Source organism: Dendrobates tinctorius, unplaced genomic scaffold, assembly GCF_039654945.1.
Source record: "Dendrobates tinctorius isolate UK_male_01 unplaced genomic scaffold, ASM3965494v1 ptg000051l, whole genome shotgun sequence".
Classification (NCBI taxonomy): Eukaryota; Metazoa; Chordata; class Amphibia; order Anura; family Dendrobatidae; genus Dendrobates; species Dendrobates tinctorius.
Window position 1 is genome coordinate 16875378 of NW_027361719.1, and position 122848 is coordinate 16998225.

Genomic DNA, 122848 nt, shown 5'->3' on the forward strand with positions numbered 1-122848 from the left:
GAAAGACAATTTCTGCACCAGCATAGAAAAGGGTTCTTCACGGTAAGAGCAGTGAGGCTCTGGAATTCTCTTCCTGAGGAAGTGGTGATGGCCAACTCACTGAATGAATTTAAGAAAGGAATGGATGCTTTTCTTGTGAGCAACAGTATAGAAGGTTACGAATAACAGAATATTATAGGTAGATGGTTGACCCAGCCTAGGGGAAGGAATTTTTTTCCCTATGGAGAAAATTGGCTTCTACTCTGTGGGTTTTTTGCCTTCCCCAGGATCAACAATGCAGAACAGCTGCACTAAAAATAGGCTGAACTAGATGAACATAAGGTCTTCCTTCAGCCTTCAAAACTATGTTATGTTACTATGTTACTTCAGCAGGCAAGCCGTCCCCGCCCTGCAACAGCATGTGGAGCGTAAAATTAAGCATGCGCTACAAAATGCAGTTAGTAGCAAGGTCCACCTGACCACCGACGCGTGGACCAGTCAGCATGGCCAGGGACGCTACATTTCCATCACCGCCCATTGGGTAACTGTAGTTGAGCCTGGAACTGAAGTAGACAGTGCAAGTGCGCAAGTCCTGCCAACTCCACGGATTGCAGGCCTCTTCTCCGTACAAATTGACTCCTCCTCATACTCGGATAGTAGGGATGGTTAGCACTCGACTCAAAGGTGTGGATGTACGATGCTAGTGAAAAGGGAACTGGTAGTCCCGTCAGCATAAGTTCAATATGGAGTCACTGCACACGTAAATTTTTTGATTGAAGTGAAATAATTTTATTTTATTTGACGGTGAAGAAGCGACAACTTTTTGACGTTTCGGCCTCACAATGGCCTTTATCATATAGTCGCTGAAAGAATAAAATATATACAGTAAAAATCAAGGACATATACAGTATACACAATAAAAACAGCATACAAAACAAGCCATAGAAAAAGTATCTCATAGATGTGCATCCTTAAGTCTCATGCCGAATGATCATTAGAGAACATGGAGACATTTTTAAGACAAAAAATAGGAAAAAGAAAGCATGGCGGCAGACAAAACATAACTATATAAGGAAATATTGAAGTCATACCCCTTTAGAGAGGAGAGGTTGCAGTCACCGGGTAAATAGTTTCACTGTTAGGCGATTTTTTAGAGTCAATTGATTGTCCTGTAGGTGGAAGTTGAATGGAAGTATAATTAGATGGGCATAATAGATAAGGTATATTGGTTACAATGTCAGAAGACATGTAGTCTCAACAAATAGGTATATGATATGTAATTTGGTATAGCAATATATGTGACTTGTTGTATATCGAAAAAATTAGATCAAGGGGAAAGTTGAATACCTTTGTAGCAGGTGGTCCTGGTTCCTGAGGATCCACCACTATGTAAATGTGCCCAATGCAAATTGCCTTGAAAGAAAAAATCTTTTATAGGTATACACAAAGAGGCTACATTGGTAATGCAGTGGTATACTAATATATATGGCTTAATGTGAACAGAGATATGTGTAAAATCAGGGGGAAAAAAATTGGATACCTTTAAGGCAAGTGATTCTAGAGGATCCACAATTATGCCAGTGTGCCCAAAGTAAATTGCCTTTAAACTAAAAAAGTTACTTAAAACCATGTAAACAGGAGGCCACATTGGTGGTGCAGCTGTGGTTATTCAAAGGTTTCTTTCGTGTTACTCACAATCATTGGTGGCAGTGGTAGATGCAGGCATCGCCGTGCCTGTGCAGTGAGTGAGCGCTATGTGTGTGTCAGCGCTCTTATTAATGCCTGGGCAGGTCACCTGACTGGAAGTAACGTCAGGCGCCTGCGCTGTAAGATGTAGTGTTGTCGCCCCATAAGGGGAAACCACCAAGAAAATGGCGCGGGAAGACCGTGCCTGCGCCGTAGCGCTTGATGGAGAACTTTTCTTTAGGGAAAAGATGCCGAGGGGCGGGAACATTGTTATGCTGGTGTCGCTATGGGCAGATATGGCAAGAAAGAATGCAGGCTCCATATAGAACAGATCGACAGACATAAATCTCCCTTGTGAAACACATCATGGTAAAACATGAACGATTAAGCATGTGACACACTAACAGCGATCTATTACATATTGTACAAAATTAATAAAGGTGACATTTCTCTATTGTAGGAGTCCAAACTGAAAAGAAATAAAATAAAAGAGGAGGGAGGGAAGAGAATAGAATTGGTAGTATTTTGTTTTGAGGAAAAAGGGGGGAAAAAAGGAATACTTTTATTGAGTTAAAGAATAGAAGAGAAAAAAAGGGGGATATATAGTTGGATCTGTTAGGAATGAAGTCAAAAGACAAAAGATAATGAGGAAAAAATAATAATAATAAAGAGGTGGAAATAAATGAAAAAAATATATTTTAAAGGTGGAGCAATAAAGTATATGGAAAAAAAATGGAAAAAAAATTAAAAAAATATTATGGAAAGAAAAATGAAAAAAGGCAGAAAAAAAAGGAAAAAACAGGGGGGAAAAAAGGAAAAAAAAGGGGTAAAAATAACAAAAATAAAACTAGATGTAAAAAAGAAAAAAGAAAAATAAGAAAAAAAAGAAGAAAAAAAAGGAAAAATAAAAAAAATTGAAACTGTTATGTAAAAAAGGGGGCTTGAAAAACAAAAAATAAAAAATAACGAAATATAGTTTTATGTCTTACCGCCATGGAAGATGTCAAAAAGGGAATCATATAGGCGAACGATCAATGGGTCTAAAAAGAAAAAAAGGTTATTAGATTAACAAATCAATTTTGCGGTTGAGACCTTTGAGATGTAAGGTATCAAGGGTATAAATCCAATAGGTTTCACGTTGTTTTAGTATGCGAACATGGTTACTGCCCCTCTTGGGCCTAGGTACTTTTTCTATGATTTGGTACCTCAACTGGGATACATTTGGTCGGGACTTGGGCTTCCTTGAAGTGAGCAGGAAGTGGAAGCCATGTTTTTTCGCACCTGATGGTCGACTTATGGCTTGAAAATCGGTCTCTGATAGCTTAGGTGGTCTCACCCACGTACAGTAAACCACAGGGACATTTGATGATGTATACGATAAAATTGGATTCGCAGGTAAAATACTCCCTAATGGGGTAAGATTTACCTGTGCGTGAGTGAATGACCTCATTTCCCTTTATAATGTTGGAACAGCTCATGCAGTTAAGGCACGGGAACGTGCCTGCTCTCCTTTGCCCTGTTAGTGTACGTTGAGTGGTCTGATTGATAAATCCTACGTCCGCCCTGACCAATTTGTCCCTGATGTTTTGGGGCCTTCTTAGACACATTAGAGGTGGAGATTTAAAGATCTCAATTCTTGGATAAGTCTTGGTGAGTAGAGACCAATGCTTATGGATTAGATTGTGGACTCTTTGCATGGAAGGGTGATGGCCATGGACAAATAGGAGTCTCGGTGGTTTTGGTGTGGTATGAGTAGTACCACCAGGATCAATGAGTGCTTTCGTCATCTCTGAAGTCAAAAGTGTGGACGGATAGTGTCTAGTTTTGAATTTCTTGGACATCTCCCGCAGTCTTAGTTCTCTAGTGGCGGGATCTGACACAATTTTGGTGACTCTCTTAAATTGTGACCGGGGGAGACTATTCAGTGTAGATTTCGGGTGACAGCTGTCATACAGAAGAAGATTATTGCAGTCGGTGGGTTTACCGTTTGAATCCTTGTGGATTGTGGTGTCCAGAAAGTTAATGGATTCTAAACTGTGTGAAATGGTAAATTTCAATTCCTGTCTGACACTATTGATTGTATTTCAAAATGTGGACAGGCTGGTGGAGTCACCTTGCCAAATGCAGAAAATGTCGTCGATAAAACGATACCAGACAACTGCAAATTGTTGAAATAATGCGTTGGGATATATGTAGTCTTGTTCAAATTTGTCCATAAACAGATTTGCGTATGCAGGGGCTACTGTCATGAACTCATTTTCTGCTCCACCAGTTGAGAGTTCCCTTCCGTTCTCCCTCTGGTGGTGACAGGAGGTAGTGCGGTTGGTTTAAGTGGTAGTGATCTGCCCCCTGTTGAGGAAGATAACGATTGGATCTCTGGTGTATCAGACTGGATATAAGACAGCCGACGCCCTATCCGGGTGCTGGTGATTCAGTCTGCTTCTCAGGTCCTGGACTTCAGCTCTCTTCCAGTCTTCTCAAGTTAAGTTTGTTTTTTGCTAATGTTCACACTTGCACTTGTTGGTCAATTCAGTTTGTTGTGCAATCAGCCTGCCACTGCTGGGGCTATGCTGAATTTCCACTCCAATTAATCAGTATTTGCCAATCTGCTTTTTGTCCCTTATTAGATTGGCCTCTTTTTTGCTCTGTCTCAGAATATTTCAGAGTGCTGATATAGGTTTAGAAGTCTAGTGACTTTAGGGTTAATTTTGCTATCAGAAGTGTTGGACAATATTTTTGTAGGTTGTTTTTGGCAGATTGCAGACAGTGACTTTCCTTTTCTGTCCTTTTTAGTTAGCCAGGCCCCATCGTTTGCTCAGCCTATTTTCCTGCTTTTGTTTGTGTTTTCATCTTGTTTCACCGTCAATACATGTGGGGGCCTGTCTTTCCTTTGGGGTCTGCTCTGGGGCAGTTAGTTTTCCTCTTTTCCTGCTTTAGGCTTATGTAGTTCTCCGGTTGTGATAAGGCATCTAGGACCAACGTAGGAACGCTCCATGACTGCTGCTAGTTGTGCGGTTAAGATCAGGGATCTGCAATCTGCATAGTTACCAACTTCTCTGGTTTTCTGAGACTTAGCTTGTTGTCTTGTCTTTCCTCCTCGGTTTCCCATTCATAACAGAATCACCAGCCATACCGAAGATTCTAGGGTACTCAAAAGCAGGAAAGAATTGTTAGAGAAAGAAAAAAGAAAAGAAAAAAAAAGTGTCAGAATTTTTTTTTTTATGTATTTCTTTTTCCTCTTTTTTTCTGGAGCCGTAGGAGGATTTTTTTTTCCTAATGGAGATTAAGCAACTGTCTGATCGTGTGGAGCAGCTTGCTGCTGAAGTACAGGGAATTTCCACCTACCTTATTCAGTCACATGTTGCTGAACCCAAGATTCCTACTCCTGATGTGTTTTCTGGGGATCGGTCTAAATTTCTGAATTTTAAGAATAATTGTAAATTATTTCTTGCTTTGAAGCCTAACTCATCTGGGAGCTCTGTGTAGCAGGTTAAAATTGTCTTCTCCTTGCTACGCGGCGATCCCCAAGTTTGGGCTTTTTCTCTGACACCTGAAAATCCTATTCTGACTAATGTGGATGCATTTTTTCAGGCCTTGGGGTTGTTGTATGATGAATCTAATGCCGTTGATCAAGCTGAGAGAACCCTGTTGGCCTTAAACCAGGGTCAGGATCCTGCAGAGTTGTACTGTCAAAAATTCCCAAAGTGGGCGGTCCTTACTACATGGAATGATAGTGCATTGGCAGCTCTCTTTCAGAAAGGTGTGTCAGAGACCGTAAAAGATGTTATGGTGGGATTTCCTGTTCCCTCTGGTCTGGATGGCTCTATGTCATTAGCCATTCAAGTTGATCAGCATTTACGTGAATGTAAAGCTACACGGGAGGCGCTGCCACCTTTTGAACAACTGTCTGAACCTATGCAATGTGATGGGGTTTTGTCTAGGGCGCAACGTCGGGAGTTTAGAAGGCGTAATAAGCTGTGTTTTTTCTGTGGAGACGCCTCTCATACTATTTCTGTCTGCCCTAAATGAGAGAAAAGTTTTGCACACACATTTGCTGTGGGCAGTATACAACCTAAGTTCCTTTTCACAATTACTCTGATCTGCTCCTTGTCCACATTTTCCACTAAGGCTTTTGTGGATTCAGGAGCAGCTCTGAATCTGATGGATTTGGACTTTGCTAAACGTTGTGGTTTGTCCATGACGCCTCTGCAGACGCCCATTCCTTTGAGGGGTATTGATGCCACTCCTTTGGCGGAGAATAAACCTCAGTTTTGGACACAGGTGATAATGCGAGTTGCCCCAGACCACCAAGAAAATTGTAAATTTTTGGTGCTGCATAATTTGCATGATACTATTGTTCTGGGGTTTCCCTGGTTGCAAACTGATAACTAGAGTTGAGCGACTTTTGGTTTTTTAGGGTCGCGTTTCGTTTCGTGAAACCCGACTTTTCCAAAAGTCGGGTCGAGCAAGATCGTCCGATTATAGGGAAAAGTCGGGGTCGTCCCGAAACACGAAACCCAATGTAAGTCAATGGGGAATAAAAGTCGGCAGTGAGAGGAGGACAGGAAACACACCTACAGTGCCCATTTGAATGCCAAAAGCATCAATTCTTCTTACTTAAGCTTGTCAACCTTAATTAACTTCATAATACAAGTTACGCACTGAAAAATGGGGGTTATTTGGCGAAGGTTGTGGGGGGGGAGGGCTGGCTGCAGGTTTTCATGTGCCCTGGGCGAAAGAGTGCCCCTTTAACACATACCACAACTCATCATGCTCCGATACGGCAGATAAATAGCGGTATAGTACAATGAAAAATACCTCACTTTTTACATCTCATGACGAGGCCCATCTATTTCTCCATACAGAATCATTGGTCCCATATAATGTTTGAAACAGTATATGATGAGCTCCACATAATGCTACAGTATATGTTGGTCCCCATGGATGAAGCTCCACTGTCTTATGGGCCCAAATAATGCTCCAAACATAATGGGCCCCATTTCTAATGCTCTAGTGTATAATGGGCCCTGGAAATGCTGCTCCAGTGTCTGATGTCCACCTTTGGAATGTTCCAGTGTATGGTGGGCCCCATCTATCATTCTCCAGAGTATAGTGCTCCCCAAAAATTGCTGTCCCAACATTGAAAACAATCAAATAAGTCTCCTCGCTAGGGAATCCCTGTACTTGTCTGGACAGGTGCTCTAGCTTGCTTAACAGCTCGCCAGCCGTTCTCACGCCCAGTATGGATTGCACGTGATTGCACAAAGGTTAGAAAGGGTACCGTATCCCTGGATAACATGTATGGATAGCGTACACATTCAAAATATATGTCTCAGGAGGCAGGCTCAGACGGTGTCAGGCCCAGTATGGATTGCACGTGATTGCACAAAGGTTAGAAAGGGTACCGTATCCCTGGATAACATGTATGGATAGCTTACACATTCAAAATATATGTCTCAGGAGGCAGGCTCAGACGGTGTCAGGCCCAGTATGGATTGCACGTGATTGCACAAAGGTTAGAAAGGGTACCGTATCCCTGGATAACATGTATGGATAGCGTACACATTCAAAATATATGTCTCAGGAGGCAGGCTCAGACGGTGTTAGGCCCAGTATGGATTGCACGTGATTGCACAAAGGTTAGAAAGGGTACCGTATCCCCGGATAACATGTATGGATAGCGTACACATTCAAAATATATGTCTCAGGAGGCAGGCTCAGACGGTGTCAGGCCCAGTATGGATTGCACGTGATTGCACAAAGGTTAGAAAGGGTACCGTATCCCTGGATAACATGTATGGATAGCGTACACATTCAAAATATATGTCTCAGGAGGCAGGCTCAGATGGTGTCAGGCACAGTATGGATTGCACGTGATTGCACAAAAGTTAGAAAGGGTACCGTATCCCCGGATAACATGTATGGATAGCGTACACATTCAAAATATATGTCTCAGGAGGCAGGCTCAGACGGTGTTAGGCCCAGTATGGATTGCACGTGATTGCACAAAGGTTAGAAAGGGTACCGTATCCCCGGATAACATGTATGGATAGCGTACACATTCAAAATATATGTCTCAGGAGGCAGGCTCAGACGGTGTTAGGCCCAGTATGGATTGCACGTGATTGCACAAAGGTTAGAAAGGGTACCGTATCCCCAGATAACATGTATGGATAGCGTACACATTCAAAATATATGTCTCAGGAGGCAGGCTCAGACGGTGTTAGGCCCAGTATGGATTGCACGTGATTGCACAAAGGTTAGAAAGGGTACCGTATCCCTGGATAACATGTATGGATAGCGTACACTTTCAAAATATATGTCTCAGGAGGCAGGCTCAGACGGTGTCAGGCACAGTATGGATTGCACGTGATTGCACAAAGGTTAGAAAGGGTACCGTATCCCCGGATAACATGTATGGATAGCTTACACATTCAAAATATATGTCTCAGGAGGCAGGCTCAGACGGTGTTAGGCCCAGTATGGATTGCACGTGATTGCACAAAGGTTAGAAAGGGTACCGTATCCCCGGATAACATGTATGGATAGCGTACACATTCAAAATATATGTCTCAGGAGGCAGGCTCAGACGGTGTCAGGCCCAGTATGGATTGCACGTGATTGCACAAAGGTTAGAAAGGGTACCGTATCCCTGGATAACATGTATGGATAGCGTACACATTCAAAATATATGTCTCAGGAGGCAGGCTCAGATGGTGTCAGGCACAGTATGGATTGCACGTGATTGCACAAAAGTTAGAAAGGGTACCGTATCCCCGGATAACATGTATGGATAGCGTACACATTCAAAATATATGTCTCAGGAGGCAGGCTCAGACGGTGTTAGGCCCAGTATGGATTGCACGTGATTGCACAAAGGTTAGAAAGGGTACCGTATCCCCGGATAACATGTATGGATAGCGTACACATTCAAAATATATGTCTCAGGAGGCAGGCTCAGACGGTGTTAGGCCCAGTATGGATTGCACGTGATTGCACAAAGGTTAGAAAGGGTACCGTATCCCCAGATAACATGTATGGATAGCGTACACATTCAAAATATATGTCTCAGGAGGCAGGCTCAGACGGTGTTAGGCCCAGTATGGATTGCACGTGATTGCACAAAGGTTAGAAAGGGTACCGTATCCCTGGATAACATGTATGGATAGCGTACACTTTCAAAATATATGTCTCAGGAGGCAGGCTCAGACGGTGTCAGGCACAGTATGGATTGCACGTGATTGCACAAAGGTTAGAAAGGGTACCGTATCCCCGGATAACATGTATGGATAGCGTACACATTCAAAATATATGTCTCAGGAGGCAGGCTCAGACGGTGTAAGGCCCAGTATGGATTGCACGTGATTGCACAAAGGTTAGAAAGGGTACCGTATCCCTGGATAACATGTATGGATAGCGTACACATTCAAAATATATGTCTCAGGAGGCAGGCTCAGACGGTGTCAGGCACAGTATGGATTGCACGTGATTGCACAAAGGTTAGAAAGGGTACCGTATCCCCGGATAACATGTATGGATAGCTTACACATTCAAAATATATGTCTCAGGAGGCAGGCTCAGACGGTGTTAGGCCCAGTATGGATTGCACGTGATTGCACAAAGGTTAGAAAGGGTACCGTATCCCTGGATAACATGTATGGATAGCGTACACATTCAAAATATATGTCTCAGGAGGCAGGCTCAGACGGTGTCAGGCCCAGTATGGATTGCACGTGATTGCACAAAGGTTAGAAAGGGTACCGTATCCCCGGATAACATGTATGGATAGCGTACACATTCAAAATATATGTCTCAGGAGGCAGGCTCAGATGGTGTCAGGCACAGTATGGATTACACGTGATTGCACAAAGGTTAGAAAGGGTACCGTATCCCTGGATAACATGTATGGATAGCGTACACATTCAAAATATATGTCTCAGGAGGCAGGCTCAGACGGTGTCAGGCACAGTATGGATTGCACGTGATTGCACAAAGGTTAGAAAGGGTACCGTATCCCCGGATAACATGTATGGATAGCGTACACATTCAAAATATATGTCTCAGGAGGCAGGCTCAGACGGTGTTAGGCCCAGTATGGATTGCACGTGATTGCACAAAGGTTAGAAAGGGTACCGTATCCCCGGATAACATGTATGGATAGCGTACACATTCAAAATATATGTCTCAGGAGGCAGGCTCAGACGGTGTCAGGCACAGTATGGATTTGATGGCCCAGATTACACAGCGGAGGAGCAGGGAGAGGTAAAGATTGCAAATGCTGGGGCCCTGCCCAAGCAAGGGGGGCCCACTCGTGGGCGTCGGTACTGGCACTGGGCCCCTCATAGTACAGCGGTGTGTCTGACGGCGGGTGTGCACCACCACCGTCAGAGACACTTGATTGCACTATGAGGGACCCTGTGCCAGTGCCCGCGCCCAAGAGTCGGCCTACCCACCTGTCCAGGGCAACGGCACTCGCACGGTGTTGTGCGCTAGGTGGTGACCCCGGCCATGGGGGGGGAGGCAGCACAGTTAGGGAGTTTTAGAAAGTGGCATATGTTGATGTTGGACATTCAGCTGATGCAAAAGGCGAAATAGGTGAAGTACCAGGAAGAGGTGGACCAAAGCAAGCCATTTTTCTATCACCCTATGTGTCATCAGGGGAAGGTGGGACAAAATCCTTGGAAACCCATGCGTGGTTCATTTTAATGAAGGTTAGATCATCCACATTTTGGGTTGACAGACGGGTCCTTTTTTCTGTCAGGATTGATCCAGCTGCACTGAAGACTCTTTCCGATAGCACACTTGCAGCTGGGCAAGCGAGCTCCTGTAAGGCATATTGGGCCAATTCAGGCCAGGTGTCCAGTTTAGTGGCCCAATAGTCAAAGGGGAATGACCTGTGTGGGAGAACATCGATATGGGAGGAAAAGTAGTTTGTAACCATAGTTGACAACTGCTGTCTCCTGTCACTTTCCATCGATGCAGTATTACCAGTTGTGTGAGCGGTATTTGAAAAATCAGTCCACAACATTGTCATGAAACCCCTGTCTCCAACGCCACTTCTGCTGTGTGCACCACGAACACCTCTGCCAAGCTGCCCCCAGCCCGTACGGCTCGTGTGAGAACCATCACCGCTGCTGTGTGCTGGGAATGCCTCAAGCAACCGATTTACCAGAGTTGCTTGTTTATTAGCCAATATTAGGTCTAGGTTCTCCTGTGGCATGATGTTTTGTAATTTGCCTTTATAGCGTGGATCCAGGATGCTGGCCAACCAGTATTCGTCATCGTTCATCATTTTGGCAATGCGGGGGTCCCTTTTTAGGATCCGCAAGGCATAATCTGACATGTGGGCCAATGTTCCCGGTGTCAATGATGCACTGCGAGTGCTGGGTGGAGGAGCACTTTCTGGCAAATCCACATCCCTCCAGTTACGCACAAACCCTGTACCAGACCTTGCCACGCCAACATTTTCACTTGCCCCACGAGATGCATCCTCCTCCCCTAAGTAATCATCCCCATCATCCTCCTCCTCCTCCTCTTCTTCCTCCACCTCGTCCAGGAGAGGTCCCTGAGCAGACAATGGCTGAATGTCATCAAGGATTCCCTCCTCCTCTTCCTCCTCATCAACATTGGCTGCAGACGCCTGCTCCTTAAGGTGCGTCAAAGTTTGCATGAGCAGACGCATAAGTGGGATGCTCATGCTTAGGATGGCGTCGTCTGCGCTTACCAGCCGTGTGCATTCCTCAAAACACTGAAGGACTTTACAAAGGTCTTTCAGCTTCGACCACTGCACGCCTGTCAACTCCATGTCTGCTCTCAAAGTGCCTGGCCGTGTATCCTCCCACAAATGCATTATGGCCTGCCTCTGCCCGCACAGCCGCTCCACCATGTGCAGGGTGAAGTTCCACCTTGTTGCAATGTCGATAATGAGGCGGTGGTTGGGAAGGTGGAGCAATCGCTGCAGCTTCTGCATACGAACGGAGTGTACAGGCGACCGGCGGATGTGCGCGCACAGTCTTCGCACCTTCTGGAGCAGGGCTGTTAACTCCGGAAAATTTTTGAGGAAGCACTGCACCACCAGGTTCAAGGTGTGAGCCAAGCAAGGTATGTGGCTGAGTTTTGAAAGGGCTATGGCTGCCACAAAATTACGGCCGTTATCACTAACTACCTTGCCTGCCTCAAGATGTACACTGCCCAGCCATGACTCAGTTTGTCGCTTCAAGTACTCGGCCAGCACCTCGGCGGTGTGTCTGTCGCCCAAACACATCATCTGCAACACAGCCTGCTGACGCTTTCCACTAGCTGCTCGATAGGGGGACACATCGTGTGCAACAGTGGCAGCTGCAGATGGAGTGCTCGTACGACTGCGCTCTGTGGACGAGCTTTCGCTTCTGGAGGAGGAGGAGGAGGAGGAGGGTCGAACGCCTACAGCCAACTGTTTCCTATACCGTGGGCTAGGCAGCACTGTCCCACCACCGCTGTCCCCTGTGGACCCTGCATCCACCACATTAACCCAGTGCGCAGTGATGGACACGTAACGGCCCTGGCCATGCCGACTGGACCATGCATCAGTTGTGAGGTGCACCTTTCCGCTCACTGACTGCTTGAGTGCATGGACAATGCGGTCTTTCACATGATGGTGGAGGGCTGGGATGGCTTTGCGAGAGAAGAAGTGGCGACTGGGTAGGTCATAGCGTGGTACTGCATAGGCCATGAGTTCGCGGAAAGCTGTGCTTTCCACCAACCGAAAGGACATCATCTCAAACGAGATTAGTTTGGCAATGTGGGCGTTCAAACCCAGTGTACGCGGATGAGAGACTGAGTACTTTCTTGACCTAATCATAGTGTCTGGGAGGGTGAGCTGGACTTGAGAGCTGCATATGGTGGAAGTAGCGGTGGACAGGGCGGACTGAGAGATGGTTGATGATGGTGATGGAGTTGGTGTTCTTTCTGATGGCCTAGAATCAGTCTTTCGTTGATATAACAGTGGGATTCCCTGACTGCTGTGGTCTTGCAACTACACCTCAACATTTGCTGCTGTGCTAACCGGTGGGCTTACAGTGGGGGAAACAATGTAGCGTTGCTGACTACCTTCGTTGTGATCAGTTGCACATGTGGCACTTGAGGTTTGGTGTTGTGTCCACGCTTGCAAGTGCATGCTGGTTAAATGTCTAAGCATGCAACTGGTATTCAAATTTTTCAGATTTTTCCCTCGGCTAAAGGTCTTTGCGCACTTCTTACAGATAACCTTGGCCTGATCATGAGGATTTTGTTCAAAAAAGTGCCACACTGCACTCTTCCTACTTTGGCAGACATTTTGCGGCCTAGCACGCTGTGATCTTTTGACCCCCTGGACAAGCTGTCCAGCAACTCTTTTGATGTTTGGAACCTGTCTTTGGAGTGCTCCGGGCCTGCCAGATAACAGCTGTTGCGATGTCGATGTCTGCTGTGGATGCTCCTCATCTGAGCTATTGGAAGCAGCACCCTCTTCCCCCAATGGATGCCAATCTGGGTCGACAACTGGGTCATCCATCACCTCCTCTTCTATGTCATGTGCACCTTTCTCTGTGTCACCGTGTATGGTGGTATAATGTGCGGGAAGGGGCACCTGAGTTTCATCAGGGTCAAAATCTGGCTCTGTACACTGCGAGGACAATGTAGTGCTCTGAGTGAATGTACCAGCAGAATCATCCATCAGCGGCTGTGCATCAGTGCACTCCATGTCAGATTCATCTTGGCCTGGGTAATTCACCATTTCACTTGATAATCCAGGCATGGTATGTGAAAACAGCTCCATGGAGTAATCAGTAGTATGGCCTGCGTCATCCTTCAATCTTGGTTGGGGTGAAGGACACAAGGAAAGGTGTGGTTCATGAACATGAGCCTCCAATGACGACTCAGTGCTTTTACTTTTTACAACTGAAGAAGAGGAGGCGATAGAGCTGGAGGCTGAGTCAGCAATGTAAGACAAAACTTTTTCCTGATGCTCTGCCTTTAAAAGCGGTTTGCCAACTCCTAGAAAACTAAGCGTTCGAGGCCTTATGTAGCCAGACGATGACGCAGGGTCAGCACCTCCTGCATTCGGTCCTATTTTGCTCTTGCCACTACCATCAGATCCACCACCAACACCATCATTACCAGCTGCCAACCCCCGCCCAATTCCACGGCCTCTTCCACCAGCCTTCCTCATTTTTGGTAGAAATGAAGACAAAATTCAACAAACTATATAGTAATGTAAAACAAGGTACAAGGTGTCTATAGGACAGGGGAGATTTAGAATTTCTGCACACACTTGTGGACAGTGGACACTTTTGGATTGTGTGAGGCCCACTGATATCTGAGCGCTATGTGAGACGCTCGATGGCACAGCTGCCTGTGACCAAAGTGACGAGAGGATAATGGAGATTTTGAATCTCTGCGCACACTTTTGGACACTGGACACTTGTGGATTGTGTGAGGCCCACTGATATCTGAGCGCTATGTGACACGCTCGATGGCACAGCTGCCTGTGACCAAAGTGACGAGAGGATAATGGAGATTTTGAATCTCTGCGCACACTTTTGGACACTGGACACTTGTGGATTGTGTGAGGCCCACTGATATCTGAGTGCTATGTGACACGCTCGATGGCACAGCTGCCTGTGACCAAAGTGACGAGAGGATAATGGAGATTTTGAATCTCTGCGCACACTTTTGGACACTGGACACTTGTGGATTGTGTGAGGCCCACTGATATCTGAGCGCTATGTGACACGCTCGATGGCACAGCTGCCTGTGACCAAAGTGACGAGAGGATAATGGAGATTTTGAATCTCTGCGCACACTTTTGGACACTGGACACTTGTGGATTGTGTGAGGCCCACTGATATCTGAGCGCTACGTGACACGCTCGATGGCACAGCTGCCTGTGACCAAAGTGACGAGAGGATAATGGAGATTTTGAATCTCTGCGCACACTTTTGGACACTGGACACTTGTGGATTGTGTGAGGCCCACTGATATCTGAGCGCTATGTGACACACTCGATGGCACAGCTGCCTGTGACCAAAGTGACGAGAGGATAATGGAGATTTTGAATCTCTGCGCACACTTTTGGACACTGGACACTTGTGGATTGTGTGAGACCCACTGATATCTGAGCGCTATGTGACACGCTCGATGGCACAGCTGCCTGTGACCAAAGTGACGAGAGGATAATGGAGATTTTGAATCTCTGCGCACACTTTTGGACACTGGACACTTGTGGATTGTGTGAGGCCCACTGATATCTGAGCACTACGTGACACGCTCGATGGCACAGCTGCCTGTGACCAAAGTGACGAGAGGATAATGGAGATTTTGAATCTCTGCGCACACTTTTGGACACTGGACACTTGTGGATTGTGTGAGGCCCACTGATATCTGAGCGCTATGTGACACGCTCGATGGCACAGCTGCCTGTGACCAAAGTGACGAGAGGATAATGGAGATTTTGAATCTCTGCGCACACTTTTGGACACTGGACACTTGTGGATTGTGTGAGGCCCACTGATATCTGAGCGCTATGTGACACGCTCGATGGCACAGCTGCCTGTGACCAAAGTGACGAGAGGATAATGGAGATTTTGAATCTCTGCGCACACTTTTGGACACTGGACACTTGTGGATTGTGTGAGGCCCACTGATATCTGAGCGCTATGTGACAGGCTCGATGGCACAGCTGCCTGTGACCAAAGTGACGAGAGGATAATGGAGATTTTGAATCTCTGCGCACACTTTTGGACACTGGACACTTGTGGATTGTGTGAGGCCCACTGATATCTGAGCGCTATGTGACACGCTCGATGGCACAGCTGCCTGTGACCAAAGTGACGAGAGGATAATGGAGATTTTGAATCTCTGCGCACACTTTTGGACACTGGACACTTGTGGATTGTGTGAGGCCCACTGATATCTGAGCGCTATGTGACACGCTCGATGGCACAGCTGCCTGTGACCAAAGTGACGAGAGGATAATGGAGATTTTGAATCTCTGCGCGCACTTTTGGACACTGGACACTTGTGGATTGTGTGAGGCCCACTGATATCTGAGCGCTATGTGACACGCTCGATGGCACAGCTGCCTGTGACCAAAGTGACGAGAGGATAATGGAGATTTTGAATCTCTGCGCACACTTTTGGACACTGGACACTTGTGGATTGTGTGAGGCCCACTGATATCTGAGCGCTATGTGACACGCTCGATGGCACAGCTGCCTGTGACCAAAGTGACGAGAGGATAATGGAGATTTTGAATCTCTGCGCACACTTTTGGACACTGGACACTTGTGGATTGTGTGAGGCCCACTGATATCTGAGCGCTATGTGACACGCTCGATGGCACAGCTGCCTGTGACCAAAGTGACGAGAGGATAATGGAGATTTTGAATCTCTGCGCACACTTTTGGACACTGGACACTTGTGGATTGTGTGAGGCCCACTGATATCTGAGCGCTATGTGACAGGCTCGATGGCACAGCTGTGACAAAAGTGACTAGAGGATAAGGGAGATTGGATTGCTTTTAAAAAAGCAGTTTGCGGAGCAGTGGGTAAACAGCAATGCCAGCGTGTCAGGAAGCCTTAAAAGGCAGCCCAACAACCAACACCACTGATACACCACAATATAGCCTCCCCTTGCACTGCACACACAGTGACTTGTGTGTTGTGCAGGCCAAATCGCTAGCAGCAGAAGCAGTTTTTTTGTCTTCTTCCCTGCCTAACGCTCTCCCTACAGAATCAGCAGCAACCTCTCCCTATACTAAGATCGGCAGAAGTAAGATGGCGGTCGGCGTGCACGCCCTTTTATACCCCCTGTGACGCCCACCAAAGCAAGCCAATCACTTGCATGCCCTTCTGAAAGATGGTGGTGACCCGTGCCTAGGTCATCACGTTGCCCACAGTGTCCGTGGATCCTGATTGGCTGAAAAAGAGCGCAAAACAAACTTTTGAAACGCGACTTTGGCGCGTAAGTCGCCGACCTCGTGGCAGACCTCATCCTAGGGTCGGGTTTCGTTTCATGAAACCCGACTTTGCCAAAAGTCGGCGACTTTTGAATTTTTTCGACCCGTTTCGCTCAACTCTACTGATAACCCAGTTTTGGATTGGAAATCTGTGTCTGTGGTGAGTTGGGGTTGTCAGTGTGTTCTTAGGGACGCTCCTGTTTTCTCCACCTCTCCTCAGTCTCATGATATTCCTGATTATCTGGATGATTTCTCTGATGTTTTTAGTGAGAGTAAGTCTGCATCTTTGCCTCCTCATAGGAGTTATGACTGTGCAATTGAGTTGATGCCTGGGTGTAAATTTCCCAAGGGTCGGCTTTTCAACTTATCTGTACCCGAACATGATGCTATGTGATCCTATATTAAGGAGTCGTTAGAGAAGGGTCATATTAGACCATCCTCGTCACCGTTAGGCGCTGGGTTTTTTTTTGTGGGCAAGAAAGATGGTTCATTAAGACCGTGTATTGATTATCGTTCCCTTAAAAAGATGACGGTTAAATATCAGTACCCGTTACCTCTGATGTCTGATTTATACTCCAGAGGTAAGAGTGCCTGCTGGTTTACTAAGCTTGACCTCAGGGGGGCGTATAATCTTATTCGCATCAAGCACGGGGATGAATGGAAGATGGCGTTTAATACTCCGGAGGGACATTTTGAGTACCTGGTGATGCCTTTTGGTCTCTCTAATGCCCCTTCTGTCTTCCAATCCTTTATGAATAGTGTTGAGCATTCCGATACCGCAAGTATCGGGTATCGGCCGATATTAGCTGTATCGGAATTCCGATACTTAGTTCCGATACTTTTTTCATATCGAATACCGGAATCGGAAGTTCCCATAATGCTAGGAGCCCGCTCGATTTGATTCAGCCAATGGGGATCCTCAGAAGTGTGGGCACATCCTGTTAGGCATGTAGGCATGTTAACTACTGGCATGGCTGTGATTGGCTGCTGAAATGATGTCATGATGCACTATAAAAAGCGCTGCAGCCGCCATTTCTGGTCACTCTGCTGTGAATTCAGTTAGGGACAGGCTGCTGTTGAAGACTGTGAGGGACAGTTAGAAATAGCGATTCCACAAAACATATAGTGCTTAACCCAGGCTACATAAACCACCACTGTAGCTCGCTTTTCCCTAGCAGCGCTGTTTTCACAGCTGTCTGCAAGGGCTGTGTGAGTGCAGACCCACGCTGTGTAGTGTGTCCTGCAGGCACGTCTGCTTGTAGGCCGCCCAGCGTGTGTCTCTGCCTCATACACATTTTTCTTTTATTGCTGCTTTTTTTTTCTCCTGTATAGTGTGCTTCCATACGTATCCATATACGTTGGTTGCAAACACTAAAGGAGTGGACAGCGGAGCCTTTCAGCAGCCTTTCAGTGCTATAGCCCATTTCTCTGCACTGTTTTTGGCTGTCTGATAGGTCTCTCTGTGTGTGAGTGCAGCTCACGTTGCAGTGTGTTCTACAGCCACCGCTAGCTGTAGTCCGCTCAGCGTGCGTCACTGCCTCATACATAGTCCTTTTTTTGCAGCAAATTTAGCCAGATTTTTGCTCCTATATTAGTGTGCTTCCAACCGCATCCATTGTCATTGGTTGGTTGCAAACACTATATAGGATTAGATAGAGGAGCCTTTTTGCTGGCTTGTGCCCTTCAGGGCCAGCCAGGCTAGTATCACCCTATTTTTTGGAGCCTCATCAATTGCATTGTAGGTTAGCTTCCTGCATTGTAATCGCTCCAAAAAGTTTGTGATACTATAGCTTTCAAACTTTGGTCACATCCTTTCCTTTCCCCCCACCCAAAAAAAAAAGGAAATAAAGTTCACCAAACACTCCACTTTACAGTTGTCTAGGCCACATTAGATCATATTAAAGTGTAGTACACACACTCTTAGCCAAATTAGTGTTTCTTATACTGGTTAGCAGGTGTTCAGGAATAAGAACACTAAGCCACCCCTTTTTTACTTTTCTGCCTATCTTTATCAGTCTACCAAGATGAAGAAGGCAGGGAGTAAGGCACGTGGTCGTGGCCGTGGAGTTTCAGCAGGGAGAGGACGGGGGGATTCAGCAGGGAGAGGACGTGGGGATTCGGTGTCTGCTGCGGCCACCAGTGACCCGGCATCCCCCACTTTTACCAGGCAACAGTCCTTCATGCGCAGCTTTGTAGGACCTCGCCGTACCCCACTGCTGCGTGACGAACAAATTGAAGCCGTTGTCGGATGGATGGCAGCTAACGCATCCACTTCAATGACTTCCGCATCCTCCCAAGGCCAGAGCACTGAAGAGCAACCATCTGTCTCTTCACCACCTGCCAAATTGCCCAGGCAGTCTGAGAGCCCTGGACAGGAGCCATCTCAATCTTTACTTCTGTTCTCAGAATCTGTTGGCTTGGAAAGAGGTGGCCAGCCAAGCAGCATTCTAGAGCGTGACGAAGAGGGAGTATGCAGTGATGCGCAACCTCTTTGTCCCTCTGAATCTGAAGAAGCGGGTGGGCCAGTGCCTATGGTCAGCACACCTCAGTATGCATCAGATGATGATGAGACTCAGTTGCCAATTTCTGGTGCGTACGGTGCTGGCGAGACAACCCAGGACCAGCCGGTGCTTGAAGAGGGGAGTGGAGATGATGAGGTCCTTGACCCATCATGGCGTCAGCCACAGGAAGGTGGTGGGAGCAGCTCTGAGGAAGAGATTCCCCGAACGGCCAAAAGAGGAGGGAGAGGGCGGGGGCAGACTTGGTTGCCTGTAGCCTCCACTTTGGCACCCGTGAGGAGCAATCCTCTTCCAAAACACAAAACGGGCGCTCCCAGGACTTGCAGTGCGTGGTCTTTTTTTGACACAGTTGCAGATGACATTTGCTTTGTCAAATGCAAGCTGTGTCATCAGAAAGTGAAACGAGGCAAAAATGTGACCAACCTCAATACCACAAATATGTGGAAACATGTGCGTACCAAGCACGAGGTGGAGTTACACAGACACACTGAAGATGTAGGCCAACCTTCAGCAGCACCTACCACCTCTTCAGCTTGTGTTGGGGCCTCTTCCTCCAGCTCACACACAGCTGGTTCGGCTTCCTCACTGGAACGCCATGGAAGAACCACTGCCACTGTTGTCCAGAGACCCAGTGAAATTCCACCCACTGAACCACGTTTGCAGTCATCAGCACCCTCCCAGGCCACTCACCAGCAATCGGTAGCACAGGCATGGGAGAAAAAGCGGCCATACTCGGCAAACCATCCCCGAGCACTGGCTCTGAATGCCGGCATTGCCAAACTACTGGCCCTTGAGATGCTGTCATTCAGGCTGGTGGAGACTGACACATTCCGGAACTTTATGTCATTGGCAGTTCCACAATACAATGTGCCCAGCCGCTTTTATTTCAGCAGGCAAGCTGTCCCTGCCCTGCAAAAGCATGTGGAGGGAAAAATTAAAAATGCGCTACTAAATGCCGTCAGTAGCAAGGTCCACCTGACCACCGATGCGTGGACCAGTAGCCATGGACAGGGACGATACCTTTCCCTCACTGCCCATTGGGTCAATGTTGTGGAGCCGGGTACAGATCTGGAGAGTGGCTCTGTACGTATTCTGCCAACTCCAAGGATTGCAGGAATGCAGTCTGTACATATTGAGTCCTCCTCCTACTCTAGTTCCTCGGAATCAGCACTGCGTGAGCCTGTTAGGCCAGATATGAGCACAGGTGTGGCCAAACGTCAACAGGCCGTCCTTAAATTAATTTCTTTGGGGAATCGGAGCCACACAGCACAGGAGCTCTGGAATGCCATCAAGCAGGAGAGCGATGTGTGGTTTGTGCCAGCGAATCTCCAGCCAGGTTTGGTAGTGAGTGACAATGGCCGAAATCTAGTGGCAGCTCTGGGCCTAGGCAACCTCACTCACATACCATGTCTGGCACACGTGCTCAATTTGGTCGTGCAGAGCTTTCTGAGGGACTATCCGGATCTTGATGCACTGCTGCACAAGGTTCGCCTAGAGTGTGCTCACTTGCGGCGTTCCAGCATGGCAAGATCGCGCATTGCATCTCTGCAACGCCGATTCCGCCTGCCAGAACATCGCATCATATGTGACCTCCCCACCAGGTGGAATTCAACGTTACATATGTTGGAGCGGTTGTGTGAGCAGCAGGCAGCAGTAATGGAGTACCAGCTGCATCAGGCGCAAACAAGTCGCACTGTGCACCGGATACACTTCACCACCACTGAGTGGGCCACTATGAGGGACATCTGCCAAGTTTTGCGTGCCTTCGATGACTCCACGCGGATGGCCAGTGCAGATGATGCACTAATCAGCATGACTGTCCCCCTCATCTGTCTGCTTCAAAAAACCTTACAAGCACTAAGTGAGGAGGTTTTTGAAGAGGTCGAGGATGAGCAGTCAGAAATGCCATCTGCTTCTGGCAAGTCTGCACAACGTGCTTCCACACAAAGGCCCAGGCAGGGGACACTTAGTGAGGAGGATGACGAGGAGTCAATGGAGGAGGAGGAACACATCTCTCCAGAGGAGGGAGGTACACAAGGCTCTAGTAGTCAGTGTGTACAGCGAGGGTGGGGTGATGCTGATCAGGCAGAGATGCTGCCTCAAGCTGGGGACAGCGTTTCCGGTCCAGTTGGCAGTCTGCAGCACATGGTTGATTTCATGCTGCAGTGCTTGTTAAATGACCGCCGCATCGCCAACATTCTCCACACGGCTGATTATTGGGTGTACACCCTCCTAGATCCTCGCTACCGGGACAACTTACAAAGCCTCATACCACAGTTGAACCGGGAGCGAAAAATGCGGGAGTACCAAGAAACACTTGTGCAGGCCATCATGTTCTCCATTCCCCCCACAAGTGTTGCTGGTAGTGCTTTTCAAAGCAGCCATGTGGGTAGAGGCAGTGGAGGAAGCTCTGCACAAAGAGGTAGCAGAGGCAGTGCCGCAGGACAAGGCAAGGCCAGTATGGCCCAAATGTGGAAAAGTTTTGTGGGACCGCCACAAACGGCTACACCATCACAGACAGCTCCAGTCAGCAGGAGGCAACATTTCCGTCAGATGGTGACAGACTACTTGTCGTGCCCTGTTAGTGTTCTCCCAGACGGCTCTTCCCCATTCAAGTATTGGGTCTCTAAGCTGGATACATGGCCAGAGCTTAGCCAGTATGCATTGGAGGTGCTGGCTTGCCCTGCTGCCAGTGTATTATCGGAACGTGTCTTTAGTGCTGCAGGTGGTGTGGTAACAGACCGTCGCACGCGACTATCCGCCGATAATGTTGACCGGCTTACTTTTCTGAAAATGAACAAGGCCTGGATCTCACCTGAATTTGCCAGTCCTCTTCCAGAATAAATAATTGGCTGGCAACAGGATCCAGGTCTCCTGTTGTGTTCATGTTTCTATGACCTGAACTTTATTTCCTGGGCTACAGCAACGCCCGTTGTTGCTCAGAAGTGCTGTCCACACAGACAAAACACTCGCTCATGTGTAAGTGGGGTTCGGTAACGTCAGCTGATCCCCTGCTGTGTGTATGGCAAAGTGTCCTGCTCCCTCCACAGTCAAACAACCTCAGATTTACACCTGGCTCCAAGTAGGCCTCGGCCTACTACCTGATTTTCCCTGGGCTCCGACACCGCCAGTTGGTGCTCAGAAGTGCTTTCCGCACAGACAAAACACTCGCTCATGTGTAAGTGGGGTTCGGTAACGTCAGCTGATCCCCTGCTGTGTGTACGGCAAACTCTCCTGCTGCCTACAACTTCTGACTACCTCTGATTTAATATGTTCTCTGATTTGCCCTCTGTCTCCACTCTGTTTTGAGTATTTCCTCTGGCCTACAACACCGCCTGTTTCTGCTCTCAAGTGCCGTCTGCACAATCCACACTTGTTCCTGTGGTACCTGGGTCCTGTAACATCTGCTCATCTCCAGAGTTGAGCACGGCAATGTCTCCTGCTTTGTCTACATTCCCACTACTTGTAGTGGAAATGTGGACAGAGCAGGAGACATTGCCTGACTCACCTCTAGGGAGAAGCTGCTGTTACAGAACCCCAGTAACACAGGAACAAGTGTGGGTTGTGCAGACGGCATTTCAGAGCAGCAACTGGCATGGTTGGAAGCCAGAGGAAATACTCGAAACAGAGTGAAGACAGAGGCCTAATTGGGGAACGTTGACAGTTAGTAGTAGTCTAGAAACAATCGCAAACTGCCACCAAGTAGGCCTCGGCCTACTACCTGATTTTCCCTGGGCTCCGACACCGCCAGTTGGTGCTCAGAAGTGCTGTCCGCACAGACAAAACACTCGCTCATGTGTAAGTGGGGTTCGGTAATGTCAGCTGATCCCCTGCTGTGTGTATGGCAAAGTGTCCTGCTCCCTCCACAGTCAAACAACCTCAGATTTACACCTGGCTCCAAGTAGGCCTCGGCCTACTACCTGATTTTCCCTGGGCTCCGACACCACCAGTTGGTGCTCAGAAGTGCTGTCCGCACAGACAAAACACTCGCTCATGTGTAAGTGGGGTTCGGTAACGTCATCTGATCCCCTGCTGTGTGCACGGCAAACTCTCCTGCTGCCTACAACTTCTGACTACCTCTGATTTAATATGTTCTCTGATTTGCCCTCTGTCTCCACTCTGTTTTGAGTATTTCCTCCGGCCTACAACACCGCCTGTTTCTGCTCTCAAGTGCCGTCTGCACAATCCACACTTGTTCCTGTGGTACCTGGGTCCTGTAACATCTGCTCATCTCCAGAGTTGAGCACGGCAATGTCTCCTGCTTTGTCTACATTCCCACTACTTGTAGTGGAAATGTGGACAGAGCAGGAGACATTGCCTGACTCACCTCTGGGGAGAAGCTGCTGTTACAGAACCCCAGTAACACAGGAACAAGTGTGGGTTGTGCAGATGGCATTTCAGAGCAGCAACTGGCGTGGTTGGAAGCCAGAGGAAATACTCGAAACAGAGTGAAGACAGAGGCCTAATTGGAGTACGTTGACAGTTAGTAGTAGTCTAGAAACAATCGCAAAATGCCACCAAGTAGGCCTCGGCCTACTACCTGATTTTCCCTGGGCTCCGACACCGCCAGTTGGTGCTCAGAAGTGCTGTCCGCACAGAAAAACACACTCGCTCATGTGTAAGTGGGGTTCGGTAACGTCAGCTGATCCCCTGCTGTGTGTATGGCAAAGTGTCTTGCTCCCTCCACAGTCAAACAAACTCAGATTTACAGCTGGCTCCAAGTAGGCCTCGGCCTACTACCTGATTTTCCCTGGGCTCCGACACCGCCAGTTGGTGCTCGGAAGTGCTGTCCACACAGAAAAACACACTCGTTCATGTGAAAGTGGGGTTCGGTAACGTCAGCTGATCCCCTGCTGTGTGGAGGGCAAACTGCTGCTGCCTCCAAATTGTAACTACTTCAGATTTAAACATTCTCTGATTTGGCCTCTGTCTCCACTCTGTCTCTAGTATTTCCCCTGACCTCCAACACCGCCAGTTCCTGCGCACAGTTGCCATCCACGCATTCCACACGTGTTCCTGTGTTACTGGGGTTCTGTAACGTCAGCAGATCCCCCAATGTGTGTCCGCCACTGTCTCCTGCCCTGTTCACCTTCCCACTGCAAGCGGTGGGAATGTGGACAGAGCAGGAGACAGTGGCAGACACACATCAGGGGATCTGCTGACATTACAGAATCCCAGTAACACAGGAACACGTGTGGATTGGGCAGACGGCTGCTGTACGCATAAACTGGCGGTGTTGGTGGTCACGTGAAATCCTGGAAACAGAGTGGAGACAGATGCCTAATTGGAGCACGTTGACAGTCTGTTGTAGCCTACAAACAATCTAAAACTGCCACCAAGTAGGCCTCGGCCTGCACCCTGGTTCTCCCTGGGCTCCAACAACGCTAGTTGGTGCTCGGAAGTGCTGTCCACACAGAAAAACACACTCGTTCATGTGAAAGTGGGGGTCAGTAATGTCAGCTGATCCCCTGCTGTGTGGAGGGCAAACTGCTGCTGCCTCCAAATTCAAACAACGTCTTATCTTAAACTGCCTCCAAGTAGGCCTCAGCCTACAAAATGACTATCCCTGGGCTCCAACATCGTCAGTTGTTGCTCGGAAGTGCTGTCCACACAGAAAAACACACTTGTTCATGTGAAAGTGGGGTTCGGTAATGTCAGCTGATCCCCTGCTGTGTGGAGGGCAAAGTGTCCTGCTCCCTCCAAAGTCAAAATACCTCAGCTTTACACCTGGCTCCTAGTAGGCCTCGGCCTGCACCATGATTGTCCCTGGGTTCCAACAACGCTAGTTGGTGCTCGGAAGTGCTGTCCACACAGAAAAACACACTCGTTCATGTGAAAGTGGGGTTCGGTAACGACGGCTGATCCCCTGCTGTGTGGAGGGCAAAGTGTCCTGCTCCCTCCAAAGTCAAAATACCTCAGCTTTACACCTGGCTCCTAGTAGGCCTCGGCCTGCACCATGATTGTCCCTGGGCTCCAACAACGCCAGTTGGTGCTCGGAAGTGCTGTCCACACAGAAAAACACACTCATTCATGTAAAAGTGGGGTTCGGTAACGTCAGCTGATCCCCTGCTGTGTGGAGGGCAAACTGCTGCTGCCTCCAAATTGTAACTACTTAAGATTTAAACATTCTCTGATTTGGCTTCTGTCTCCACTCTGTCTCTAGTATTTCCCCTGACCTCCAACACCGCCAGTTCCTGCTCACAGTTCCCGTCCACGCATTCCACACTTGTTCCTGTGTTCCTGGTGTTCTGTAACGTGAGCTGATCCCCCAATGTGTGTCCAGCACTGTCTCCTGCACTGTCCACCTTCCCACTGCAAGTGGTGGGAATGTGGACAGAGCAGGAGACATTGGCAGACAAACATCAGGGGATCTGCTGACATTACAGAACACCAGTAACACAGGAACACGTGTGGATTGTGCAGACGGCTACTGTACGCATAAACTGGCGGTGTTGGTGGTCACGTGAAATCCTGGAAACAGAGTGGAGACAGATGCCTAATTGGAGCACGTTGACAGTCTGTTGTAGCCTACAAACAATCTAAAACTGCCACCAAGTTGGCCTCGGCCTGCACCCTGGTTCTCCCTGGGCTCCAACAACGCTAGTTGGTGCTCGGAAGTGCTGTCCACACAGAAAAACACACTCGTTCATGTGAAAGTGGGGGTCAGTAATGTCAGCTGATCCCCTGCTGTGTGGAGGGCAAACTGCTGCTACCTCCAAATTCAAACAACGTCTTATCTTAAACTGCCTGCAAGTAGGCCTCAGCCTACAAAATGACTATCCCTGGGCTCCAACATCGTCAGTTGTTGCTCGGAAGTGCTGTCCACACAGAAAAACACACTCATTCATGTGAAAGTGGGGTTCGGTAACGTCGGCTGATCCCCTGCTGTGTGGAGGGCAAAGTGTCCTGCTCCCTCCAAAGTCAAAATACCTCAGCTTTACACCTGACACCTAGTAGGCCTCGGCCTGCACCATGATTGTCCCTGGGCTCCAACACTGCCAGTTGGTGCTCGGAAGTGCTGTCCACACAGAAAAACACTCGTTCATGTGAAAGTGGGGTTCGGTAACGTCAGCTGATCCCCTGCTGTGTGGAGGGCAAACTGCTGCTGCATCCAAATTGTAACTACTTCAGATTTAAACATTCTCTGATTTGGCCTCTGTCTCCACTCTGTCTCTAGTATTTCCCCTGACCTCCAACACCGCCAGCTCCTGCTCACAGTTGCCATCCACGCATTCCACACTTGTTCCTGTGTTCCTAGTGTTCTGTAACGTGAGCTGATCCCCCAATGTGTGTCCGGCACTGTCTCCTGCGCTGTCCACCTTCCCACTGCAAGTGGTGGGAATGTGGTCAGAGCAGGAGACATTGGCAGACAAACATCAGGGGATCTGCTGACATTACAGAACACCAGTAACACAGGAACACGTGTGGATTGGGCTGACAGCTACTGTACGCATAAACCGGCGGTGTTGGTGGTCACGTGAAATCCTGGAAACAGAGTGGAGACAGATGCCTAATTGGAGCACGTTGACAGTCTGTTGTAGCCTACAAACAATCTAAAACTGCCACCAAGTAGGCCTCGGCCTGCACCCTGGTTCTCCCTGGGCTCCAACAACGCTAGTTGGTGCTCGGAAGTGCTGTCCACACAGAAAAACACACTCGTTCATGTGAAAGTGGGGGTCAGTAATGTCAGCTGGTCCCCTGCTGTGTGGAGGGCAAACTGCTGCTGCCTCCAAATTCAAACAACGTCTTATCTTAAACTGCCTCCAAGTAGGCCTCAGCCTACAAAATGACTATCCCTGGGCTCCAACATCGTCAGTTGTTGCTCGGAAGTGCTGTCCACACAGAAAAACACACTCGTTCATGTGAAAGTGGGGTTCGGTAACGTCGGCTGATCCCCTGCTGTGTGGAGGGCAAAGTGTCCTGCTCCCTCCAAAGTCAAAATACCTCAGCTTTACACCTGGCTCCTAGTAGGCCTCAGCCTGCACCATGATTGTCCCTGGGCTCCAACAATGCCAGTTGGTGCTCGGAAGTGCTGTCCACACAGAAAAACACACTCGTTCATGTGAAAGTGGGGGTCGGTAACGTCGGCTGATCCCCTGCTGTGGCTCCAACAACGCCAGTTGGTGCTCGGCAGTGTCTTTGGCACGGGGACTCCCTGTTGCCCAGCCTGGTTCCAGCACGCCTGCTGTTTCCGGGTAGTGTCAATGTCACTATGCCACCAATCGTTGTCCTGTCGTCTTGCGGCCGGGTTAGCCGACTCTACGGTGCCTGCAGTTTAGGTGACTCCTATGTGGGCTGCGGGAACTGGCACTGAAGGCTGGATCCGTAGTGCCAATGGGACAAGGACCCCCTGTAGGACTGTGGGTTTCGGTAACTGCGGCTGGCTTGCGGCCTGGCTACTTTGCTTTGAATGGGTACCTTCTGCTACCCACCCGGGTTCCAGCACTGTCTGCTGGTTCTCGCCAGAGCCTTTGGCCTAGGTGCCTCCATCTCGGTATCCGAGGTCCAGCACCGTCAGCACAGGTAGCACCGTCAGCACAGGTACCTCCTGCCTAGTAACCGTGGTCCAGCACCGTCAGCTGTTCCTCGGTAGTGCCATTGGCTCTTGTAGCTTTTGCTACCCATCTGGGTTCCAGCACCGTCAGCTGGTTCTCGGCAGTGTCTTTGGCACGGGTACTCCCTGTTGCCCAGCCTGGTTCCAGCACGCCTGCTGTTTCCGGGTAGTGTCAAGGTCACTATGCCACCAATCCGTTGTCCTGTCGTCTTGCGGCCGGGTTTGTCGACTCTACGGTGCCTGCAGTTTAGGTGACTCCTATGTGGGCTGCGGGAACTGGCACTGAAGGCTGGATCCGTAGTGCCAATGGGACATGGAACCGATGTAGGACTGTGGGTTTCGGTAACTGCGGCCGGCTTGCGGCCTGGCTACTTTGCTTTGAATGGGTACCTTCTGCTACCCACCCGGGTTCCAGCACTGTCTGCTGGTTCTCGCCAGAGCCTTTGGCCTAGGTGCCTCCATCTCAGTATCCAAGGTCCAGCACCGTCAGCTGGTCCTTGGTAGTGCTTTCTAGCACAGGTACCTCCTGCCTAGTAACCGTGGTCCAGCACCGTCAGCTGTTCCTCGGTAGTGCCACTGGCTCTTGTAGCTATTGCTACCCATCTGGGTTCCAGCACCGTCAGCTGGTTCTCGGCAGTGTCTTTGGCACGGGTACTCCCTGTTGCCCAGCCTGGTTCCAGCACGCCTGCTGTTTCCGGGTAGTGTCAAGGTCACTATGCCACCAATCCATTGTCCTGTCGTCTTGCGGCCGGGTTAGCCGACTCTACGGTGCCTGCAGTTTAGGTGACTCCTATGTGGGCTGCGGGAACTGGCACTGAAGGCTGGATCCGTAGTGCCAATGGGACATGGACCCCCTGTAGGACTGTGGGTTTTGGTAACTGCGGCCGGCTTGCGGCCTGGCTACTTTGCTTTGAATAGGTACCTTCTGCTACCCACCCGGGTTCCAGCACTGTCTGCTGGTTCTCATAGAATCATAGAATCATAGAATCATAGAATCGTAGAGTTGGAAGGGACCTCCTGGGCCATCTGGTCCAACCCCCTGCTCAAAGCAGGATTCGCTAAATCATCCCAGTCAGATGTCTGTCCAGCCTCTGTTTGAAGGCTTCCATTGAAGGAGAACTCACCACTTCTCGTGGCAGCCTGTTCCACTCATTGATCACTCTAACTGTCAAAAAGTTTTTTCTAATATCTAATCTGTGTCTCCTCCCATTCAGTTTCATCCCATTGCTTCTAGTCTTTCCTTGTGCAAATGAGAATAAAGTTGATCCTTCTACAATGTGACAGCCCTTTAGATATTTGTAGACAGCAATTAAGTCTCCTCTCAGTCTTCTCTTTTGCAAACTAAACATTCCCAAATCCTGCAACCTTTCCTCATAAGACAGGGTTTGCAGACCGGTCACCATTCTGGTCGCTCTTTTCTGAACTTGCTCCAGTTTGTTGATGTCTTTTTTAAAATGTGGTGCCCAAAACTGGACACAATATTCCAGATGAGGTCTGACCAAAGAGGAGTAGAGGGAAATAATGACTTCACGTGATCTAGACTGTATGCTTCTGTTAATACATCCTAGAACTGCATTTGCCTTTTTTGCTGCTGCATCACACTGTTGACTCATATTCAGTCTGTGATCTATTAGTATACCCAAGTCTTTTTCACATGTGCTGTCACTTAGCCCTATTCCTCCCATTCTATATATGCTTTTTTCATTTTTATTGCCCAGATGTAGTACTTTGCATTTCTCCCTGTTAAAAACCATTCTGTTAGTTACTGCCCACTTCTCCAGTTTATTTAAATCTTTTTGAATCCTCTCTCTCTCTTCTCTAGTATTAGCTATCCCTCCTAGCTTTGTGTCATCAGCAAATTTAATCAGTTTACCCTCAATTCCTTCATCTAAATCGTTGATAAAGATGTTGAACAATACAGGGCCCAGGACAGAGCCCTGTGGTACCCCACTTGAGACATTCTTCCAACTGGATGTGCAGCCATTTACGACCACTCTTTGGGTCCGATCACTAAGCCAGCTATGAATCCACCTAACAGTTGCCTTGTCCATTCCATACTTAGTCATTTTTTCAATAAGGATTGTATGAGAGACTTTGTCAAATGCTTTGCTGAAGTCAAGATATACTATATCTACAGCATTTCCTTGATCCACCCAATCAGTGATACCGTCATAGAAGGAAATTAAGTTAGTCTGACATGACTTATTAGTTACAAACCCATGCTGACTCTGTTTGATCACTTCATTCTTATCCAGGTATTGACTTACATGTTGTTTAATAATTTGTTCAAAGATCTTTCCTGGTATAGAAGTCAGACTCACCGGCCTATAGTTGCCTGGGTCCACCTTCTTCCCCTTTTTGAAGATAGGAACAACATTTGCTCTTCTCCAGTCTTCTGGCACTTCTCCTGTTCTCCAAGAATTTTCAAAGATTATGGAGAGTGGTTCAGAAATTTCTTCTGCTATCTCCTTCAGTACTCTGGGGTGTAATTCATCTGGACCTGGAGACTTGAATTCATTTAGGTTAGCTAAGTGTTTCCTCACTATCTTTCTGTTTATAGATATCCTGGATTCTTCTATTCCCTTAATAGGACAGTGAATAACAGTTGGTGTTACATTTCCTTTCTGAGAGAAAACAGATGCAAAATAGGAATTTAAAAGTTCAGCCTTCTCAACATCCTGTCTTACCATTTCATCATTTTCATCCTGTAAAAATCCTATAGCATCTTTGACTTTTCTTTTACTTTTGACATATCCCCAAAATCCTTTATTATTGCTTTTGACATCTCTTGCAAGCCTCAATTCATTTTCAGCTTTAGATAATCTGATTTGTGCCCTGCAGATTCTGCAGACAGCATTATATTCTTCTTTAGATATGTCTCCCTCTTTCCATTTTATAAACATTTTTTTCTTCCTTTTTAGCATGTGCTTAAGTTCTGTGTTCACCCATCCTGGTTTCCTTAAATGCTTCCTATTCTTCCCTCTTTTCGGAATTGTTAACAACTGTGCTTTGAGAATTTCATTTTTCAAGATTTCCCATCCTTCCTGGACATTTTTGTCTTTAAGGATATCCAGCCATTGGATCCCTCCAATTATCTTTCTGAATCCCTTAAAATCTGCCTTTCTGAAATCTAACCTTGACGTCTGAGTCTTCACAGGTCTTCCGCCTCTAGTTATCCAAAATTCTAAAATAGCATGGTCGCTACCTCCTAGGGTTCCAACCACTTTTACCTCCTCAACCATTTCCTCCCTGTTTATAAGGATTAGATCCAAGGTAGCAGTTCCCCTTGTTTTCTCCCCTACCTTTTGGAAGATAAAGTTGTCAGCAAGAGAGGATAAGAATTTCCTTGACCTGTTAGTTTTGCCTGAGAGAGATTCCCAACAAATGTCTGGATAGTTGAAATCTCCCATGACAACTATGTCATATTTTTTGGAGAACTTGGCCATTTGATGCATAAAGAGTTCATCCATATCTTCAGCTTGCACAGGCGGCCTGTAGTAAATGCCTACAATGGTGTCCTTTCCATTGTTCTGTCCTTGTATTCTTACCCAAACAGTTTCCACAGAACTCCCAGTCTCTGAAGCTTCAATCTCTGTGCAGATATATGCATTTCTAACATACAATGCAACACCCCCTCCTCGTTTATCAAGTCTGTTTCTTGCAAATAAGTTGTATCCTTCTAGTCTTGTATTCCAATCATGTGTATCGTCCCACCAAGTTTCAGTGATTCCAATGACATCATATTTCTTTTCCTGTGTTAGTAGTTCCAATTCTCCTTGTTTGTTGCCCATGCTTTCTCGCCAGAGCCTTTGGCCTAGGTGTCTCCATCTCGGTATCCGAGGTCCAGCACCGTCAGCTGGTCCTTGGTAGTGCTTTCTAGCACAGGTACCTCCTGCCTAGTAACCGTGGTCCAGCACCGTCAGCTGTTCCTCCGTAATGCCATTGGCTCTTGTAGCTTTTGCTACCCATCTGGGTTCCAGCACCGTCAGCTGGTTCTCGGCAGTGTCTTTGGCACGGGTACTCCCTGTCGCCCAGCCTGTTTTCAGCACGCCTGCTGTTTCCGGGTAGTGTCAAGGTCACTATGCCACCAATTCGTTGTCCTGTCGTCTTGCGGCCGGGTTAGCCGACTCTACGGTGCCTGCAGTTTAGGTGACTCCTATGTGGGCTGCGGGAACTAGCACTGAAGGCTGGATCCGTAGTGCCAATGGGACATGGACCCCCTGTAGGACTCTGGGTTTCGGTAACTGCGGCCGGCTTGCGGCCTGGCTACTTTGCTTTGAATGGGTACCTTCTGCTACCCACCCGGGTTCCAGGAATGTCTGCTGGTTCTCGCCAGAGCCTTTGGCCTAGGTGCCTCCATCTCGGTATCTGAAGTCCAGCACCATCAGCTGGTCCTTGGTAGTGCTTTTTAGCACAGGTACCTTCTGCTTAGTAACCGTGGTCCAGCACCGTCAGTTGGTCCTCGGTAGTGCCATTGGCTCTTGTTCCTTCTGCTACCAATCCGGGTGCCAGCACTGTCTGCTGGTTCTCGCCACAGCCTTTGGCCTAGGTGCCTCCATCTCGGTATCCAAGGTCCAGCACCGTCAGCTGGTCCTTGGTAGTGCTTTTTAGCACAGGTACCTTCTGCTTAGTAACCGTGGTCCAGCACCGTCAGTTGGTCCTCAGAAGTGCCATTGGCTCTTGTTCCTTCTGCTACCCATCCGGGTGCCAGCACTGTCTGCTGGTTCTCGCCACAGCCTTTGGCCTAGGTGCCTCCATCTCGGTATCCGAGGTCCAGCACCGTCAGCTGGTCCTTGGTAGTGCTTTTTAGCACAGGTACCTTCTGCTTAGTAACCGTGGTCCAGCACCGTCAGATGGTCCTCAGAAGTGCCATTGGCTCTTGTTCCTTCTGCTACCCATCCGGGTGCCAGCACTGTCTGCTGGTTCTCGCCACAGCCTTTGGCCTAGGTGCCTCCATCTCGGTATCCGAGGTCCAGCACCGTCAGCTGGTCCTTGGTAGTGCTTTTTAGCACAGGTACCTTCTGCTTAGTAACCGTGGTCCAGCACCGTCAGTTGGTCCTCGGTAGTGCCATTGGCTCTTGTTCCTTCTGCTACCCATCCAGGTGCCAGCACTGTCTGCTGGTTCTCGCCAGTTTCTCAGCCTTCTTGTACCTTCTGCTACATTTCCAAGATCAAGCTTTTTGAAATTGTCTTTGGTAATCCTTATTGATCTCCATGACGACGACCCTGATGACGACGACCCTGAAGACCACACCAAAGAAGACCAGAAATATGACCCTAAATAATAAGACCAAGAGGACAAAGAACATGAAGACAACCACCAAGATACAGAACAAAAGACAGAAGAACAAGAAGCAGAAGAAGCAAAAGCAGAAGAACAGAAAGCAGAAGAACATTAAGCATAAGACTAAAAATCAGCATAGAAGAAATCAAAATTATAAGCAGAAGAAGACTAAGCCGTAAATGGGGGTGAGTCCGTTCCTCCTCGTGGTGCCCCTGCAAAATGCCTGCTGCTGCAGGCCAAACTGAACGCGGACAAATCCTGTTGTAAATCTTTAGTGACAGGCAGAACGTAAGGTGTAATCTTATAACTTTTATAGATAAGTACTACAGGAATGCCTGTCACCATAAGAAAATGAAGACAAAGAAGAATAGGAAGAAGATGAAGAAATAGCATATTAAAATTGATAATAGCTGAATAAGAAGAATATGAAGAATGGAAAAAAAAATTAATGGGAAGAAGATGAAGAAGAAGAAGATGAATAAGGTGAAGAAAAAGTTGATGAAAAAAATGCTACTGCTGCGGATCATGAAGGAGAAAGTGTGGGAGAAGTACAAAAGAACGTGAAGAGCATGGAAGTTGTGAAACATACATATCTGACAAAATATAAAAAAGGTTAACATAGTCAATATCTTTTTAACTCCGAACGTACTGAAAAAAAAAATTGGAATTAATGCTATGCCATGTGATTTGAATAAACCACTATGCTTTTAATGTCTCCTCCACCTCCCACAATACATTCTACATGATTCTTATTTGTTTTCAATTATGTAGAATTAGCCAACAAGGAAATAAAGGGCTTTTTTTAATTCCGATACCGGAAGTCCCATTGACTTGAATGGGACTTCCGGTATCGGAATCGGCGATACCCGATATTTTTTTCGTATCGGGCGATACCATCCGATACAATATTTTTGGGTATCGAACGGTATCGCTCAACACTATTTATGAATGATATTTTCCGAGACTTTGTGGATAAGTTTTTGATCATCTATCTGGATGATATTTTGATCTTTTCTAGTGATTGGGATTCCCATGTGGAACATGTCCGGACTGTGTTCTGGATTTTCAGAGAGAATTCCCTGTTTGTTAAGGGATCAAAGTGCCTCTTTGGTGTAGAGAGGATTTCATTTTTGGGATTTATCTTGTCTCCATCGACTATTGAAATGGACCCGGCCAAGGTACAGGCCATTTATGATTGGGTTCAGCCTACTTCTTTGAAGGCTCTCCAGAAGTTTTTGGGTTTTGCTAATTTCTATCGTAAATTTATAGGTAATTTTTCTAGTATTGTCAAACCACTGACTGATCTGATCAAGAAGGGAGCTGATGTGCTGAATTGGGCTCCTGAGGCTGTCTCAGCATTTCAGGAGCTTAAGTGGAGATTTACTTCAGCTCCAGTTTTACGGCAACCTGATGTCTCACTTCCATTTCAGGTGGAGGTAGATGCTTCTGAGATTGGTGCAGGAGCTGTTTTGTCCCAAAAAGACCCTGTGACTTCTAAGATGAATCCCTGTGCCTTCTTTTCTCGAAAGTTTTCCCCATCTGAGCGCAACTATGACGTGGGGAATTGGGAATTGTTGGCCATGAAATGGGCATTTGATGAGTGGAGACATTGGTTGGAGGGAGCTAGACATCAATTTGTGGTCCTCACCGATCACAAGAATCTGATTTATCTGGAGTCGGCCAAACGCTTGAATCCTAGACAGGCTAGATGGCCCTTGTTTTCACGCGTTTTAATTTTGTGGTCTCTTTTCTTCCGGGCACTAAGAATGTTAAGGCAGACGTCCTTTCTAGGAGTTTCTTTGCTGTTTCTCTTAATGTGACCGAGCCTACTACTATCCTAGGTGAGGGGGTAGTTATTTCTGCCCTTTCGCCCGATTTGAGACGCGCCCTGGAGGAATTTCAAGAGGATAAACCTGAGCGCTGCCCTATGGGAAGATTGTATGTTCCTGACCAGTGGAGAAAGAGAGTGATGTCTGAAGTCTATTGCTCCGCATTGGCTGGTCATCCGGGTATTTTTGGTACTAGAGATTTGGTGAGTCGGTCGTTTTGGTGACCTGCCTTATCTTGTGATGTCAGGAATTTTGTACAGTCCTGTGGGACTTGTTCTCGGTCTAAACCATGTTCTCGTTCTAGTGGGTTGCTGATGCCCCTGCCGGTGCCCAAGAGGCCATGGACCCATATCTCAATGGATTTTATTTCTGATCTTCCTGTCTCTCAGAGAATGACTGTTATCTGGGTGATTTGTGATAGATTTTCAAAGATGGTCCATCTTGTACCACTCCCAAAGTTGCCATCTTCCGCTGAGTTGGTGCCCTTGTTTTTACAACAGGTGGTTCGGTTACACAGGATTCATGAGAACATTGTGTCCGACAGAGGGGTCCAGGAAAGACACTGTCTGCAATCTGCCCAAAACCCTACCAAAATAATGTCCAACACTTCTGATGGCAAAATTAACCCTGAAGTCACTAGACTTCTCCCACTATATCAGCACTCTGAAATATTCTGAGACAGAGCAAAAAGAGGCCAATCTAATAAGGGACCAAAAGGCAAATACAGATAAATAGGAGTGGAAATTCAGCACAACCCCAGCAGGGGCTGGCTGACCACAAAAAAATGAATTGACCAACAAGAGCAAGTGTGAACAATAGCAAAAACAAACTTAACTTGAGAAGACTGGAACAGAGCTGAAGTCCAAGACCTGAGAAGCAGACTGAATCACCAGCACCAGGATAGGGCGCGGGCTGTCTTATATCCAGTCTGATGCTCCAAAGATCCAATCGTTATCCTCCTCATCAGGTGGCAGATCACTACCAATTAAACCAACCTCACTACCTCCTGTCACCAACAGAGGGAGAACTAAAGGAGAACTTTCAACTGGTGGAGCAGAAAATGAGTTCACAACAGTACCCCCCTTGAGGAGCGGTCACCGAACCCTCATCCATGCCACCAGGCTGATCAGGATGGGCCCGGTGAAAAGCACGAACCAATTTATTGGCATGAATATCAGAGGCGGAGACCCAAGAATTATCCTCCTGGTCATAACCCTTCCATTTGACCAAATACTGGAGTCTCCGTCTAACCAAACGAGAATCCAATATTTTCTCTACCTCATATTCCACATTGCCTTTAACCAATACAGGGTCAGGAGGTGCCGCCACAGGAACTACTGGCTCAACAAACCTCTTCAACAGTGACTTGTGAAATACGTTATGGATTTTGAACGTAACTGGAAGAGCCAATCGAAAAGAAACAGGATTAAGACTCTCCAAAATCTTATAAGGTCCATTAAATCTTGGCTTAAATTTTGGAGATGCAACCTTCATAGAAATATTCTTAGACGACAACCAAACCATATCACCCACTTTAAACCGGGGACCAATGGTCCTATGCCGGGTGGAAAAACGTTGGTCCTTTTCCTGAGAGAGTGACAACTTATCCATTACTTGGTCCCATATCTGCTGCATTCTCACAACCACAGTGTCCACACCTGGGCAGGACGAAGATTCCACTTGCCCTGAAGAGAATCGAGGATGAAACCCAAAATTACAGAAAAAGGGTGACATCAGAGTGGCAGAACTAGCTCTATTGTTCAGCGCAAATTTGGCCAAGTGTAAAAATGAGACCCAATCATCTTGATCAGCAGATATAAAAACATCTTAAATAATACTCCAGGGTCTGGGTTGTTCTCTCAGTCTGCTCATTGGTCTGGGGATGAAACGCGGAGGAGAAGGATAACTGAATTCCCAGACTGGAACAAAAGGCTTTCCAGAATCTGGAAACAAACTGGACCGCTCTATCAGACACAATGTTTTCAGGAATCCCGTGTAACCGAACCACCTATTGTAAAATCAAGGGTACCAACTCAGCAGAAGATGGCAACTTTGGGAGTGGTACAAGATGGACCATCTTCAAAAATCTATCACAAATCACCCAGATAACAGTCATTCTCTGAGAGACAGGAAGATCAGAAATAAAATCCATTGAGATATGGGTCCATGGCCTCTTGGGCACTGGCAGGGGCATCAGCAACCCACTAGAACGAGAACAGGGTTTAGACCGAGAACAAGTTCCACAGGACTGTACAAAATTCCTGACTTCACGAGACAAGGCAGGCCACCAAAACGACCGACTCATCAAATCTCTGGTACCAAAAATACCTGGATGACCAGCCAATGCAGAGCAATGGACTTGAGACATCACTCTCTTTCTCCACTGGTCAGGAACATACAATCTTCCCATAGGGCAACGCTCATGCCTATCCTCCTGAAATTCCTCCAGGGCGCATCTCAAATCGGGCGAAATGGCAGAGAGAACTACACCCTCACCTAGGATAGTAGTAGGCTTGGTCACATTAAGAGAATCAGCAAAGAAACTCCTAGAAAGGGCATCTGCCTTAACATTCTTAGTGCCCGGAAGAAAAGAGACCACAAAATTAAAATGCGTGAAAAACAAGGCCCATCTAGCCTGTCTAGGATTCAAGCGTTTGGCCGACTCAAGATAAATCAGATTCTTGTGATCGGTGAGGACCTCAACTTGATGTCTAGCTCCCTCAACCAATGTCTCCACTCCTCAAATGCCCATTTCATGGCCAGGAATTCCCGATTTCCCATGTCACAGTTGCGTTCAGATGGGGAAAACTTTCGAGAAAAGAAGGCACAGGGATTCATCTTAGAAGTCACAGGGTCTTTTTGGGACAAAACAGCTCCTACACCAATCTCAGAAGCGTCTACCTCCACTTGAAATGGAAGTGAGACATCAGCTGAAGTAAATCTCCACTTAAGCTCCTGAAATGCTGAGACAGCCTCAAGAGACCAGTTCAGCACATGAGCTCCCTTCTTGGTCAGATCAGTCAGTGGTTTGACAATACTAGAAAAATTACCTATAAATTTACGATAGAAATTAGCAAAACCCAAAAACTTCTGGAGAGCCTTCAAAGAAGTAGGCTGAACCCAATCATAAATGGCCTGTACCTTGGCCGGATCCATTTCAATAGTCGATGGAGATAAGATACATCCCAAAAATGAAATCCTCTATACACCAAAGAGGCATTTCGATCCCTTAACAAACAGGGAATTCTCCCTCAAAATCCGGAACACAGTCCGGACATGTTCCACATGGGAATCCCAATCACTAGAAAAGATCAAAATATCATCCAGATAGATGATCAAAAACTTATCCACAAAGTCTCGGAAAATATAATTCATAAAGGACTGGAAGACAGAAGGGGCATTAGAGAGCCCAAAAGGCATCACCAGGTACTCAAAATGTCCCTCCGGAGTATTAAACGCCGTCTTCCATTCATCCCCGTGCTTGATGCGAATAAGATTATACGCCCCCCCTGAGGTCAAGCTTAGTAAACCAGCAGGCACTCTTAACTCTGGAGAATAAATCAGACATCAGAGGTAACGGGTACTGATATTTAACCGTCATTTTGTTAAGGGAACGATAATCAATACACGGTCTTAATAAACCATCTTTCTTGGCCACAAAAAAAAAACAGCGCCTAAAGGTGACGACGATGGTCTAATATGACCCTTCTCCAACGACTACTTAATATAGGATCGCATAGCATCATGTTCGTGTACAGATAAGTTGAAAAGCCGACCCTTGGGAAATTTACACCCAGGCATCAACTCAATTGCACAGTTATAACTCCTATGAGGAGGCAAAGACGCAGACTTACTCTCACTAAATACATCAGAGAAATCAGCCAGATAATCAGGAATATCATGAGACTGAGGAGAGGTGGAGAAAACAGGAGCGTCCCTAGGAACACACTGACAACCCCAACTCACCACAGACACAGATTTCCAATCCAAAACTGGGTTATGAGTTTGCAACCAGGGGAAACCCAGAACAATAGTATCAAGCAAATTATGCAGCACCAAAAATTTACAATTTTCTTGGTGGTCTGAGGCAACTCGCATTATCACCTGGGTCCAATACTGAGGTTTATTCTCTGCCAAAGAAGTGGCATCAATACCCCTCAAAGGAATAGGCATCTGCAGAGGCGTCATGGACAAACCACAACGTTTAGCAAAGTCCAAATCCATCAGATTCAGAGCTGCTCCTGAATCCACAAAAGCCTTAGTGGAAAATGTGGACAAGGAGCAGATCAGAGTAATTGCCAAAAGGAACTTAGGTTGTACACTGCCCACAGCAAATGTGTGTGCAAAACATTTCTCTCATTTAGGGCAGACAGAAATAGTATGAGAGGCGTCTCCACAGAAAAAACACAGCTTATTACGCCTTCTAAACTCCTGACGTTGCGCCCTAGACAAAACCCCACAGCGCCTCCCGTGTAGTTTTACGTTCATGTAAACACCAATCAACTTGAATGGCTAATGACATAGAGCCATCCAGACCAGAGGGAACAGGAAATCCCACCATAACATATTTTACGGTCTCTGATAAACCTTACCGAAAGAGAGCTGCCAATGCACTATCATTCCATGTAGTAAGGACCGCCCACTTTCGGAATTTTTGACAGTACAACTCTGCAGGATCCTGACCCTGGTCTAATGCCAACAGAGTTCTCTCAGCTTGATCAACGGCATTAGCTTCATCCTACAATAACCCCAAGGCCTGAAAAAATGCATCCACATTAGTCAGAATAGGATTTTCAGGTGTCAGAGAAAAAGCCCAATCCTGGGGATCGCCACGCAGCAAGGAGATGACAATTTTAACCTGCTGCACAGAGCTCCCCGATGAGTTAGGCTTCAAGGCAAGAAATAATTTACAATTATTCTTAAAATTCAGAAATTTTGACTGATCCCCAGAAAACACATCAGGAGTAGGAATCTTGCGTTCAGCAGCATGTGACTGAATGAGATAGGTGGAAATTCCCTGTACTTCAGCAGCAAGTTGCTCCACACGATCAGACAGTTGCTTAATCTCCATTAGGAGAGGGAAAAAAATTCCTCCTACGGCCCCAGAGAAAAAGAGGAAAAAACATAATAAAAAAAAAAAAATTCTGACACTTTTTTTTTTTTTTCCTTTTTAAACAATTTTCTCCTGCTTTTGAGTACCCTACAATCTGCGGTATGGCTGGTGATTCTGTTATTAATGGGTCACCGAGGAGGAAAGAACAACACAAGCCAAGTCTCAGAAAACCAGAGAGGTTGGTAACTATGCAGATTGCAGATCCCTGATATTACCACACAACTAGAAGCAGTCGTGGAGCGTACCTTCGATGATCCTACACGCCTCGTCACCACCGGAGAGCTACATAAGCCTAAAGCAGGAAAAGCGGAAAACTAACTGCTCCAAAGCAGACCCCAAAGGAAAGACAGCCCACCAAATGTATCGACGGTGAAACAAGATGAAAACACAAACAAAGGCAGAAAAATAGGCTGAGCAAACGATGGGGCCTGACTAATTAGAAAGGACAGGAAAGGAAAGTTACTGTCTGCAATCTGCCAAAAACCCTACCGAAATAATGTCCAACACTTCTGATAGCAAAATTAACCCTGAAGTCACTAGACTTCTCCCAGTATATCAGCACTCTGAAATATTCTGAGACAGAGCAAAAAGAGGCCAATCTAAAAAGGGACCAAAAGGCAAATACAGATAAATAGGAGTGGAAATTCAGCACAACCCCAGCAGGGGCTGGCTGACCAAAAAAACCGAATTGACCAACAAGAGCAAGTGTGAACAATAGCAAAAACAAACTTAACTTGAGAAGACTGGAACAGAGCTGAAGTCCAAGAACTGAGAAGCAGACTGAATCACCAGCACCAGGATAGGGCGTCGGCTGTCTTATATCCAGTCTGATACTCCAGAGATCCAATCGTTATCCTCCTCATCAGGTGGCAGATCACTACCAATTAAACCAACCTCACTACCTCCTGTCACCACCAGAGGGAGAACGGAAGGAGAACTCTCAACTGGTGGAACAGAAAATGAGTTCGCAACACCTGGATCAATGCCAGCTTGATCTAAAGTCAATGAGACTGCATCAATTCCTTTATCGTGTACAATCGATGTGTACAGACTGTTAACATCGAATGTGCAAAGAATGCTATTAGGTGAAATACAATTGATGGTACGGATTTTGCTTAAAAAATCTCCTGTGTCCAGGATGAAAGATTTGGTGATATGGGTATATTGTGTTAATAATTTTTCTAAAAAAATGGATAAAGGATTAAGAATTTAATCTGTGGAGGTGACAATGGGACGTCCGGGTGAATTATGTAAGTCCTTATGGATTTTGGGAAGGATGTACAGAACTGGGGTTACTGGATGTAAATTAGTCAGAAAAGTTTTGGTTTTTGTATCAATGGTCCTAAGTTGTATATGTTTATTAAGGATATAATCAATTTTCTTACGTATATGATATGTGGGATCACTATGAATTTTTCTGTAAGTGTTCGCGTCTAAGAGCTGTCTCCTAATCTCGGTAACATATTGACTTTTGTTCATGACAACGATAGCGCCCCCTTTGTCCGCTGGTTTTATGATGATATTAGGGTTCTCTTTTAAAGATGTTATTGCTTGTTTCTCTGCTGATGGTAAATTGTGGCGGACAGGGAGTAGGCCCAAGCGTTGTTCGTGTATGGTTTGTTTGATGTCTCTGTCAAGTAGATTCACAAAGGTCTCAACAGCATGGTTTGTCTTAGGTGGCATAAAACTACTAGGATTTCGAAGTCCTAGGGAGTCTATGGAAATGGAAGGATTAGTGTCATGACTAGGGGCTATACCTGCGATGTTGGTCATTCGTGGTGGTGTATCTTCAAAATGTACCTTGAGTCTAATGTTCCGATAGAACTGTTGTAGGTCTTTTTCTAGCTGAAAGGTGTCCTGTTATGAATGGGTCACCGAGGAGAAAAAAAACAAAACAAGCTAAGCCACAGAAAACCAGAGAAGTTGGTAACTATGCAGATTGCAGATCCCTGATCTTACCACACAACTTGCAGTAGCCATGGAGCGTGCCTACGATGTTCCTAGACGCCTCGTCACGGCCGGAGGACTACATAAGCCTAAAGCAAGAAAAGGGAAAATTAACTGCCCCAGAGCAGACCCCAAAGGAATAGATAGCCCCCACACATGTATTGATGGTGAAACAAGATGAAAGCACAAACACAGGCAGAAAAATAGGATGAGCAAATGATGGGGCCCAAACTAACTAGACAGGAAAGGAAAGGCAAGTCACTGTCTACAACCTGCAAAAAACCCTGCAAAAATAATGTCCAACACTTCTGATAGCAAAATTAACCCTGAAGTCACTAGAGTTCTCCCACTATATCAGCACTCTGGAATATTCTGAGACAGAGCAAAAAGAGACCGAACTAGTAAGGGACAAAAAGCCAATTGGCAAAATACTGATAAATAAGAGTGGAAATTCCGCACAGCCCCCAGCCGGGGCTGGCAGACCACACCAAAAAACTGAATAGACCAACAAAATCAAGTGTGAACATTAGCAGAAAAACTTAGCTTTAGATGACTGGAACAGAGCAGAAAACCAAGAGCTAACAAGCCAGGAGGAATCACCAGCAACTGAATAGGGCGTCGGCTGTCTTAAATCCAATCTGAGAATCCTGAGATCCAATCGTCATCCTCATTCTCGGGAGGCAGATATCCACCGATCAAGCTTGAGAAAGGTCCGCACCCTTTCTGGACCGAAACATTGCACTGAATGGGCACATAGCCCGATAGGCTGAATAAATTTTCTTCATACTTTTCAAAAGGCGTGCTGCTTTCAATTTTTGATGGACACCGATCAAAAAAGCCGCACCACCTCCCAAACCAGAGAATGAACTCACAACAGTACCCCCCCCTTGAGGAGGGGTCACCGAACCTTCATCCACGCCACCAGGCCAATCAGGATGGGCCCGGTGAAAAGCACGAACCAATCTATTGGCATGAATATCAGAGGCAGAGACCCAAGAATTATCCTCCTGACCATAACCCTTCCATTTGACCAAATACTGGAGTCTCCGTCTAACCAAACGAGAATCCAATATTTTCTCTACCTCATATTCCACATTGCCTTTGACTAACACAGGGTCAGGAGGTGCTGCCATAGGAACCACTGGCTCAACAAACCTCTTCAACAGAGATTTGTGAAATACGTTATGGATCTTGATCGTAACTGGAAGAGCCAATCGAAACGAAACAGGATTAAGAATTTCCAAAATCTTATAAGGACCAATAAATCTTGGCTTAAATTTAGGAGATGCAACCTTCATAGGAATATTCTTAGACGACAACCAAACCATATCACCCACTTTAAACCGGGGACCAATGGTCCTATGCCGGTTGGAAAATCGCTGGGCCTTTTACTGAGAGAGTGACAACTTATCCACTACTTGGTCCCATATCTGCTGCATTCTCTTAACCACAGTGTCCACACCTGGGCAGGACGAAGATTCCACTTGCCCTGAAGAGAATCGAGGGTGAAACCCACAATTACAGAAAAAGGGTGACATCAAAGTGGCAGAACCAGCTCTATTGTTCAGTGCGAATTCGGCCAAGGGCAAAAATGAGACCCAATCATCCTGATCAGCAGATATAAAACATCTCAAATAAGACTCCAAGGTCTGGTTTGTTCTCTCAGTCTGTCCATTGGTCTGGGGTAGGGATGGGCGAATCTACTCGTTAGGACTCGTTACTCTGCGAGTAGTAGGGGACTCGCAGGAGTCGGTACTCTGCGAGTTTCCAAGCGATTACTCGCACAGTAACGAGTCCAATGCAAATCAATGGCAATCCTAGTTTTTTCAGAGTTTAATACAAGCAATCCTAGTTTCTTAGCGATTTTGTGTCCCGCTGTCAGCAGCGAGTCTTAGCGAGTCTAGGACTCCTATATACTGTATTCGGGACTCGCAGAATACAGAATATGTTAATTTTCAGAGACAGCCTAGTTTGTTAGGTGAGAAAACTGTGAAGAGCACTACTATGATTGGCTGCTGTCCATCGTGATGCCTATGTCATGTATCACAGGCAAGGCTGTATATAAACCCTGCCCCCGCCATTTTGGGCACATTCCTGTGACGATCTGAGCTAGTGCAGGGCGAGTTGGAGACATAGAGCAGATCTAGGGACTGTTAGTCAGTGTAGGACCTCAAGATTCCTCACATATAACACAAAAGTTCTTTTCAGAACTACCAGGATGGAGGAGTACTGTAGAGGACTGTAGGCAGGGAGAAAGGCAGGAGCAGCCTTACAGTGCATACAGCACCATCCTCAGAGCTTAGCTTACTCACTCAGCTTCCATCAGAGCTGAAATCAGAAGCATAGCTGAGCAAATTTTCTTTTTTTTTTCCACCAGATATTATTGGGGTCATATTTACCCCTGCAGCGTTATTGTTTCTGTGGCAGACCAGTGCGTTGCTGCTATCTATCCCACCAGCTAATAGCACGCACGCTGCCTGCTTGTGTGCACTAAACAATTTTTTCAGGGAGAGTGCGTTGCTTCTCTGCTAAGTTACAGCACGCACTTCACCCCAGAGCGGTGACGCAGACAGCACCACAGTCCACCTAGGTGACTGCCTTTGCGCACTAAACAATTTTTTCAGGGAGAGTGCAGGGCTTCTCTGCTACCAGCTAATAGCACGCACGTTACCTTCCTGCTGTGCCAATATGCATCACTAGCCTTGATTGTCCTCCTATTACAGTCCCCTGTAGTTATCCCCTTTGCACTGTGCATCCCCTGAGACTACAGCACGGGTCACATCACATCCCCCAGTGAAGCAGACCCCGGCCCGGTGCTGGGTACCACGGTTTCAGTGCGTCACAGACGCCAATGGTGACACAAGAAATCTCACTCTCTCCTAATCCAAAAAAGGGTACAGTAAAAGAAAATAGAAGAAATGACATCACATAACTCTTACCCATGTTTGCCTGCCCATCTTCTCCAGCGTGATCAAATGACGGGAACATACTTCTGGCGATGGACCTCCAAGCCATATTTCGCTGTCTTTCATCACCATAGCCAGGGTGGGTGGGCTGCCACAGCTGGGGCCACTCTTCAACCAGGCCGATCAGCCTCTCTGTATCACGTCTGCTACACATCTTTGGTGGGCCTGTGTGTGCAGATCTGATCACCCTGTGTGTGCAGATCAGATCGCCCTGTGTGTGCAGATCAGATCTGCCTGTGTGTGCAGAATATCAGATCAGCCTGTGCAGTAAATCGGTTAGCACAGGCGACTTCCTGTTTAGCTTCTAGCGTGATGTAGAAATGATTTTCTGTGCTTTAGGGATGAATTCTAAATCGCTAAGCTAGGGGCCACTTGCGAGAGTAAAGAGTAAAAAAAATGGCAGCACAGGAATCGCTGCAATACTCACATCCCCATTCATTAACATTGGACTCGCTAGACTTGCAACGAATAGCGAGTTTCCGAGTCGGACTCGTTAGAGTCTAGCGATTCCGAGTATTTCAGGATTCGCCCATCCCTAGTCTGGGGATGAAACGCGGAGGAGAAGGATAACTGAATTCCCAGATTGGAACAAAAGGCTTTCCAGAATCTGGAAACAAACTGGACTCCTCTGTTGGAAACAATGTTCTCAGGAATCCCATGTAACCGAACCACCTGTTGTAAAAACAAGGGCACCAACTCAGCGGAAGATGGCAACTTTGGGAGTGGTACAAGTTGGACCATCTTCGAAAATCTATCACAAATCACCCAGATAACAGTCATTCTCTGAGAGACAGGAAGATCAGAAATAAAATCCATTGAGATATGGGTCCATGGCCTCTTGGGCACCGGCAAGGGCATCAGTAACCCACTAGAACGAGAACAGGGTTTAGGCCGAGAACAAGTAACACAGGACTGTACAAAATTCCTGATGTCACGAGATAAGGCAGGCCACCAAAAGTACCGACTCACCAAATCTTTGGTACCAAAAATACCTGGATGACCAGCCAATGCGGAGCAATGAATTTCAGACATCACTCTCTTTCTCCACTGGTCAGGAACATACAATTTTCCCATAGGGCAATGCTCAGATTTATCCTCCTGAAATTCCTCCAAGGCGCGTCTCAAATCGGGCGAAATGGCAGATAGTAGTAGGCTCAGTCATGCTAAGAGAATCAGCAAAGAAACTCCGAGAAAGGGCATCTGCCTTAACATTCTTAGTGCCCGGAAGAAAAGAGACCACAAAATTAAAACGCGTGAAAAACAAGGCCCATCTAGCCTGTCTAGGATTCAAGCGTTTGGCCGACTCCAGATAAATCAAATTCGTGTGATCGGTGAGGACCACAGCTTGATGTCTAGCTCCCTCCAACCAATGTCTCCACTCCTCAAATGCCCACTTTATGGCCGACAATTCCCGATTCCCCACGTCATAGTTGCGCTCAGATGGGAAGAACTCTCGCGAAAATAAGGCACAGGGATTCATCTTAGAAGTCACAGGGTCTTTTTGGGACAAAACAGCTCCTGCACCAATCTCAGAAGCATCTACCTCCACCTGAAATGGAAGTGAGACATCAGGTTGCCGTAAAACTGGAGCTGAAGTAAATCTCTGCTTAAGCTCCTGAATTGCTGAGATAGCCTCAGGAGCCAATTCAGCACATCAGCGCCCTTCTTGGTCAGATCGGTCAGTGGTATGACAATACCAGAAAAATGCCCTATAAATTTACGATAGAAATTAGCAAAACCAAAAAACTTCTGGAGGGCCTTCAAAGAAGTAGGCTGAACCCAATCATAAATGGCCTGTACCTTGGCCGAGTCCATTTCAATATTTGATGGAGATAAGATAAATCCCAATAATGAAATCCTCTGTACACCAAAGAGGCATTTCGATCCCTTAACAAACAGGGAATTCTCCCTCAAAATCCGGAACACAGTCCGGACATGTTCCACATGGGAATCCCAATCACTAGAAAAGATCAAAATATCATCCAGCACATGAGCTCCCTTCTTGGTCAGATCAGTCAGTGGTTTGACAATACTAGAAAAATTACCTATAAATTTACGATAGAAATTACCAAAACCCAAAAACTTCTGGAGAGCCTTCAAAGAAGTAGGCTGAACCCAATCATAAATGGCCTGTACCTTGGCTGGATCCATTTCAATAGTCGATGGAGATAAGATACATCCCAAAAATGAAATCCTCTATACACCAAAGAGGCACTTCGATCCCTTAACAAACAGGGAATTCTCCCTCAAAATCCGGATCACAGTCCGGACGTGTTCCACATGAGAATCCCAATCACTAGAAAAGATCAAAATATCATCCAGATAGATGATCAAAAACTTATCCACAAAGTCACGGAAAATATCATTCATAAAGGACTGGAAGACAGAAGGGGCATTAGAGAGCCCAAAAGGCATAACCAGGTACTCAAAATGTCCCTCTGGAGTATTAAACGCCATCTTCCATTCATCCCCGTGCTTGATGCGAATAAGATTATATGCCCCCCTGAGGTCAAGCTTACTAAACCAGCAGGCACTCTTAACTCTGGAGAATAAATCAGACATCAGTGGTAACGGGTACTGATATTTAACCGTCATCTTGTTAAGGGAACGATAATCAATACACGGTCTTAATGAACCATCTTTCTTGGCCACAAAAAAAAAACCAGCACCTAAAGGTGATGAGGATGGTCTAATATGACCCTTCTCCAACGACTCCTTAATATAGGATTGCATAGCATCATGTTCGGGTACTGATAAGTTGAAAAGCCGACCCTTGGGAAATTTACACCCAGTCATCAACTCAATTGCACAGTCATAACTCCTATGAGGAGGCAAAGACGCAGACTTGCTCTCACTAAATACATCAGAAAAATCGGCCAGATAATCAGGAATATCATGAGACTGAGGAGAGGTGGAGAAAACAAGAGCGTCCCTAAGAACACACTGACAACCCCAACTCACCACAGACCCAGATTTCCAATCCAAAACTGGATTATGAGTTTGCAACCAGGGAAAACCCAGAACAATAGTATCATGCAAATTATGCAGCACCTAAAATTTAGAATTTTCTTGGTGGTCTGGGGCAACTCGCATTATCACCTGGGTCCAAAACAGGTTTATTCTCCGCCAAAGGAGTAGCATCAATACCCCTCAAAGAATTAGGCGTCCGCAGAGGTGTCATGGAAAAACCACAACGTTTAGCAAAGTCCAAATCCATCAGATTCAACGCTGCTCCTGAATCAACAAAAGCCTTGGTGGAAAATGTGGATAAGGAGCAGATCAGAGTAATTGCCAAAAGGAACTTAGGTTGTACACTGCCCACAGCAAATGTGTGTGCAAAACGTTTCTCTCGTTTTGGGCAGACAGAAATAATATGAGAGGCGTCTCCACAGAAAAAACACAGCTTATTACGCCTTCTAAACTCCTGATGTTGCGACCTAGACAAAACCCCATCACATTGCATAGGTTCAGATGTTTGTTCAAAAGGTGGCAGCGCCTCCCGTGTAGTTTTACGTTCAAATAAACGCCGATCAACTTGAATGGCTAATGGCATAGAATCATCCAGACCAGAGGGAACAGTAAATCCCACCATAACATCTTTTACGGTCTCTGATAAACCTTTCCGAAAGAGAGCTGCCAATGCACTATCATTCCATGTAGTAAGGACCGCTCACTTTCGGAATTTTTGACAGTATAACTCTGCAGAATCCTGACCCTGGTTTAATGCCAACAGGGTTCTCTCAGCTTGATCAACAGCATTAGGTTCATCATACAACAACCCCAAGGCTTTAAAAAATGCCTCCACATTAGTCAGAATAGGATTTTCAGGTGTCAGAGAAAAAGCCCAATCCTGGGGATCGCCGCGCAGCAAGGAGATGACAATTTTAACCTGCTGCACAGAGCTCCCCGATGAGTTAGGCTTCAAGGCCAGAAATAATTTACAATTATTCTTAAAATTCAGAAATTTAGACCGATCCCCAGAAAACACATCAGGAGTTGGGATCTTAGGTTCAGCAGCATGTGACTGAATGAGGTAGATGGAAATTCCCTGCACTTCAGCAGCAAGCTGCTCCACTCGATCAGACAATTGCTTAATCTCCATTAGGAAAAGGAAAAAAAAATCCTCCTACGGCCCCAGAGAAAAAAGAGGAAAAAATATATTAAAAAAAAAAATTCTGACACTTTTTTTATTTTTAACAACTTTTTCCTGCTTTTGAGTACCCTAGAATCTGTGGTATGGCTGGTGATTCTGTTGTGAATGGGTCACCGATGAGGAAAAAAGCAAAACAAGTTAAGTCACAGAAAACCAGAGAGGTTGGTAACTATGCAGATTGCAGATCCTTGATCCTACCACACAATTAGCAGCAGCCGTGGAGCGTACCTTCGATGTTCCTAGACACTTCATCACAGCCGGAGGACTAAATAAGCCTGAAGCATGAAAAGGGGAAAACTTACTGCCTCAGAACAGACCCCAAAGGAATAGACAGCCCTCACACATGTATTGACGGTGAAACAAGATGAAGGCACAAACACAGGCAGGAAAATAGGCTGAGTAAACGATGGGGCCCAAACTAACTAGAGAGGAAAGGAAAGGAAAGACACTGTCTGCAATCTGCCCAAAACCCTACAAAATAATGTCCAACACTTCTGATAACAAAATTAATCCTGAAGTCACTAGACTTCTCCCACTGTATCAGCACTCTGAAATATTCTGAGACAGAGCAAAAAGAGACCAAACTAGTAAGGGACAAAAAGCAAATTGGCAAAATACTCATAAATAAGAGTGGAAATTCAGCACAGCCCCCAGCCGGGGCTGGCTGACCACACCAAAAAACTGAATAGACCAACAAAATCAAGTGTGAACATTAGCAGAAAAACTTAGCTTTAGATGACTGGAACAGAGCTGAAAACCAAAAGCTGACAAGTCAGAAGGAATCACCAGCAACTGAATAGGGCGTCGGCTGCCTTAAATCCAATCTGAGACGCCTGAGGTCCAATCATCATCCTCAATCTCAGGTGGCAGATCTCCACCGATCAAATCAGCCTCACAACCTCCTGTTACCACCAGAGGGAGTCTGGAAGGAGAACTCACAACTGGTGAACCAGAGAATGAACTCACAACAGACAACTAATGCTGCAAATCCCACTAATGTGCATTTTCAGTTCTTTAAAACATATCAAATGTTTAGAAATTCTACTGTGCCTTATAATTTGGAACAGTGCATTTTGAGTTTTTAATCATTTTGGAGATTATACTGTTATCATTGGGAGGTTTCTTCAATAACATTCGATGTATACTGTGGTGTGGTAGACTCTGTTAGAGCTAGGGGCACTGTAGATGCTACTCAGAATATGCATGTGGGCGTGTGTCTGAACACCCAAGATAAAGCCTGTATGTGTGTGGCTGTATGAAATAGGACCTGTAGTGGGGTCATGACCATGTGATCCATACCTCACTTGTGGGTGTGGTCACGTACTATATAGTGTATCTGAGGTCTGGTCACAGGGGTTGTGTGTTTTGATTCTGAGTGGTCAGAGTGCAAGGTCCCGGAAGGCCTGTGTGTGTTGGAAGTGTCTGGGACTGAACTTCCTGGAAGAGCATGTGGAAAGGCCCGGACCTGGTAGAGTCTGTGACGGCTCTGTGTAGGGAACCTACTGCCTGGCTGCGGGTCTGAAACTGTAGATGGCCTAGTGAGCATGGCACTGTCTGGAACAGTGATCACAGTGTGGCCACTTCCCTGATAACCCGTGAGGGATAAAATGTGAGTAATGCTGACCAGGGTCAGTAAGAGACTTTGTTTGCTTTATGTGGTAACACTGCATGTTTAACAGACGTTGTACAGGAAACTGCATGCTATTATTTTCATGAAGAGTGGTTAATGCTGATGATAAATAAACCGGATGAACTGTTTAACCTGGAGTGTCCTCACATATGCCTCAAAGACCGGTCAAGTGAATAAATTCCCGTCCACTCATTTGGTGGATCTCTACAATTGGTGGAGAATGCTAAGGGCACTCTGGTAGCCTTGTTGCTAGGGGCAATGGACAAGGTCTACAAACTCGGTTGCTACAAGCAACGATTCAGGAGGCACGTGTGAGGTGTTTTGCTGTGACTCGGCGGGGTCACAAAGTTTTTTTCTCAAGTCATCTTGCGGTGGCTTGGTGGGGTCACGAAGGTGACAAGCGTCTGGCTGTAACTCGGCGGGGTTACGAAGCTTGCTGTGGATCGGCGGGTCCACAAAGACGGCGCAGTGGAAGCGTGCAGAGACTTGTGGTAACAGGAGCTGCAGTTACAGTTTCAGCAAGAGGTTCTGCAGCAGCAGGAGCTGCAGGGACACTAGCAGCCGCTTGTGATCGGCAGTCGGAGGTGCCGGCAGGTTTGTGGCTACAGCAGGAGCTGTGGCAGTGGCAGCAGGAGCTGGTGGGGTGTCGTAAAAGGACATCAGAGGCCCAGTGCAGACAATCTCTTAAAGGGCCAGTACAATCCTGAGAGACATGTGTTCTGTGTAAACTGGACCTGAGAGTACCGTGCGGAGTCCACGGGTTGTACCCCAGGGAGTGGGTGGTGTCCCTAAAGGGGGCAATAATTCAGAGAGCAATGGGTGCCAAAAAGGGGTGGAGTCCCAAAAGGGGGCGGTATCCCAAAAGGGGGTAGTGGCCCAAAAAGGGGTGGAGTCCCAAAATGAAGTACTTACCCAAAAGTAGGCTGAGCTTCCCGAAGTTAAAAGGGTGGCACAGACAGTCTGCTGCCAGGGGCAAGTATACTATATATGTTATATGTCCAGTCTGCTATATGAATTACCCACCTGGTGAGAAGCTTCGGGGTGTGCCTTGCTGATGGATGGAGAGGATGTGTTTGGAATCGTCGATTCTGGGTGCTCGGTGACCCTAGTGAGGACTGTGCCCGATAAAGTTATGAGGCCTGAAGGGAAGATCACGGTCACCAGCATCCAAGGGTGCAGTAAGGACTATCCAATAGCCTGGGTGGTCCTCGAGACTATCAGGGACATGAAAGGCCAAGATGTCACTCTAGTCCCAAACTTAATCTGTGCAGTGGTAGTAGGCCGGGACTCTAGGATGTTTTCAGACTTGTGGGAGGGGGAGCTCCTCTACAGCAGGAGGATGGAGGCCTCTCTGCTGATGGGGTGGCGTACATTAAGGCAGTAACACCTCCCAAAATGGACGGGTCAGAGGTAGGGGCGACAGGTGGAAGGGATGCGTCGGCCCAACTTACTGACCTAAGGTCCCCTGAAGTATACGACAGAGTGGCTGATATGGATGTAGTAAGCAAATCGAGTGGAGCTGACACCCAGATAGACAGCATCTTGGGGTTTCACCGTACGGTGTGGTGTGACTGTGACGTGTTAGTGCCAGTAGCAACTACTAAGACTGATGTAGTGCATACAGAAGCTCGGACACAAGGGAATGACATGGCTTCACAAGGTGAAGACGGGGAAGCTCCAGGAATGGAGTCTGACACCGTTAGAAAGGGGGACCGCTGGTATGAGGACGACCGATCGGGTGGTTGTGACTCCCATTCAGACGGTGATGACAGTGGAAAAGGGTGCAGTAAGACTGACTCAAGTCTAAATGGCAAGTCTTCCTCCTGCCGCTGGAGGCGTAAAGGCCAAAAAGGGCTGAACAAACTGCATCCTCTGACAAAACAGAAGAGCTGCCAGAGAAACTGGCCTATTTGACAGCTGTCACATAACAACTAGATGAACAAGTCGACAAGCTGACCAAGGAAATGTGAACGTTGAGAGAGCGAGCTGACACTTTCCACCAGCTAGAAGCACGTGTCCAAAGCTTGGAGAAAGAGCGTGAAGAGGTCTGTCAACAGCTGGTGAAGGAGCGTTTGATGCGACACATGGAGGGAGAGCTTTCGGCAGTCAAGGCCCGGTTTGGAGAGAAGGAAGCACAGGATGTCCAGGACCGCGTTAAAAAGTGCTCTGGTGAGAAGGAAAAGGTGGCAGATTACATTGCTCCAGACACACTTGCTAGCGTCAGACATCGCGCCTGGTGTTCAGCGGTGTCACTCTGCAGCACTATCCATGCCACGCTGCAGTAGCAGCCTACTTGGGTGTCCGCAGTTGCGACGCTCGACACACAAATAGCTATGGTAGGTCTAGATGGACATAGTACCGCCATCTAGGGCTACTCCTGTGACCGCATTACCGCGTGTGTTACTCTGAGTACCTGTGACATTAACAGGCTCAGACTTATTGTGTGTATTTCTGTGTTGCAGCTCTGTGATTCTACAGAGATTGCTCTGTGCACTTGGGTGACGTCAAACCCTGTTCACACTACCGCCATATTGCTCTGTCATCACCTAGCTGCGTTTTTTCCATCCACCGCACGGTGGACCCCGAGCGGCGAACACACTTTATTTATATTTTTATTTAGTGTGTTCCGCCTTTCCTAACAGTATACTAGCGCCAGGGTCTGGCTAGTGATGGCAGAACAGCAGCAACTTTTGCAATGTGTGCGGCAGCTCGAGGGCCGCTTGACTACTCTTGAGAGGGCTCTCTCAGCTGCGCAAGCCACTGATACTGCTGTAAAAGCACTTACTGACGCGGTAGGTCGTATGTCCATGTCCTCCCTTGCGCCGACAGTGACCCGCCTCCCGTTGCCTGATAAGTTTTCTGGTGATGGCGCCTCCTGTAGGGGTTACATCAGCCAGTGCTCAATTCAGCTGGAGCTGCTGGCTGAGCAATTCCCTATGGAACGGGCCAAGGTGGCATTTATTATTTCCCTACTGTCGGGCAAGGCGTTGGAATGGGCTACGCCTTTATGGGAGCATGGTGACCCCGAGATTCGGACCGCTGCTAACTTGATAGCAGCCATCAAGCAAGTCTTCCTCGGTCCACGGGTCACACACGAAACCTCTCTGCAGCTGCTTGCCTTGTCTCAGGGTTCCCTCTCGGTTAGCCAGTATGCCGTCCGTTTTCGGACACTGGCTTCCGAGTTGGAGTGGTCCGACAAGGCCTTTATTCCTGTATTCTGGAGAGGTTTAGCGGAGCACATTAAGGATGCTCTTTCTACTAGAGAGATTCCTGCTAGTTTAGAGGAGCTAATTTCTATCTCTACCCGTATCAACCTCCGTTTTTCGGAGCGCGGTATGGAGCATGCTCACTCCAAACGGAGAGTTGCTCCGGCTCCCAACTTTTTCGAGCCTCTAGAGCTGCCCGAGCCAGAGGTTCTATCCCCAGAGCCCATGGAGGTGTCTCGCGCCATTTTTGAGACACGCCCGGCTCAAGATTCCATTTGCAGTTGTCACCGTCTACACGCTGCTTCTCAGGATGACAGCGTTCCGCAATGGTCAGAGTCTGTGCCGGTCGGCGAGACCTTTGTTCCTCCTCGCCTTAGGCCTAAGATTCTCGCCTGGGCACACACGTCCGGTGCGGACGGCCATCGTGGCTATATGCAGACCACGAAGCTTCTGGCTGGGTCGTATTGGTGGCTGCACAGGGCTCGGGATGTAAAAAAATTTATTCGGGCATGCACCTCATGTGCTCGGGATAGCTTTCCCAGATGGAGTGTGGCAGCAGCAGCCGACACACGGCGGCGTTCCACTGTAACTCCCGCTCCCATCGTCTCCTGGGTGTCCCTTTTGAAACCTGGTGATCTCGCTTGCCCTAATGCCTTCCGTGTGTCCCGGTTGTCTGCGTCACCTACCAGGACACCAGGCTCATCTTCGGACGAGTCTGAGGCCTATGCCACAGTTGGGCACAGGTTGGTGGATTGGAAGGCTCAGGGAGGAAGGGGCCCTAGGAGGGGGGTAATGTTAGGAGTCGGATTTCTGCCCTGACTATGCAGGAATCTAGACCCTCACATTCTGCAGTCTCCTGCTCTCTGTCCACTGCAGAAGAGATTGCAGAGGAGATTGCTTTGCAGCAACTCTCTCCGGAGGCTAAGTCCTTCATCCCATCCTCTGAGCATGCTCGTGGGACGATCTCCCATTGGAGTTCTGCAGTCAGGTGCTCAGGTCCTGCTCCTGATTCCATTGGTCCAGCTCAGGGTTCTGGAGACTTCCAGAAGGTCCCGTTCGCTATAAAAAGTGCGCATGGCTGTTCCGCCATGTGCTAGTATAGTCATACTTGCTGTAGTGTGTATGTTGATGGATGCGTGATCTGGTGAATGAGTCATTTGAAACCCCTTTCCTTGGATAATACGACTGTGTGTGGGATTGAGTTATCTAGCTAGTACCAGCGCCAGCGCCAGCGCGCCATTGCTCCAGACACACTTGCTAGCGTCAGACATCACGCCTGCTGTTCAGCGGTATCACTCTGCAGCACTATCCACGCCGCGCTGCAGAGGCAGCCTACTTGGGCGTCCGCGGTTGCGACGCTCGACACACGAATAGCTACGGTAGGTCTAGACGGACGTAGTACCGCCATCTAGGGCTACTTCTGTGACCGCATTACCGCGTGTGTTACTCTGAGTACCTGTGACATTAACAGGCTCAGACTTATTGTGCTTATTTCTGTGTTGCCGTTCTGTGATTCTACAGAGATTGCTCTGTGCACTTGGGTGACGTCAAACCCTGTGCACACTACCGCCATATTGCTCTGTCATCACCTAGCTGCGTTTTTTCCATCCACCGCACGGTGGACCCCGAGCGGCGAACACACTTTATTTATATTTTTATTTAGTGTGTTCCGCCGTTCCTAACACCAGGAAGGCCTGTGTGTGTTGGAAGTGTCTGAGACTGAACTTCCTGGAAGAGCACGTGGAAAGACCCGGATCTGGAAGAATCTGTGACGGCTCTGTGTAGGGAAGCTACTGCCTGGCTGCAGGTCTGAAACTGTAGACGGCCTAGTGAGCATGGCGCTTTCTGGAACAGTGATCCCAGTGCAGCCGCTTCCCTGATAACCCGTGAGGGATAAACCTACACCATGTTCCAAATTATTATGCAAATGATATTTTTCTTTGATTTTCCTAAATGGTCGGTGCAAATGACAGTCACTCTAATAAAAGTCATCACCTGTTAGAGTATTGTAGAGATCCACCAAATGAGTGGACGGGGATTTACTTGCTTGGCCAGTCTTTGAGGCATACGCGGGGACACTCCGGGTTAAATAATTCATCCGGTTTATTTATCATCAGCATAAACCGCTCTTCATGAACATAATAGCGTGCAGTTTCCTGTACAATGTCCGTTAAACATGCAGCGTTACCACATAGAGCAAACAAAGTCTCTTACTGACCCCGGTCAGCGTTACTCCCAGTTTATCCCTCACTTACTCTGCTTGTCCCCTTATGTTGTGAGGTCAAGAAACTTTTCAAAGTGCTTTATGATCCATGTAGTGCTGGACATGTGTTTATTTGACCACAACATTTTATTGGGTCCTGGTGTCTCAATTTAGTGCGATTGATTAACGAGAAGAGAGAGCCAAAAAAAAAAAAAAAACTTAGCCTTAACCTCCTATATATTCAGACATAGCTAGGGGGAGCATTTATGCAGGGGTGGCATTTATGCACATGTAATCGAAGTACATGTATCAAAGTACTTCTGGCAGTTATAACATGGCAGTTAGACAGGGCAGGAGACAGGTAAGACATTTATATACATCTATTCCCTGTACATTAGGAGTACAACAAATATATACCATATGCATTTGTGTAATTTATATCCTGGCCGCTGCATTCACACACATCCACCGCCCTGGCATTAACTCTCCACACTCCATCCATATTGGCCCCTCGCTTCTTTCCTCTCCTATGTATAGCACTCACGCTCTTTTCACATTGTTAAATTGCACAGATCCAGGCAGTCCCACCATTCAACACCAGAGACGCTCTCACAAATCACTTAACCATCTGCTCACTCTTTCTATCCTCCTTCTCCTAGTCGCAGGAGACATTGCTCCCAACCCTGGTCCCCCATGTTATAGAAAGTCAAACCCCCCCACTGCTACACTCAGAAACCCCTCTAATCTTATTAATATTCCCTGCATGCCATCTGTCTCTCTTAATTGTGCACTTTGGAATTCTCGCTCAGTGTGTAACAAACTCTCCTTCACTCATGCCTTTTTCCTTTCTAATTCTCTTAACCTCCTGGCTCTTACTGAAACCTGGATCCAGCAGTCAGATACTACCGCTGCTGCTGCTCTTTCATACGGGGGGCTACACTTCTCTCATACCCCAAGATCAGACAATAGAGCTGGTGGAGGCGTTGGTCTGCTCCTATCACCAAAATGTACCTTTCAGGTTATCCCTCATGTACCCTCACTTGTCTTCCCTTCTTTTGAGGTCCATGCCGTCAGACTCTACACCCCCTTCTCCATGCAAGTGGCGGTGGTGTATCGTCCTCCCGGCCCCTCCCATCAGTTCCTGGATCATTTTGCCACTTGGCTTCCACATTTTCTCTCCTGTGACATCCCTACCCTCATCATGGGAGATTTCAACATCCCCATTGCTCTTCCCCTCTCCCCATCTGCTACTCACCTTTTATCTCTAACCTCCTCATTTGGCCTTTCGCAGCTTACTAATTCTCCAACGCATGAAGACGGAAACTCCCTCGACTTGGTCTTCTCTCGGCTTTGTGCAGTGGATGATTTTGCAAACTCCCCTCTCCCGCTCTCTGACCACAATCTTCTTTCATTCTCTATAAAGAACTGCCAGGCTGCTCAGGTCACCCCCACTGTCCAGACTTATAGAAACATACAGGCCATTAACACCCAGAAACTTCTGAAGAACTTGCAGTCTTCATTGGCCACTATCTCCTCCCTCTCATGTCCTGATTCTGCATTGAAGAATTACAATGAAACACTTCAAACTGCCCTGGATGAATTTGCACCCCCTATAAATAGAACACCACAACACAGACGGCGACAACCCTGGCACACGGTGCAAACACGTTTCCTGCAGCGGTGCTCCAGGTGCGCCGAACGTCTGTGGAGAAAATCCAATCTACACGAAGATTTCATCCATTTTAAGTTTATGCTTAGAACATACAACACTGCCCTTCACCTCTCCAAACAAACCTATTTCAACACCCTCATCACCTCACTGTCCAATAACCCGAAACGTCTCTTTGACACTTTTCATTCTCTACTCAATCCAAGAGTACAGGCCCCAACCACGGAGCTCCGAGCTGACGATCTGGCCAATTACTTCAAAGAAAAAATTGACCAGATCCGACAGGAAATTATCTCCAAATCCCCTCATACCATGCACTGTCCTCCCTCCCCCACTGCATCTAACTCACTCTCTGATTTTGAACCAGTCACAGAAGAAGAAGTAAGCAGGCTCCTTGCATCTTCTCGCCCAACTACTTGCACCAGTGACCCATTTCCGTCACATCTCCTCCAGTCCCTTTCCCCTGCTGTCACCCCTCACCTAACTAAAATATTTAACCTCTCTCTCTCTTCTGGTATTTTTCCCTCCTCATTTAAGCATGCCATCATACATCCACTACTTAAAAAACCATCCCTCGACCAAAACTGTGCCGCTAACTATAGACCTGTCTCTAATCTTCCCTTCATCTCTAAACTCCTGGAACGCCTGGTCCACTCCCGTCTTATCCGCTATCTCTCAGAAAACTCTCTTCTCGACCCTCTCCAATCCGGTTTCCGCTCTTTACACTCCACTAAAACTGCCCTCACTAAAGTCTCTAATGATCTGCTAACAGCTAAATCAAATGGTCATTACTCCATGCTAATTCTCTTGGATCTCTCTGCAGCATTCGACACTGTGGATCATCAGCTCCTCCTCACTATGCTCCATTCCATTGGCCTCAAGGACACCGTTCTCTCCTGGTTCTCCTCCTATCTCTCCGACCGCTCCTTTACTGTTTCTTTTGCCGGTTCCTCCTCCTCTCACCTTCCCCTTACTGTTGGGGTTCCTCAAGGATGGGTTCTAGGCCCCCTCCTCTTCTCCTTGTACACTGCCCCTATTGGTCAAACAATCAGTAGATTTGGTTTCCAGTACCATCTCTATGCTGATGACACCCAATTATACGCTTCTTCTCCTGACATCACGCCAGCCTTTCTAGAAAACACTGGCGATTGTCTAAACGCTGTGTCTAATATCATGTCCTCACTATATCTGAAACTGAACCTGTCAAAGACTGAACTCCTGGTGTTTCCTCACGCTACTAATGCACCTATACCCGACATTGCTATTTCTGTGTGTGGTTCCACTATTACTCCCCAGCAACATGCCCGCTGTCTTGGGGTCATACTTGATTCCGAGCTTTCCTTTGCCCCCACATTCGATCACTGGCTCGCTCTTGTCATCTGCACCTCAAAAACATTTCTAGAATTCGACCTTTTCTTACTTTTGACTCTGCAAAAACTCTTACTGTTTCTCTTATTCATTCTCGTCTCGACTATTGTAACTCTCTTCTAATCGGTCTCCCTCTTACCAAACTCTCCCCTCTCCAATCTGTCTTGAATGCTGCAGCCAGGATCATATTCCTCACCAATCGTTACACCGATGCCTCTACCTTGTGCCAGTCATTACACTGGCTGCCCATCCACTCCAGAATTCAGTATAAACTTATTACCCTCACCCACAAAGCCCTCCATGGCTCAGCACCACCCTACATCTCCTCCCTTGTTTCAGTATACCACCCTACCCGCGTCCTCCATTCTGCTGATGACCTGAGGTTAGTATCCTCAATAGTCAGAACCTCCCACTCCCGTCTCCAAGACTTTACACGTGCCGCGCCAATTCTTTGGAATGCACTTCCCAGGTCAATACGATTAGTCCCCAATCCCCACAATTTTAAGCGTGTCCTGAAAACGCATTTATTCAGACTGGCCTATCGCCTCAACACATTAACCTAACCTATCCCTGTGTGGCAGAGCCAAAAGTTTTACCATAACCAGGTTCCCAGCATCATGTTCCCACATGCTTTATGCATCCATTAGCCCTCTGTGTCTGTACTGTTACACACTTAACATTATGGCTGGTCCATACAATCAGAGCAACTGTTACCACCCACCTTTCGTGTCTACCTCTTTCCTCATAGACTGTAAGCTTGCGAGCAGGGCCCTCACTCCTCTTGTTATTTGTTATAATCTACTGTATGTGATTATTGTTATGCTGTAATGTCTATTGTCTGTACAAATCCCCTCTGAAATGTAAAGTGCTGCGGAATATGTCGGCACTATAAAAATAAAATTTATTATTATATTATTATTATAGGTGTTGCAAGGGGTTAACAGCCAATTTATATAACGACTGGGATTTTTGTGGACAACCATAGAGGGTTTGGGAGGTGGTCGGGGGCTTAAACAGCTGGCCTGCAAAGGCAGTCTATCATGATCCGGGCCTGGTTTTGTTTTTTGCCTCTCTTTCCTGGTCTGATCATGTCAAGGGTTACTGTTATGAATGGGTCACCGAGTAGGAAAAAACCTAAACAAGCTAAGCCCCAGAAAAACCAGAGAGGTTGGTAACTATGCAGATTGCAGATCCCTGATCCTAACCACAGAACTAGCAGCAGCCGTGAGCGTACCTACGATGAACCTAGATGCCTCGTCAAGGCCGAAGGACTAAATAAGCCTAGAGCAAGAAAAGGGGAAAACTAACTGCCCCAGAGCAGACCCCAGAGGAATAGACAGCCCCCACACATGTATTGACGGTGAAACAAGATGAAAACACAAACACAGGCAGGAAAATAGGCTGAGCAAATGATGGGGCCCAAACTAACTAGAAAGGAAAGGAAAGGAAAGACACTGTCTGCAATCTGCCCAAAACCCTACAAAATAATGTCCAACACTTCTGATAACAAAATTAACCCTGAAGTCACTAGACTTCTCCCACTATATCAGCACTCTGAAATATTCTGAGACAGAGCAAAAAGAATTGGCAAATACAGATAAATAAGAGTGGAAATTCAGAGTGGAAATTCAGCACAGCCCCAGCCGGGGCTGGCTGACCACACAAAAAACTGAATAGAACAAAATCAAGTGTGAACATTAGCAGAAAAACTTAGCTTGAGCTGACTGGAACAGAGCTGAGAACCAAGACCTGACAAGCAGAAGGAATCACCAGCACCAGAGTAGGGCGTCGGCTGTCTTAAATCCAATCTGAAATTCCTGAGGTCCAATCGTCCAATCGTCATCCTCATTATCTGGTGGCAGATCTCTACTGATTAAATCAGCCTCACTACCTCCTGTTACCACCAGAGGGAGCCTGGAAGGAGAACTCACAACTTGTAGACCAGAAAATGAACTCACAACAGGTTACCTTTTCTCTGACTTGTTCTGGCATCAAGCATCCTTTCCACTGCATCTTTCAGGGGTGTCAGTTACAGTTTCTGCCTATGGTGTGTGTAGCTGACTCTGCTTGCCCTGATTTGCCCTGCTTCTTTTGCTGACTGTTCACATGTCTTTATTCCTCTTTTCCCATCCCGACTCTGTGTTCCCCTCCTCATGTTTTGACTGCCTGGTATTTGACTTGGCTTGGATCCTGAACTGCTGTTTGTCTCTAGTTTTTGGCATAGCAGCTCCTGACCGATATTGACCCTTTTGGCTTGTTTCTGACTTTGTTCTTGTTTATTCCTTTGTTACAGTGCTACAGACTAATATCGACCCGGCTTGTTTTACTATTCCGCTGCCACCTGGTGGTAGCCTTGCTATTCCTGCTGTGTGCTGTCCTCCCTCCACTCTATTGCCGTCTAGTGGATCTGCATCTACCTGAATAGCAGGTAGCGTGACATTATAACTGACCGCAGACAGTTTTTCTTTTTCCTTGCTTCTCTGTTTATGGATCCGCTCCATACCTTGGCAGATCAAATGTCTAGTTTGACGCTAATGTTGTAGCATTTTTCTGTGGAACATAAGGGCCCTGGCCACGTCCCATAACCTCAGGCCATTTGTATGGATCAGAGGTTTCGGGAGAGGTGTAATACAGTGAGAGATTCTGTTACATCCAGCAAACTCTGATGTGGTACCTCACACGGAACCAATAGAGGTTGGGGTCACCAACCTCAAGAAAAATGAAAGGAGGTGACGACTAGAGGGGAGATCTTGATTTTATTGTAGAGATCATTGACATTGGATAAAGGACTGCCCTCTCACCAACTGACTAACAAACAGCAGAGTCTGGGAGATTGCCGTGGAGGTCACCCAGACTATCGGGTACCTTTTTCTTCATTTCAAAAAATATTGTTGGAGGTGGAACTTTGTTGTGGGAGTTGCTACATGCCCACTTCAGCTTTTGTCAACTGTGGGTTGTCCATGAACTTTATTGACTCTAACTTGGTGACCAATTGTAAGTTAGGAACAGTTAGACTTGAGACTCCAATTCATATTATTGCCATTGACAAAACACTGCTGGTTAAGAATGTTGTTAATTTTGTCTCAGAGAAGTTCCTAATCAAGGTGGATTTCTTACATCAGGAACGTATCTCAAGTTATGTCCTGAAAAATCTTCCAGTGGGACTGGTGTTGGGATTTCCTTGGTCACAGTTACACAACCCTGTTATAGACTGGGAATCTCGGGATATTGTAAAATGGGGTCCTAATTGTTTTAAGGGTTGTCTTTCTACTGTACTTGCATCATCCGTTAATCTGGAGGGTATTCCAAAGTACCTGAAGGATTTTGAGGATGTATTTTCCAAAAAGGATGCAGAGGTCTTACCACCACACCGCTCTTTTGATTGTACGATTAATCTGATTCCGGGTGCTAAATTGCCTAAGGCCTGTCTGTACAACCTCTCTGGCCCGGAGTGAACCGCTATGAAGGAGTATATCTCAGAAAGCCTGCATAAAGGTCACATCTGTCCCTCTGTCTCGCCTGTGGCAGCTGGATTCTTTTTTGTAAAAAAAAAGATGGTGGTTTACACCCTTGTCTCGATTTTCGGGAATTAAATAATATTACGGTGAGAAATACAGTACCTATCCCCTTCAGCTCCTTCCTGATCTATACAACCAATTATCTGGCGCCAAGTGGTTTTCTAAATTGGACCTCAGGGAAATGTATAACCTTATCCATATTCGGGAGGAGGATGAGTGGAAAATGGCATTTCTCACCTCTGAGTGTTTGTTTGAGAATTTGGTCATGCCCTTTGGTCTCACGAATGCACCAGCAGTTTTTCAGAATTTTGCTAACCATGTCTTTGCTAACTTCATTAGGCATTTTATGATGGTTTATTTAGATGATATTCTTTTATTTTCATCTGACAAACAAGCTCACATGGGTCATCTACATGCAGTTCTCCAGAGGTTACGGGAGAACTCCATTTGCTAAGCCTGAAAAGTGCTCAGTTTTAAATCCAAGAGCAGTCCTTTCTGGGATTCATCTTGTCTCTCAAGGGGTTTCGTATGGACCCTCGAAAGGTACAGCCCATTGTTGATTGAGTGCAACACAGAGACCTTAAGGGTCTTCAGCGTTTTTTGGGTTTTGCCAATTATTACCGTAAATTCATTAAGGGGTTGTCTCAGGTGGTCAAGCCCCTCACTGATCTCACTTGGAAGGGAGCTGATCTCAAAAATTGGTCTTCTCCAGCAGTGGCAGCTTTTTCTTTATTAAAAGAATGTTTTATGTCTGCCCTGTGTTGATCCAGCCATATCCGTCTGAACCATTCATTGTTGAAGTGGACGCATTGGAGGTGGGGTGGGGGCGGTGTTGTCCCAAGGACCCGTCACTTTAGCTAATTTAAGACCTTGTGCCTTTTTCTCGAAGAAATTTTCTCCTGCTGAGAGAAATTACAATGTCGTGAATCGGGAGTTATTGGCCATAAAACTGGCTTTTGAAGTATGGAGGCACTTTTTGGAGGGGGCTGTTCATCAGATCATGGTGATTACGGACCACAAGAATTAGTCCTGCATTGAGTCTGCTAAAAGTTTGACTCCTGGTCGCTTTTTTTCACAATTTCGTTTTTCTATCACCTTTCAACCTGGTTTCAAGAATGTCAAGGCTGATGCCTTATCTCGCAGCTTGGATCCGATATCACCTCCCAAACCTCCTTCCTCCATTCTTCAGCACGGGGTGGCCATTGCTGGGGTGTCCTCAGAATTGGATTCGTGAGGCTCAGGCTCTTGCTCCTCCGTCTTTGCCTGATAATAAGCTCTTTGTTCCTGTTCAATACCGATTGAGGGTGCTTCGAGACTTTCACGATTATGCTCTCAGTGGGCATCCAGGAATCTTGGCCATCCGGAGAGCTATTGCTGGGTTGTTTTGGTGGTTCTCTATGGCCTCTGATGTTGCTGTATTTGCGTCTGCTTGTGATACATGTGCTCGTGCTAATGTCTCCCATAACCGGCCGGGAAATTGGTGCCATTGCCAATTCTGGATAGACCTTGGACTCATTTGTCCATGGATTTTATCACTGATCTCCCTCCTTCCAATGGTAAAACGGTGGTCTGGGTGGTGGTTGACAGATTCAGTAAGCAGGCGCATTTTGTACCTTTGGCAGGACTGCCTAATGCAGAGACACTATCTAAGTTGTTTGTGGAGCACATTGTGCAGTTACATGGTGTGTCTCTAAGTGTGGTTTCTGATAGAGGGGTACAATTTGTGTCCAAATTTTGGAGGGATTTTTGTAAAAGGTTGGGTATTAGCTTGACCTTCTCCTTGGCCTACCATCCCAAGACCAATGGTCAGACAAAGAGGACCAATCAGTCACTTGAACAAATTTTGCGGAGTCTTGCAATGTCTCAGCAGGATGATTGGTGCTCTTCATTGCCCTTGGCTGAGTTTGCGTTTAATAATCGGATTAATCTGTCCACTGGCACCTCTCACTTCTTTTGTAACTACGGTTTTCACGCACATTTTGGCGAATTTTCCAGGCTAGATGCAGGATGTCAAGGGACAGATTCAGCAGTTCAATGGTTGGGGAAGGTTTGGAGGGAGGTCCAGAGGAATACTGGGGAGGCTCGGGGCAAACATAAACTTTTTGCCAATAAGCAATGGACTTTAGCACTGTATTTCTGGTAGGAGATAAAGTATGGTTGTCTACCAAGAACATACGGTTGAAGGTTCCTTCTGTTATGCTAGGTCCCAAGTTTATTGGTCCTTATGAAATCATTGAGGTTATCAATCCAGTTACCTTTTGTTTACGCTTATCTCCGTCGCTTCATATCCCCAGTGTGTTCATAAGTCCCTCCTTAAGTCATTTGTACCTTCCTCTCTTTGGTCACCATCCTTTCCACCACCTGTCTCTGTGGATGGTCAGACTGAGTATGAAGTGGAACTGATTGTGTATTCTCGCATGGTCCACCGTTCACTTCAGTATTTGTTCATTGGAGGGGTTACTGCCCTGAGTATCAATTGTGGATACGGGTGCGATCTGTCCATACTAATCGCTTGGTTCGGCCCTTTCACGCTCGTTATCCTGGGAAGCCTGAGGGTCCGGTGGACCCCCTTGTGAGGAGGGTACTGTCATGAACTAAGCCGGGTTTGGTTTCCTGTCTCTCTTTCCCGGTCTGATCATGGTAAGGTTTAACTTTTCTCTGCCTCGTTCTGGCCTCAGACCGGCTATTTCTCTACACTGCATCCTGCAGGCGGTGTCAGTTATAGTTTCTGCCTATGGTTTGTGTAGCTGACTCTGCTTGCCCTGATGTGTCCTGCTGCTTTTGCTGACTTTACCCATGTCTGTTTATTCCCCTCTTCCCGTCCCGACTCTGTGGTTCCCTTCTCATGTTTTGACTCCCTGGTATTTGACTTGGCTTGGATTCTGACCTGCTGTTTGTCTCTTGTTTTTGGCATATGTGCTCCTGATCGATATTGACCCATTTGGCTTGTTTCTGACTCTGTGCTTGTTTCTTCCGTTGGTACTGTGCTACAGACTAATATCGACCCGGCTTGTTTTACTATTCAGCTGCCACCTGGTGGTAGCCATGCTGCTGCCCTGCAAGTCTGCTCCTGCTGTGTGCAGTCCTCCCTCCACTCTATTGACATCTAGTGGAGCTGCATCTACCTGCATAGCAGCAGCATGACACATTCTGGGTTTAGTGTCTGAAGAGGAACACTCCAGGGAAGTTGTTGTGCTGAAACTAACCTGAACCATGTGTGCTCCGCTAACTGTGAGCAGGAGGAATCCACTACCAGAAGGACTGTGCTTTGTGCTACCATTTACTTTTGTTTTCCTGTTTTGCCCAGAGGGCGTTGTTTGTTTTTTCAGCTTGATTTATGCCACATATAATAAACCAAACAAAGTTCTTAAAGAGCCAGTGTTCCCGTGTCTAACTCCATGTACAGCTAAGTGAGCCGATCTACCACATTGTCTATAAAGATGTTGGCTGCCCCAGATTTTTAGATAAGTTTTTCAGAAAAGAAAATATCGAGTGTGGAAACCTGCAAGATATAAACAGTGTCAACAATATGGTAGCTAGATTAAGGCCCCAAAGTGTATGAGCATTACACCAATAGTAATAAAAATATCAAATTTTATTCATTACCACTAAAAATAGAAAAATACATGACACAGTACAGGAACAAACAAAATGGGTGACAGACCCACTCCACAAAAGTATGTATTGCTGCATGGTAAATGCCATGACGCTCACATAACAAATCATGTGTCAAAAAGGTATTATCCTGCATACATGTCGAACCCCAGTGCGCATTCCTATGTAAAGATACTAGCCAAATGAAGCCACATGGAGATTCGGCAGCAGGAAACCCAACACATAAAACCCTCTGCACACTTCCTCAAATCACCAAATGATTATCCCCAAGAGATGCAAGAAATGAAAGAGTTAACCACGGACAATGCGCCCTGCAAACTATGTGTGAACAGAAGAAAGTAAGGAAAAGTTGAGAGTCATCATGCCTAAATTACCTGGATCACAGCAGCGTAAAATAATTGATTTGGAGCCCTGTCACTCGGCCCCGACGCACACGTTTTGCCCTGCTTCCTCGGGGGGAGTGGATATAAACAGGTAGGCAAGCAATGAAAAGGCCCTTGAAACAGCTGACAAGTGGGTCAAACCCTGTTTGACCTGACAAACCATACTACAAATGAGTCATTATTATGACTTCTTTAAGATAAGGGGATTGTAAAAACCTTTTACACTAAGTCAAAGGGATACGGTACAGTTCTTAAAATGCATCATGTACAAAAGTGAACTCTTTTAAAGAAATTACATTTAGTTTGTATATGTGGGATTTGTCTCCCTCAAGTGGAGAAAACATTTCTAAACAGCTACAATTTTAAGACCTGCCTGATGCCATTATTGTCAGTGAAGCAGGCACTTTTTTAAGCTACACTGACAAACTTAAATGTATTTTATTGAGATTTTATGTGATATACCAATACAAAGTGGCAAGTATTTGAGAAATGTAAAGGAAATTATACATGGTTTTCTAAATTATTTAAAAATATAAATATGAAAATTGTGATGCGCATTTGTTTTTTGCCCCTCTAAGTCATTACTTTGTAGGACCACTTTTCATTGCAATTACAGCTACAAGTCCTTTTGGGTACAGTTGTGGCCAAAAGTATTGACACCCCTGCAATTCTGTCAGATAATACTCAGTTTCTTTCTGAAAATTATTGCAAACACAAATTCTTTGGTATTATTATCTTCATTTAACTTGTCTTAAATGAAAAAACACAAAAAGAATTGTCCTAAAGCCAAATTGGATACAATTCCACACCAAACATAAAAAAGAGGGTGGACAAAAGTATTGGCACTGTTCGAAAAATCATGTGATGCTTCTCTAATTTGTGTAATTAACAGCACCTGTAACTTACCTGTGGCACCTAACAGGTGTTGGCAATAACTAAATCACACTTGCAGCCAGTTGACATGGATTAAAGTTGACTCAACCTCTGTCCTGTGTCCTTGTGTGTACCACATTGAGCATGGAGAAAAGAAAAACGACCAAAGAACTGTCTGAGGACTTGAGAAACCAAATTGTGAGGAAGCATGAGCAATCTCAAGGCTACAAGTCCATCTCCAAAGACCCGAATGTTCCTGTGTCTACCGTGCGCAGTGTCATCAAGAAGTTTAAAGCCCATGGCACTGTGGTTAACCTCCCTAGATGTGGACGGAAAAGAAAAATTGACAAGAGATTTCAACCCAAGATTGTGCGGATGCTGGATAAAGAACCTCGACTAACATCCAAACAAGTTCAAGCTGCCCTGCAGGCCGAGGGTACAACAGTGTCAACCCGTACTATCCGTCGGCGTCTGAATGAAAAGGGACTGTATGGTAGGAGACCCAGGAAGACCCCACTTCTTACCCCAAGACATTAATAAGCCAGGCTGGAGTTTGCCAAAACTTACCTGAAAAAGCCTAAAATGTTTTGGAAGAATGTTCTCTGGTCAGATGAGACAAAAGTAGAGCTTTTTGGGCAAAGGCATCAACATAGAGTTTACAGGAGAAAAAAAGAGGCATTCAAAGAAAAGAACACAGTCCCTACAGTAAAACATGGCGGAGGTTCCCTGATGTTTTGGGGTTGCTTTGCTGCCTCTGGCACTGGACTGCTTGACCGTGTGCAAGGCTTATGAAGTCAGAAGACTACCAACAAATTTTGCAGCATAATGTAGGGCCCAGTGTGAGAAAGCTGGGTCTCCCTCAGAGGTCATGGGTCTTCCAGCAGGACAATGACCCAAAACACACTTCAAAAAGCACTAGAAATGGTTTGAGAGAAAGCACTGGGGACTTCTAAGGTGGCCAGCAATGAGTCCAGACCTGAATCCCATAGAACACCTGTGGAGAGATCTAAAAATGGCAGTTTGGAGAAGGCTCCCTTCAAATATCAGGGACCTGGAGCAGTTTGCCAAAGAAGAATGGTCTAAAATTCCAGCAGAGCATTGTAAGAAACTCATTGATGGTTACCGGAAGCGGTTGGTCGCAGTTATTTTGGCTAAAGGTTGTGCAACCAAGTAGGCTGAGGGTGCCAATACTTTTGTCTGGCCTATTTTGGGAGTTTTGTGTGAAATGATCAATGTTTTGCTTTTTGCTTCATTCTCTTTTGTGTTTTTTCATTTAAGGCAAATTAAGTGAAGATAATAATACCAAAGAATTTGTGTTTGCAATCATTTTCAGGAAGAAACTGAGTATTATCTGACAGAATTGCAGGGGTGTCAATACTTTTAGCCACAACTGCATGTCTCTACCAGCTTTGCATATCTACAGGATGAAATTTTTGTCCATTCTTTGCAAACTAGCTCTAGCTCAGTGAGATTGGATGGAGAGCATGTGAACAGCAATTTTCAAGTTTTGCCACAGATTCTCAATGGGATTTAGGTCTGGACTATTCCATTGTAGCTTGGGCAGTATGTTTAGAGTCGTTGTCCTGCTGGAAGTATAAATTGTTTTTTCAGCCTCCAACAGGTTTTTCTCCAGAAATGCGCTGTATTTATCCATCCATCTTCAACTTTGACCAGCTTCCCTGTCCTTGTTGAGGAATAGCATACTCACAGCATGATGCTTCCACCACCATGTTTGACAATGGGGATGGTGTTTTCAGGGAAATGTGCAGTGTTAGTTTTCTGTCACACATAGTGTTTTATAGATAGAAATTTTGCAGCACACTCTTATTTCAGTGATGCAAAGAAAATATTATTTTCATGTGCAGACATGAAATTGAACTTAAAGGTGCAGGAAATTGAGCAACACATTAATTGTTTCAACCCTATCCTGTTTTTTGTCATAAAATCCCTGTAATAGCGGGTGAGTCAAGGCGCTCCCGCACCTAAATCATGTCGCACTGACTCACCAGCCATAGCAGTGACTTTGTAACAAAGACCCAGGATACGGCTGAAACGTTTAATATACCGTTCAATTGCCTGCAACTTTAAGATAAATTTCATGTTTGCAGTGCACATGAAGATAAAATTTTATTTGCATTGCTGAAATAAGATTGTGCTGAAAAATTTCTATCTACAGTGAGTACGGAAAGTATTCAGACCCCTTTAAATTTTTCTCTCTTTGTTTCATAGCAGCCATTTGGTAAATTCAAAAAAGTTCAATTTTTTTTCTCATTAATGTGCACTCTGCACCCCAACTTGACAGGAATAAAACAGAAATGTAGAAATTTTTGTATACTTATTAAAAAAGAAAAAACTGAAATATCACATGGTCATAAGTATTCAGACCCTTTGCTCAGACATTCATATTTAAGTCCACATGCGTAGAGGCGGCAGACAAAGCTGTCATGGGTGCCCCAAAGTCCAGCTTGCCGCTGGGTGCCATGGTTAGCAATCTCCCTAAATTTACAGGGAGTAATATTATGCTGTGGGACTCTACTGAGCGGTTTAAAGGGAATCTGTCACCCCTTTTTTGAGATATCATATAATGATATCATTCAATTGTGTGTCACATAAGGATTCTCTTAGTACTTTTGCTTCCCCCTTACAACGCACCTTTCATGCATAAATACCTTGTTTATATCGGTTCAGATGTATGTAAACTGCCGCTGTCCGGTCCGCTGGGCGGGGCTTATTCACCTGCTCCCCCCTCCCTGTCTTGCTCTAAGCATTTCTTCTTGTGTAGAGCAAGACAGGGAGGGGGGGAGCAGTTGAATAAGCCCTGCCCATCAGACCGGACCGTGGCAGTTTACATACATCTGAACCGATATAAACAAGGTATTTATGCATGAAAGGTGCGGGGTCAGGGGGAAGCAAAAGTACAGTACTAAGAGAATACTTATGTGACGCACAATTGAATGATATCATTATATGATATCTCAAAAAAGGGACAACTCTCTGCGCGGAGAGGAATATGACTTGTTTCAAGTGCGGGGACACTGAACTCTATGCCCGAAGGTGCGCAAGACGGGGCCGGCCCTAGCACGGTAGCCTTTAAACTTGTGGGCTCCGTGGCTGGGGGACGCCCCCCGGAGCCTGAGAGGCCAAGGAGGAGAGAATGCATTCCCGAAAGTTTAATTTATTTTAGTCCTCTCGTATTATGCTGAGATGAATTGACGAGCCGTTCGCTGTCTAGTTTATACCAGATAGCAGGTAACCACCTTGCTGGGAGCGTATTTCAGATGTTATTTTCCTGAGGTGATGTGGCCAAAATGGACCCAGTAGTCAAGCTAACGGCAGCCAATAAGTTGCCCAACCCGGTTGCAGGGGTGGTCTGGATGCAGATTACGGTGTGCGGCAAAGATGTGGGCCGGAAAGGAGTGGTGTTAGTCGGCGGAGACACTGGCAACAGTCCTGCAATAACTCTGGGGATGAATGTGCTAAAAGAACTCAGAACCCTCTTGATCAGTTAGCTATAAGATGCTTTCCATGACAGATGGAGCCCACGCACCCCCCAGAAAAATGTGTTTCAACAGTTGATACGGGTTGCCCAGGCCCAGGAAACGTCAAGCAAAGGGAAAGTTTTAGGAAAGGCGATAGTCCCTGCAGCTGCTAAACTTGTTCTACCACCTGGTCAGATCATGCTCACATGGCCAGTACGAGCTTGTACGCCTCTCGAAGGGGTGGAAGTGCAGATCGAGCAAACCATAATGGATCAGATACCCTCAGGGCTCCTCGTCGCTCGGACATTAGCAACAGTCCATGATGGTAACATGGTGGTGTAGTGCATCAATCTGGGGGAAGAAGATCTCACCCTTTTGTCTAAGAGTGAAGTGGCTCAGGTGCGTGGAATGCCGGAAGAGCTGATACAACCGGAGGCCATACAAGCAAGGGAACCCTTGGACCTTAGCCATCACGATGACACCGTAACACTCGCCTGGAGGTCTGAAGGAGAGCCATCAAATTCTGGAATAGATGCGGGCCGAACTGACAGGACTGTACCCGCAACAGGTGCAACAGGTGGAAGCTGTACTAGAGTGCTACCAGGAGGTCTTCGCTCATCATGAAGATGATTTTGGGTGCACCACGACTATAGCCCATGAAATCCCTACAGGACGTGCTGCCCCAATCCGGGAGAAATATCAGCAGATATCGCCTCAGATGTACAAAGAAGTAAAGGAGATGCTGGCTCACATGTTGCAGAGTGGAGTCATACGGGAGAGTCAGAGCCCGTGGGTGGCTCCAATTGTTTTAGTCCAGAAAAAGGATGGAACCCTGTGCTTTTGTGTCGATTACCGACGACTGAATGCCTGTACGGTGCGGGACTCCTATCCATTACCCCAAATCAAGGAGTTGTTATCTGCCTTGGGAAAGGCAAAGTATTTCTCATCACTGGATCTGGCCAGCTGATATTGCCAGGTGCCCATGGTTGAACATGATCGGCCGAAGATAACATTCATACTGCCATTGGGATTGTTTGAATTTAATCAGATGCCCTTTGGCCTGACCAATGCCCCTGGGATGTTTCAGCGATTGATGGAAAGATGCTTGGGGGTTCTGAACTTCGAAGCAACACTTATCTACCTGGACAATATCATTGTTTATGCAGCCACCTTTGAAGAGCACCTCCGGCAGCTGAAGCAAGTGTTGAGTCGACTACAAAAGCACGGCCTGAAAGTGAAGCCCTAAAAATGTCACCTTTTCCGTAAGTAGATCAAGGACCTGGGGCACATCATATCCGCTGAAGGAGTGAGACCTTCACTTGAGAAGATAGCGACGGTACAGGACTGGTCAACCCTGAAGATAGTGAAAGACATTCGAGCCTTTCTGGGGTTCACTGGGTACCACCAAATGTTCGTGAAGAATTTCACCCGCATCGCTAATCCGCTGTTGAAACTACTAAAGGGAGTGCCATGAGGTTCAAAGAATCGGACTATCCAATGGGGAGGTAGCCAGAAAGAAGCTTTTCAAGCCTTGAAGATGGCCTTGACTGAGGCCCCAATACTCGCCTATGAGGACTTCTCACAGCCTTTCATTCTTCACACCAATGATCACATGGTCTGGGGGCCATGCTATTGCAAATGCAGGAAGGGAACGAACGAGTGATTGCCGATGCGAGCCGGTCTCTCCACGACTCGGAACGAAATCCGGACAATTACAACTCCTTCAAGCTGGAATTGCTGGCATTAGTTGGGTGATGACCGAAAAGTTTGCAGAATACTTGTCGGGGTCCGAAGTCTGGGTGCGCACCGATAACAATCCCTTAGCACACCTGGAAACTGCAAAATTGGGGGCCTTGGAACAACGATGGGTGGCCCGCATGGCGAAGTATCGGTACAAGATCGCATATCGGGCCAGAGCTGACACCACGTATGCTGATGCTCTGTTGAGAGTGACCCATGAGCAGCCTGGACACAACAGAGATGAAGATTTAAAGGCAGGTTTCTGGTTTTTCCTGGTTTTTGGGATCTCACTAGGTCGTTGGTGGCGACGCAGGAACAGATCGGAGAGGAGTCTGGAGAACAGGTGCTGGGACGATTGGGATTACTGGGTGCAATTCCAGCAAAAAGATAAGGAACTTGCCCAGTTGAGACAGTGGGTGGCTCTGAAGCGACTTCCCAGCTGGAGTGTAAGAGACGCTCGATCCCCGGAGACTCTGCAGATTCTAAGGCAGTGTGAGAGACTCCAGTTGGAGGATGGCTTACTGTATAGAAAAGTGTAGTTGGTACGGAAGTTGGGGGGGTCACCTGGCAAGTGGTGCTCCCAGAGAAGTTGATCCGTGTAGTGGCTATGAAGGACCATGCAAGAGGGGATCACTTTGGTCCAGAGAAGATGTTCCAGTGGTTACAGAAGCTGGTGTGCCACCCCTGAATGAAGACTGCAGTAGAGGAGGCCTGTCAACGTTGTCAGAGCTGTGAACTAGCCAAATCTCCAGAGCAGAGAACCCCAATGCAGACCATCGTGACTTCTGCCCCCTTAGAGTTATTGATGATTGACTACTTGACCATGGGCCCAGCTCATCTCAGGTATGCACATTGTCTGGCGATGACTGACTACTTCACCAAGTTCGCTGTGGTGACTCCAACTCGGTATCAGACTGCTGAGTCAGCTGCGCAGGCTATCTGCCAAGACTTCATCTGGGTGTTTGGTTGTCCCTTCTGACCAGGGCGCTTGTTTCCAAGGTCCAGTGATGGAGAGGTTACATCGCCTGTACCGGATTGAGAAGTCAAGGGCAATGCCCTATCATCCTCAGGGGAATGGAGCCTGTGAACGCTTCAGTTGGATGCTGATTCAGATGATCTGAACATTGGAGGAAGATCGGAAAATACAGTGGCTTGAGTACATGGCTGGATTGTTTTGGGTGTACAACAACCGAGTCCACAGTACAACAGGATACACTCCGTACATCCTGCTGTTCAGGCAAAAGGGATGGGAAATTACAGAGCTGGAGTTGGATATGGAAGAAGACTGCCCACGGATGAAAACATCGAGAACATCGACATCGGATGCAAACTCTTCACAGGCTGGTGCAGACTAAATTTCAGGATCTCCAGCACCATGGAATGACGCCTCTTCGAGGGACAGTTCTCAAGGCTGGAGATTGAGTGTTGGTCCGAGAGAAGCAGACCTGGGGCAACTTGGAGCATCGATGGGAAAAAACCCTGTATCAGGTGAAACATCGAGTTGGGACCGATGGGCCAGTGTAAGACGTTCAACCCAAACAGGAGGAAGGAGAGCATACCCGAATAGTCCACCGTAGCATTTTGCGTCCTTGCTTGTCACAGGGTCCTGAAGAAGGCGAGAGAGGGCCAGACACCACTGAAATGCTCACCCCAACGGTTCTTGACCATGATGAGGAAGAGACACTCGCCTCATTCTCAGACTCGGATAGTCCGCCGCCCTCCAGTCCCAAAGAAGTGTGTAGGCTTGAAACCCCAGAGTGGGCCACTTCATCGGATCAAGATATGGTCCCGTCTTCTACCACTCAACCTAAACTACACCGTACGAAGCGGACGACAGCTTGAATACCTACCATTCGTTATGAGCAAGACCAGTTTATTTGGCAGTGAATTATTCAATAAATGGAAGAGTGTGAATGTCTGATAAAGGAACTCTCGTGCATGAAATGGCGAGTTACAGGGTGTGAGAGTGTAAGGAGGAAGACCGGGCTGCGGGTACCTGCATTGTGCCGGATCCAGAACTCTCGATGCTGCATCCAGTGTTGCCGGGGGGAAAGAATGGGAGATCAGACAGGTCCCATGACCTGGGAAGAAGGGGCGTGGCTAAGTCGAGCAGTGAACAGGAAGCGTGGGAAAGAAGTCTCAGCTTCCCGCCGGCAGTGAGAGCGGAGGCAGTTGTGCAGCATGCTCTGCAACGAGAGACAGCGCGGGGCTGCGCCCCAGCAAAACTTGCGCAGACACTCCATTGAGACAGTATCTGTGCAGAGTGCCATGCCCCTGGCTAAGCAGAGTGCAGTACTCAGGCGGAGAACCGGGGGCCAGGTGCAGGACCCAGAGGTGCATTCCCCATTTCTGATAGATGCGCAGCAGCACCCATGTTGGACAGAGACTCCCGCAGTGATTCCCACTTCATCTGCACAGATTTATGGACTAGGGGCTCAGCAGGCAAAATCAGTGACCACCTGCTGCTGCCAGAAGCTGGACCGTGATTTGTTAGGATCCATCTGAGGTCACAACGCCGGCCGTTGCCGATACTCCCAATCCCATCAGACTGTATATGGATGAGGATCAGAGAAGACTACGATAAGTGCCGTTTAAATATCAGACTGTCACATTAACTCTTTACTCCCCTCTATTCTTGTTTATTAACTCCCTGCGAAGAGATTATTTTCATTCTTTTGCTAAGAATTAAATAATACTGTTATACAGCATTGTTCTGCAATCCCTGTGTTACTGCATTTCCGAACCTGCTTACATATATATTGTGAGGCAGTGACCGGTGTTACATGTAGGGGTCGCTGTGTTTTCCCCACAGGATGCGCACTGAGGTGTATTAAGGCCATGGGAGTGCATTGCAGTCACAGGCGTAGCTGTGATTGCAATGCAGAATAAAAAGTGAGTATAGGTCTTGGACATGCTAGTTGTCCCAGGCAGATTGAGGGAAAGCCTGCTCTGGGCTCTTGTGTTTTGAAACAGACTGCAGGATGGTAGTCGTGCAGTCTGTTTCATTCTCGGGCCGGGTTTTTCATGTGGTTGAAGGCCACAGATTCAAGTTGGAAAACCCTGCAGTATAGGGTTTGGGTGTGTCAGGGCCAGAGTCTGTCTTTGTTTATTGTTCAATAAAGATGGTTTATTTAAAAAAAAGGACAACATATAGTGATAGGAGCCCAACATAAGGACAAAGAAATCATTACAAAAAGGAGGTGAAACTCAAGGATTCATTCAAGCCCCCTAGGGGCCATGGTGTCAAGCGTGACAATCCACTTCTTGTTATTGCCACCTCTAATGCCCAGGTGGAGGATATCGATCCCTCATATCTTCAGTGTCCCAGCGTCACAATTATGATGGGATTTGAAGTGGCGGGGGATTGTTTTCAGATCCGAGGGGTCCAAAGTGGTCCTAGCTGCGCCAATGTCCCGTACGTGTTCACCCACACGCGAAGCTCCCTAGTAGTGAGGCCGACGTATATCTTGGGGCAGCCACAGGTGGCATAATAGATGACATTGGTACTGCCACAGGATATACGTTGGTATATCTGAAAAGTCCGTGAACCATCAGTGGACATGAAGTTAAAGCTCCGCTGGACATTGGCGCAAGCGAGGCAATGACCACACAGCACAAAGCCTGGGGTAGGGCCACGAGAACCAAAAGGTTTTCTGATAGTGGAGACATAGTGGCTCTTGACTAATAAGTAGTTTAGGTTGTTAGAACGTCTAGATGTCATGGAAGTCGCCCAAAGTGGCACCCAGTGAGGGTTCAGTTTTCAAAATATCTCAATGCTTGATTAGGATCTGACGCATATTGAACCATTCGTGATTGTAGGTGGTGATAAAATGAACTGGTCCATCACCACTGACATTCCTATTGCCCTTGATCGTATGTAAAAGGGTGCTGCGGGGTGTCCTCCTTGCCCGATCATACCCATGTCTGATGCTCCTGCTGCTGTAGCCCCGGACCCTAAACCGGTGTTTCAAATCAGAAGCCTGGGCCTCAAATTGAATATCAGAGGAGCAGATCCATCTCATCCTGACAGCCATAATGGTGGCAGGGTGATGTGCTGACTTAGCATGAATTAGGTAATTCACTAACGTGGGTTGCCTGAAGACATCTGTCTGGACACGACGTGCAGAGTCGACCTCCAGAGAGATGTCCAGGAAATCCACCTTGGTATCACTAAAAGTATAAGTCAGATGAATGTTTAAAGAATTATGATTCAAATGTATCATAATATCCTCGAGCTGGTGCACCGTCCCATCCGACAACATCAAAATGTCATCAATATATCAAAACCAGCACAGCACATGGGAGGCGGCCGGCGCGCCCCCGTCGCTAAAAAGGGATCTCTCCCAGGAACCCAGGAAGAGATTGGCGTACGAGGGAGCACAAGCCGCACCCAAGGCTGTGCCGCGTTTCTGTAAATAGAAAGTGTCTTTAAAGACAAAGAAGTTGTGGGTAAGGACATAATGCAGCAGCTCAAGGATCAGCTCACACAAAGGGCCCTCCAGGTCGGAGGACCCCAGGAAGAGACGTACTGCATCAAGGCCATGGGCATTATCGATACAAGTATAGCGAGACTCAATGTCAGCAGTAACCAGAAGGGCATTATACTCCACAAGCATGCCATCAACCCGTGCCAGGACGTCCGTTGTGTCACGGACAAAGGATGGTAAAGTTTCCACAATTGGTTTTAAATAGAAATCAATAAACTTACATACAACATCACAAAGTCCACCAATCCCTGACATGATAGGACACCCTGGGGGTTAAGGGCATCCTTGTGGATTTTAGGTAAAAGGTAAATCGTTGGCACCCTGGGACATATGGTAACTAGGCCATCGAGGACTTTCTTAGTAATAATATTTGCCTAGCAGGCCCTGTATAGAATATGTTGCAGTTCAATCGAGAAGGAAGTCATGGGATTGAAAGATAACTTAGTATAAGTACTTGAATCCCTGAGCTGCCGGAAGGCTGCATGTTTGTACATGTCACTTGACCAGATGACGATGTTCCCTCCCTGGTCTGCAGATTTAAAGACAACGTCAGGAAGGGATTGTAACTGCAAAATAGCCTGGCGTTGTCTAGAAGTTAAATTGTCGTATCTCCTTTTGGTTGATAATTTCTTAAAATCCTCAGCGACTAATTTTGTGAAGATTAGTCTAAAAGACTAAGAGACAAGGGAGGGAACCTGGTCAATCTGCGGACACATAAATACGAAAAGACAGGTACATATTACCTAAGTCTGCGCTGCCACCAGTCTCGACGTCAAGTAACATGCTGCCTTCCCGCACCCTGATGCGCGTTTCGCCCCCAGGAAGAAGCACAGGCGAAACGCGCATCGGGGTGCAGGGAGGCAGTGTGTTACTTGGCGTCCAGACTGGTGGCAGCGCAAACTTAAGTAATATATGTACCTGTCTTTTCGTATTTATATGTCCGCAGTGGCTTTATGTCAACTGGATATATAGGAATCTGGAGTAATGTAGCAGCTGATGTACTCATTTGGAATTGATTGCTGCAAGCAAAATGTGTTTAATGACTGGTCTATTGGAATATCTGTAAACTGGTAAAATTAATCCAGTATAATCTGGTGATTAGTATATCCATGTGGAATTGATTTCTGCGTAAAAATTTCCATTTGGTATTACTGTGGATGAGGATTAGGCATGTGGTAATGTATAAACTATGTACATAAATGAATTCATTTGTTTGCGCTAAGTCACTTTAGTAATACTGATAACCATTACATGTCTGGTGGTATGGTTTTCTTTGGCATTTAATTGAGTTATACCTAACCATTTGACTATAAGAAAAATAGAAAAAGATTGTCTTATTAGATAATGAAGATTTTAGTCCTCATTCTATTTTCTTGAATTGGTTCAGACTCTATAGCCTTGTGCAAGCAATTGATGCCATTATAATCTGCATGAATTTTCTGTAAATGGACATTCTATAAAGGATATTTTTTGTTGAATGCCGAATATAGCCAAATTACATAAAAAATATTGTATCCTTGCTGCAATAGCTGTTCTCCCTGCTTTAGTGATACTTGTTTTGATGCAACTGTTTTTATGTTTATGTTCCTCTGATCCTTTGAAATAAAATATTTATCTGTTTTTTAATCAAGTATGAGTGACACTCTTAGGCCGGGGTCAGACTAGAGAGAAATACGGACGAGTGAGAGGCGTAAAAACCACGCATTGCACACAGACCAATGATTCTCTATGGGGTAGCTCCAATCAGCCGTATATTTCTCGCGCGTATCTTACGGTCCGTGCCAATCGCAGCATGCTGCGTATGTCAGCGTATTTCGGCCGCAATACGCCACTGCAAGTATATGGGTGCGCAAAAACAACGCATTACACACGGACCACACGTGTGACTTGCGAGAAATACGCACGACTTTGGCAGGTGACAGGAAATGGTCCAAGCAATTATAAGGATGCTTAGGCATGCTAATTAGCTCAAAATGCGCTCCAGACATCCAGGAAGTATGCCACCACGGAGTACAGCATCATGGCACCCTACCTGAATCTGAATGTGGAGATGCTAATTGTTCTTGTGCAGGAGCGCCCGGAATTGGGACCAACGGGATGCACATTATGCTGACCAGGCCAGAAAGGAGGCTGCATGGAGGCGCATATGTCGACAAATGTTCCATGATTTTGGTGATTAGTCACGTGAGGAGCAGCAGAACATGAGTAAGTGACCATAAATTATGTATGTCAAATTACCTGCCATCAAAAACTTATTTTACAAGTAGGCCGCCCACATTCTGTGCTTGTGATATTGGGTTCTTGTGGCCTGTATATTATTTTTGAACCCACTGTTTGACCCTGAGAGAATTTTACCCTGTCCCCAAGCTCATCATTATGCCTAGCAAAACCAGTTTAAAGAGTTGCTACTTGCCCCCTGATCTACTGTGACCCTGTGTATCTGGCCTGGTTGCACCAATGCTATATGCCACCCTGGGTAGACCTCACACCATAGTAGGCCACATGACTTTGATAATAGTTCTATTTTAAATCTTTTAAGTTACATTGCAGTCAAAGATGTGATGAGACGCTAGCGCAGCATCCGTGACCAGTATCGCCCTGAGCGCCAGCAGCGGGCAAGAAGTGGTTCTGCGGCCCCCACTAAGCTGAAATATGTTTATTTTGACCGCCTCTCTTTCCTCGCACCAATTATGGATCTCAGACCGTAAGTATACCAAAAACACCACATGACACAAATGCTTTATAGGGCCCGATCCAAATTTTCCTTTTTCTACATTTTATATTTAATAACAGAACTCAGTCAAACATCACTGAAAGGGAGATGGGGTCTGACTCAGAGGCCATCCTCGATCCTGGGAGTGTATGTCTTGAGGTGTCTGGCCCATCTTGTGACCCTCCAAGGAGCCAGGCCCAAGTGACTTCTCCTGCTCGACCTGAGCCTGCCCTAGAACCTGGCCCGCCACCAGAAACAACACCACCACCACGAACAGAGCCACTACAAGGACCGTCAGCTGCAGCACCACCCAACATCCAGGATGAACAGGGCAACAGCAGCAGCCCAACTGTTCGGCTAGAGGGCTCTGCTGTGGCATCCCGGTGAGGTAGACGAAGGCGTCATATCCCTGCCACTGATACCAGGACCAATGTGGAGACAGGGGTCCTAAATTATCTTTCCAGAGTTGCCATTGATGATGGGGAGGAGGTGTACTCACGCAGCCTTGCCTGTTATCTTCGTTCCCTTCCTCGTGAGGTGAGGCTACGTGTGTGAGGATCCATTCAGATCCTAATTGATGCAAGCACTCCCCCCAATACCCCTTATGAGGTGTTTGAGTTTCTGGAGAGGCAGCAGCTGTCACCCAGGAATCTCATGTGTCTTAACCCCCAACCCCAAGTGCTTGCTCAATCTGGGTCTGCGGATCCTCCTACACGTGGGCCTACACCTCACCCCCTTCCCCCCCTACCCAACATTGGCAACAACACTCCCAAATGTCAGGGTATAGCCAAGCACACCAATATGGCCACTTGTTCCCAGCCAGTGTTGGAGGCTGGTCCCAATCTGGTTGGGAACGACATGGCCATTTTGGTGGTTTCAGTCATGGCACTACCAGCCCCAACTGGAGAGTCATCTCCAATATCATAGTGCCCAGTATGCACCTCAGTCCCATGAGCCGGTCCACTACCTCCATCATGGGCAAGAGTATGCCCCACACAGGCCGAGGACAAGTTGGCCAATCTAGCCAGCAGGCAACACAGGCTGTGCTGCCGCCTTCTCCCCCCCCCCACATACCACAATTTATAAGCTTGTGTGTTTTTTTGGTGGTTAATGCTGTAATGTAACAGCTTACCATTTTTTTGGTGTTCAAAGGCCAATTAAGGCCATTTTGCAAAATACCATATGGTTAGAATATGGTATCACACGGCCTTAAAAAAAAAATTTACATAAAAAGTTTAAACTTTCAATAGTTGTTGTCTTTATCAATGATGCACTTACATAACGACATGCTGCCATATGCTTACACAGTGATTTAGAAACAGAGAAAAGACATAAGGGGTTGTAATATATATATTTTCACAAAGGCAACAAAGAAAAATTTACAATATAGAAACAGCATGCTCTTGCCATGAAATTTCCCCCTTAGGTGACATAAAATAATTTGTGTAAATATCATGCACTTTGATACCAGAGAGTGGACGACGGGTAGGGTTGACATTTGGTCTCGCCCTGCACACATTGTCCATCACATGCACCACACCATCAGAGGCAGAGCAATCATGAATCCTGGCGAAATTATGTAGGACCACACATGCTTTGATTACCTCATTGACATTTTGTTCACTCAGCTGAATGGCTGACTGGAGAACACACCATTTGGCACAAAGAATGCCAAAGGCACACTACACCAGTCGCCGAGCATGTGAGAGATGCAAGTTAAATATCCTGCGCCGCTGGTCCAGGTTGCTTCGGGGATATGACCTCATTACATTGCGCATTAATTGAAAGGCCTCATCGGCCACAAGGAAATAGTGGACAGATTGTTGATTTGAGCCGGGTAGCTGCCGTAGTGGGGGTAGATCCAACTGGTTGGTGCATAGCCGCCGACCCATAATGGAGGTATTGAAGACCCTAGAGTCTCCCATCCTTCCATAGGCCCCAATGTCTACAATAATAAACTTGTATTCACTGTCGGCCAGAGCCAACAAAACATCAGAAAAGTATTGCTTAGAATTGTAGAATTGTGAGCCTGAGTTTGGCGGCTTACGCACCCGGATATGTTTCCCATCCAGGGCCCCAATACAATTTGGAAACTGGCATTGCTCCTCCAAGTCCCATGAGATCCTCAACCAGTCTTCCATCCTGGGCTCGGGCATGACGACTTGATGGAGTCTTGACCATATTTCACTACATGTAGACCTCACTATGCCCGAAATGGTTGATCTTCCAATGAGAAAATCATGATGGAGTGCGGCATACGACAGGCCAATGGACAGGAAACTGGATAACCACAAAAGGTGAACAAAATTAATTTAAACAAAATTAATTTAAAAAAATGATACATAAGAGATATATCACTAGAACACAAAATCACTTTAAATCTGTTAAAACACACACCTTTTTTAAATAATAAGGCCTATTTGCCAGACATTTAATACTACACATATTAATCGGGTAAGAAATGTACAAGATATCTGGCCAAAGATGAGGGCAGATAAAGTAAATCTAAGAAGAAAAGAAACATACTTTGAGCTATATACATCATGAACATAGAGAATGTGGTTGAGGAATACATACCGTAATGTACAGTAAGTAGAAGTCGCTTCTCAGCAGATATAGCTTTGCGCATCCTGGTTTCCTGAAAGGTGATCCCAGGGCGCACTGTCTCCAACAATAGATCAAAGGTGTTTCAGGCTCATGCGACAATATTGGAAGAATTTTTCCGGATGAGTCCGCAGAGAAGAATGGAGCCGGTGGAAATTACCTTTTGTGAGGCGTTGCCTTAAAAGCGGATGAACCCACATTCGTCTCCTCTTCCGTGGATCCACATTCACAGGGTGTGGATGTCCAAAGCGGCGTGACAAAAGCCAGTTGAAGAGAACCTGCTCAGTAGAGTTGAAACTAAATGTGTCTGTCATATTGGACACACAACCACAACACACCAACACAAGGCAAGGTCAAAAATGGCCAGATTGGAGGCAGACACTTGTTACTGAGCCAATAAATAGGGTGTAGGCTGATGATTTAAATAATTTGCAGGCCTTAAAACCGTTAAATGTCCATTTTGCAAGGTGGTGAGAAAATCTCGCTATACGGACGCAATACTGATTACATACGGATTGCATATGGATGCTTACATGCGCAAAATACGCAACCACACCTTGATTACGAATGACATACGGATCACTATTTAGGGGACATTTCTCCGTATTACGCATGGAAAGTACGGACAGTATTCCTTGTCGGTTAGGGTGACTCCAGCCTTAGTCTATAAGTCACCTAACAGTGACTTAATCTTTAAGATATATAATAAGAGTAGCGCCTGCCTAGGCTGCAGTCCATGGGTTCAGGGGACATTTGACACCAGGCGGCTATGTTTCCAGGATTGTGACACCGCCAACAGACCATATCCTTCAGCACAGCCTTAGGGGATGCTTCTACTGTCTACTGATACCCTTGCATATGATATTGCAACCAGTATCCTATCGCAAGTCTCTAATTCCAATGACTTTCTGAAAACTTCCCTTCAAGAACTGAGAACAAGGGACTACGAGAGAGAAAGGTATAAGCTGGTATCGTATGATCTTCAATGCATAACTCTGGCAGAGTATCACAAGCAAGGCAAGATCCCTAGGGGTCTTAGGAGTAACTTACGTCCAACTTTATTTTCTGACAATAAGGATTTTTGTGACAAGTATAAGAAAATTCTTAATAAATGTTCACTCGATATTATCATCCTTACAGTTGAGTATCTGCAGAAGGCCATTACAGAGACTAAAGAAAACATCCAGGCAATAGAAACAACTCACTTCAACCCTCTCTTCCTCTGAATGGTCTAACCTCAAGGAGAAGACAAAGTTCTGGATGATCATCAAAATTTTCATCAAGAAAAAAGCGCCTCAAGTTTCAACGAGACAACGACGACTACACCAACAACAGAATCTATCGATGGAGTGATTCTACTGGGTCACACTTGGTGCCATCAATCAAACCAATGCAATTTGGGGTCCCTCAGCACAGACAGAGATTCATCTAGAGGATCCAACAGGCCCTGTTTTTTTACCGAAGAGCCACAGTGGAGGTTATCAACGCACCGACCGACGAGACGATCAAGGAGAAAAGATGACCACTCGTTCCCAGGTAAGACATCCAACCTGGTGATTGACATCTCGAGTCATACACTCTCCCCTACAGAACTATCACTACTCCAGAATGGACTATCCTATTGTTCAACCCCCAACTGGGATTCTTTCCAGCTGGAGAAGGAACTACAGCGCTTTTATAGCGCAGTAGGATTAAAGACTCACTTTTGGACTACATCTGGGACCTCTGACAACAGAGTGTCTCCCACTGGGGACGTCTCTGTTTCAGAGATCTCCATCTCTTCACTGGGGCTATGTAACCACAGCACCTTCAGTCCGCCACAGACTTATCATGCAACTGAGACATTTATTGCTCTAGTTGACCGAGAGGTGAAATAATTATCCCATCAACAACGTTTGGGACACTTTTTTCTACTCATACTAATCTTAAACAAACAGAAAAACAGGCATTAACTTCTCTTCAAAAAAACAAATCCATTATCATAAAACCAGTGGTGCAATAGTGGTTATGGATCGCATAACATACTCCAATGAGTTACGATGACAACTCTCCAACTCTGACACATATACTGTAGGGTTATTCATAGAGACCTTACTACTGAAATTAACAACAAAATCCAGAATCTCATTAGGACCTACCTAGATAACAACACTATCGACCAAAAGACAGCCACATTCCTTAACAATCCACACCCAATAACATCAGTTTTCTATATTCTTCCTAAGATCCATAAATCACTCACAAATCCTCCAGGCAGACCTATCATGGCATCCACTGATTCAATACTTTCACCTTTGTCAATTTTTCTAGAAAAAATACTTACACCACTTGTTAAGACCACCAGATCCTTCTTACTTGATACTGGTCAGTTTCTGGATATAATTAAACAGCATAATACATTACAGTACCTTTGGATAGCTTATTGGTAACGTTAGACATAAATAGTCTCTATTAGAGATGAGCGACTTTGCCTTTTTTCGGGTCGAGTCGGATTTCATGAAACCCAACTTTCTCAAAAGTGGGGTCGAACGCAATCAGCCGATTATCGTGAACAGTCGAAGGCCGACTGAAACACGAAACCCAATGCAAGTCAATGGGGAGCCAGGGAGGGAGTGGAGGACAGGAAACACACCTACAGTGCCCATTTTAATGCCAAAAACATCAATTCTTATTACTTAAGCTTGTCAACCTTAATTTACTTTATAATAATAGTTAGGCATTGAAAACTGGGGGCTATCTGGCTAAAGTTGTGGGGGGGTAGGGCTGGCTCCAGATTTTCGCGGGCCCTGGGCCAAAGAGTGTCACTGGGCTCCTTTAACACATGCCACAATTCATGATCCTCTGATACGGCAGAGAAATAGCGGTATAGTACAATGAAAAATGCTTCACTTCTTACATCTCATGACTGATATCCATTTTAAATTCTCCAATAGCTCCAAAAACGGACAGTATATTACTCCATACAGTATTATTGCCACCGCATAGTGCTCTATACAGAGTAATGAGGGCCATATATTTCTCCATACAGAATCATTGGTCCCATATAATGTTCCATACAGTATATGATGAGCTCTTCATAATGCTACAGTATATGTTGGTCCCCATGGATGAAGCTTCACTGTGTTATGGGCCCAAATAATGCTCCATATATAATGGGCCCCATTTCTAATGCTCCAGTGCATAATGGGCCCTGTAAATGCTGCTCCAGTGTCTGATGTCCACCTTTGGAATGCTGCAGTGTATGATGGGCCTCATATATCATTCTCCAGAGTATAGTGCTACCCAAAAATAGCTGTCCCAAAATTGAAAACAATTAAATAAGTCTCTTCGCTAGGGAATCCCTGTACTAGTCTGGACTCCTCGTCATCCCCATCTTCCATCTCACTGCACTTGGACTGTTTAGGCAGAGGGCGTACAGACCTGATGTCATCGCGCTCTCTGACCAGAATGTCACTGTCAGGAAACGCAGAAGACGTCACGGCGGTGGAGCAGGGAGAGATAAGTATTTCAACTTTGCAAGTGCTGTGATCCTGAGCAAGCAGGGGGGGCCCACTTGTTGGCGACGGCACTGGCACAGGGCCCCTCATAGTATGGTGGTGTGTCTGACTGTGGGTGGGGTGGGTGGGCCCTCCCCCTCCCCCTCCCACCGGCAGACACTTTTGCGTACTATGAGGGGCCCAGTTCCAGTGCGTTGCCCATGAGTATGCCCTCCCCACCTGCTCAAGGAACCTGCACTTTCATCTACACCTTCCTCTTTGTCACCGTGCAAGGTGGTAAAATATGTGGGAAGGGGAACCTGAGTTTTATCAGGGTCAGATTCTGGCTGTGTAGAGTGCGAGGGGAATGTAGTGGTCTGGGTAAGTGTACCAGCAGAATCATCTAGCAGTGGCTGGGCATCAGTGCACTTGTGGCGCCCCCAGGAGTACGGTCGCCACAGTGGCATTACCTTCCTCCTAGGGAGTGTGATGTCATGCTTCGGAGCAACAAATGATCTCTCTAGCAGTTAAACCAACACACAACACAGTTCCCACTCCAGGCCAGCAGGGAGACCTCTGAACCTGACTGCTAAGGAGCTGCTCTCTGTGGTCGGGAGGACGGAAGTTAGGGCAGTCTGTGAAGGTAAGGGGAAGTGTGTGGACGTGAGAACGGGAGCTGGAGGATGAGCAGAGTTAAGGCTCACTCCTAGCTGGAGCGCATGGTCAGTATTCCATTCTCCGAGTTTGTAGGGACACTGACGGTCCTGCAGCAGAAACCGGAGGAAGTAGCAGCAGTAAATGCTCTGTTCCCAACTAAGGCTCGGAGGCCCCAGCAGCGACGTGTGTGAGCCAGAAGGAAAAGGCTATGGCTGCCTGCCATACGAGAAAGTTCCAAAAGAGAGTCAACAGGGGGAACATCAGCGAACTCAGTACTGAGAGTACCTGAGATAAGTGCTAGAATGGAGGCCACACTACCTATCTGCAGAGAGAGAATTCCAAATTTGCTTCCAGGCTGACAAACTCCTTCTCCATCTGTATTATGGGTCCTGGACGGCACTTACCAAGTACAGGTAAAGGAACTGCATGACTGTGTCTGTCATCTTTCTCCTGTGCCTGGTGCACGGCTCTGCTACATCCTGTACTGCACACCATCTACCAACTCTTTCATCTGCCCTGAGACTACGGCCCTACCTGTGCAGGGCTTCTACATCTTAGCTGCACCACAACATCTGTCCCAGAGAAGCGACACTGCAGCGTGGGTCAATCTGATCAGAAACCACAGGTGGCGTCACGTATCATTCACCTATAAACGTTATTCACCCCTTTGCATGGGTGCCCAGGGCCACGGAACGGGTCATCACCACCAACGTGATACATCCCTCTGCGACACTGGCCCTGTACCGATTAACGCCACTGCCCTGGCTGGCAACCCACACTCCATGTCAGATTCATCTTGGACTGGGGAATTTGTTGTGAGTTCATTTTCTGGTCCACCAGTTGTGAGTTCTCCTGCCAGGCTCCCTCTGGTGGTAACAGGTGGTAGTGAGGCTGATTTAATCAGTAGAGATCTGCCACCTGATAATGAGGATGACGATTGGACCTCAGGAATCTCAGACTGGATTTAAGACAGCCGACTCCCTATTCTGGTGCTGGTGATTCCTTCTGGCTTGTCAGGTCTTGGTTTTCAGCTCTGTTCCAGTCATCTAAAGCTAAGTTTTTCTGCTAATGTTCACACTTGATTTTGTTGGTCTATTCAGTTTTTTGTGTGGTCAGCCAGCCCCGACTGGGGCTGTGCTGAATTTCCACTCTTATTTATCTGTATTTGCCAATTTGCTTTTTGTCCCTTATTAGATTGGCCTCTTTTTGCTCTGTCTCAGAATATTTCAGAGTGCTGATATAGTGGGAGAAGTCTAGTGACTTCAGGGTTAATTTTGCTACCAGAAGTGTTGGACATTATTTTTGTAGGGTTTTTTTGCAGATTGCAGATAGTGTCTTTCCTTTCCTATCCCTTCTAGTTAGTTTGGCCCCATCGTTTGCTGAGCCTATTTTCCTGCTTGTGTTTGTGCTTTCATCTTGTTTCACCGTCAATACATGTGTGGGGGCTGTCTTTCCTTTGGGGTCTGCTCTGGGGCAGTTAGTTTTCCCCTTTTCTTACTTCAAGCTTATGTAGTTCTCCGGCTGTGACGAAGCATCTAGGATCATCGTAGGTATGCTCCACGGCTGCTGCTAGTTGTGTGGTTAGGATCAGGGATCTGCAATCTGCATAGTCACCAACGTCTCTGGTTTTCTGTGACTTAGCTTGTTTTGTTTTTTTCTCCTCGGTGACCCATTCATAACAGAATCACCAGCCATACCGCAGATTCTAGGGTACTCAAAAGCAGGAAAAAGTTGTTAAAAAAAAAAGTGTCAGAATTTTTTTTTTTTATATTTTTTCCTCTTTTCCTCTGGGGCCGTAGGAGGATTTTTTTTCCTAATGGAGATTAAGCAATTGTCTGATCGTGTGGAGCAACTTGCTGCTGAAGTACAGGGAATTTTCACCTACCTCATTCAGTCACATGCTGCTGAACCTAAGATCCCTACTCCTGATGTGTTTTCTGGGGATCGGTCTAAATTTCTGAATTTTAAGAATAATTGTAAATTATTTCTGGCCTTGAAACCTAACTCATCGGGGAGCTCTGTGCAGCAGGTTAAAATTGTCATCTCCTTGCTGCACGGCGATCCCCAGGATTGGGATTTTTCTCTGACACCTGAAAATCCTATTCTGACTAATGTGGAGGCATTTTTTCAAGCCTTGGGGTTGTTGTATGATGAACCTAATGCTGTTGATCAAGCTGAGAGAGCCCTGTTGGCATTTAACCAGGGTCAGGATTCTGCAGAGTTATACTGTCAAAAATTCCGAAAGTAGGCGGTCCGTACTACATGGAATGATAGTGCATTGGAAGCTCTCTTTCGGAAGGGTTTATCAGAGACCGTAAAAGATGTTATGGTGGGATTTCCTGTTCCCTCTGGTCTGGATGATTCTATGTCATTAGCCATTCAAGTGAACGTAAAACTATAGGGGAGGCGCTGCCACCTTTTGAACAAACGTCTGAACCTATGCAATGTGATGTGGTTTTGTCTAGGGCGCAACGTCAGGAGTTTAGAAGGCGTAATAAGCTGTGTTTTTTCTGAGGAGACGTCTCTCATACTATTTCTGTCTGCCCTAAATGAGAGAAATGTTTTGCACACACATTTGCTGTGGGCAGTGTACAACCTTAGTTTCTTCTGGCAATTACACTGATCTGCTCCTTATCAACGTTTTTCATGACGGCTTTTGTGGCTTTTTTAGGAGCAGCGTTGAATCTGATGGATTTGTACTTTGCTAAACGTTGTGGTTTTTCCATGACGCCTATTCCTTTGAGGGGTATTGATGCTACTCCTTTGGCGGAGAATAAACCTCAGTTTTGGACCCAGGTGACAATGAGAATTGCCCCAGACCACCAATAAAATTGTAAATTTTTGGTGCTGCATAATTTGCATGATACTATTGTTCTAGGTTTTCCTTGGTTGCAAACTCATAATCCAGTTTTGGATTGGAAATCGGGGTCTCTGATGAGTTGGGGTTGTCAGTGTCTTCTTAGGGACGCTCCTGTTTTCTGCACCTATCTTCAGTCTCATGATATTCCTGATTATCTAGCCGATTTTTCTGATGTATTTAGTGAGAGAAAGTCTGCGTCTTTGCCTCCTCATAGGAGTTATGACTGTGCAATTGAGTTGATGCTTGGGTGTAAATTTCCCAAGGGTCGGCTTTTCAACTTATCAGTACCCGAACATGATGCTATGCGATCCTATATTAAGGAGTCGTTGGAGAAGGGTCATATTAGACCATCCTCGTCACCTTTAGGTGCTGTTTTCTTTTTATGGCCAAGAAAGATGGTTCATTAAGACCGTGTATTGATTATCGCTCCCTTAACAAGATGACGGTTAAATATCAGTACCTGTTACCTCTGATGTCTGATTTATTCTCCAGAGTTAAGAGTGCCTGCTGGTTTACTAAGCTTGACCTCAGGGGGCGTATAATCTTTTTCGCATCAAGCACGGGGATGAATGGAAGATGGCATTTAATACTCCGGAGGGACATTTTGAGAACCTGGTGATGCCTTTTGGGCTCTCTAATGCCCCTTCTGTCTTCCAGTCCTTTATGAATGATATTTTCCGTGACTTTGTGGATAAGTTTTTGATCATCTATCTGGATGATATTTTGATTTTTCTAGTGATTGGGATTCTCATGTGGAACACGTCCGGACTGTGTTCCGGATTTTGAGCTAGAATTCACTGTTTGTTAAGGGATCGAAATGCCTCTTTGGTGTACAGAGGATTTCATTTTTGGGATTTATCTTGTTTCCATCGACTATTGAAATGGACCCGGCCAAGGTACAGACCATTTATGATTGGGTTCAGCCTACTTCTTTGAAGGCCCTCCAGAAGTTTTTGGGTTTTGCTAATTTCTATTGTAAATTTATAGGTAATTTTTCTGGTATTGTCAAACCACTGACTGATCCAACCAAGAAGGGCGCTGATGTGCTGAATTGGTCTCCTGAGGCTGTCTCAGCATTTCTGGAGCTTAAGCAGAGATTTACTTCAGCTCCAGTTTTACGGCAACCTGATGTCTCACTTACATTTCAGGTGGAGGTAGATGCTTCTGAGATTGGTTCAGGAGCTATTTTGTCCCAAAAAGACCCTGTGACTTCTAAGATGAATCCCTGTGCCTTCTTTTCTCGAAAGATCTCCCCATCTGAACGCAAGTATGACGTGGGGAATCGGGAATTGTTGGCCATGAAATGGGCATTTGAGGAGTGGAGACATTGGTTGGAGCGAGCTAGACATCAAGTTGTGGTTCTCACCGATCACAAGAATTTGATTTATCTGGAGTCGGCCAAACGCTTGAATCCTAGACAGGCTAGATGGGCCTTGTTTTTCATGCGTTTTAATTTTGTGGTCTCTTTTCTTCCGGGCACTAAGAATGTTAAGGCAGACGCCCTTTCTAGGAGTTTCTTTGGCGATTCCCTTAGTGTGACCGAGCCTACTACCATCCTAGGTGAGGGGGTAGTTATGTCTGCCATTTTGCCCGATTTGAGACGCACCCTGGAGGAATTTCAGGAGGATAAACATGAGCGTTGCCCTATGGGAAAATTGTATGTTCCTGATCAGTGGAGAAAGAGAGTGATGTCTGAAATTCATTGCTCCTCATTGGCTGGTCATCCAGGTATTTTTGGTACCAGAGATTTGGTGAGTCGGTCTTTTTGGTGGCCTGCCTTATCTCGTGACGTCAGGAATTTTGTACAGTTCTGTGGGACTTGTTCTCGGTCTAAACCCTGTTCTTATTCTAGTGGGTTGCTGATGTCCCTGCCGGTGCCCAAGAGGCCATGGACCCATATCTCAATGGATTTTATTTCTGATCTTCCTGTCTCTCAGAGGATGACTGTTATCTGGGTGTTTTGTGATAGATTTTCGAAGATGGTCCATCTTGTACCACTCCCAAAGTTGCCATCTTCTGCTGAGTTGGTGCCCTTGTTTTTACAACAGGTGGTTCGGTTACATGGGATTTCTGAGAACATTGTGTCCGACAGAGGAGTCCAGTTTGTTTCCAGATTCTGGAAAGCCTTTTGTTCCAATCTGGGAATTCAGTTATCCTTCTCCTCCGCGTTTCATCCCGAGACCAATGGACAGACTGAGAGAACAAACCAGACCTTGGAGTCTTATTTGAGATGTTTTATATCTGCTGATCAGGATGATTGGGTCTCATTTTTGCCCTTGGCCGAATTCGCACTGAACAATAGAGCTAGTTCTGCCACTTTGATGTCACCCTTTTTCTGTAATTTTGGGTTTCATCCTCGATTCTCTTCAGGGCAAGTGGAATCTTCGTCCTGCCCAGGTGTGGACACTCTGGTTGAGAGAATGCAGCAAATATGAGACCAAGTGGTGGATAAGTTGTCACTCTCTCAGGAAAAGGCCCAGCGATTTTCCAAACGGCATAGGACCATTGGTCCCCGGTTTAAAGTGGGTGATATGGTTTGGTTGTCGTCTAAGAATATTCCTATGAAGGTTGCATCTCCAAAATTTAAGCCAAGATTTATTGGACCTTATAAGATTTTGGAGATTCTTAATCCTGTTTCTTTTCAATTGGCTCTTCCAGTTACGTTCAAGATCCATAACGTATTTCACAAATCTCTGTTGAAGAGGTTTGTTGAGCCAGTGGTGCCTATGGCAGCACCTTCTGACCCTGTGCTGGTTGAAGGCAATGTGGAATATGAGGTAGAGAAAATATTGGATTCTCGTTCGGTTAGACGGAGACTCCAGTATTTGGTCAAATGGAAGGGTTATGGCCAGGAGGATAATTCTTGAGTCTCTGCCTCTGATATTCATGCCAATAGATTGGTTCGTGCTTTTCACCGGGCCCATCCTAATCGGCCTGGTGGCGTGGATGAGGGTTCGGTGACCCCTCCTCAAGGGGGGTACTGTTGTGAACTCATTTTCTGCTCCACCAGTTGAAAGTTCTCCTTTCGTTCTCCCTCTGGTGGTGACAGGAGGTAGTGAGGCTGATTTAATCAGTAGAGATCTGCCACCTGATAATGAGGATGACGATTGGACCTCAGGAATCTCAGATTGGATTTAAGACAACCGACGCCCTACTCTGGTGCTGGTGATTCCTTTTGCTTGTCAGGTCTTGGTTCTCAGCTCTGTTCCAGTCAGCTCAAGCTAAGTTTCTCTTCTAATGTTCACACTTAATTTTGTTGTTCTATTCAGTTTTTTGTGTGGTCAGCCAGCCCCGGCTTGGGCTGTGCTGAATTTCCACTCTTATTTATCTGTATTTGCCAATTTGCTTTTTGTTCCTTATTAGATTGGCCTCTTTTTGCTCTGTCTCAGAATATTTCAGAGTGCTGATATAGTGGGAGAAGTCTAGTGACTTCAGGGTTAATTTGTTATCAGAAGTGTTGGACATTATTTTGTAGGGTTTTGGGCAGATTGCAGACAGTGTCTTTCCTTTCCTCTCCTTTTCAGTTATTTCGGGCCCCATCGTTGTGTTTGTGTTTTCATCTCGTTTCACCGTCAATACATGTGTGGGGGCTGTCTATTCCTTTGGGGTCTGCTCTGGGGCAGTTAGTTTTCCCTTTTCTTGCTTTAGGCTTATTTATTCCTCCGGCCGTGACGAGGCGTCTAGGTTCATCGTAGGCACACTCCACGGCTGCTGCTAGTTGTTTGGTAGGATGAGGGATCTGCAATCTGCATAGTTACCAACCTCTCTGGTTTTTCTGGGCTTAGCATGTTTAGGTTTTTTCCTCCTCGGTTGCTGTGAGTTCATTTTCCCCTTCGTCACTGAGGTCTGGTGAACTCCCTATTCTGGTAAAGGAAGGTAATGAGCCTGATTATCAGGCACCTGAGCCTAATGAGGATGACTGGCTGAGTGGAGTCACGGACTGGATATAAGGCTGCCGACGCCCTTCTGCCCTGCGGGTGATTTCTCTGTGGACTTCTAGGACACCAGTCTGATTCCTGCTCCTCTAAAGCTAAGTTTTCTGCTTTGCCTGTTAGCATTTGTGTTTTGTTTTTGTTTTCCTTGCTTTTCTGGATTCTGCCATTCCCTGCTGGGGTGAGCTGAATCTCCTTTTGCCGGTTGCTCTGTCTTCAGAATATTCCTGAGTACTGACATAGCTTTTTTGAAGCCTAGCGCCTTCAGGGCCTTTTTCACTGTCAGTCTGTTGGCTCTTATTTTCATAGGGTTTTTCACGGATTGCAGACAGCAGCCTTCCTGTCCTTTCCTATCTAGTTAGCTTGGGCCCCATCTTTGCTCAGTCTATCTTTCTGTCTGTGTAAGTGTTTTCATCTTGCTTCACTGTCATTATATGTTGGGGGCTGCCTATTGATTTGGGGTCTGCTCTGGGGCAGTTTAGATTTCCCCTTTCTTTCTTTAGGCCTATTTAATTTTCCGGCTGTGTTCGAGGGGTCTAGGGCATCGTAGGAACCCCCCACGGCTACTGTTAGTTGTTGTGGATAGGATCAGGGGTCTGCAATCCGATAGTTGCCAACCTCTCTGGTTTTCTGGACTTAGCTAGCATTGCTGTTTTTGCCTCCTACGGTGACTCAATCATAACAGAATCACCCGCCATTCCGCAGATCCTAGGGTACTCAATAGCAGGAAAGAATTGTGTTTAAAAAAAAAAAAAGTGTGTGTATATTCTTTCCTCTATATCTCTGAGGCCGTAGGGGGAATTTTTTTTTTCTCTCAATGGAGATAAAGCAATTGTCTGATCGTGTGGAGCAGCTCGCTGCGGAAGTGCGGGGAATTTCCGCCTACCTTGCTCGTTCGCATGCTGTTGAACCAAAAATCCCTACACCTGATGTATTTTTTGGGGATCGATCTAAATTTTTGAGTTTCAAAAATAATTGTAAATTATTTTTTGCCTTGAAGCCTAACTCGTCAGGGAGCTCCGCGCAGCAGGTTAAAATTGTCATCTCTTTGCTGCGTGGCGATCCCCAGGATTGGGCATTTTCTTTGAAACCAGATGATCCTATTCTGACTAATGTGAACACATTCTTTCAAGCTTTGGGGTTGTTGTATGACAAACCTAATGCTATTGATCAGGCTGAAAAGACCCTGTTGGCATTGAACCAGGGTCGAGATTCTGCAGAGTTGTACTGTCAAAAGTTCCGAAAGTGGGCGGTCCTTACTACCTGGAATGATAATGCCTTGGCTGCTCTCTTTCGGAAGGGTTTGTCAGAAGCCGTAAAAGATACTATGGTGGGATTTCCTGTTCCCTCTGGTCTGGACGATTCTATGTCATTAGCCATTCAGGTTGATCGGCGTTTACGTGAACGCAGGATTGCACAAGAGGTGTTGCCACCGGTTGAACAGACGTCTGAATGTCATGGTCACGTGTGTCAGGACGCAGATGTTTCCGCAAGGCGAACCCATGTGACACACGTGACCCTGGATACACCGCCTCCAGTGGGGCGAATTTAAATAATAAAACGTGCAGGTGGATACGCCGCCTCCACCTGGCGAATTTAGGTATTACACGTTATACAATAAATCAAATGATAAAGGGGGAACCTGGGAAACTTTAACAATGGTGGGCCCTGCGATAGGGAATGGGGACATGGAGACCTCCTAAGCTCCCCTGAGCCAGTGTCCCTGCACTCCTTACATTCCCTAAACAGGCTCCGCACCTGTCGCCGCACGCGTACCTTAACGCCCTTGCTCACCCTGACCCTAAACCCTCACTAGGGAATGGGTCGGTGCGGAGACTAATCCCACCACTGCACTAATAACACACATGAGGAAAGAGACAATACAGGGGAAACACCACTTAGCTTTGCTCTGTTGCGTGCGCTCCTAGCAACAGAGCCCACCACCTGCGTGCGTCTTCTCCTCCACCCGGATCCATCACCATAACAGGACCCTTCACCTTAGTGCAGCCTTGGAGCAGAGTCCAACACCAGTTGCAGCTGCTTAGTACCAGAGTCCCAAGGAAGTGTTCAGCTTCTGCCATGAAGTCAAGCATGCTTGAGTCCAGTTCAGCGGCCAAGTCCCACATGGTGAGTGCCACTCTCCCTAGTATCCACTCCACCAGACCATGCAGACACTTCCCGCTGACTCCATCACTGCGACCCCACCACGCCATGCCAGCCCTTCGTCCAGACACCATAGCTGCAACACGTCCCCCCTGGCTAAGCTGCGCAGGACTCCTCACCAGCTCCATCCTTCCTCCAGGCTCTCCAAAAACAGAGTGAACACAAACTCACAATATCACAGGCAGTGATTGCACACCTCTAGCACACATTTATAGGGTGTCACACCTGATACCTAATTAAGTGCACAAAAACCCAAAGTTCAATACCACAACCACCACCGGGGACAGTCAAAACACCTTTGAACTTAACCAAAGTAAAAAAAGTTCACTTTGTGCTTTTAATACCGCCAGATCCAACACTGGATCATGACAGTACCCCCTCCTTAATGAGGGGCCTCTGGACCCTCAAGACCACCCCTCATTAGGGAAACACCTACAGCGGGGACACCCAGATCCTGAGTTCACCCCACCATTACCTGACACTTCAGGTTCATGACAAACACCGCTGGTATTGGCAATACATGTTCATTTTGGAGGCACCACTCATCTCCACAGCGCCGACCTGGGGAACGAGATTATGTATGTGTATGTATGCTAAGAGCTGATCAGACTCCACAACACATTTCCAAGATGTTTTTTGGTGGCACCCATACATGCTCGTTCACACACAGGTCCGGACCTGCACGTTTATTGCACACATACATTTGTCATAACTTGGTGAACTCACTCTGGACTTGACAACAGAGGCGTCCCCCTGTGTCACCACACTCACACCCCCACTATTCACCAAGGGACACACCCTCCAACCCTTTCACCATGAGGACTGCGCCTCCTAGGGTTGGTTAATGGCGAGGGTAGAGATTTGTCCCTACTCCCCCGCAGCACACCTGCTGCACACACCAGGAGGAGAAGGGGACCGGGAAATGGAGGAAATATACTCTCGCTGGTCGCCTCCACGCGACCAGGAGGGCGGCTTCTTCGATGGCATAGAAGATATGGCGTAAACCCCGCGGACTATCACACCAGTCAGCTCACCACAGGGGCGTACCCCTTCACCTCGGGGAATACCAGGCAGCTCCGTGGGGCACCATTCCTCCCACCTGCCTGGGTGCGCCCGCATGCATGAACCAGTCCCGCTCCCCAGCAGCGACTCTAGCGGGTTTTAGTACCATAGCCGCAGGAATATGGAGGAAAATATATATACTCGTTGGTCGCCTCCACACGACCAGGAGGGGCGGCATCGAAGATTTGGCATGAGCCCCGCGGACTATTCACCAATCTGCTCACTACAGGGACGTACCCCTTCACCTCGGGGAATACCAGGCAGCTCCGTGGGGCACCATTCCTCCCACCTGCCTGGGTGCGTCCCCTGTAAGAGCAAGTCCCGCTCCCCAGCAGCGACTACACACCTAGTCTGCTCACCACAGGGATGTACCCCTTCACCTCGGGGAATACCAGGCAGCTCCGTGGGGCACCATTCCTCCCACCTGCCTGGGTACCTCCCCGTGCATGAGCAAGTCCCGCTCCCCAGCAGCGACTCTAGGGGCTTTTGCCAGACCGCAGCCGCCATTTTTGATTTCCTGGTTACCTGAGCAGAGGCCCCAGACCGTGATAACTGCTGCTGCAGCGGCTCTAAACACCTTGCCGCTCCCCACTCACCTCAGTGAGGCCCGGCAGCAATAACTCAGCGGTCTCCACATGGCCAAAGCGCACCAGAAAAAAAAACTGTATGGCCTGTGATAATGTCATGGTCATGTGTGTCAGGACGCAGATGTTTCCGCAAGGCGAACCCATGTGACACACGTGACCCTGGATACACCGCCTCCAGTGGGGCGAATTTAAATAATAAAACGTGCAGGTGGATACGCCGTCTCCACCTGGCGAATTTAGGTATTACACGTTATACAATAAATCAAATGATAAAGGGGGAACCTGGGAAACTTTAACAATGGTGGGCCCTACGATAGGGAATGGGGACATGGAGACCTCCTAAGCTCCCCTGAGCCAGTGTCCCTGCACTCCTTACATTCCCTAAACAGGCCCCGCACCTGTCGCCGCACGCGTACCTTAACGCCCTTGCTCACCCTGACCCTAAACCCTCACTAGGGAATGGGTCGGTGCGGAGACTAATCCCACCACTGCACTAATAACACACATGAGGAAAGAGACAATACAGGGGAAACACCACTTAGCTTTGCTCTGTTGCGTGCGCTCCTAGCAACAGAGCCCACCACCTGCGTGCGTCTTCTCCTCCACCCGGATCCATCACCATAACAGGACCCTTCACCTTAGTGCAGCCTTGGAGCAGAGTCCAACACCAGTTGCAGCTGCTTAGTACCAGAGTCCCAAGGAAGTGTTCAGCTTCTGCCACGAAGTCAAGCATGCTTGAGTCCAGCTCAGCGGCCAAGTCCCACATGGTGAGTGCCACTCTCCCTAGTAGCCACTCCACCAGACCATGCAGACACTTCCCGCTGACTCCATCAATGCGACCCCACCACGCCATGCCAGCCCTTCGTCCAGACACCATAGCTGCAACACGTCCCCCCTGGCTAAGCTGCGCAGGACTCCTCACCAGCTCCATCCTTCCTCCAGACTCTCCAAAAACAGAGTGAACACAAACTCACAATATCACAGGCAGTGATTGCACACCTCTAGCACACCTTTATAGGGTGTCACACCTGATACCTAATTAAGTGCACAAAAACCCAAAGTGCAATACCACAACCACCACCGGGGACAGTCAAAACACCTTTGAACTTAACCAAAGTAAAAAAAGTTCACTTTGTGCTTTTAATACCGCCAGATCCAACACTGGATCATGACACTGAACCTATGCAATGTGATAGAGTTTTGTCTAAGGTGCAACGTCAGGAGTTCAGAAGGCGTAATAAGCTGTGTATTTTCTGTGGAGATGCCTCGCATATTATTTCTGTTTGTCCTAAATGAGAGAAACGCTTTGCACACACGTTTTCTGTTGGTGGTGTTCAACCTAAGTTTCTTCTGGCAATTACTCTGATCTGCTCCCTGTCCACATTTTCCGCCAAGGCTTTTGTGGATTTGGGAGCAGCGCTAAACCTAATGGACTTGGATTTTGCTAAACGTTGTGGATTTCCGATGACACCTATGCAGACGCCTATCTCTTTGAGGGGGATTGATGCTACTCCTTTGGCTAAAAATAAACCTCAGTTTTGGACCCAGGTGGTCATGCGGGTCGCCCCAGATCATCAAGAAAATTGCAGATTTTTGGTGTTGCATGGTCTGCATGATGCCATTGTTCTGGGGTTTCCCTGGTTGCAAATTCATAATCCAGTTTTGGATTGGAAATCTGTGTCTGTGGTGAGTTGGGGTTGTCGGTGTGCCTTTAGTGAGGCTCCGTTTTTTTCCACCTCTCCTCAGTCGCATGATGTTCCTGACTATTTGGTGGACTTTTATGATGTATTTAGTGAGAATGAGTCTGCGTCCTTGCCTCCTCATAGGAGTTATGAATGTGCAATTGAACTAAGCCCGGGGTGTAAATTTCCCAAGGGTCGGCTCTTCAATTTATCTGTACCCGAGCATGAGGCTATGCGGTCCTATATTAAGGAGGCGTTGGAGAAGGGTCATATTAGACCATCCTCTTCACCCTTAGGTGCCGGGTTTTTTTTGTGGCCAAAAAGGATGGTTCTTTAAGGCCTTGTATTGATTATCGTGCCCTCAATAAAATTACTATTAAATATCAGTATCCGTTACCCCTGATTTCGGATCTATTCTCTAGAGTTAGAGGTGCTTGCAGGTTTACCAAGCTTGACCTCAGGGGGGCGTATAATCTTATCCGCATTAAGCAGGGGGACGAATGGAAGATGGCGTTTAATACTCCGGAGGGACATTTTGAGTACCTGGTGATGCCTTTTGGGCTCACTAATGCCCCTTCTGTCTTCCAGTGCTTCATGAACGATATTTTCCAAGACTTTGTCGATAGATTTTTGATTATCTATCTGGATGATATTTTGATCTTCTCCAAGGATTGGGATTCCCATGTGGAACATATTCGGACTGTGTTCCGGATCTCGAGGGAGAATTCCCTGTATGTCAAAGGATCGAAATGCCTTTTTGGAGTACAGAGGATTTCATTTTTGGGATTTATTTTGTCTCCATCAACTATTGAAATGGACCCGGCCAAGGTACAGGCCATTTATGATTGGGTTCAGCCCACTTATTTGAAGGCCCTCCAGAAGTTTTTGGGTTTTGCTAATTTTTATCGGAAATTTATAGCAAAATTTTCTAGTATTGCCAAGCCATTGACTGATTTGACTAAGAAGGGTGCTGATGTGTTGAATTGGTCTCCGGAGGCGGTTGCTTCCTTTCAGGAGCTGAAGCGAAGATTTACCTCCGCCCCGGTTTTGCGGCAACCTGATGTCTCACTCCCGTTCCAGGTAGAGGTGGATGCTTCTAAGATTGGTGCAGGAGCTGTTTTGTCCCAAAAGGATCCTGTAACATCTAAAATGAATCCCTGTGCTTTCTTTTCCTGAAAGTTCTCTCCATCTGAACGTAACTATGATGTGGGGAATCGGGAACTGTTGGCCATGAAATGGGCATTTGAGGAGTGGAGACATTGGTTGGAGGGAGCTAAACATCAAGTTGTGGTCCTCACTGACCACAAGAATTTGATTTACCTAGAGTCGGCTAAACGCTTGAACCCTAGACAGGCTAGGTGGGCCTTGTTTTTTACACGTTTTGATTTTGTGGTCTCTTTTCTTCCTGGAACTAAGAATGTCAAGGCAGACGCCCTCTCTAGGAGTTTCTTTGCTGATTCTCCTGTGGTGACCAAGCCTGCTACCATCTTAGGCGAAGGGGTAGTTCTTTCTGCCATCTCGCCCGATTTGAGACTTGCTCTGCAAGAGTTCCAGGAGGACAAACCTGAGCGTTGTCCCAGTGGAAAGTTGTATGTTCCTGACCAATGGAAGAAGAGAGTGATGTCTGAAGTTCATTGCTCTGCATTGGCTGGTCATCCAGGTATTTTTGGTACTAGAGATCTGGTGAGTCGCTCTTTTTGGTGGCCCACCTTGTCTCATGATGTCAGGAATTTTGTGCAGTCCTGTGGGACTTGCTCCCGGTCTAAATCTTGCTCTCGCTCTAGTGGGTTGTTGATGCCTTTGCCGGTCCCCAGGAAGCCATGGACCCATATTTCAATGGATTTCATCTCTGATATGCCGGTCTCTCAAAGAATGACTGTTATTTGGGTGATTTGTGATAGGTTCTCTAAGATGGTTCATCTTGTACCACTCCCTAAGTTGCCATCTTCCTCTGAGTTGGTGCCCCTGTTTTTGCAACAGGTGGTTCGCTTACACGGGATTCCTGAGAACATTGTATCTGACAGAGGAGTTCAGTTTGTGTCTAGATTTTGGAGGACTTTCTGTTCCAAGCTGGGAATTCAGTTGTCCTTCTCCTCTGCTTTTCACCCTCAGACCAATGGGCAGACAGAGAGAACAAACCAGACCTTGGAGTCGTATTTGAGATGTTTTATTTCCGCTGATCAGGATGATTGGGTTTCATTTTTGCCCTTGGCCAAATTTGCTTTAAATAATAGAGCTAGTTCTGCCACTTTGATGTCACCTTTTTTTTGTAACTTTGGGTTTCATCCTCGATTTTCTTCAGGGCAGGTGGAGCCTTCTGCCTGCCCAGGTGATGACACTGTGGTGGAGAGAATGCACCAGATCTGGGACCAAGTGGTGGATAAGTTATCTCTCTCCCAGGAAAAGGCCCAGCGATTTTCCAATCGACATAGGACCATTGGTCCCCAGTTTAAGATTGGTGATATGGTGTGGTTATCATCAAAAAATATTGCTATGAAGGTGGCTTCTCCTAAGTTTAAGCCTAGATTTATTGGACCTTACAAGATTTTGGAGATTATTAATCCGGTCTCTTTTCGGTTGGCTCTTCCTGTCACATTTAAAATCCATAATGTGTTCCATAAGTCCTTGTTGAAGAGGTTTGTTGAACCAGTTGTTCCTGGGGTGGCACCTCCAGACCCTGTATTGGTTGAAGGTAACATGGAATATGAGGTAGAGAAAATACTGGATTCCCGTCTGGCTAGACGGAGACTCCAGTATTTGGTTAAGTGGAAGGGTTATGGTCAGGAGGATAATTCCTGGGTCTCTGCCTCTGATATTCATGCCAAAAGATTGGTGCGTGCCTTTCATCGGGCTCACCCTGATCGCCCTGGTGGCGTGGTTGAGGGTTCGGTGACCCCTCCTCAAGGGGGAGGTACTGTTGTGAGTTCATTTTCCCCTTCGTCACTGAGGTCTGGTGAACTCCCTATTCTGGTAAAGGAAGGTAATGAGCCTGATTATCAGGCACCTGAGCCTAATGAGGATGACTGGCTGAGTGGAGTCACGGACTGGATATAAGGCTGCTGACGCCCTTCTGCCCTGCGGGTGATTTCTCTGTGGACTTCTAGGACACCAGTCTGATTCCTGCTCCTCTAAAGCTAAGTTTTCTGCTTTGCCTGTTAGCATTTGTGTTTTGTTTTTGTTTTCCTTGCTTTTCTGGATTCTGCCATTCCCTGCTGGGGTGAGCTGAATCTCCTTTTGCCGGTTGCTCTGTCTTCAGAATATTCCTGAGTACTGACATAGCTTTTTTGAAGCCTAGCGTCTTCAGGGCCTTTTTCACTGTCAGTCTGTTGGCTCTTATTTTCATAGGGTTTTTCACGGATTGCAGACAGCAGCCTTCCTGTCCTTTCCTATCTAGTTAGCTTGGGCCCCATCTTTGCTCAGTCTATCTTTCTGTCTGTGTAAGTGTTTTCATCTTGCTTCACCGTCATTATATGTTGGGGGCTGCCTATTGATTTGGGGTCTGCTCTGGGGCAGTTTAGATTTCCCCTTTCTTTCTTTAGGCCTATTTAATTTTCCGGCTGTGTTCGAGGGGTCTAGGGCATCGTAGGAACCCCCCACGGCTACTGTTAGTTGTTGTGGATAGGATCAGGGGTCTGCAATCCGATAGTTGCCAACCTCTCTGGTTTTCTGGACTTAGCTAGCATTGCTGTTTTTGCCTCCTACGGTGACTCAATCATAACACTCGGTGACCCATTCATAACACCAGGCCCTGGGTTGCGCTGGCTTACCGGTTACCGCTCCACTGGCTGGACGATCGGGGGATGCCGGGACCGCTGGCCTCTTCCTGTGCGGCCCGCCCCTCTGGTTTCCCGCACTCACCAAGCAGCGGGATAATGGCAGCGATGGCGCCGACAGTCTGTGGCACACAGGACCCGGGGACACCGGGCTCTGTTATCCTGTTTGTGACGTCAAAATGGGTCGCCCTCCCAGGGCTGTGGGGTACTCGGTACTGGGCCGGTCCCTCAGAGGGGAAGATCACAGCAGCGGTGACCCGGTCCATGGCCCTGGGCGCCCATGTAAAAGGGATGAAGTGATGGAATAAAGTTTATAAGTGGATGATTCGTAACGCCACCTGTGGTGTTCGGCAATGAAGGTGTTAAGCCGACGCTGCAGACAGATCCTCTGGGACAGATGGTGTGGTGCAGCAATGATGGTGTAGCCCTCCACAGGCAGGGCTGTAGTCCCAGGGCAGAGTAGATGAAGAGGATAGGTGTTGAGAAAGAGGGTGTAGTGTTTGGCACAGAGATGTAACAGTGCTGACGAGGTTGCAGGAAGAAGGCAAGGACACAACAAGGTGCACTTTCTTTACCTTTACTTTGCTTGGCAAATGCAGTCCAGGGTCCAGATTACAGATGGCATAGGAGCTGGCTAGTCAGGAAGCAACTTAGGAGTCTCTCTAGGCAGATGGGTTGTGTAGTCTCCTTCCTAGCGCTTAGTTTTAGGTACTTGCAGTACTGTGTTACACTGAAGTACCACTTGCTTATCCTCTTTAGAACTCCCTCATATGGCAGACAGCTGTAGCCTTTCTCTTCTGGCTCACACGTCGCTGTTGTGCCTCCAAGTCTTATGTGGGAATCGAGCATTTACAGCTTCCTATTCCTCCGGTTTCTGTTGCAGGACCATCAGTGTCCGTACAGCCTTGAAGACTGGGCTCCAGATCATGCGCTATAGCTGGGAATCATAGAATCATAGAATCATAGAATCGTAGAGTTGGAAGGGACCTCCTGGGCCATCTGGTCCAACCCCCTGCTCAAAGCAGGATTCGCTAAATCATCCCAGTCAGATGTCTGTCCAGCCTCTGTTTGAAGACTTCCATTGAAGGAGAACTCACCACTTCTCGTGGCAGCCTGTTCCACTCATTGATCACTCTAACTGTCAAAAAGTTTTTTCTAATATCTAATCTGTGTCTCCTCCCATTCAGTTTCATCCCATTGCTTCTAGTCTTTCCTTGTGCAAATGAGAATAAAGTTGATCCTTCTACAATGTGACAGCCCTTTAGATATTTGTAGACAGCAATTAAGTCTCCTCTCAGTCTTCTCTTTTGCAAACTAAACATTCCCAAATCCTGCAACCTTTCCTCATAAGACAGGGTTTGCAGACCGGTCACCATTCTGGTCGCTCTTTTCTGAACTTGCTCCAGTTTGTTGATGTCTTTTTTAAAATGTGGTGCCCAAAACTGGACACAATATTCCAGATGAGGTCTGACCAAAGAGGAGTAGAGGGAAATAATGACTTCACGTGATCTAGACTGTATGCTTCTGTTAATACATCCTAGAACTGCATTTGCCTTTTTTGCTGCTGCATCACACTGTTGACTCATATTCAGTCTGTGATCTATTAGTATACCCAAGTCTTTTTCACATGTGCTGTCACTTAGCCCTATTCCTCCCATTCTATATATGCTTTTTTCATTTTTATTGCCCAGATGTAGTACTTTGCATTTCTCCCTGTTAAAAACCATTCTGTTAGTTACTGCCCACTTCTCCAGTTTATTTAAATCTTTTTGAATCCTCTCTCTCTCTTCTCTAGTATTAGCTATCCCTCCTAGCTTTGTGTCATCAGCAAATTTAATCAGTTTACCCTCAATTCCTTCATCTAAATCGTTGATAAAGATGTTGAACAATACAGGGCCCAGGACAGAGCCCTGTGGTACCCCACTTGAGACATTCTTCCAACTGGATGTGCAGCCATTTACGACCACTCTTTGGGTCCGATCACTAAGCCAGCTATGAATCCACCTAACAGTTGCCTTGTCCATTCCATACTTAGTCATTTTTTCAATAAGGATTGTATGAGAGACTTTGTCAAATGCTTTGCTGAAGTCAAGATATACTATATCTATAGCATTTCCTTGATCCACCCAATCAGTGATACCGTCATAGAAGGAAATTAAGTTAGTCTGACATGACTTATTAGTTACAAACCCATGCTGACTCTGTTTGATCACTTCATTCTTATCCAGGTATTGACTTACATGTTGTTTAATAATTTGTTCAAAGATCTTTCCTGGTATAGAAGTCAGACTCACTGGCCTATAGTTGCCTGGGTCCACCTTCTTCCCCTTTTTGAAGATAGGAACAACATTTGCTCTTCTCCAGTCTTCTGGCACTTCTCCTGTTCTCCAAGAATTTTCAAAGATTATGGAGAGTGGTTCAGAAATTTCTTCTGCTATCTCCTTCAGTACTCTGGGGTGTAATTCATCTGGACCTGGAGACTTGAATTCATTTAGGTTAGCTAAGTGTTTCCTCACTATCTTTCTGTTTATAGATATCCTGGATTCTTCTATTCCCTTAATAGGACAGTGAATAACAGTTGGTGTTACATTTCCTTTCTGAGAGAAAACAGATGCAAAATAGGAATTTAAAAGTTCAGCCTTCTCAACATCCTGTCTTACCATTTCATCATTTTCATCCTGTAAAAATCCTATAGCATCTTTGACTTTTCTTTTACTTTTGACATATCCCCAAAATCCTTTATTATTGCTTTTGACATCTCTTGCAAGCCTCAATTCATTTTCAGCTTTAGATAATCTGATTTGTGCCCTGCAGATTCTGCAGACAGCATTATATTCTTCTTTAGATATGCCTCCCTCTTTCCATTTTATAAACATTTTTTTCTTCCTTTTTAGCATGTGCTTAAGTTCTGTGTTCACCCATCCTGGTTTCCTTAAATGCTTCCTATTCTTCCCTCTTTTCGGAATTGTTAACAACTGTGCTTTGAGAATTTCATTTTTCAAGATTTCCCATCCTTCCTGGACATTTTTGTCTTTAAGGATATCCAGCCATTGGATCCCTCCAATTATCTTTCTGAATCCCTTAAAATCTGCCTTTCTGAAATCTAACCTTGACGTCTGAGTCTTCACAGGTCTTCCGCCTCTAGTTATCCAAAATTCTAAAATAGCATGGTCGCTACCTCCTAGGGTCCCAGCCACTTTTACCTCCTCAACCATTTCCTCCCTGTTTGTAAGGATTAGATCCAAGGTAGCAGTTCCCCTTGTTTTCTCCCCTACCTTTTGGAAGATAAAGTTGTCAGCAAGAGAGGATAAGAATTTCCTTGACCTGATAGTTTTGCCTGAGAGAGATTCCCAACAAATGTCTGGATAGTTGAAATCTCCCATGACAACTATGTCATATTTTTTGGAGAACTTGGCCATTTGATGCATAAAGAGTTCATCCATATCTTCAGCTTGCACAGGCGGCCTGTAGTAAATGCCTACAATGGTGTCCTTTCCATTGTTCTGTCCTTGTATTCTTACCCAAACAGTTTCCACAGAACTCCCAGACTCTGAAGCTTCAATCTCTGTGCAGATATATGCGTTTCTAACATACAATGCAACACCCCCTCCTCGTTTATCAAGTCTGTTTCTTGCAAATAAGTTGTATCCTTCTAGTCTTGTATTCCAATCATGTGTATCGTCCCACCAAGTTTCAGTGATTCCAATGACATCATATTTCTTTTCCTGTGTTAGTAGTTCCAATTCTCCTTGTTTGTTGCCCATGCTTTGTGCATTAGTATAGAAACATTTTAGTTTGTGATTGGTTTCTCTTTCTCCAATATTGTTATTAATTAGATTCTTTCGTCTTTGTTCTTCCTTTCCACTTCTATTAGCAGAGTTCTCAATATCATTTGTCAGGTGTATGGCTTTTTCTGGTCTTTTGCTTCCCTTCCCATGTTGTTCTAGTTTAAAGCTCTCCTTACAAGTGTAGCAAGGCGACTTCCAAATACATGCTTTCCAGTCTTCGTAAGGTGCACCCCATCTCTAGCAAGTAGTCCATCGTATAAGTAGTTCACTCCGTGATCCAGAAATCCAAATCGTTGCTGACTGCACCATCGACGTAGCCAGTTGTTCACCTGCAGAATCTTATTCCACCTCCTTGTTCCATGGCCATCCACTGGGAGGATGGAAGAGAAGACCACCTGCGCTCCCAGTTCTTTCACTTTCTTGCCTAAGTCTTCAAAGTCTCTGCAGATGGTTTCCAGGTCGTTTCTTGCTGTGTCATTTGTCCCCACATGTAGTAGCAGGAATGGGTAGTCATCTGTAGGTCTGAAGAGTCCTGATATCCTGTCAGACACATCTTTAATTTTTGCACCTGGAAGACAGCACATTTCTCTTGAAGTTATATCCGGTCTGCAGATAGCGGCCTCTGTTCCTCTCAACAGGGAATCCCCCATGACCACCACTCTCCGTTTCTTCTTCACAACATTTTTCTTTCTCCATCCAGGAGGACTCTGAAGGCGTACAAGGTTGCTGTTTGTTGGCAAAGTCTTATCCTGATGTATTTCTTCATCATTTTCCTGCGTGAGAGCCTGGTACTGGTTTCTGAGCAGTATGGGTGCTGACTGCCTCCTGATCCTCCTGCTTCTCTGGGTCACATGTCTCCATTCCTCTGTTTCTTCAGGTGCACTTCGAATTTCTTCTCTTTCTGTAACATGAAGAGATAATTCTGCTCTGTCCAAGAACTCTTCACCTTCCTTAATGATCTTCAACGTAGCCAACCTCTCTTCGAGATTTTGCAACTTTTCCTCCAACAGGGACACAAGCTTGCATTTGTGGCATGTGAAGTTTGGCTTTTCCACTGGTAAGTCTGTGAACATGTAGCAAGAAATGCAGCTCACCAAATGGCTCCTGGCCTCTTCCATCTTGAGATTTCTTAAAAACGATGAAAGATGAGCCAAAATTTGCGCGCCTATCGGCGCGCGGTTTTTCCGATTTCCTCTTTTCAGCTGCAACGGCCAAAACCCAGTGATCGTTGAGCTCGCGGAGACTCTTCACTTATCCCAGAAGGCACTGGGAATATGCAAATGATCTCCTCAAGACTCTTCCCCTGGTTTTCCGATTTCCTCTTTTCAGCTGCAACGGCCAAAACCCAGTGATCGTTGAGCTCGCGGAGACTCTTCACTTATCCCAGAAGGCACTGGGAATATGCAAATGATCTCCTCAAGACTCTTCCCCTGGTTTTCCGATTTCCTCTTTTCAGCTGCAACGGCCAAAACCCAGTGATCGTTGAGCTCGCGGAGACTCTTCACTTATCCCAGAAGGCACTGGGAATATGCAAATGATCTCCTCAAGACTCTTCCCCTGGTTCAGAGTGTGAATGAGTCTGAACTCTCTGCTCAATCTCCCAGCTCTTCTCCTCCACGTCCGCACACGTTGCCCTCCTCACACGAACTCCTCATTTTCCCTTCCTGGCCCCCAGAGAGTAGCTCCTCCCCAATTTTGGTTCAGAGCTCCCTCTGCTGACCTGGAATGGAACTGTGTTGTGTGTTGTGGTTAACTGACAGAGAGACCCTTTATTGCTTCCAAGCATGACATCACACTCCCTACGAGGAAGGTAATGCCACTGTGGCGACCATACTCCTGGGGGCACCACACACACATCTGACAGGCCTCATCCCCAACCACAACAAATGGCATTGATGGGCTTTCACTGTTGAGAAGAGGTCGTGGCAGTGGGAAATTGAAATTGTACACATACAAGCGTTGGCCCATGTCCGAGTTTTTAAATGTCTGCGAGTCTTTACCTCGTCCAAAAGATCCAATGTCCACGGCGACAAATCTACAGTCCGCAGCTGCAATCGCCATGAGCACTACAGAAAAGTATTTTTTATAATTAAAGTACTCGGATCCAGTTACAGACGGTTTTTTAATTCTAATATGGTTTCCATCCCCAGCTCCCAAACAGTTTGGGAAATTACAAATTTCCCAGAATTTTTCTGCATTTTCCTGCCAGATTCAGGGGTGGGTAGGGGGATAATTTCCTCACACAGAGCGTCCCACAAAGCCCTGCAAGGTGTCTGCAATAATCCCAGAAAATGTTGAAATTCCAATCCGGAATTGGAAATGGAGTGATGATAAGCTCTCTTCGGTAGCCAGGAATCTGTAGAACAGAAAAAGGGAAAAAAATTAAGTACATGGCAGAACAATAATATTTATAACAGGCGTTTCTTTTGAAATATTACGTACCTTAGCGTCACCAGCAGACGTTCCTCTGCAGGAATCATTCTACGTAGCTGTGTGTCCTGCCTGCTGATGGCTGCTTGTACACAAAGCAGCAGATCTCGGAAGCTCTCTTGAGACATCCTTGTGTACTCAAAATATTTATCCGGGTTTGAACGGAGCTCACTGAATAAGGAGTGGTAGGTTCCATGGCTCTCTCGGAGTTCAACAATGGGGTGTTGCCCAAAGAGACGACAGCGTCTTATCCGTCTTTCTCTTTTCCTTTCTTGCTCACCACAAGCAAATGCAAAGCAAGCTCTGGGAAGCAAGCACTATCAATCAAAGCAAGGACCCAATTATGCAAATGAGGAGGCATAATTGTGCGCTTAAACCTTCTCATTTGCATATGAATTAAAAGTTTTTATTCTCAAGCACTGTACCAGCAATAGATTCAGTGCTAGTATGGTTGTTATGAGGACTAAGTCCCCTCAGCATTGTACAGTCCATTTAAAATGCTTTGGGTGGGCCCCACCATGTGAATGTGCCTGAGGCAACCGCCCATCTGCCTCCCAGCAGCCTGCGCCTGTCACCTGGTTACCTAAGCTCTATTTCTGTTCAAATATCATAATATATATGTTACTCTAATGATATAGCACCTTGAAAAAGCATTCATACCCCGTGAACATTTCTTTTTTTAACATTACATCCACCACCTTAAATAAATTTTATTTTAGATTTTATACTACCAATACAAAGTAGCAAGTATTTGTGAAGTGTAAAGGAAATAATACATGATTTTCTAAGTATTTTAATATTATAAATATGAAAATTGTGACATGCATTTGTATTCAGCCTCCCAACCCCCCCCCACCCACCGAGTCAATGCTTAGGCTGGAGTCACACACAACGTCAAAAAAAATTGTTCCGATTTTGACGGACCACAATCGCACAAATGTTTCATGAACAGTGATCCATCTGTCATCCGATTTTCATGTGAGAATGCGATTTTATTGCATCTAAGCATCCGTTTGACATCGGTCTGCCATCCGTCTGCCGATATTTTGTCAGAGGCTTGCAAAATGGACATATAATGGAGCCCAATGACAGGTTAAAATAGAAAAGAAAGAATAGATACAGACACATAGAATACATATATACATATACATGTCATTGAGACACACATATATATAGACTTCTACACAGTAGAATAGCCGCTAAATCAATTGCCGGCTTCTGTAAAATCATTCTAAAACCCGACATGAAATGACACATGGTTTACATACAGTAAACCATTTAATTTCATGTATTTTTTTATATGTCTCTGACTAATAATTACATGAGGGTATATGTGCAAAATTTGGGACATGCAGGTGTTAAATTAAGGGGTTAATTCATTGAAAAAAATTGTGTGGGCTCCCGCGGCAATTTCTCACCAATAGAGGTAAAGCCAGTGAGTAGGGCAGATTTTAATAGTCTTGAGAGGGACCATTGTTTTTGGCCCCACCCTGGCTACAAAGATCTGCCCCAGACACCCCAGAAAAGGCGCATCTATAAGATGCACCTTTTCTGGCACTTATCCTCTCTCTTCCCACTCCCGTGTAGCGGTGGGATATGGGGTAATATGAATGGGTTAATGTCACCTTGCTATTGGAAGATGACATTAAGCCGATTCATTATTAACACTAGACTATGAAAGGGTTAAAAAGCACACACAGGCATTAATTAAAAATTATTTTAATGAAATAAAGATGTTATGGAAATATATATGTATTTCATATAGATCTCACTTGCCTGCTATAGGCTATACACTCATGTACTCTGCTATAGGCTATATACTGCTATATACTCAGATATACTGCACACAGATGCATATTCACAGTTAGAACCTTGTAAAATGACCTACTGCCCCCCCATGAGAGAGTCTGGGGAGCAGATGGTATCTTATGATAGCATTGTCTTGTGATATTTGTCCCAGACATAGAAAGAGGAAGTTTAGGCCAGATGTGCCAGCCGATACCAGAACATGCTGACACTGTAGAAACAATAGGCTGTAAATTATATATTGCTAGAATCAGCTTTTTGGTAAACTCTTCCATATATGTTCATGTATTCAAACTGACCAATTACACTAGAAGGTCAGCCTTTATGTTAATGAGTAGCCACTCCTTTTCTGTACAACTGATAAAACCAAGTATATTCAATAAAACTTGCAGAGTTTTGCTGGGAGGTATTGCTGCCACCCAAGTCTGGCGTCTTTCCTTCTTTGAGCGCTCAGTAAGACTCTGTCTAATTTGGGCAAGCCACAGTACGCACAGGGGTAAATTTACCCAACTATAAATTTCCATATCAATTTGGCGCCCAACGTGGGGCTTTGGACGAAACACACGGGGACCCAGCTGACCGGAAGGACGGGGGTGCCGTTACGGGCCTGGCACACGGGGCAGAGGCTGCAGCTCCATAAGTAAGGTAAGAAAATTCTGTCATCTTGCCTGAATGTCCCGTGTCCAGCCCGGGTCCGTACCCCTAGCCGGTCAGGTGTGGTCACCACCGTATCCCAGGTAAAGTGTAAAAAGTCCACCCTTATCCAAACCCTGGGATAAGCTAAGTGTCTACTGTGGTTCTGTGTGTCTCAGATCCGGTTGTGAGAGGTGGTGGAAAAATTGTGACCGAATTGTGCTTGTAGTTGCTAGGGGACCGATAAAAGACACTGAGTCTCTCTGACTAAGTCAAATCACGTCCCCGCACCACGCGGAGGTTTTGACTTAGACGGGATATCACAGGTGGTTTCCTCTAGAAAAGCTGTCACGGTCCCCACACACATACACGGAGGTGTCAGCTTCAAGGAGGTATCACAGGTGAATCCCTCGGCTGTCGCACGTCCCCGCACCACGCGGAGGTTGGCAGACTGGAGAGATATCACTGGCTAATCATTGGAGAGGTTATCACGGTTCTCGGGTGCACACGGAGGGGTGATAATCTAGTGGGATATCACGGCTCCCGTCTCCCAGCAGACGGAGGGTGATACGTCCCGGCGTCAACCAAAACGCCACAGGTGATTGGCATTGACAGTTATCGGTTACCAGCAGCTGTTTCATATACGCGTCACAAAACAAGGGCTTTTGATCTCTCTCCCTGGACGTCTATATGTGAATTTATTGCAGGTTTTCGCAGAGATCTGAGGAGAAAGAGTTTTGCCTTTCATTATTGTATACTTCCTCTTTTGCCATATTGTTACATTTTTGTTTTACACTCTGCTGTTTGCATAAGTTTATCTTGCATTTTTTTTTGGTAGTGGTCTTTGCCTGCGGGGGTTAGAAGGTTTGGGAAAGCTGGGTGAGTCTGTGGGCACTTCACCCATCACCCCTCCCTCCCATTACATTGTTCTTAGGTTTTGCACAGACGCAGGCAGAGAAAGAGGAAGTTGAATGCCTGTATTCTGAATTGAGATTACTTTTTTAATTTTTATTTTTGTTTTTGCAAACGTTTTACCAAAGTTTAACAACTTTTGTGTTTTTTCTTTCTTCTTTTTTTTCCCTCCATTTTTTTCCATATATTTGGTTTTTGTTTTTTTCTGAGTGGATTCTTTTATATACGTTTTGATCCTATCAACTTTTTGGTTTATTATCATTTTTCTCATTTTTTCCTTTTTTCCATTCTAATCTCTTTTAATTTTTCTTCCAAGTTTTTCTTCCACGGTTTTTGTGACAGTTTTAGTTTTCACTTCTTTCTTTCAGTTTTGTTATAAAGAGAATTTTTACCTGCGTTGGGTTATTCACTAAATATTCCTGTTTGTTCTCTTCTAAGCAGGGCAAAAGGGATTGCAAAGTGTTTAAAGTGTTAATCACCTTTTTCAGTTTCAAAACAGACATAATACGTGTTTTTTTTTTCCTTAAGCTGACATGATGTATTGAAAGAAAAGGGAAGTAGCTAGTAATTGCAGTCTGCACTTCTTAAAGTGACAGAGCATTTAACGCCACAGACGTTGATAGCAGATAGTGTGAACAAGAAAGGATTGTTTTTTTTTTCTTTTTTTTACGTGTAGGGAAAGTGTTTCCAGTGGCATACCAATCTGAGCTGGCTGAGAAGGACTACAAGTCCAAAAATGCCCTCTGCAACGGACAATAAGGGGAAGCCTTCGGCTCCCCCTCCCATCTCCACTCTTCCCTCAATCTCAGCTATTCTCACAACCTCCTCCCCACTTTCATCTATCTCTCTCCTATCTCTCATCCCCCTCCTCTTTCCTCTCCCTCCTCTTTGTCTTCGCCATCCCCTCCTCTTCAGTCTCCTCCCCACTCTCCTTCACTATCTCTCACTTCTCCTCCTATTCCAAACCTCTCCTCCACCCTTCCCCTTTTCCTTTTTCTCACCCATCTCTCAGTTCATCGTCACCTGCTGGCCTAGTGCCAGATCCAGACAATGAAGTGTCCCTAGTTCAACAGGGGACTCTCTCTAAAGAAACAGTTATGACACCGGGAGTAGAAAGTGAATCACTCCCCACACATGACAACGCAGGTGCCCTCCCGATACAACAGATAGCAGAAGGGAGGTGTGGGCCGTCAGACACTGCACTTGCTGAGACTGGAGATCCTATGTGCCAAACAGAGCTGCAGTCTCAGAAGGGGGGAGTGCTATATACAGACAGAAAGACAATCACACAATGGTACAGTTCCTCCTCTGATGAAAATGAAGGAGAGACAGACATGCTACCTAGAGCAAGGAGGAACTCACCGACACCAAGTAGGCAGGGGCAGATAGAGCCAGAACTCTTACACTATGTGCCTTTCACCCCTAGTCAGGTGTTCAGTATTCTAAAAAACCTGCCAGACCCAGATATGGACCCCATGCCATTTTACCGAAGAATGCAGCAGAGCCAGCAGACATATGCTGCAACCTGGAGTGATCTCTGGTCCATAATGGAGATTAAAGCAGGTGAAACACTCTGGCCAATCATGAAGGAACACTTCAAGCTTCCATCAGAATTAGATGTGCATTCCTGGGAATCGGGATTAAAGCTAATTGAACAGCTTAGAGAATGGGCCAACGCCAGACAAGCCCTCAGCCTGCATAACATGAGCCAAGCCGAGACAGAGTCTGTAGACGAGTTTCATGGCAGAGTGAGGCAAGTATTCCAAATTTTAGGCTTCACTATTCATGATCAGATACACGGACAGATGTTGGCACAGGCCTTTGTGCATGGACTAAGAGAACCAATCAAGAAACTACTGATAGTGGCCAGACCTGAGTACAGGACAATAGCAGTAGATGTCCTGCTTACAGTAGCCAGAAGAATTGAGTCCCTCCCAGGAGTACGGAGGACAGGCCCTCCCGTGATGGCCACTGATGTGGAGGAGCAACTATCACACAGAGTTAGGAGAGCTGGCAGGTGTTTCAACTGTGGCAACTTTGGCCATTTCCGGAACCAGTGCACAGCACCCCGGCTACCGAGGTCATCCCGCAGAGGAGTAGGCCAAGAAAGAAACACAGAAGACAATGTAGAACCCTGTCCATAGGACAGAGGCAAGCCAGGTCCGCCAGACGTCACGCCCCTGACATGTGAAACCCCATCAGCGGACCTAATACCTCAAATCACTGGGGGCTGTCATATCCTTCCTTGTTCCCCAGCTTGCAAGCCCCTGAGCATGTGGACACAGCCAGGACACTCCATCCTGTTCCAGTTTACAGTGGAGACCTGCCCACCCCACCTGATGAGCGCATACCTACTGCAGGAACTGAAGGTGACCAAAGTGTCCCATGAAGATGTGACCTTGACCTCTTCCCCACCTCAGACCCAAGAAGAATCAATCATGCTGGTGGCCCTACAAGAGCCAAGTCTACAACCCCGGACGCTCCGAAGGCCCAGCATCCGTAGCTCTTCACCCAGAGCTAAACTGCCTCTAACCAGCTGGAGGTCTAAGTGGAACTGCTGTTCAAGAAACGGCCTAAGAACTTTGGCATGGGCCAAGAAAACTCTCAACCCAGAGGGACCACACCCGCTTCGTGAAATGGCTGCACCGCTTCCGGCTCCAGCGCCAGAGGATCATCTTGGACAAGGTTCTGAAGGTGCTCCCCGAAGTTAATCCAGGCCCTGGACCAGAAGACAGCCACTCAGCTCCTCAAATTGGTTAACAAGATGCTGACCAGAAATCAAGCTGGGTGAAAGGAACTGCTGCTGGCTGGTAAAGAAGATGCCCCAGCAAAAAGACCCCCTGTGAGAGCAAGGAAGCTCAGCTGAACGTCACCTCTGATGAAAAGTAAGGACCCCAGCAAACGGTTTGGTTACCTGCCAGCCCTGTGCCAGAAGATGGGAGTCACTCACGGCACTGTGAAGAGCAAGGCCAGATTGAGCCGCCTCACCCACGGGAATCATCATGCGGTCCCAGCTTCTCTCGATCAAAAGGAAGACTGTGAAAGGAGAACCAGATCAGATTGAATGGAGGATAACCTGAGGACGGTGAGCAAAGCAACCGTGTTTGAAACCCCAGTTGTGCCAGATCTGCACACCCTGCTGACAAACGTGTCAGTCACAGCAACGGTGCTCACGGCAATGGTTCAGCCTGTAGCTCAGCGGTTACTTCCCGAAGATTCCCTCAATGTTCCCCCTCACCTGGATGACCAGCTCCTGAAAATGCACAAGGGGGGGTGCGGAACAAATGGACAGTGAGGCCTAAGAGGGCCCGGAACAGCCTTTCACAGCTTGCAAGAGCATTGTCCTCCATCCCCGACAACTGGATTGCGGAGCATGCAGAAGTCATCGACATCGCTACCTGCACAGCGCTTTCCATGTCTCCTCTACTCTGCCTGGCAGAGCATCAACGTAAGTTCTGCAAAACAGAGTCCAGTGGTGTCAAAGCAAGTTCCTGAAGACACTGTATCGCCCACTAGACGAAACACTAGACAGATGACCGGAGGGCCGCGGAGGAGAAGATGGCTCCCTCAACAACTCCGAAGATGCAGTCCTTCCTTAGTCTAGTCTCGTACTGCAGAACTTGGATCCCTGGTGCTCCAGGCTTAATGCAGCCTCTGTACAATTGCATCAACGCATTGCAACCTTCATCTCGTACAGGAAACTGAAAGACTTCATAGTCTCTGCGCCAACTCTAGGCCTCACTGAGTACGAGAAGCCATCCCGTCCTGACCAAAACGGAAAAAGAAGGACCAAGATGGAGAAGGTCATGCTACTGGCCAGGCTTAAAACAGACCCACGGAGGAAAACCAGAGGCCTCTAGACTACCTCTCAGCTGGCCTGGATCCAGTTGCAAGGGGGGGGCCCTCCTGCATGAAAGCAATACCCGCAGCACACGCCCTCCTGACAAGGCTGCTCTCCACCACTCTCCAGGGCTCTCAGCCGTTACCTGTCTCTACTCCCACTCCCAAGGGGGATGCGGATACGGACCCTCAGATGAAAAATCTGCAAGATACCGTACAAGGCTCCAGTCTTGCAAATGATGAAGGAAAGTTCCACACGGGATGTGCAGCGACCAGCAATCAAGACATTCTATGGTCCAGAAGGTTGTCAGCCCAAGAGCCCAAGAAGCGGAGCTGATAAAGCTGACGAAAGACCTGCCAGATTGCGAAGAACAAAAACTTCCAGGTACTCGCATGACATGGCACCTGACTTCGGACCCATCTGGGCTGCAAGAAACTTCATCACAGCAAGCGGATCGACCGCGAAGCACCATGGAGCCATCAGAGACCTGCTGGACGCTCTTCAACTACTAAAAGTGGTGGCAGTGCTGAAGGCCAAGGCACACGGAAAACTGAACACAGTAGAGACACGGGGCATCAACAGCAGACGTGGCAGCCAAAGAAGCAGCCAGAGGAAGACATTATGGAAAATGGGAGAGGTCGTAGAGCCGGACGGCTACTACATGACGACTGAAGACGAGAAAACCTGGCAAACAGAAGTCAATGGGAAAACCATTGAAGATGCCATCTCTGAATTGGACAGAAGTGCTGCCTCCTCCTCCACCATCCTCTCGTGGGGAAGCTTCTCCTCCAGCACAGTCCTACGATTGGCAGTCCACGGCAACACTCCCCGAGACGAGCTGCATGAGTCCGAAGGCATCCCAAGGCTACAACAGTTTGACCTTCCCCCTCATCCCCAGAGAATACCAGCTGGACCTGTACCAATGCAAAGAGTCCCAAGTCCTCCTCTGACACAGTCTAACCCGAGTCTTCATACAGAGGGAGGCGCGGACAGAGACGAAACCTCAGCTAAAATCCCACCATCAGCTCAGAGAATGTCAATTACCACAACCCAGTCACTAAACCTGACAAGATGACTTCCTGAAACCTGTACAAGAAGTAACAGGATCAGACTCGGAAGGAGGAGAAGGAGAGCTGGATGCTGAGGGCCAAAAGCACTGGGCTCCAAGAAACCGTCTACGTCAAAGCGTCTACCTCAAGACAGTCCTAGTCTACCTCAAACCGTCTACCTCAAACCGTCTACCTCAAGACAGACCCAGTCTATCTCAAAGTGTGTATCCTATGGTGGTTCAATGGGCACATGGCCCCCACACAGATGAATGACCTGATTGGACTCAACTCACACCTAAACAGCGAAGATTCCCAGCAGCTGTTCGGCCACCGACAAATTTAACATCGGACAAGCGGGAAAAGTTCCCCCACATCATCTGGCCAGAAGACTTCCCAGTAAGGAACCAGTTGGCGAAGACTACTGCAAAGAAGCTACTCTCAAAAATAGTGTGCAGATATGGGGTTTCCAGAAGCAATAGCAAGTGATCAGGGACCCGCATACACAGCAAACCTTACACAAGGGATCTGATCAGCAGTAGGGTCAGACGTAGACCTACACACTACTCACCGTCCCACACCATAGACTAGATGGGACACTTAAGAGCAGCATGCTAAAAAAAATCTGCCCAAGAGACAGACAAACCCTGGCATTAGACACCCCCATAGGCTCAGAAAAAGCTGTCACCAATATGAGACTTTATTTGTGTCCAAACCCATTTTAGGGGTATTCTTCGTTTAGCAGTTGACTATGCAATATGATTCTTTGTCTGCATGTGTAAATGAATTTATCAAAAATTTTGCTAATGTCCATTCTCGAGTTTCTCTCCTTCATTGCCAGGTCCAGATTCGGTGCCTGGTATACACGTCCTGAAGTCAGGAGACTGAGTGTGGGTGGAGAAAGTCCACAAAGAGAAGCACTCAATCCCAGATCCGATGGCCCTTCTCCAAGTGCTGACGCCACCGACCTGGAGGGAAACCCCACCTGGATCCACGCATCGCATTGCAGGGAAAAGGCCTTCATACCAGAAGATACACCTGAGCAGGAATGATGCTGTGGATGACTTCCCTGACTGAATAAATTACCTACCTGATGGAGAATACACATGCACTGACTGCATAGACTGGTAACTAAGAGACTTTTGATTACATTGCACCACACCCCCTTTAGGGACAGATCTCCTGACCGCCCATTAGCAAAAGTCTGTACAGAGGAGGATGTATGCACTAGGCAAATGTCAGCCCACTGGCAGCATAAAAGAGTTGCAGCGCTTTGGGCCAGGAGCAGGGTTTTAGGGCAAGTGATATCTAAGGGGGGATTGTTATGGAAATATATATGTATTTTATATAGATCTCACTTGCCTGCTATAGGCTATACACTCATGTACTCTGCTATAGGCTATATACTGCTATATACTCAGATATACTGCACACAGATGCATATTCACAGTTAGAACCTTGTAAAATGACCTACTGCCCCCCCATGAGAGAGTCTGGGGAGCAGATGGTATCTTATGATAGCATTGTCTTGTGATATTTGTCCCAGACATAGAAAGAGGAAGTTTAGGCCAAATGTGCCAGCCGATACCAGAACATGCTGACACTGTAGAAACAATAGGCTGTAAATTATATATTGCTAGAATCAGCTTTTTGGTAAACTCTTCCATATATGTTCATGTATTCAAACTGACCAATTACACTAGAAGGTCAGCCTTTATGTTAATGAGTAGCCACTCCTTTTCTGTACAACTGATAAAACCAAGTATATTCAATAAAACTTGCAGAGTTTTGCTGGGAGGTATTGCTGCCACCCAAGTCTGGCGTCTTTCCTTCTTTGAGCGCTCAGTAAGACTCTGTCTAATTTGGGCAGGCCACAGTATGCACAGGGGTAAATTTACCCAACTATAAATTTCCATATCAAAGACACCAAGTTTTTGACCATATTTATTCCTCTGTTAATCCATAAATAAACCATGGACCTGTAACAAAAATAAAACAAAAAAGAAACAATATCCTTACCTCTCTGCTGCTCAGTCACGTCCCCCCACTGCAATCCATCAGAAGGGGTTAAGTGGCTTAGAATGGGACCAGTGCTAATGTAACCAGGCCACTCTAAACCACTGCCAGAATGAATTAGTTCATCTCTGTACAGCCTCCCCGGCTGACCGGAGATGAACTAATGAGCGTGGGAAAGTTTCTGCATTTTTTCCCACACTCATTAGTTCACCTCAGGTCAGCCAGGGACTCTGCGCAGCCTCAGTAACGTCAATGCGATTGCGATTTTTTTATTGCAATTGCGATTTTTTTTTTTATTGCATCACAATCATCCGTTTTTGTCGCCAGTGTGACTCCGGCTTTACAGAGTTTTTGGTGTATGGCTTTACCATCTTTGCACATCTAGAGGATTACTTTTTTTTACCTTTATTTTTTTCTTTTAAATTAGCTCTAGCTCAGTGAGATTGGATAGAGAGAGTCGGTGAAGAGCGATTTTCAAGTCTTGCTGTGAGGTGATAGGGAATATGCCACTGACCCTCACCTACCATTAATCATTTGCATGTAATTTGCAGCTGCCGTTCTATCTTATTAATAATGTAGAATTAACAATATTATTGCCTGTAGTACTAATCACCAGCCACAGGACGCCACTGTTTCACTTACAACTGATTGATAACCCTGGTTTAAACTGGTTTGTACACGATTATTATTCTGAGGAGGTTCTGTGAGAAATAAAAACAGTGATTCTGTTGGCTGTAATGGTTCCACCCCTCAGTGTGTCTGGCATGCAGTTACTGACAGTCCAATCTGGCACAGGGGTGTGCTGAAGCTGTCAGTACTTTGATTGGCAGCTCAGCTATCCTATCTGGTGCAGGGGCATACTGAAGCTGTCAGTGTGTTGACTGATAGCTCGACTATCCAATCTGAGACTGGGAGGCATTGGCTGTGTCCAAGTGTTTATTATCTCAGGTGATTGCCATGCTACTTATCTGAGCTGTGCTATAAATTTTCACTGACTAATCCAATTGGAGTGAAGAAGAATTAATATTAAAACACACCTTTTAATGGCAAATTTAATGTAAAATTTCTTGTTTTACTATTACAAAAACACCAAAGTGTCTAGTCAACCGCAATATTCCAGTGATATCCATATTGAAATCTGTGGAAGGAAAAAGCTTGGTGCGATCTGAGAGGAGGAGGATGTATGACGTTTCCATAGGGTACCATCCACAGAGCCGAAATCCCCAGGATCCGACATCTGTGACACACCCAGAGGGCCCTCCAGCAAGATAGCTGTGGTTCCATGCAACGGTTATGAGTCGCCCTCCCAGGGCTGTGGGGTACTCGGTATCGGGCCGGTGGTTCTCCAAGAGGGGGTTTTGTCACGGCAGCTATGACCCGGTCCATGGCCCTGGGCACCCATTGTAGACAGCGGAAATGTTCATTGCACGGGTGGGCAATGGTTGAAAGTTGGTATAGGAATTATTCGTGACGCCACATGTGGTGTTCAGCAAGAGAGGTGTTAAGCCGACGCTGCGAACAGATCCTCTGGGACAGATGGTGTGGTGCAGTAATGATGTTGTGGCCCTCCACAGGTAGGGCAGTAGTGCCAGGGCAGTGTAGGTGAGGAGATAGAAAGGAGACATAGATGGTGCAGTGCCAGGCACAGAGATGTAGCAGTGTGGAGTGTGTGACCGCTGGAATAAGTGGAGGACACCAGGGCATGTAGTTCCAAAGCTTTACTCATAGTCTGTTGTGCATACAGGTGCCCGCATCCGTGCCGTGTCCTCCGGGTCAGGGGCCCAGCCAACCTCCAGGCAAGATGAAGTACTCCCTTCCAGCACTCCACCAACATGTGCCTTTTCTGAACGTCTCCCCTTTTGCGCCTAAAGTGAAGTACTCTCAGTACTGAGTTACACTGGAGTTCCTCCTGTCAGATGTTCCTATCAACTCTACTTGTACGGCAGACAGCTGTAGCCTGCTTCGGGGACTCCTTGCTACTAAGTCCCGGCTCACTCACGTTGCTGTTGTGCCCCCAAGTCTTGTGTGGGAATAAAGTAGTGACAACTTCTATTCCTCCGGTGTCTGCTGCAGGACCATTAGTATCCATACAACCTCGGGGGACTGGACCCCGCCCTTGCGCTGTGAACTTGGGAAAGGGTTCTGCTCTAACCCTAATCCTCAGTGCTCCTCTTCTCCTTACGTTCCGTTCAAATCTATCTTTCTTATAAAGAGTCAGGCTTTCCATCAATGTCTCTTTCCTGTGCCAGCAGACCCAGGTCACTGAGGTCTGCTGCAGCACTTCCTTCCATCCATCCCACTCCGGGGAGCTTCTCTCACAGACTGACTAAATCCTAAACTCTTCCCAATCCTTTTGATGCAGACTAAGCTCCACCCACCTCCCAGCACTCTTCGTGTTCCAAGCAGGGAGCCACCAAAGGGTGCTTTGCTACACTACTATGTTGTGTGGGATGCAGGTGTTGAAGTGTGGTCAGGTGTCCCCACCTTACCTGGATGGTGGGGTACCACACCTCAGGAGGAGGTGCAGTACCTCTGTGCGACTGAACCCTCAGGGGCGCCACAGTTAGAAACACGTCATTCCTTGTTCAAACAGTCGTCATCCAGACAGGCTCATATCTGCAATGAGAGAATGACTAGACACAAGTCAGCAAATCCTGAGCTCAGGTCCACCGTAAAGATTTCGGTGGGAGCGTGCATGCACACACAGTTTGATGCCAAACTCAGACAGGCAGATAAGGGCACTGGAAACAGCCTAGTCAGGCTCTGACCAGGACTATGTACAGTTATGGCCAAAAGTATTGACACCCCTGCAATTCTGTCAGATAATACTCAGTTTCTTCCTGAAAATGATTGCAAACACAAATTCTTTGGTATTATTATCTTCATTTAATTTGTCTTAAATGAAAAAACACAAAAATAATTGTCCTAAAGCCAAATTGGATATAATTCCACACCAAACATAAAAAAGAGGGTGGACAAAAGTATTGGCACTGTGCGAAAAATCATGTGATGCTTCTCTAATTTGTGTAATTAACAGTACCTGTAACTTACCTGTGGCACCTAACAGGTGTTGGCAATTACTAAATCACACTTGCAGCCAGTTGACATGGATTAAAGTTGACTCAACCTCTGTCCTGTGTCCTTGTGTGTACCACATTGAGCATGGAGAAAAGAAAGAAGACCAAAGAACTGTCTGAGGACTTGAGAAACCAAATTGTGAGGAAGCATGAGCAATCTCAAGGCTACAAGTCCATCTCCAAAGACCTGAATGTTCCTGTGTCTACCGTGCGCAGTGTCATCAAGAAGTTTAAAGCCCATGGCACTGTGGCTAACCTCCCTAGATGTGGCCGGAAAAGAAAAATTGACAAGAGATTTCAACGCAAGATTGTGCGGATGTTGGATAAAGAACCTCCACTAACATCCAAACAAGTTCAAGCTGCCCTGCAGTCCGAGGGTACAACGGTGTCAACCCGTACTATCCGTCGGCATCTGAATGAAAAGGGACTGTATGGTAGGAGACCCAGGAAGACTCCACTTCTTACCCCGAGACATAAAAAAGCCAGGCTGGAGTTTGCCAAAACTTACCTGAAAAAGCCTAAAACATTTTGGAAGAATGTTCTTTGGTCAGATGAGACAAAAGTAGAGCTTTTAGGGCAAAAGCATCAACATAGAGTTTACAGGAGAAAAAAGA

At 46.5% G+C, this 122848-nt stretch overlaps 1 long non-coding RNA gene across 1 annotated transcript; it reads right to left on the reverse strand.

Moving 5' to 3' along the window:
* Positions 1–1076: 1076 nt before the first annotated feature.
* On the reverse strand, positions 1077–66707 carry LOC141091393 (uncharacterized). The gene is made up of 3 exons (XR_012232498.1): positions 66589–66707; positions 2655–2705; positions 1077–1148 (listed from the first exon to the last, which is right to left on the reverse strand). It is a non-coding gene; the product is annotated as an uncharacterized lncRNA (long non-coding RNA).
* Positions 66708–122848: the final 56141 nt, after the last annotated feature.